This window comes from Blennius ocellaris (assembly GCF_963422515.1).
Source record: "Blennius ocellaris genome assembly, chromosome: 11".
Taxonomy (NCBI): domain Eukaryota; kingdom Metazoa; phylum Chordata; class Actinopteri; order Blenniiformes; family Blenniidae; genus Blennius; species Blennius ocellaris.
In genome coordinates, this window is record NC_137660.1 from 23970014 (window position 1) to 24091909 (window position 121896).

Here is a 121896-nt window from a genome sequence, read left to right on the forward strand (position 1 = left end):
CACGCATACGCGCACACACACGCACACGCACACGATTAGACTCCCAGGGACGTGTCATAATCCTACACCGGGATCTTAATTAAAACAGAAACAAGAACCGACAAGTCAAGTTGAAAGTCTGCGGGCATTTATGTATGTGTACATTCTTGTGTAGTGTCTGCCGAGACATGTTGTGTTGTTTGTTTACTCTGTATTCGGAAAGTACAGTGTGCGTGTAGAGAGAGGGAGATTAAAGAGATGCCTGTATGAATTAAAAATCCTCAGAGATTGAAGCAACGTCGAGAAAGGAAATTAGATGGCCAGTGCCGAGCTGAATGCATTCTGACTGAAGTTATTGTATGTGGCATTTCGATGAGGTTAATTTTACTTTAAAACTAAAAATATTGTGACCTAGTTGCAGTGCATCTGCACAGGATGTGAGGCTAAATGTTTTAATCATTACTTTTCACTCAAACAACAGTTGCAGGGTTGGAAACAAGGCCCCGGGCTACAGCATATGCTCTGAATCCTCTTTATGAGAAGAGACACTCCTTTTATGACACCCATGTCATTGATTTTCACCGAACCGTCTCCTATTCAGGCTCTAAGAACTACACACAGGGCTGACTGTGTTATTACCTCTTACTTCTCTATGTGTGAGTGTGTGTGTGTGTGTGTGCGTGTGTGTGTGTGTTAGCTGCAGGCCAAATAGTGCCTCAGTGATCACCAATGGTGGCTGGTGATGCAGTTAAAAGTTCATTAATTAATCAGAAAATCTGTGGTTTCCATGGCAAACTGTTCTGACATGCAGTCCAGTCGCATCGCCGCACAGCACACTGGACAAACCGCACTTCAGTTCAGGCCATTTGTCTTCAAACTTTCTTTCTCGATTTTCAATTTGGACTTGAGTTGAGATCTTAATGTACTTAATAAAACAGTGCAGCAGAAATAAAATGCATTCATTTACAAACACATTGGAAAAAAACTGTCCAAACAGGCATGTTTGAAGGAGCATGATGTCGAATGAAGCAGCAGCTCAGTCACCTTTTAGTTGTGAGACTCAGGAGTTCACATGAATAAAAATAGTTCATCTCGACACGTATGGTTTCTGCATTTTTTCTTTTTAGCAATGCTGTTCCTACTTTTTGGATTCACTCTGTGCAGCTCTGCAAATGAGAGCAAATAGGATTCTGTTCAAGTAGAGCTTTGTTGCAAAAGTGCAGACCACTTTCCTAAAAGCTGAGGTCAGAATAAAAGGCAAGGTTGTGGCAGTTTCAACCCACAAGTGTTGTTACCAACTGTGGCTGGAAGTAATTTGAGTGAATCATCGGGATCTGCAAAAACCTACACTGAAGCAATACCGGTTGAGATTTGTAGAATTTCACGTTTTCACTGCATCTTGAAGCAGTTTAACGCGTTTGTTTGATTTTGTGCGTGTTTACCCTTTTAAGCAATAATAAATCATCATTTTCTCCAAATTAACGAAGAAACTACATACCAGCTGATGTGTAATGTGATGGAATAGTTGTCTGGGGTGCTTTAACTTAGTTTTCACAGACTCACATCCTGAATTTGTGAACTTGATGACTTTGAAAGTCACACAGCAAGTCAAGCATAAGAGAGGAAAACCTCTTACATGGTGTAAAGAGCAAGGCAGTCCATGTCAGTGAAACGGCATTAATGATGAATTACAGCACAGAAAGGCTGTTAGATTTCCTCTGATGGCATTTCTCCAAGCTGAGGCGCTGCGGCCTTTTACTACATGTATTGAACATATTTCTTAAAATGAGACCACACAGACAATTATTACCATATTATATATATTTTTTTTTTGGCTGACAATAGGTTTTAAATGGGTAAACACAACAAGAGACATGTCAACTATTCACTTCCTTTAGTTTGTATGAGAGTCTCACTTTTTGCAAAATAAAAAAAGAGGAGAAAAGCTCCTCGATATCACTGAGATTTGTCCCTGTTGTTTCTCGTCATTGTTATTCAAGGACACAAGGTGCATAAATCTCTCAGCTTTGTTTGCTGGCTAAGAGAAAAAAAAATGCTGCTTTTTGCTACTGTGGAAGTGGCCTAATAAATATTTAAAATGCATCAATAACACAAGAACACAGGAAAGCTAATGATGCTTCAGTGACACACAGCTAACCTGTGTGTGTGTGTGTGTGTGTGTGTGTGTGTGTGTGTGCAGAAGCTGTTCTCTGCTCACCCCCTTGATGCATTTATGAAAAGGAGAGTGAGCAGGAACAAAGTGAGTCCTCATTTCGCTCTCTCTCTCTTGTTCTGTCTCTTTTTCTCTCTCTCAGTGTCTCTCCTTTCTGGGTGTCATCGCCTCCGATTTGACAATGTTCAAACACACTCTAACGCAGACACGAGCTGTTTGCAAGTTTCACATCGGTCGGCAACTTTGATCAAAGACACCAAGACTGTGAGTCGCTACCTGACTGTAAAACTGAAGCACCGGAGGAGCAAATACATCATGTATGAGGGGAGAGTATTTCAGGAAAACTCCCTCTAACTGTGTTGTTTTCTTTCCATCATCTTTTTTTTTTTTTGCACAATTTGAGAAGATATAACTTGTGCCCCTTCTGCTGTTGATGAACCAGCAAACAGGGCATTTAACGTTTTCTTTTGGTTTGTATTGACAGAGGTCAGCAATAGTTCGCCGTGGGGTCTGTGGTTATCGGTGAGCTCACAAGCAGCAGCTACAAAGTGTTATAAACTCTCCTTGGGATTAAATGACCATTAGCAACGGACGGATTACCACCGGCTCCATAAAGAGAGCTGCACGTGGGCTCATTGTGACCCAACTCTGCCAGTCTGGTTACATCAGCGACTGAGAATCAGCCCACCCCCCCCACCCCCCTCCTTCACACTCAGACGTCCCTGCAATGCTGACTGAGGGACCCAACACACACAGACGGCAGTACAGTATAGAGCACAGGAGACGCCTCGATGTGTGTGTGCGTGTGTTTATTCCTGGTCAGACGGTGGGATCCCATGGCTGAAAGACAAATTTGGATTGGCGCATGGTCCAGTATTTTAGTGCATCACTTACAATGTTACGGTCAGCCAGTCTGTCTGTCTGTTTGTCTGTCTGCGAACTGAAGACATGAAGGGGTGCTTAGGATGTGTGTGTGTGTGTGTGTGTGGGGGGGGGGGGGGGGTCTCCTGTTACTCACGAGTGCAAAAAATAAACTCACAGCACACAAATATGGTGCCACAAGTTGTTACATTGTCAAAAATACCAGTGAAAGTGTGTAACCCCCAACCGGCGCTGTGAAATTCTAATGTTTTTCGGGCTTTATATGCTGCATTTCTAATCATGTGTCAGGCCATGACAAGACACCATCACATGTGTATTATAACGTTCTTGTTAATGTAACAAAAGAAAACGTAAAACGTCATATAAAATGCAATTTTGAAGTATAATCATTTCTAGCAAAGGCAGAACTCGGCATATTAAGTGGACTATCTTCATGGAGCATGTCCTAATGCATCTCCATGTTTCTTTAGCGTGGCTAATAATCAACAGTTAAGATGTCATCTGAGCATGTTGCGTAGTGGTTTCACAACAAAAGTGGGAAAGTTTAAAAAAATTTAATTTTTTTAATTTGACTCAACTTACTGATGCATTTTAATAGTCTTTAGCAAAAAATAGAGTTGTAGGTCTCAAAGAGAGACACCATCTATATTTCGCTCTATTTCATAAACCGATCACAAAACATGGCTTTGTGAGGATCAGATTGTATTACAAGCTGATCACCTTGTTTCTCGTTGTGTTCGTCTTTGTATCGTATTCATAAATTTCTCAGACAAGTCACCAACTGGGTTATTCTTGAAAAATAACAACGGTTTGGTTTTTTCTGAGGGATTTAAGATGATGATTTTCTCACAATAATTCCTCTTGACCAGCCAGCTGCAGGGGCAGAAACAAACAGCTGTTTTCCTTGAGCAGATTAACAAGGATTTGGATTAAATTAAATTGGATTAAGTAAAAAAAAAAAAAAAAAAAAAAGATTATGTAGAGTTGTGATGATGAAAACACTTTAAGCTAATAAGCCTTTTTCATCCAAGAAAATCATTGGTTTTTAATGCAAAATATAGTCTTATTTTGTATTCTACACTACTACTCTCACATGATTTAAAACTATCGAATTGCCCCTGGTGATCCTCCAATCCACCACTAGATGGCAGCGTGAGCGGCTTTAATTCCCAAACCAGCTTTTACAAGTTTACCCACCGTCACTTCTATGGAGGAGTTTGTGACCGTCAGGCCAACTGCATATTCTATATTTTTTCTTAAATAAATAAAATTAATAAAAAATAAATAATCTTTCCATTTTTTCTGCATCTCTTCACGCTCTGGTCACAACAAGGTTATGCCAGACAAATACAAACAAAGGACATGGCAAAGGAAAGTGGGTCAACTCATTGTTAAAAGTGAAACACGATTCAAATAAAAGAACTTGAAAAGTCCCAGCCACAAATGTCCTTGCAAACCACTAGTGCACCTACATTTTGGTAAACAAATTTGAATGCATCATCTAAAGTAAAACACAACTTTAACCTAATCAAATTCAACAACAACAAAACCATTTAATAAATTGGATTAATCTTGAATTTCACTTAAAGTCAGTTGAATGTACAATGCAATTGGTTACAACAGTTGCCAGTAGCCACATATTCCGAATTTTACAGGAAATATATATATTTTTTAATTTATCCCTTCAAATACCTTTACATAATAGTCTATGGATCATAAAAACCCTTACTACAAGCATATTTCACTGCAACATGTTTCCGGATATACTGTGAGGTCAAACAAACTAATATTCACTTAGTGCACCAAAGCCCATCAATCACACTCACTGTCCCATTTGCTCATATCGGAGTACTAGAAGTTTCATTTTGTAAATCATAATGCAATAGTACAAATATGATGTTTTACGCACTAATTTACAGTTGAACTGGTGATACTCGGGTGTGGATTTGAGTGTGTGTAACTGTCTATGTGTTTGCCCAGTGACGGACAAGAAACCCAATTCTGGGGGTGTATCCTGCAGGGTTCGAGGCTGAAAACTATTCTCACATTAGTCCATCACTTGAAATACAAGAAGTGATACAACAGGGGATGTCATCTGTCAATTTCCACATGTTCTTTATAATGTTCTTATAAATATTCTTTAAAATTAGTCAGTTTCACTGCATCATGTCATGATCCATATCTGCTGTACTGCCACCGCCTGTCCTGGTGCATTCAGGAGCACGACTCTTGGGCGTGGTGGTGCAGTACCCTGCTCCCGCCACAAGGTGGGCCACCAGTTTCACGACAGAGAGAGAGAGAGAGAGAGAGAGAGAGAGAGAGCGAGAGAGCGAGAGAGCGAGAGCGAGAGCGAGAGCGAGAGAGAGAGAGAGAGAGAGGGAGGGAGGTTGGCTTGATGTGGTGCCAGGGGCAGTCCTTTTTATGCTATGGTCCTCAGGAGGGGGTTGCAGAAATGAGAAAGGGCAACAGGAAGTGAGGAGGATCTTTTATATTTTGCACCATCTGCATCACAATCTGATCAAATATTCTTCATTTACATCCGGAGTGTCAAACACATTTTTTTTATTTTTTTGGGCGGGGGGGCCAACCCAATCTGTCCTTGGTCTGGAAAAATAGTACCATAATAACCTCTCAATTTGAACTTTTCTTTGTAAGGGCACAGAGTCAATGTGATGAAAATGTTTATACATTTGCAAAAACCAAACTAATACATAAATTATGACAATATTGCCATACAGCCTCTTGCCGGCCGGTTTTGGCTCACAGGCTTTATGTTTGACACCCCTGATCTCCATGAAGGAGTGGAAGTTAGTAAGGGTAATACAAAACACAAACATCCTCATTACCATTCTGTTGTGTAAATGAATGACACTATAACTACATTTTGAACTTCCTCCTGTGATGTCTGGTCAGTTGTTAAAGGCGACTTATTGCTATTTAAGAAAGACCCTACTTTTCAACATTTATTGGTACTGGTTTCAAAACTATTGGCATGGATGCAAAACACACAGAATATTCTTCACAGAATTAGAGTTTCATCTTTGTTTTCTCAGCACACAAATAATTTAGGCAGTTAAGCTGAAATTTGGGTGTGTTATGTAAGCTGGATTGAGGCTGCATGTGTAGTAAAAAGTTAATTTACTCTGTGTTGCATAGACGCAATGGAGACGGGGGCGGGGGGGTGACTCGGGAGGCAAAGTGTGGCATTTTGAGAAATAGGCTCAACTACTTTCCTGCCACGTCTCAATAAAAGGGACATGTTAGCAGAACGGCGTTTGGCGTGTTAATTTGTAAGCCTTATTGTGTTGGATGATTTATTCATCAGCAGGTTAAGCAGGTTTGCAGAGAAAATGTAGTTCTTGAGTCAAAACAGACATGCTTCTTGTTGTTAGACTCCCCTCGTTACGCCTCATGCACAGTGGCTTCCATTATATTGTAATATTGAAATATTGCAGAATTGCTGGGTTTTGGATAAGCATCTGTTTGTGTGAAATTAAAATAGCAAGTGTTAGTTTGGTGGTTAAGGATATACACACACACACATACACACATATTTATATATAAACATGCAAAGGTTTTGCCATTAACTTTGTCCTACTCATTTATAGCAAAGCCAAAAAAGTTGAAATAAACATTTTTTAGCACGGCATCCCGTTTAATGGATCACCAATAATGCTCTTTTCTTTATTGTTTCAGTAGGAATTACAGTGCCCTTCTGCACAAAACACCAACAGTCATTTCCAAAAGGTTTGTAGAAAGTACACTATCTTTCTGAAGTCTGAGCGAGTTCCTCCATGGAGTCTGAAATAAGTCCCATTTCATTCATTGTCTCCTCTACATAATAGACTCTGAGCTGACTCAATAATGAGCAGTAAAATGAGATTTCAGACACTTAGCGGTATTTAGCGGCATCACTAAGAACTGCTGAGCTATGCTTTCTGAAATGCTGACCCTTTAAGAAGATCGTGGTCCATTTGGACTTTCAGGAAACACAATTGGCGGAACATGCTGTTCACAAAACAGTCAACAAAAAGATGTTTTGGACACAGTCTTGCTTGTGCATTGGAAGCTAAACTAACAATCCTGGCTGTTGTTTCAGATTCACCAGGCAAACAACAGAGGAGTGCATTATTGGTGGTAACAAGGGAAAAATGTAGCAATCACTAAGAAAGACCGGAAGCTGAATGCAGGGTTTCCGAAAGGGTCACTTTCTCCTCTGTATTGCTGTGTTTGAACAGAATTCTTGATTTTAACCAGCAAAGCTGGGTCTTACTTTGATTTAAATTGGGTTACAATGATGCAGCAAACTGATCTGATGTGAAACACAGAGATTAAACATAGAATAGTATAGAAATAGCTTGGAGTTTTTATTCCAGGGTGAAATTATTGTAACATACGTAGCTCCACACACAAAAGAACACAGAATAAACGACATAGAAGTTAAAACATCATCATTCCCAGAGCAAGGATTAAACAAGGATTTGTTAAAAATAAATACATAAAAAGCTGTTGAGTGTCAATCAATCAAGGGTCCTGATGAATCAGATAAGTCATCATAATCTGAGCTGCAAGTGGATCCATGGTGATCAAGAGACTCTCTTCAGCTCGTCTATCGTGGTATCACCATTGCTTTCATTCAGTTTTATGTAATTTTTCTTTTATTTACAAACCAGACTCATTTTCAAGATGACTTATCTCTTAACTTAAAGGGACGAGGAAAAACAAAGCAAAATTGGCTAAAATTGCTAAAAACAGCTTGACAAAAAGGCTAAAATGGCTAAAATGAGCAAAAATAGCTAAAATCCACAAGAAAGTGTGTCAAGGTGAAGGATGCAAATGATGCAGGAGGGGTCCCAGGATTAACCCCTGAGGTACCCCACAAGTCACGGTCATTCAGTCCAAGACACATTTTATCTGTGTTTTTATATTTTTTGTGTGGCTGTGAAGTTGTGCTATTAACTAACTTGTTTTGCCAATAATATAATAGTTTTTTGGCTGTTTTGAAATGAATGAAGCCAATAATGAAATAACTTGCCAATAATACAATACAACAGCAAAATTCAAACTGCACAGAATGATTAATAAAGCGCCCCCCCCCCCCATAAGCATACGTTTTTGTAGGTACGGTAAACATTTTACAATTCTATCAACTGTTACTTTAAAGGTTGTCTGAAAATAAATTTTAATTGGTGAAAAGACACAAAAACAGAGGGTTCGGTCATGATGGTTTCAGACCTCTGAGTTATGGGAATCATCCGTGTGGGCAGGTTGCATTGGTTGCCTGGTGATCTGCAGGCATTTGTAGCTTGCTTAGGAAACCTCAGGAAGATCGTGCAGGGGGGGGGGGGGGGGTGACCTGAAGGCTTCCAGATGGTGGATGATAGCTGATGACATCCAGGTACACAGATGGGTTGTGATAAATCAATTTCACTTTTAGATTTGATCAGCATGATGACAGGAGGACGATGTAAAGAACATTACAGCTCTCCTGTAAGGAGGCACATGACTGCTTCAATGGCTGTGAGATTTATTAGCCCTGCGTTCCTGTCGTTTTCAACAGGATCTTCTAAGTGTACATGTCATAACCATTCTGATAAAGAAAAAAAAAAAACCCCAACCAAAAGAAAGCAGAGAAATGGAGCGTCATACTCAAATTGATAGTATTACAGAGGCCCGAGTGTTTTCGAAAGCTTCTCATTATTGGGTTGGACAATCAAAGCATTCAAAACAATGCAAATGGTCTTGAAACACAATTGTGTTATGGTCTCCTTTAGATATTAGAGGAAATTGCAGGTGCTGAAGCTCTGGCAGTGATCCAGTTCCTGGCAGAACATCTCAAGGTGAATGATTGCTAATTCTGCTCGATCTCAGTGCTGACCTCTTAAAATTATAGCGGCGCTCTGACAGGCAATAAGCTTCACCTCCCCAAAACCTTCTTCGCTTGTCCTCAGCTCACTCTCTACGTTGTACCACACGTCTCTTCATCCTCGCAAACTTCCTTCAGACTCTTTATTTGCAAGTACAAATGAGCAAAGCAGGCAGACGGCCCGTCAGTTATGTTTGAATGAAAAGCAACAAAAGCACAGAACTGAACTAATTCAATAGGGTGATCGTTGTGTATTAGTGAATCCTTTTTCTGACACAGTTCACTCTAACACCTTCTTATTCATATTCATTAAAAAACAAAGTAATAAAATAATTTTCTTTTTGATATTGCCTGTTCTTGGGGAAGAGAAAAAGCTATTTTTTTGTGTATCAGTGGGATCTAATATCATGGAAAAATCCACTTAGAAATGATGCCAGTAAGAATGAGAGCGATTACAGAAGCAGTAAGGTCAATGAATGTCTAATAAAAAGAGAAACTGTCGTCTCACTCAGACGTTCTTATAAAAGGAGGGAGCAAAGCCGGTCAGTTAACAATAAAACACTCAACCACATAAGGGGAATTTCACAACACGAGGACAATTTTTGCTCCAAGTCCCTTAATTTCACACTGTTATTTGGATTTATGATTGTTCGTTATACATACAACACATACATTGAGTGTAGTTACAAAATAGGAGCACGGTGACGCATGTTTATTGTGTTGGATTTGAGCCGCAGCAAAGGCTGTCTGCTGCCCTCGAGCTTTTATTGCAGAACAAACCAAGAGTCACTTGAACACAGTGTGTGAGAAGCTCCCAGTGCAGACATACACATTTTCTAAACACAGAAAAGACTCAAGAGCTGAGGGGAATTGCAAAACCAGTGATCACTTGAAATTGTGCCAAATTCTTCCCATCAATATGAACATTGTGAGGTTTTTAAAGGTTTTAAAATGGTGGTTCCAAGCCTCGAGTCCGGGGATCCTTTGGTGCAGCAAAAAAATGAGTTCCAAGCTTTTTATTGCTCGAAGGTTGTTAAAATTAAACTGTTTTTAGAGGCAATCAGTTGGTTTGTGTTCAGAGGCCTGGTTGCTTGGGGCTGACACAAATATACAAACAACCACATACATCCTCACACCAAGAAATTCCGATTAACCAGTTTGTCAAACTAGCAAGTATTCAGATTGTGCGAAGAAGGCATAAAATACATGAGGAAACATGCAAGCTCCTCATTTGCCAATTGCCATCATATCTCAATTAATAATCTGGACACAGTTTTGCTAATTTCTAACTACGGACAAGAAATTATGTTTGTATGCTTTTTACCAGGTAGAAAGAGGTTAAGTTAGACGACTTTGTCAAGATTTCTAATCAGAATTAATGTTCTTTAAAGGGTGAATAAGGTGGGGGTTTTTTCCGTCCCAAGATAGAGAGTAAAAGGCATGTCTGGTTGAGTAACTAAGATACAATGAATCTCTAGATTTTGTTTCCCTTTAAATTAAAGAAAAGTGCTTCGATTCAGTGAGATTTGAACCCAGTTTCCCACAAGCCACATAAAGAATGAACCCAACGCTCCACCAGGCTATTTTATGTTCACACCATCCAGTGATGATGGTCGTCTTTTGGCCACAGTTGAGCCTGATCTGACTTGTTTTATGCTGGATGAGTCTGCTAGTACGTGACCTTCAGTGAGATTCAGGTTCAATCTTCATACGCAGGATCACCACTATCACCCCCGAGTACTTCTGTCATCATGACTGTCATCCCATAACTTAGTATAAAAAGTTAAAGAAAACATAAAAACCCTGGCTTCCTGTTGATTGACAAAGACCTTGCAGTACATCTCTGTGACCTCTAATCACAACTGAGATTGAGCCCTTTAACTTCATCACCCATCTTCAACTCTGCAGCAGTGAACTCCATCTGCCGTTAACAATCCCACGCCAGTGTCGCCTCTCATCGATGAGTTTGTCGTCAGCAGCACCCGATAGCCTCTCGAGTTGTGTGGGAAAGACTTGACGGCAGCGGACGAAATGGGACATTAAATCAACACAAATGGCACTAAATTAAATCTGACAGGGATTCATTTCCATGCAAAACCCATCTTCTTTTATTGATTATAATGACTTACGGGAAGGCTACAAGGATCATATTTCAGGTGTTATTTTGTAGCCTTTGCTATTAAAACGACTGCTCTCGTAAAGATCATACACTGAATATTGCACAACAAATTACTTCCTTGCCAGTGGCGATAGTTTTAGAAATTAACACAGTTAGGGTGTGGCATGAGAGGCTAATTTCATTCATTATGAATGCAATAGATATTTTGGATTGAAACAATACAGTCGCACAAACGATGACATTTTCACTTGAAATGTTGCCGATACTGACAGAAAAGCTCTGAACATTAACCTTTTATATGAAAAGCACTATATAAGTGAAGGCCATTTACCACAAGTTGAAAAAGATTGTGTTGATCTTTAATATTTATAAAACAATAATGCTGGTAAAATGAGTGACTGGTTCCAAATTTCAGTTATTTGAACTAAAACGTATATCAAACAGTGCATTTGTGCTGCCTCTCATGGATCTGGTGTTGCTCCAAAAAAAAAAAAGGTTTATGTCCCTCTGGTTCAGGTAACGATAAGTATCTAATCAAGATAACAAAATGATGTGTATACAAGTGTTTTGAAACTTATTCAATTTGAAAAAATCTCACAAAGCATAGAGTTAAAAAAAATCTCAATCTCTCAATGGGTTTTGTAAAATATTTCCTATTGAGCACCACTCTTGTAATGTATACTTTATTTTATGTCAGAAATGTGCCAGCATTGGGTCTAAACATTAAAGAGTTTTATGTGCACAGTTCATATTTTCAGTTCTCCCTCTTATCACCTACCATTTTACAAGTTTCCACCTCCCCTCTGTTGCCGAAGTAGCAGCTTTCATTTAGAAATGTGATACCAACCCGTTAAATCAAGCTTCTCCTTCCTCTCACCTCTGATAACCGTCATCATTCATTTCTCCCTCACCTCCGATCTCGTTCCGTCTCTCAAATCTGCTGCTGTCGTTCTTATGAAATCCGACTCTGACCTCAACAACTTCAATAACCTTCATCCTATTTCTGATCTGCTATTTCATTAAAAGCTCCTGGAAAAGAAACCCCCCCCCCCCAACCTTCTCAAATTCACTGCCAACTCTATAACAACAATCTCTACGAGCATCCATCTTCGTCGCAGCACAAGAAAACAACCCTCATCAAAATCACCACTGGCCTCCTGACTGCATCTGCCTCCAGACTTGTCGTCCTCCTCCTCCTCCTTGATCCGAGTGCCGCATTCGCCACCATCTCTGTCAATCTCTGGTCACAGGCAGTTAATTTGCAATTAAAAACTTTGATATCCCAGACATCTCAACTATCCTCTGGTGTCTCCCAGGGCTCTGTTCTAGGACCCCCATCCATCTCTACGGTTGCTACGAGCGTGACCCAGCTCCACCTTTCAACAATCCGCCATGTTGCCCTCAGTCCAAACACTGGAAGCTACTTTATAGCTCATGATCCCAACTCGAGGCAAAAAGTCAACCTTCTGTTGTAGAAAGCCTTTTTGAAGGTAATTTTCTCGAGCAGATAAAAACTAGCCAGGAAGAGCCTGTTCGGGAACACATCTCAACTTAATTACACAAAAGCACATAATCCCGGAGTTGCTTTTTATCCATCCAGAAATGATGAAAGCCTCTGGCTCTCGCGTCCCTGTTCAGTGTGACTTTCATGTGTGAAGACGGGGAGTGTCTGTTTCACTTAGGTGGCGGGCTGATGTGACTGCTGCAATCTTCCGTTTCGCATGACGATCTGTCACAGGGGTTTTTTTTTTCCCTTCTTCTTCTCGTTTACAGGATTTAAAAATACCTCACAGGCTGTGAGGGTGGGGAGCAAGGCCACCAGATGCTTCATACTCAATTGTCTAATAGAGCTGTCGGTCTAGTAATCCGTGAGCTTTCTCTGCTTCAAATCTTATCAAAAATCAATAGCTGGCCCCTTTTGTCGGTTGTGGCCTTGCTATAGATTTTGATTTGTTTGCTTGCTGTCAATTTTCTTCCTCATCTCCTTCAGGATTTGCCACCATTCAAGGAGGACACACAGAGGGAAGTGGGTCTCTTGACTTCCTCGGAAGTTCATAGAAATGCCCAGCAGCACTTCTGAAACTCACTAATTAATGATTTGCATATGATCCATTCAGTCAAAACAGAAATGGGAATGCAGAGGTTACAATATGGCACACACACACACAATCACAAATAATAAAATGTGGTCAACAGTGTAGTAATAATTTTAAGAATCTGTTGATATTGTTGATGTGAGGGTGATCATAACAGTAATAATCAGAAAGATAATAATTATAATCAGAAAAACTGCACCCAGAGAGTTTCTTATTGTACTACCAAAGAATTGTGAGTGAGTAATTTAGGAGTTTGGGCTTTGTACTGTGACAGTGTCTGCTTTTGTGGAGATCCCCACAGGGAGAACTGCTGCTCGAAAACAATTATTAATGAGGATGCAAGTTAACAAACGAGCAAAGCCGATAACAAGTAAATTATTACTCTAATTTGTAAAATATCTGAGTTGCCCTGAAGAAAAGAAATTAACATTTTTTTTTAAGCAATTAAAAAAGGGGGACGTGCAGATACTATTCACTCTCTGTGGCTGCGATGGTTCTCTCTCTCCCTGCTATATGAACCCTGTGAACCAGCAGCTACTGCCACAGAGGAGAGGATGAAACACTCCACTCTCCCTCCCGTCATGTGTGAATGAACTCACTCCCTGCCTCACATTTACTCGGCCATGACAGGCTTTTTCTTTTTTTTCTCCTCATGTGTGTTGTTTCACGTCAGTCGGCCCTGCAGTTGAAAACCACCCGTAAGGTAAATGATGGAAAATGTGTGCGGACAGCAAGCGTGATGTGACGTGAAAGGCACATGACTAATACCATTAGACCACCGGTAAGATAATCCAATATCCGGTTGACAGAAGGCCAGAGAGGAAGAGGTAAAAGTTAAAACGGATTTCTAATAAAGGAAGTATGTTTATCCTTCTGGGGGAAAAAAAAAAAAGTCAGCTCACTGACTTGACATCCTCCCCATGGGGGTTCACAGAGGGAGGACAGGAAGAAACATGTTTGTCTCACTCTTTCATCACAGGAGAAATGCGAGTATTTGAGCCCGAGGGCCGGATATTTCAACCTAAAAATCCCAATGCAAGATTTTCCATTTTCCATCCCTGGATGGACATTTCGTCCATATTTGAAAGTATATAGTAACAATTTAGTTAATAATGATAACATGGCAAAGAGTGGTGGGCTGGACAACGGTGCAGTGGTCAGCGCTCTTGTAAGAAGGAACCCGGGGTTGAAAGAAAGTTAAAAAAAATAAAATAAAAAAAAAAAGTTTCATGATTGAAGGTTAAACATTTTATTAGAGTTTCAACAGTTTCTGTAGTTTGGTTCAAGCAGTTCACTAACACTTTAATGGGTTTTAGCCATTTAACCATTATTTTCAGCATATTTTAGAGATTTTATTATTTATTATTATTGAATTTTTGTAAGCCATGTTTCCTCGCAAGCCCTTTCCAGCAATTTAAACTAATTTGGATGTTTTTCCTTTGCACATTTTCTTTAAAAATGCATTTTTAAAACATTTCTTTGCTCGAATACGACAGTCGTTTTGAAAATGAGTCTGGCGTGTTATTAAAGATGTTTATTGCAACCAAATTTTGCCAAACCTTCAGGTCGCCACTATAGTTGGGTGGTTCCAGAGCTGCAGTTTGCAGACATCTGGTTTAGGTTGATACAGATTGTGGTGTGAATAACAGGAACAATAAAAAAAAAAAATAAAAAAAAAGAGAGAACAAAGCACCAGGAAAAACTGCAATTGGAGTTCTTCAGGAATTTAACAAGAGGCTGACAGACAGAGGCTGAGATGCGAGATCACATATATAGAAGACAAAAGCAGTGATGATGATGACGATTGTGGCTGAAAGAGCAATGTGAATATCACACGTTCACCTGGTACAAAACAAGCAAGCATCCACAGCAGGAAACAAGGCACAAAGAAGGAAGAGGAGGGGGGCTAACAAAGAGCTGTAGGTGCATTTTATTACCTGGCCCTGATTGATAGTCTTGGCTTTACTCAGGAAGAAATCAATCGCAGTCTGCATTCACTACATCCGTGCATCACTGCTATATCCCCGCCACAATTATACGAGTCTCACACATCATTTTTTTTATTAACAGTGGTAGAATTAAAGTAAAAAAGATATGTCATTTAATTAAAAAAAAAAAAAAAAAAGTATTTACCAGTCTGGTGCCACCTGCTACAATTAAAGGTGCATTTCAATTCACGTTTAGAGGATATGAGCGTATTTGCACATGTTTGCTTCTTGTTGCTTTGTGCCGTTATGATGAAAAGGTTCAAACGTTTATCAAACTATTTCACTCACTCAGCCTTGCAGCAGCGTCTTTGTTTTGTATACAATACAGTCTCATTTCGTCTGACACCTACGCAAGAGGTCGTTTTGTTGGCCTTTCATCTTCCAGAGCACTCCCTCCATGAGATGCATGGCCTTTAATGTGACGTTTTTCTAATGAGAAACTCGACCCTGCAGCCGCTGAACCGCACGAAAACTTCAGGGAAAAACAAGTCATTTCTCAAATTATTAGTAGTGTCTCCTAAAATGGAACCGTCATAATAAAACTCCTGCTGCACGATACAGTGGTACATTAGAAAATGGTTTGCGATGAGCTTTATTTTCACAGATGACGATTTCCTTTCGACTGTGTTAATCCGTTTGAGGTACAAAAATTTCAACCTCCAATAAATATTGCAGAGTTTTGTGGAATTTCTGTTGCAACTTTTTCAATGTCATTCTTTCTTGTCTGCTTTATTTAATGACATGAACATGGACAAATACACTTTTTGCTTCCCATCATGATTTTTAATTGTTTTTAACCAACCTAAATTCATGAAAATGGCAAAAGTTTATTGTTTTTGTGCCTGAATACATTTTTCCACAATATACTACAGTGCTTTGTTGTGTGCTCTATTATGCTCACAGAGAGAACAAACACAAATCTGCAACTTGGTAAACTATCATATTTGTGAGGCCGTTTTATTATTTACATTTATAGATTAAAAAAAAATCCCATTTAACAGATTTAGCAAAAACTGGATGGTTATATTTTGATATTTAATAGAGAAGCGGTTGGTTGTTAAAAGAATATATAACTGAATATTGAATCCATACTTTGAATTTAATATATTTAACGCCATCAGTCAAGCTGACGTGGCATCTCAAAACTTTTCATGAGGCAGCTATTGAATGTATTGGACACCATTTAAAGGCCAATTTGAAATGCATCCAACTCTACATCACATTTATGAGCTGCCGTCTGAGCTGCTGTGTGCTTGTAAATAGTCGTTCAGCAGCAAATCCTCCTCGCAAGTGCAGAGTTTAACTCGACGAACCTTCCAGGTTCAGCGGAAAGTCAATCAGTAACTCACTCTGCACATTGGAATTCTAACAGCAAAGAACCAAAACACAAAACATCTTTGCATCCATCCTTCTCGTTGTGACATTCGCCTCCATCTATAGCTTTGCTGTAAGTGTAAAAATACAGACCTTAGAAAACCTTGGCAACTCAGTTTGTAGCTTGGCACATATTAATAATATGTTTTCTCAGCTTTTTTTTTTGCAAAGCTGCAAGAGTACAACAACAAGACAGAAATGAGATAATCAGTTGACAGAAGAATACATAAAATAAGAGATTTGTTGTGAAAACATCCCAGTATAACTTGTCTTTAATGTTCCAGCTGAGCTGAAGCAGTGTGGATGGTTTTTAATGTCCAAAAGCAAGACATTAAACTCACTAGATATGACCAAAAACAGTTTGATTGCCATTTACCTGCAGCATGACTGGAGGTGATGAACATAGCTCCATATTCTCTTCAAGGAGCCAAACGTCTTGCAGAGGAGCTGAGCTCAGTTTTCCTCCTTGGCTGTCCCACAGGTTTCCCCTCGTCCAGCTCACAGGTGTGTCTCGTCATCATCTGGCAGCTAAAAGACCACAATGGGTCCATCCTCAATGACCCAAATCAGTCCTTTTCTTTATTCAGGAAATCCCTGAAAGCATTTGGAAATAAAAAAAAAAAAAGAAGAAGAAAGAAGAACATATATTCCCAGTACAGGGGTTAAACTGGATGTTCCTTGTTTTGTTTCTACCTTTTCAATTTGAATCATTGGGTGTATCCGACTCATCCCTCCTATCTCCTTTCCTGTCTACTTTCCTTAACCCCAGGAAGTGTTTAAGTGGCAGCCATGATAAGAACCATTAAAATTTTCTATAAGCTTAAGAAAAGAGGTTCATGCTTCCTTCATAACCTCCTTCAGCAAAGGAGACGAGATCATGTTGCCCCACAATTCTTTGCAGCGACAACATTTAAAGGGTGTTTCCAAATAGTCCCCCCTATCTCCTTTCCTTAACCCCGTAGATGACATCATAGGGTTAAGGAAAGGTGTTAGGAGACTTCCTACAGGTGAAAGGCGATCACGTGGTTGTGACCATTGGACCACACCTCCACTAGGTGACATAATAATAATCCGACGGAGGTGCAGGTTTGTGACATCTGCCGTGGTGAATAAACTACATTTATATATAAATGTAGAATATGGACTTACAAAAAGTGCATTTCTAGGACTTTCCCCTGTGCCTTCAACTGTTGAAATAATCTCAGCTACCAGGCTTCGAGGAACTAAAGGAGGGACTATTTGGAAGCACCCCTGGTGTAAAACCTGGAATTTTGCTCCAATGACACGATCTTTCTGAGACAAGCTTTCTGGAGATTAAACTTCTCTTTAAAAACTCTTAATGATGCTGGTACCAAGACGCCCTGCTGTAAACCTCCAGAGATACAATTAATTAATTATTTCAAGCATTCATTAATGGAACGGAATTTAAAAAAAGAACATTATACAACAATCACATATTTCTATGTGTCCCACAATTACAGTTTGTTCCCATGTGTCGTGTGTTTTCTACACATAGACACACACCCTAGAAATATTTAAGTATGATGAAGGGAGATTTCTAGAGGGCAGATAGAGGGATAAAAATGAGAATTACAAGGCCTCCGGTCTACATATTCCGTTCTGCTTTTGAATGTTATTATTTTTTCTCACGTCAGGGAATTAATTTATTTCCTATTTACAGTGAGCTAAACTAGTCCATCAATTAAAAAAAAAAAGAAAAGCCCAATAAGTGTCCTTTAAAATCCAAGTGAACTTGAAAAGTCATTCATTGCGCGCTAAATATATGAAATATGTGTTTCAAACTTCACTTCATTCATTTTGATCACAAAAAAAACTTCAGGAATTCAGCATGATGCCTTCTCTTGATGTGGAATTGAAATGAGCTTTTTTTGGGGGGGGACCATTTCATAAATTAACATATTCACTGATCCAATCCTCATAAAATCAGACACCTCCTGCAATTTGCTCAATAAAATCACCTATTGCTCCTTGTTCTTTAAGGAGGGGAGAACCTGAACTGAACAGACAGATCAGTGATCGAGCAGTGAAAATAAAATAGAATTGGCATTGTCAGAGTTTATAAAACCACATTAAAGGCTGCAGAAGAAATCCTGCAATTTAAAAAGCCACTTTAAAGCCACTACAAACTGCGATTTTAAAATTTCTTTAAGTTTATTTCATGCTCCACTGCAATGTGGAGTTGGGGTATACAAAGTTTTGTTGCAAACTATTGCTAAAATATACCTAAATAAACGGAGTTGCATCCTCTATGTCACCGCCTGCGCCTTCAAAAATTAAATAAATGAAGCTGATGCAAATGAAAGCAAGAATCAACCTCTTGTTTTTGCACTGAAGCATTTGGAATCATCAGTATTTCTAAAAATAGGGTGTGGGGGAAAAAAAAAATCGAACAAGTAAATGTGTGTGTTTTCCTGAATCTGAATGTTGGAAACACGGATGTAGAAGTGCTGAATGACTCAGAGACAAAAACAGACCTGCGTCTTTTTTTTTTGAAGTCATGAAAACAGTGGCTTTTTAATGTAAACACTACATTCGATTGGTTTTTCCAGCACGGACATCCCACATGAAATAACAACCATTCACTAAAGAAGAGAAGAGGGAGAGAGAGTGAGAAACAGAGAGAGAGAGAGAGAGAGAGAGAGAGAAAGCTGCACAGAAAAAAAGCATTCACTGGGTAAATAACAGAACATAGAGGAGGTAAAAAAAATGAAGGTAACAGGAACAGAATGCCAAAATAAAATGAACAAAAACAGGTTTATCGTGTCAATATACACAGTTTTCTTTTTTAGAAACTAGAAATCAGGAAGGCGAGAAAGAGAGGTCTATATAGATAGATTGATGAAAGGGTAACATAGATTAGGTATGAAGAGAGATAACAAATTTCCAAAATCTACTTATTGTGTGTGTGTATGTGTGTGAGTGCCAGCAAGTGTGTATGTGTGAGGTGAGAACTGTGCTTTTCATCGTAGACCTGGAAGGTGTGTGTTCAACTGAAAAGAGACAGAAGAAGAGGAAGAAGAAAAGGAGCATGACTTTATACAGCGTCGATGTGTGAACATGCAGCGTCCCTAACTAGCGGACGCAGCGAGAAAAAAACGTGCTCTCCCCCCCAAAAAAAGTGGTTTGTATTGTTGTTGCTATTCTTTTTTTTTCCCTTCCTGAAATAATAAAAAATAGATATTGTTATAATATTATATTTAATCGTTCTGAGTCAGGCTAAAGTGAGGACACGTTCTGAATGCAGGGAAACAGGCAGAATGGTAAAAGGAGGAGGGGGTGGGGCACAGTTCAGAGCATTACAACAACACATGGTCGGTCTGAGATCTTCACGGTTCCACGTCGGCGAACCCTTTGCAAAACATCTTTTTTTAATTTTTATTTAAAAAAGGGAAAGATAGAGAAAGAAATGTTCTGTAGCTACAAAGCACAAGAAAGATTATCTAACAGGATCGTCATCAATAGCGCGTTAATACCGATATTCCTAGTTTTTTTTTAATCAATTACTGTATCAGGAGTAGTTTTTTTTTGTTGTTCTTTTATTTCAGATGAAACCGGTGTCTCACTGCGAGAAACTGAAAATCTACACGTCTCCTCTTCAAAGCTTTCCACTTGCATTTCTTTCAAATGTGAGCCCCTGCCCCATCCTACTCAGGAACCAATCATCTGTCTCCTTCAGCTTGTTTTTTTCTATTTCCCCCCCTTCCCCATTTTTTTCTTTTTTTTTTATGTCCGTTTTGCAGTTTTTATGAAAGTTTTTTTCTTAAAAAATGATCCGAACAGTTTTCATGTGTCGCTTTATTTCAGAAGTTTTTATGAATTAACTGGTCTCTTTATACAAAGGCTTGAGTTTCTCATGCTATCTGTGTTCAGGGGAGAACAGGAGGAGGAGGAGGAGGAGGAAGAGGGGGAGGAGGAGGAAGAGGAGGAGAAAGAAGGGAGGGGAAGGGGCCAGCAAAAAAGAAGAGGAAAAGTTGGGGTGGGTGGGGCCTTTTGACCCTGAAATCCAGATGCCGCGGCCCCATGCAAAAAAGAAACCCCCCCCCAAAAAAAGAAGAGATGGATGGAAAAGTGAAGAAAAGGCATGATGGTGGTGTGAATAAGAAGAGAGAGACAAATGTGTAGGACGGGAGATCAATCAATCAATCAATCAATAAATAAATTAAACAGCCATTATCAAACCAGGTGTGAGCTTCCCTACATGGAGGACGTTAGTAGGTATAAGAGTGAGGAAGGTAGAGATATAACGTTGTGTACTTGCGCTTCAAAGCGTAGCTATCTACAGTGCAGTACTTCAGTTACGTGGCACTGATGGGACATTGAGCACGTTTCCTGTTGGCCACGATCGGGAGGCAGGAAGCCTGACCCCCCCCCACCGATGAGAACCGAATGCAGGGAGTAAAACCGTACAAAGAAAATCGACAAACATCATAAAATCTCTTGGCTAATGTAAACAAAAGACTAATGTGTTAAAATCAGCGTTATCACTTTCAGCAGGTCTTAACAGTTGTTTTTTTTCCTCCTAGGTTTGGCTGACCTGTCTGGTGCTTATTTTGTTTTTAGTGCTATTGACATTTTCACAAATTTCAGCAAAAAAAAAGAAGTTATTACATAATTACTACTATAGCAAAAAAAAAAGTACACAAATACAGGTGTCAGGTGAGGCAAAATGTGAATAAAAATCAGTGTACAGACTGATACTCATGTAATAAATATAAACACGATCAACAGAAATAATACGGAAGGCAAAAAAAAAATCAAAGTACTGATAAAAAAAAAAGTACAGTTTTTGTGTTTGTGTTAACGAGAAAAGACACAAAAGTAAAAGAGAAGACGGGAGAACGGTGGCTTTCATCGACTTTGTTCAAGAAGTTTTCAAGGCTGCAGGGTTTCATGTTTTCTACTGAAACAAATTTGTTTACATGTTGGCAGACCAACGAACATCAGGAGGTGTCGGAGCGAGAAGAGAGGAGACAAAAACTAAAAACATTATATATATATATATATATATATTTATATATACGTTTGCCTTTTTTTTTTTTTATTATCCTCATTATTAATATGTACCTAGTTGCATTTTGCTTTCTTTTTCTTTAAATAATCAGCAGAATCGTCATCATCACCATCATTATTTCCACAGCAGTGTCAAAGGAACAGGAGCGAGGATGGAGGGGGAGGAGAGGAAGAAGAGGAGGAGGAGGAGGAGGAGGAGGGAGAACAGAGGGGAGGATATTTCAGTGGAGGGTTTGGGGGCGAGCTCAGTACAAGCCGCACCCTCGGAGGTTGGTGGCGATGATGATATCGGTCACGGCATCAAACACGACCTGGATGTTTCCTGTATCTGTGGCGCAGGTCAAGTGACAGTAGATTTCCTTATTTGGAGAGCGGTTCTTGCTCTCGAACTGTGCTTGGATGTAAGCTGCTGCGTCATCGTAGGTGTTGGGTCCTGGAGGCGGAGATAAGGGGGGGGGGGGGGGGGGGGGGACACAGATGCACATCTTACCAGATTGAAACACACTTATAAATGCAAACCATATCGCTTGGATTCAAATGTTTTTGCTCTGGTAGGAGCACCAGTTGGAACAAAAATATTGAAATGATTGCAAGGTAACCTTATAGGGGTTAGATTATGCAAAGTTCACTTTCTTACGGTTTTCCAATAGTAATAATCGTCCCCATTACCTGGAATGATTTTTTTGGTGGCTGATGACCAATATCATTGATCAATGACTCAAATATATTGAAACTACTTGAACATTTATCAACAAGTGAGAAATCTGTTATAAGTTTTTCAAATCTCTCGTTTTTTTTTTATAACAAAGGCAGGGAATTACCACATGGATGAGAATTGTACGTTATGCAATAAATTTCTTGGACCAGCCAGACCCTTTAAATCCCGATGAAGATATTTTTACCATACTCTGACAGTACAAACTATTGGCTTGCTGCTGCTGCGCGGATGCGAGAGTTTAAAAATGTTATTCTAGGAGACTTCCCATGGGAAGGTGAGGAAGGACGTCACACAGACATAGATGTCAGACAGACTTAGTGTGATTATCATGGCAGTTAACAGATTAAGAGTAAAGCATGAGAGACAGAAATGAATAGGATGGGATCAGAGAGCTGTGTGTGTGTGTGTGTGTGTGTGTGTGTGTGTGTGTGTGTGTGTGTGTGTGTGTGTGTGTGTGTGTGTGTGTGTGTGTGTGTGTGTGTGTGTGTGTGTGTGTGTGTGTGTGACAGGCCGGCGCATGAAGCAGCTCTCACTTGCCATCTCCTCTCGTTCCTTATCATGGCTGACCAAGCGTGACTGTCTCCTGCTCTTTTACCCGCAACTCCTTCCTTTTCTCTGTCACCGCTACATCCGACTCCCACCTCCACATGAGCATGTCTTTTATTTATTTATTTTTCTTGCGGCATCTGTTTTATCTGCCAACTCCCTTCCTCCACTTTCTTCCCCATCCTCCTCCTGTTTACCACCTCCTCGTCCGAAATAGTTAATCGTTTCCGTTGGCAGTGGCAGAATGACAGATGAGGTCGGACAGGACGCTCCATGGTTCGAGATGTTTGCACACGACATTGCAATCTGGAGCGAGAGCAGAGAGCGAGTGGAGTAGAGAGGAATGAAGAGATGAGGCAGAATATGTGTGCGTTTGTGTGTGTGAATGAGAGGAGGAGGATGCAAAGAGTGGAGGCAGCGATGCGTTCAAGTACCTGTGGTTAAAGGACAAAAGGTGAAGAAGCAGTGAAGGCAGGATGGAGATTAGAGTGTAGTAAGAGTGAAAGGGAAGGTTTATACGACAGTAGTGAGAACTGCTGGGATGCACGGTTTGGAGACGGTGTCGTGGTGTTAAATGCAGGAAGATGAACTGGAGGTGGCAGGGATGAAGATACAAAGGATGTTGGAGGAAGGACGAGCTCGGAGGAGATTAGTGGATATAGTGAAGAAGAAGATCTGAGCTCAGTGATGGTAAATATCAGGTCTGGTTCTTCTCCGCAGGTATAACTCAGGCCTAATGTACCAAATCAGGCAGCAGTTAATCAGCATGCAGAGGAAAAAAACAAGAGGAGCTGCAGGAACTCATTTAATCTCTGCGAGTCCCACTTAAACAAGACAGATGGTCCTCGATCATACTTTCATATCATCTCTTCACGCTGCATCCTATTGAATTGGCTTAGGCTTTATTGTCTTTATTTTGGCCCTTTGGTAGCTTTGAATCTCGTCTCAGATATCTTCAGTGAAACTGGTCAATTTGCAGGTCGAGTAGATTTGACGTCATGTCTCAATGGTAATTGTTAAGATGTTACTTGGGGTAAGTTAAGCATATGTAGATGTGTGAAAAAAACCAAAACAAAATAATTTAACATTATTTAGAGCTTAAAAAGTGCAGATTTTGAGGAAACAGGCTGATTCCTCACATTGTATATCTACTGTTACAATGCTTAAATTGCATCCATTTAGAGATTACTATCATTAGAAATACTAAAGAAAATGGTGATTTTATGCAAACTACTCATATATTATTAACCACATTTGATTTGCATCATCAATAGTGGTCATGTGATACCATTAACCTGAATACAATCATTTAAATTCATTTCTCAGAGAAAAAAAAATTATACGATCACACTATAGTAATTACTGTTGTGAAGTGAAGGCAGTATAATAGTGTGCACAGACAGATATTTTAGTAAAAAAGTCCTCCATCTTCAGTATCAGGACCCGACTTCACTTACTTATGCCAAAGGCAGTGACTAGATACAAAAAAAGTTAAGAAACAAATTGCTAAAAGTGTTAACCAGCTGTTAAAATCAAACAGTGTCAGCAATATTGACTTATTTAAGGTAATAATGGTTTAAATCATCTGTGAAAACATAGATATAATGATAGAGCTCCATACTCCTGCTCAATTCATGCTTTGGCAACAAAGGGAAAAAAACCATGAAAGAAAATGGTAATGGTACATTAAATATACAGAGAAAATTGCAATAAATATTCACACTAAAGACCAGCTCTTATATAATGACGGAGATGTTGTGCTGATAGTCCTGTAGATCTTTCTCAGTCATGTGACCAAAGCTAAAATTGGCACAGCTGTGATTTTCTCAAGTCTTTGTCAATTTGAATGGCGGCAAATGTCTCACTCACTCAACTCTGTCTTCTGCCTGCTGCCATTTTTTTTTTTTTTTTTTTTTTAAAGAGGAGCCATTTACCAACATAACACTGGAGTTAAAGTGTTTGATGTACCTGCGTATTCAGGAAAGCAGATGCTGAGTGCAGACTTCTTGATCTTCTCTGCAAACAGATCCTTCTTGTTGAGGAAGAGGATGATGGAGGTGTCGATGAAGAACTTGTTGTTGCAGATGGAGTCGAACAGCATCAACGACTCGTGCATGCGATTCTGCATCGAGAGAGAGAGAGAGAGAGAGAGAAAGAGAGAGGGGGGGGTAATGGGATTGGGTGAGATTGTATGAATAGAAATTGGAAATAAATTATACAACCAAGAGTGTGGAAAGAAATGTTAACCACCAATCAAACAATAATAATGTGACATTCTTTTCTTGCAAAATAATTGCTTGTGCAAAAACTTAGGGAAGCAGGAAAACTTTTCTTCATTAGAAATAAATACTTGAGAGTTAAACAAACAGGATGCAAAGAGGAAACGGAAGAAAAAACAAATGACTGGGAAACCAAATAATCAGTCGTGTCGAGTTACCCATGTGGTGCTTTATTTCCATCTTTTTACGTATAAATACAAATAAATTATCACAACAGTGACAGAGTTACAGCAGACACATTTCTATCTACAGTGCACAGTCAAATACAGCGATCGTTCATTCACACGCAGTTTCTGTGGATTACGCCGGAGGTGAACCCGGACAGTTCAGAGTGTGTCGGTTGGCATCGGCAGAGTAAACAACACTCAGAGGGGCCAAAGGAGGTTCAGGAGTGTGTTTCCAAACATTTATATGTATCAGCATCAACTCTGTCCGCTTAAGTCTACGTCTCCACCCCTGAGCCTTGCAGCAGCAGCAGGGATCTCCTCGGCTCTGCAGAGGCTTAAGTGCTCATTACACCGATTGGCCAGGCTGAGCGGGAACTGAATATCATGAGACGACTCAAAAGCATTGACAAGCAAAGCTCCATTTTCTGTCTCTGACGAAGAAATTACTCGTCTTTTTACCAACAAAAGGCGTTTATTTCCAACACGGGGACGATTGGGAGTGGTTCTTTGTTTCACTGTCACCTTTGTATTTGTTGTTGCTTTTAAAGGAAATAAAAAGGGACATTTGCCTCACAATGCTGCCTGCTGACAAAGTCAGCCACAAATCAGGAAGCGATCATTCACATGAACTCCCATCATCCATTTGGCCGACTGTGATGGTATAATCTTCCTGTGGTTGTTAGGGGTTTATTCATTATTTATCATGATTGGACGAAAAGCACAAACACACGCAGATAAACTGTACACACCCAGACACAGTGATCATCTCTGCCAGAACTTCTGCAGTATTGTTAATCAATCACAGACAGCTCCAGAGCTGCAGAGGAGAGTGAAGAAGGTGACAATCAAAGGAAATCTTTGTGCGCTTAAGACATCATTTTCCATCGTGAAGGATTTCTTATTCTCAGTCGCCGTCTTACTCATGAAAAGATAAACCTCTCGCAGTCAGTCCGAACCTTCAACTGTCACTCTGTTTTCTGGCATGAAAAAATTTTGTATTTCTTTGTTTAAAGTACATGTACTGGACTATCTGCCAATTATTCAGTTAAAACTGCAAAAGTGGACTGAGACACGTCTAAAAGATCATGCATGATAAACCTATTCCAGCATGTTGAACTCATTTAGTGCCAAAGAGTGAAAGTACATTTCACAAAATCTGTGAACAATTTCCATAGATATTCCATCGTCATTAAAACTTCTATTTCTTTCTGTTTATTTCATATCAATGCCTATATGTTACTGGCAATCATACACTACTTGATTTAATTGTTACATTTCCAGTCAGTTCAAGTGGTTCGGAAATTCATCTTGTAAATATGAGAAACGATGCCTGAATAAAGCACATGTGCAACATGCTATTAGTACAACTTTGTTTGGGGGTACATTATTGCAAAGGACTGATCAGTAATAAGTAACACGTAGCCAGTCTTTTGCAGAAATCTAGTAAGGAATTTATATATTTTTTTTAGGATAGAATTATGTTTATTTAGGTGTTTATTTATACAGATTATATCCTATGATGACATTCTTTGGTGCGTTTTTCATTAAATGCCCCATAAAGAAACACGAAAACATCAAAAATCTAACCTGGCTCAGTATTTCTCTTCAGACAAAAGTGGGAAATGTCGTTTTTTTTTTGGTCATTTCTACAGTTTTCAAGGTCAAAGTTTACAGGTCACAGGCTATATATTGGACAGCCATGCCTTAGAGTGTCTACCGCTGGTAGTCCATGTGGAAAAGCAGAATTTGTTCAAAATATGTTGAAAAACCTAAATAGGTCATTTCGATTCCACCCCAAATTAGAAAATTGTAAAAAAAACAAAAAACAAACATGGCTGTAACTTTCCATTTAGACGTTGCAAACTGTTGTATATAAAACAAAGGGTACGTTCTCGAATGCATGCATTTTCTATCACTCTGATTTAGTGTGCTGCTGAAGAAAGGCAGAGGCTTGAATACATTTTGTTCTGCGTGCACCCCGAGGTAAACTCAGACATGAAAGAAGTTGGAAGACAAAGCTCGGAGAGCATGCTGCCACTGCCACCCTGAGGGCAAACACAAATGCAAGCCTTTCATCTGAATGTGAACTGGAGCTTACTAACTAAATGTGGATGGAAATTCTCTCTCTCTCTCTTTTCTTCCACTCCACAAGTTACATGTAGTGCTAGCTGCTCTGTAGATTTCATCTACACAGGAGGTGAAGCATGCTCATACAGGCAGCTTTAAATCACACTGTTTTTGCTTTTATGACTCTATCAAAAATTATCCATACTATCCATTGCAGACTTGGAAAAACTCACAAAAGCTGAAGTTTTAAAGGTGCTTTGAGGAAGTCGTCTTACCTTCACTATTCAGTCATGGTCAAACTTGCACTTTGAACACAAAAATTTTATTACAAAATGTTCACCTGCTGTCTAATGTATCCCACAGTCTAAGCCTCACCACCGTCAATTGCATGTAGGAAGTATAGAAAACGAACGTGTCCAACAAATTTAAACCGAGACTGAAAAGTGGTAAACCAGAGACGTGGTTATAGATGCCTTGGGGTTCAATGATACAAGTGAACAAGACTGTTCGCTGCAACACAGTTTATCGTAAAACATCGTATTCGTAACAGCAGCTATACAACAAACGGGAAGGTGGTCATAATGTTATGGATCCGGATGACAGGTCTGTTTTTTGACAAACTCCGCCATGCAGGCAAGAGATGCTTTAATAAATCCAGAGGCTAATTCCAGTATTTACTGCAGCCGAAGACCTCCGATGCTTTACATTTGTGTTGAGTCACATCTCCCTGAATCAAACAGCCATCGCTTTAAGTCCACGACGCCTCACACATCGTGTTTAATGAATCAGCGGCCACGGTGGCTGAATTAACACCCTCAGCAGTTGCGGGAGTGGATTTTCTCGTTTGGGAAAAAGAGAGGAGCGGCAACATCCGAGGGATAGTGACGGTGGAATTATCTGGCGCTGGCAGGTAAGGTGCTGTGACATTTTCAAGTCCCACAGGAGTGTCTTTGGCACATGTGTATGTGTGTGGAAAGGGTAGACAGGTGCCCTCTGGGTAATTAATCCACAGATACCAACGACACCACGGCACCCATGGGCTGACGTTGCCTCTTCCACAACGTACACACACACACACACACACTGACCTTTCCTGTGTTTTTAACACACGCACATGTCGGTAACTCTACACAATCTGCAAACACATGCACACAAAACACACAAAGCTTGAGGCCGTTCTCTCTTTCTAATTAGGAAATTAGATGTGGAAGGACGAGATGGCGACGATGATGAGGCAGAAGACATCTACCTGCGGCTCTGAGTCGAGGGTGCAGAGACACGCCCTCGCTGTTAGAGCGTGGAGGGATAAGTGGAATAAAGCAAATGCCCCGGTCATAAATAAATGAAGAGGCTCTTTCTCTCCCTCTGTTTGCCAGGGAGCACTCGCACCAGAAAAGCTGTAAACACTCTCAGCCCGGTCAGTTCGAACATGCACATAAACAAATCTCACTTTGTAGGTGATGCTTTAAACTAAGAGCACAGAAAATGTTTTATTTTCTGGTGTTTGCATGCACAAGCTCAAGCTTGAAAGCCTCAGTTCTGAACTGTTGCCACCAATAGCACACCTCGCTTTTCGCTGAGACGTCTGCCAACTCACTCAACAGAAAGGAAAAAAAATAAATAAATAAAAACATCACTGCAAGAAGACCACAGGACTGTAATCTTTCAAAGCTCACTGGTTTAAATAAGGCAGAGTGGCGGACAACAGGGATAACACAGTGTGCAGCCCCACACAATGGGAGTAGCCCCGAGGCCCCATTAAAATCGACGCCTCCTTCAAAACATTATGTGGGAATTGTCTCGTCGAGTCAGCATGACTCGTGGTTGTTCTTTGTTTTAAGTGGGTTTTTTTTTTTTTAGTGGCCGCAAGCATGCTGCAACAACGGAACCAGAGAGGACTTCCTTCTGCAGGAATGAGATATGATGGCCACCTCTTCCTCACATAAAGCACAACTTTTGTCATTTTGACGCCGTACCCACTATAAACCCAGGGCAGCATGAGACTGAAAAGAAACAGTTAAAGGCACTGACTGACAAAAGCTGCTAATTTAAAGTAAAGACATTTTTCATTATGACAATCAACTTTGGCCTGATTGTGATTTTTTTTGTGTGTGCCAATTTCAAATGTTTATAAAAAGCCACTTGTTGGACAGAACATGATAAATTGTGCAAAGCTTAATCTAATATTCTGGATAAATAAATTGTTGTCAAACAAGGTGTTGCCCACTATCCACGTTGACAAAATATAAAATAAATGATGCCGTTAATAAGACATTTCAAAACATATAAAGAAATAATCATGTAACAGTCTGTACTTTTTATGAAGTGTTTACTAGCATTAGTGGAAGAGAGAAAAGCCAGTTAAGAGGCTCGGAAATATCTTTAATTCAGTTTAAAGCCCAATAAATCTCACCTTGTCTTTGAAAGATACTTATTTGATATTTGATAAAATCAGTTTTTTGTACTAATTATGGAAAATAATCATAAAAACAACTAAATTAAGCCGCAGCCACAAGTGAAAAGGGGGATTGAACCATCAACCTCTATGTGGGACGCCACCTAACAGAGTCACACAGCTGCCAGTCAGGAAATATGACATGCAGACTTTTTTCTGGTGTCTCAATCTGGTCTGTCCTTAATTTAAGATTTCACAATCTAAAAGGCACAACTAAGTCAGAAACTATGAAGCTGTCACTGGCTCACAAACAAAACATGAAAATGCGAGTTGCAGAGGAGCCACGGCGGAAATGAAAATAGGGATGTTGCAGTTATATAGCATGAATTTTAACCGCTGGACTGCCTGCCAGTTCCTTGAAATGCATTTTTTTTAATGCAGATGATTAAGCATTTTCTTTGATTTTCCTCTTGGATGGCTCGACACGACAAGTTCAAGGCTGATGCACATCATAAAGTCGGCTTCAGACTTTAACTGAGTGTGAACTGAACGTGACCCTGATTAAAAGTAACAACATATTTAAATGCGGTTTCCCATCAGCCCTGGGTGTAACTCAGGCACCCATCTGAAGTACCGAGGAGTGAAAGCTCAGATTTAACTGGAGACTGATTCTGGAAGAAGGACGCACCGAGTTTTAGCATCCTACTATATGTTTAAATGTGTATCGGGAATGTCTGTATCCCTCGGGAGTCACTGCTGCATATCGTGCAAAATGTCTGCAACAGATCTGGAATTTAGGTGCAATTCCCCAAAAAAACAAAAAGACTAAAAGAGCTGAAGAAGTCTGAACTGATCAATTAAAACTAATTAAAGCTGGAAACGTGTCCAAACTTGATGGTCTAACGATTGACTGTCACGTGGGAGAAGGTACCACACGCCTTATCGAGAAGAAACGAGAACATTGGCCAACAGCGTCATCAGTACAGGCCGCAAACCCTCAGGTTGTTTGCTATAATGACGTCAGTGACGGCATCAAACACGAACTGGATGTTGTTGGTGTCGGTGGCGCAGGTCACGTGGGAGTAGACCTCTTTGTTGGTTGACTTGTTCTTGCTCTCGTACTGAGATTTAATGTAGCCGATTCCCTCTAGATAGGTATCAGGACCTGAGGAGACAAACGAACACACACACAGAAAGAGAGAGAGAAAGAGAGAGAGAGAGAGAGAGAGAGAGTGGGAGTTAAGATGCAGGCTTAAAAGCAGCCGTCAAGCGAAACCTTTACATCTTGTGGGATGCCCTACATTTTCTGTATCAGTGCGATTTTCTGATATTTTTCTGAACCTTTGGCTTTCTGGCTCAGCACACATTCTGCCGAGGTGTGCCGAGAGCAGCGCTCACCGTGAGCCTGGATTTAATAAATATAGTATGTGGACAACATAGACGAAATGGAAAGGTGATTTTTTTTTTTTGGGACAGATAAATTAGATGTGATTATGAATAATACGTCTGAGTATTATCAATGTATTATCATCTTGGCTGGCAAAACAAGGGCTGACAGATTTGAGGTTCCTGATGCCAAAAAGGGTGGAAATTTATTTGTTCTGCGTATTGATCAATTTCACAGCGGTGCCAAGTCCAGTGCTTGGCCTTTTCAGTTGGAGTCCATCATTAACTGCTGGAGTTAGTTCTGCCTTGAGCGCAAGCTTACCGCAATTTAATGTGTCGTAATGCTTTTGGAATGAGTCATTTTGTCCCGAGTGTCACTAGCATCTCTCTGGCTCGCAGCCATTAGCAGCACGGTGGTTTGTCTGCCCGTGTTAACGGGATGGAGAGCGGAGGAAAAGAGGGGAGGGGAAAACGGGTCTGGAATCCTAATTCTCTCTTTCTCACAGTCTTGCTGTTTTGGTCATGTTCCATCTTGCTTTCCCACAGTCTTGCTCTGCCTATTTCTTTTTTTTTTTCCTCCTAATTTTCTCACACTCTTGCTCTCTTAGTGTCCGTGCTGTTCTCACTCCACTCTTGTTTTCCCCCTTGTGTTGTCGTGCTTCTAGTTTTTACTCTCTCACATTCAAGTTCTTTCCATTTGGACTGAGCAACACTCCTTTCCTTCACAGTTTTTTTTTTTTTTAATAACTTTGTTACACAGTCTGAGCTCGTTCGTTAAATGTTTTTGTTACGCTGTTTCAAATTATTTCTATTTGTTCTACAATCCACCAGTTATTCTCCTCCCAAATGTCTTCATAGAGTGCAATATTCACGTCAGGATTTGTACTTCTCATATGGATGTACACGTTTATTTGCACACCATTATCTTCTATTTTCCTTTCAACGGCACTTAAGTGTTTTTAGTGTTCACAGTTCACTGTTTATTCTGTTTTTATATGGGCTTTAGAGTCTGAAAGACTCATTGATTACTGATTGAAATCTAACTTAAGAAATACCTGGCTGCGCAAGAATGTGGTGAAAAAATAATGTCACTTTTTTAAAACTAGTCCCCTTCCTGCACTTTTTTTCTTTCTTCACCTATGTTCACACATATGACAGAAAATACAATCGACAAAGATGTTTTCTCTTTGTAATGTGGTTAAAGGCTGCAGCAGCTGTTAAATCAGTTGCTCACAGGAATGTGGAAGAGAAAGAACCCCATTTCTTTCTCTAAACTACATTCTGCAGGCTTATTTTTTCTTTTCTAAATCTACATTCACACATAAATTCATACAACCTGTGCAGCCTGTAACTTCAAAGCGTGCACCTGGAGGTTTCAGGACTGCAAACTTTAAGTGGAAAAGGACTGAATGAATCCCTCAGATGTGAAGTCACAGGTGTCAGCTAAACTGGTGTGCATATTCTACAATATTCAGAGCATCCCTCCCTGCCGCTGCGCTGACAATAGCGAGCAGCTGTCTGCAAACATCAGACTCATTTCAGGACGAGTAAACAGCTGGAGCAGATGAAGACGTTTGAAAACTTTTCTGCTGAAACTGGTTATTTATGTGGCTGCCTAAGCTCTATTTAATGATAACATCTGGTATCAACACACTAATATTGAAAAAAACCCAGAAACAAACCAGAGTGTACAATTCTGAAGAAATACTGCATTGTTTTTTTGTTTTCATTTGTGCTGTTTAGGTCAATTCTTTTAAATTAACGGCTTGAGCACCATTGGTTCAGGCATGGCAGGTATGGCATTGTATAGTATGGGAGGCAGAACACAAACTGATTCATAAAGCGGAGACCAGTTTATCCATTAGCATTGGATTAAACAAACAATACAAATTCAAGACTTCCGGACCTGATTTCTAAGATGAAATGCTGATGTCCACTGAACATCACAAACTACATGAAATTTGTTCCATGCAAGGTCACAAATGTGAATATGAAACTCCTCTGCCAATAAAAACTATCATATAGGCTTTTGGCATAGAAACCTGCAAGCCAATAACACTTGAACTTTTTATATGTCTTCTTCATTATGTTTATATTAGATTTAGATTGAAAAATGTCTGCTGAAGTAAAATATATATATATATATTATTATTTGTCATGAGTCTGGGAAAAATCAAGGAAAAAAGTTAAATTATGTGGTTTTGATTGTTATTACAACAATCATGGGGAATATCGCTTGCCTATTGATATAAATACACACACACCAACTCCTCACTGCTTTCTTGTGCTGCATGTGATGAACAGTGACCATGGAGTATATACCAGTGTATTCAGGGAAGCAGATGGACAGCGGAGACTTGATGATCTTGTTTTCGAATAGGTCCTTCTTGTTCAGAAAGAGGATGATGGAGGTGTCCTTAAACCACTTGTTGTTACAGATGGAGTCAAAGAGCTTCATAGACTCGTGCATGCGGTTCTGTAGGGGAGAGATTAGGCTGGTTGAATGGACCGTAAATCATACGCTCCAAGGCTCATTTACACACAGACGCACCCACAGTGGATTCATACACGCTCACACAAAGACACACGTTAAATTACACTCCCAAAAATTGATCTGGATGAGTTAACAGCACCGTGATCATGTACCCACAATGTGACGACAAAGAGGAACTGTGGTGGAAATATAGAAAAAATTTAAAAAGCAGAACAGAAGTACCGTGGAGTTCCTCTTATCTCCAAATGCAGCACATTGTTCTGCTCTGTGTGTGTGTGTGTGTGTGTGTGTGTGTGTGTGTGTGTGTGTGTGTGTGTGTGTGTGGGTGTGTAATGACATATCAGTAATGGAAATTATTAGTAAGCCATGCACTTTTAGCTTGTTAGCTGTGCACCGCTGTCTAATTTAATCACACTATGTTAAATAAATTCTTAAAGGAACCCTGCAGAGTTTGCCACCATGAGGGGGCAGTGTGGAGCGCTCATTTCTGACATGTTAACCTACTCCGGCATATAGGAGTTCTGATTCTAATGAAAGAGAATTTTCATCTTCTATGTTCCTCATGTGAGAATTTTCCATGTTTCATCTCATGTTGTATTTTTATTTATTTATTTTTTACATGTTAGGCAATCGGAAGTGACTGTTGTAATTACAATACAATGTCAATACGAACACACCTTGATCAGCCACTGTTTGACAGTGAAAGACAAAATCAAGGACACAATTCAAAGTTCAAAGCTTTTTCTCAAATGTGCCATTATTAAATGTCTGAGTCAAGTTCCCACTATGCATTTCTGGTAAGAGCTGGCTGGAGTGACACTATGAAAACACGAGTTGTAAAGAAAACTCCACAGGGTATGTTTAAGAATAAATACACAGTATAAAACATGTTATATATTATTTATATGTTGTATAAAACACTTATCAGAGAAACAATCCTAAAAACAGTTAGACCAATCAATAAAAATCAAGATTAAAAAAAGTATTTCACAATTTTAGATTTTTCAACATTAGGCACTTCACTTGTTGGAAAATCACATTTCCGCTATAACCCCCCCCCCCCCCCCCCCCCCCACCGTTTTTTGGTTTGCTAATAAAATCAATTAAAAAGAATAACCAAAGTTTGATTATTTTGATTGATCTCAACCTTGCTCCTATAAAAACCCAATCTATGCTGCTTTAGAAGTGCCTAATGAAGAAAATACAGTGAGATTGTGTTGAACACTGAGTTGAAAGCAGCTTCTCTCTTGTTTTGAACCAGTAGCGGTTCATTGTGGGAAAGGACAGAAAAGTTCACTAACTGAGAACTACGGAGAGTGAGATTAGTTAAGGATAGATAGATAGCTTGATAGATAGATAGATACTGGTGTGTTTTACAAACGTGGAAAGTTACTGCTTTCAACTCGTGGTGGGTGTGTCACCCTATTGGGAGGTTTCATACCTGTCTGTGGGTGGAGCATCTGCAGAAGATCTGACTGCTTGATTGGTTAGAGATGGCAGAGTGACAGGAGGAGTGGAAGGAGCCAGAGATGCTGCAGGGCAGAGCTTAGAGCAGGCACGGAAAAACGCGAGGGAGTCCTGGGACACGCCCACCCGCATCCCGCCATGAATGATACCCGTGACCCAACCCCCCCCCCACATGATCTACCCCCTACTACTGGGAAGAAGGTGTTGAGAGAGAAGAAGATTTGTTGTTTGTGTAAGAAATAAGATAAGGGAAAGCACACAGAAAAACACAATGCAGGCGGTTCCTGAATAAAAAGACAGGCTTGAGGTGGGATCTGTTGTCGTGGATGTGTTTGCGCTCACAGCAGTTTAAGAGAAAATTCACAAACATTTCAAACATGTGACAGAGAGCAAATTTCAACAATTAAAAAAAAAAGTAGTGACAATATCTCATCAATTTATTGTTTACAGACGATAGAAAGGAAAAATGATATGTAGTGTTTCAACCTAGAAATGTTATTAAATAATTTGTATGTAAAAAACATTTTTCACTTTTTAACATAAAATAACTATATTATTGTTCTTAGACTATGATGGGAATAAGATGATACATATAAAATAATAACTTAGTTTTTCCTATCGTCCCTCAATTGGCTGTTGTTTACATGTTTGCACATGTGCATGTGCACATTTGTTTATGTTTTCCCTAATTACATGCTTAGATTTTTGCACTCTGTTTACATTTGGTTTTCTTTTCTCACTGTATTTACATTTTCATACTTTACCCTTTGAAACACGAATGAAAAATTCTTTATGAATTAACATTCACATGAGTCATTTAAATCTAACTTTAGATTGTAAGTACCTCCCTCTTGTTTGGAACAAAATGAGTATTATGGGAAATGTTGCTGTTTTAATGAATTCATGCCATATCAGTGGCTTACAAGAACTCCCTAGAAGGGAAACCACCATGCATTACTTTATCACACCCATTACTGAGAGGGTGTTATCTCTTCTGTCTGACAGTGGAATATTTTCGCGGGGCAGAGGAGGCTCCATGGCGTCTGAATCAGCTGCCATGAATGTGCTTAATAGGGGAAAAAGAAATGTGACACTTCATGAGAAACAGCTGAAAAACACACTTGTGTTTGTGCTTCTAAACACGAATGACACGTTGTGTTAATGAGAGGAACAGCGACTCTCAGCTTGAAAAAAAACCCAAAAAAACAAATGCCATCACTGCTTAAAATCCTCCCCTTTGCTTCTGCTTGTGATCATGAAATTTTTTTATTTTTTTTTTGGTGCACCTTTTCAGGGTTTAAGTGAAGCGAGACCTCTTCCCGCCGTGTGCTTGTGTTGACGAGGAGGTTAAAGAGGTCACAGGATGGAGTAAAACAGCCCATTACTTAAAAAATGTCTCATCATTGCACTGCTGTGTTATCCACTGATGGAAAAACAAAAGGTCTCTTCATATCCTTTATGATGAATTTCTCTGTGTGTGATTGTTAAACATCAATGGAAAGGGTTGATGCAGAGAGGAGGAAATGATGCTTGGTATTACTGCTGCAGGTGGGAGATTTGGCCGCCTTCCTTTCTTTCTTTCTATTTTTTGCAATCAAGCACAAACGTAGCTGAGGTGACAATATGTCCGTGACCTCACGTTGCTGGGGTTTGGAAGGACATTTTTTTTTTTTTTTACCAGCAACACAGAAACACAACACAATGAACAGAAAGCCTCTTTTCATGATGGATGTTTCCTCTCCTCGTCTGACGCTCTTCTGGCGCTCCCAGCTCAGAGGGAGGCTTCATGACATCTGCATAAATAGAGCAGCTACTGAACACAATTTCCCAGCCCGGATTTCTCGGAGGACACACTTCGGGGCTTATAAATAGCAACGAGTGGCGTGCATTCAGATCAGCTTATTTGTTTTAGGTTACATGCCACCGTTTTTCCCCCATTTTTTTTACTGCCACGCAGCAGGTTGTGGCTTCATGTTGGGAAAACACAAAGCTACCTGATTGTAACAGTTTTATTACTCTGAGATCTACATCATAACCAGAAACATATACATTTTTGATCAGAGTTTCTTTAAAATGCTTGCATAATGTGCAAATAAATCGTTATTTCTGTGACTTGAAAAACGTAAATGTGACGGGACTTCATTGTGACTCAAAAACATAACTCCATGTACTTATTGAAAGATGGGCACCCATCAGCTGAAGACGCTGATAGAAAAAAAAATAGATTTTTCAACACCTTTTTCAAGAAAAAGAAGTGCAATTTTAACATTATGCAATTTTTACAATGTGTCCTTGTGCAAAACACTGAAACGTTATAAAGCCAAATCCTTCATGAGACGCTTGTGTTTTTCATTTGTATTTTGTCGCCACAGAAAATGAAACAAATGTGACTTTGTGCTTTAAATAGTGCGTTAAATCTGCTGAAAGATCTGAAGTCTTCTCAGCCAAAGGGTCATGAGTTCTAAAGCCTTGAGCATGCGTGCTGTTTTTGTTTTTTTTGTACCAATTGACGATCATCTGGAGCAGAAATTAGCGAAAACTACAGTGCAAATTAGAAAAACTTGCTTTGAAAAATTAGAAACACAAGACTTGGGACCTTTTGCGTGACACTCATTGCTACATGGCAGCTATAAATTGGTGCAGATAATTTGCTTCGAACAGGGACGTACTTGTTTAACAGCATCAAAGCAGGTGAAGATGATTTGAATTGAGAAAAATTATTCAAGCACACTTTGTGTTTTGTTTTTTGAATATAATCCAGATCTCTGTTTCCAGCACATGCTTTGTTTAGCAAATAGGGGCCACAAATAATTTGAATGTGGCCTTCGGTTACATGTTCCAGTGTGATATTATTCAGGACGGGAATAGGAGGACGACAAGGAAACAGTTTGATTTCACAGAACTGCAGTCAGGTGCAGCATCATTAGTGAACATCAGGTTGTGATAAGTTTAAAAAAACCCAGCAGAAAGCATCAAGTCTGTGTGTGCCATTCTGTACAGTGTTTTTTTTTTTTTTTAATACATATGAAATTTAAATATGAAGATTTTGAGATATTTCCCTCACACCTTGTGTTTAATGTCAGCTTACATGCTCTTGCACAGTCAATCTTTATACAGGCTGATGCTCCCAACTGACAAAGCGCATCAAAGGATTACTAGTCTGCTGTTGCAGTATATTACCTATATTCACAGAAGGTGTCGTCTATGGGCTCCGAGGAGACGGAGGGGGACGGATTTGAACACGAGTGCTTACCGTGGTCTCGTCCTCGTGCAGCACCTGGTCGTATCCGCTGAGAGCCACACAGAAAATAATGGCTGTGACGTCCTCGAAACAGTGGATCCACTTCTTCCTCTCCGACCTCTGACCTCCCACATCGAACAGCCTGGTGGATAAAAACAAGGGCAATGAATACAAGTGCAGCTCCCAAAGGGAAAGTGCAAAAACATGTCATTGGGGCAGAGTTTCTTCAGGATTACTGAGAAGCTCCTTCTAGGAAACAGAAGTTTGGTGAAATAGTAACAGAGTTATTGGTCATTGAAGACTTCTCGTGGCTTTAATGTTGGTGGGAAAGCTTAGTGAGCCACTCTGCAGCTTTACAACAAGCCCAGTGAAGGTAATTTGTAATTTTAACTATTACCACTTTTAATTGGATTTTAGTCAACAAAACGTGATTAGCCTTAGTTGAAATCAGTTCCTTGTGCTTCATTTTCTGCTTAAACAATTTTGTAACTCTTTCCAAGAAGCAACATAGACACCGAGCAGACAGAGAGAAGCCTGTGAGGGATTTTTGCACTGTCTCCGAAGCTCATTCGTTATCCAGCATTGACAGATCCACTTGTAAACCGAGCCCATTTCTGGATTATAAACAGTTCATTTACCCCAAAATGGCACATATTACTTCCATGTCTAACATCTCTCTGCTGGTCCATATGTTCTGTCTTGAAGTGATCCAATATTACCGACTCCAGCTTTCGATGTAGTTAGGCAGTGACAAGCCGCTTAACTTGTTCAGCAAAACACTATTACAGACGCTGTCATCCTGTCTTCTGTTCAGCACGAGTGTCTCATGTCTGCACCAATTACCTAGTGAAGTGCGTCCGCCCCGACGTTCAGGGTTTCAGCACGACACAAAGTCGGACTCGGCCTAAATCGACGTGTCTTTAAAAGACGTCCGGCTTTGATCTTGGATGAGAGACACTTGAGGTGACAAGTGTAAATGGGGCCTTGAAGGACTTCTGATGTGTTTCTGCCATCATGTCCTCCGCATTCATACTTTCACCTGGCTCAATTAAACAATGTGTGTCGGTGTGTTTTCTGATGGCTGGGCGAGGTTACTCATCTTTGAGAACAATTCAAATTGTCACAGCCATTACAATATCACAATTAGACTAGGTAAATGAAACGGTACCAAAAATAACAAAAACTCAATTGATCATCAGACACAAGAAATAAAAATGTACATTGGTGTTTCTAGTTTGTATCTTTGTAGATGGCTCCAGACAAGTATGTAATATCCCTTTCGTCGAAATCTGAGCAAAAAGATTTTCCTTTTTAATTAATCGTTTTATTTACCGGCGGTGAAGGGGTTAATTTGACCTGCCTAGACAGGCAGCCAATGTATCACAGAGTAAACACACACACCCACACATTTATTTTTACAAACACAGGTAGTTCAGAACTTTATACATAAAGGTTCTGAGCCCAAGAACAAATAGGCTAAAAATGCAACTCACCAGACATGTAGTGTCTAGCAAATAAAGCTCGAACTCATGTATGCGTGACTCATGGGCTGAGAATAACGACCGGGGATAAGTTGTATTCTTGTAAAAAGGATTGAAACAAAAAAAAACTAAACAAAAAAACTAATTTGAGTGGACGTAACTCAAAGTGAAATAAATCCAGTCGTGTATATGATGGGTATAATGGTAGGTAGGTCGATGGGTCAAACCCAAAACAGGAACACTGGAGCCTCCCACACAGCCCGGACTGCCAGTAATAGCAATTGAGTTGACGATGTTTAGGCTTCTCAGCACAACACACCCAGTGCAACTCCTACACAACCAAAAGAGTGGAAGTGGAACGCCTCTTTCAGAAGAACTGGTGCTTTTCTGCTCTTTCTTGTATCTAATATTCATGCATTGGATTTTTGATGGAGAAGGCTGAAAAATTCATGGGACTGGGGGAAGAAACAAGGAATGGCGCCCACAGTTGACTACATGCGTTGGCACACATACGAGCAAGGCAGAAATGTGATTAAATTAGAGGTCAGGAGACTCTTCCTCTCTTTTCTCTTTCGATTCCTCCTACCATCCTATAATGCCTCCCCTCAGTCATCGTTCCCACAGCTCCTTTCTTCTAATTGAATCAGACCTCATTAAAAAAGACGGGGAATCATAAAAATGGACACTTGTTTAAAACATGTCATCTCATTAATTACAGAGTGGAAGGAAAAGCAGCCCAGCTGACAGAGACAGGCGATCTGACGTTCTGGGCACTGACCTGAAGTGGAGGTTTTTGAAGGTAAAGTGTGTCTCGACGATGCCCGTGGTCTTCACTCGGGTCCTCAGGATGTCCTGCTCTGTCGGCTGGTAGTCTGCCGCACCGATTCGATCTAGGCTGTCTAGGTAGCTGCACAACGACACACAAAGAAAACATACCGGTTAATTAGCAGCAACAGATTCAATACTTAATGTGCTAATGGCCAGCAGGAACAACTTGTTGGTTACAACCTGGAGCCTCTCTGTTCTCCCAGAGCCTGTCTGTCTCTTTGTAGATGGGAAATGTTGTTCCATTGCTTTCCTGTTCCCTTCAAACTAATAACTTGACGACAATCATAATGCAACAAATCATTGAAAGATGTGCTGCTGTGCTGAATGCATGCCAAAGGACTGTTTCCTCCCAGTAATTTCACCTGTTTGATGCATATAAAACTGCTGCTTTTCCAACTCTGTACCCAATATCAATAGTGCAAATATTAATAATGCATATAACGCACTATAAAGTAGAATAATTGCACAAACACACATGCTTATAGAATCCCAGGTTAAATCTATTGAGTTTAAAGATTTTTAAGCTACAATCGATTAAGTACAATTGGCTCTGTTGGGTGCAATGCTTCTAATATCACTGACTTTGTACACTGACTTTAGATGTTTAAATTACTTTCTTGGGTGTACACTATTTCAACGTACACCCCATAAAACATCAGTTCTCAATTAGTCAGGCTTCAGGACAGATCATCAACCATCAATTAAATTATCATATTCCTTTAATTATAATAGGATGAGTTTGATAGTCTAACTAAATATTAAGTTATACCAACACACATTCACACAAAAATAAATTTTTTAAGATAAACTCCCAGATTTTGCTCAGTAAACTCCTGTACAAAACACATACTGATGTTTTTTATCCTCAGCATAATAAAATCAATATCTACTGTAATAGTGTCCTGCACTTGTTTTGCCGTTCTCAGTTACCGAAGATAAACTATATTTTCCTATATTGATGTTCATTGCATACAAACAGCAGATGTAAATAATGATATGAAGAAAGAGCAACATCTAATGATTCTTGGATCCCTCTGAAGTGTTGCTCAAACCCACCGAGAGCTGAAGCAGCTCAAGCCTTAATCTCATGTACACCTGAGGGGCTCAGAGGAGGAAGTGTGCTGATCACAACAACATCCTTACTCAAAAGAAAAAAAAAAGAAGCATGCCACTTTGCAACGCAGCATAATGATGTATATTATGGCTCAGGTGGGAAACACACAGGCAATGAACCAATGAAAAAAGAACAAGTATTGTAACTCGGTTGGTTGGAATAGGCTTAACTCGACTGGCCTGGAAGAATCAGGTATAGTAGATACATGAAAGTGTTCAGATATCCGCAGCACACAGAGAAGAACGCATCCATCACAGCGCAAATGATTTCATCCAGACCGGCAGAAAGCATGGAGTCGTTTCCTGAATTGGTCAATCAGCCAACAGCTTGCTTGGACAGATCTCACAGCCTGTTGCTACAGAATGATGAATGATCTTCATGGAAATATGAGCTACTTTTGTAGGTGTACGGAGATAAATGTTATTTTCAAAAGCGGTTTTGCTGCAGTGCCTGTTGATGCAATGTGAATGCTGCTTATCTGAACTCATCAACACTCTTATGATCTGATCAGATCTGTCTTCATTTTGTAGTGAAAAAATGGTGCAAAGCTCTATTTCTCTGCTTTAGGCAGTTTATATATGGTGGAAAGAGTCAATGAGTTATTAATGTGAAAAGCTTGCAAGCCAAACACTGAGGGAGCGGATAAGGATATAAGGGTTACACAAACTACTTTTAATCTGACGTTTGAATGCAGCATTAAAATTTCAAACATGTTTAAAAAGGAAACATGTCTCATTGGAGTGGATCTTTGTAAATATTTGCAAACAAAGGAGTCGTTTTGATTCCTTTTTCCTTTTTTATGTCCTGGTGCTGAATCCCACAAGTGCATTCAAATGCAACATGAATGTTTTTAACGTCCGTTTGCATAATGGAGATGGTAAAATACTTTGATGTACGCCGATATTTAAAAAGCCAGTGTGAACACAACTACACTACTGAGAGTCGGCCTTACAACTTTAAATAAATGTATATTAATTATGAATTTATATAGAGATAAAGCATTTATTTTGTAATCTCTACAAAACTGTTATACATTAACCCTTCACAGGACACTCACTAAACATGTTTAAATGTGTTGACGGTGAAGGATATTGGTGAAGATACAACACTACATGATGCAAAGCAGTGTGACACCAACCGATCATTCATATTTACCCCTCCTTCAAGATTTCCAATATACTACCCAGTGCTACTTTCCTCAGGTACAATCATGTGTTGCTTACTGAAAACATCACTAATTCTGACTTATTTAGTATATGATTAGAATCAATAGTGTCACTGGCAGTAGGTTTGTATGTATAGTGCTGATGTTCAAACTCAGACTCACATATTCTTAAGATGAATCAGTTCAGAAATACTTTATTAATCCTCTTGTGACGCAGCTACACACAGAATGGACAGGACAGAAGTTGAGGCAAGGTAATGGATATTGCAGAATAAATTTAAATAAGTAATAATTCAATCAAATGTTAATATATACAGACATTTATTAGCATCAATAACATGCATAAACCCGAAAAAACAAATGCTTTTTCAAACCCCAATGCGATCTAAACTAGTTCTATCTGAACACCGAACAGAATTGTCCCACATTTTTATTACTTAATTCGCTTTGCCGCTGTTAGACGGACTACAGACAGTGGTCTGAAATGCGGTGGAGTTACCAGAGCGAGTAGCCCCTTGGTAAAATGTGAGAATAAGAAGTGGGTAGGTGAGATGACTGTGCAGTTATATAATGGAATATCCCTGGAAGCGGATCTTTATTTTTTAATGTGTGAATATAAATCAGATAATCCCGAACAGCACAGTTCCCAGATTGAGTGGGAGCGCGGCCCCCTGGCAGCCCCCTGGCAGAGGGACCATCACTCCACCTCGTGTATTAACTCACTGCAAGATGAAGGAGACATGATGAAGCGCCAGATCTTTTGTGCTGACTTGGTAGTAGGTGTAACGTCTTGTAATACTCTGATTATGAGACTTTATAAACTTCTCCTTATGATCAACGAGCAAAACGCTGGCAGAGAAGGAAACGTGAGGTTCCACCGACTGAGATGGATGTAAGAGATCAGTCACTTAGAGCTTTTAAAGGGATGCTGGGTTATTTCTATGCGAGAATGAGATAAAGGTGGAGAGAGAGAGAGAGAGAGAGAGAGAGGAGATACTCGGCGATTGCAACAAGAAGTGAAACGGCGCTCAAGTATGAGTGCAGACACACAAAGCACGCTCCCGCAGCTTCAAGTGATAACTATTGATTACATGGAGAGGAATATGGGTTAAACCGTGGTGCGGAGAGGAAGCCGAAAGAGAGGAGACAAAGAACATGAGAGATAAAGAAAGATGTGTGTTTCTCTTTTACTCTGGAGTCGAGACTACATTAAAAACAGTGGCAGCTGGCCAATAGAGGGCGCGGCCCCCCCTGGTGGAAGCAAGGATTTGTATTTAAAAAAAAAAATTATATATATACATATATATATATAAAATATATTAATAAACTGTAATACTGCCGAAATCTGTTTATGACAACAAACTGAACCATATTCGCTTCATTTTCTATAGATAATATTCAATAAAAGAGGATTTTCTCTCTCTCTCTCTCTCTCTCTCTAATAGTCTGTGTGTGTGTGAGCAGCCCGGGGCGCTGCAGAAAGCCGCCCCGAGGAGGCGGGGCTTAGTAGCGATCTCACCAATGACTGATTAATACCAGAGTGACTGACATAAATTTAAACTAACCAGCGTTATTTGATGTCCAAAACTTGGAGCAACGTTTAACTCGCCCATCGCCAGACTTGCTCGGTGACTGAATTATAACAGTGCGAGAGTAAATATTAATATTGCTATCGATATAAGTCATAATTATATCTTTATCATGTAAACAATTGGAATTTTTCAGGTGGTATAAATGAAGAATACAAATGTTTGGGTCGCTTCTGGTAATTAATGATGAGTTATATAAATCATAGGGAGTCAGACCCTGAGAAATGACAGCAGACAAAAACAAACCCTGATTATAATTGCGAGTTGTAGCCTCACTCATCATTACAATGCTCTCCTGGAAAATCATGCAACAAAAACCGATTGCACTGATTGTCCTCATGTTTGACCATTCAAGTGTCGCCTCTTGCCGTCTCTTCCGATTCTCCACCAGCGTTCCAAAAAGTGACAGCGAGTTAGCTCCTTGTGGATATTTAACTATTCAGTAGGAAAGGTCAGCCACAATAGTCGGGGCTCATGGATTTGTCTTTCATGACCTTTCCCATCACAGGAGGTTGAATCATCTCTGTATAGAAACAGTCCCCTTCGCCCGCTCACCGCTTCCGCCCTGCAGTTTAGGATTTGAACACAAATGCCAACAACGCTGTTTTCCTATATATAACTGAATGTGTAACACACACATGCACACAATGTGTACTGTAGAAAACAATAATGATACCAAATGGGTTTTTTTCTTCACACATATAAAGCTTGTTTTGTTTTGTCTTTTCGGCGTGACATATAGTACACAGACCACTCCTGCATTTATCTTTCTCATTGTACCAATATAAATCTTCATTGAGCAGTAAGTCCATTAACAGCCGACTCCAGAGGACGCTTGTCTCATTTCCCTGGCGATGCTCGGTGTTACAGATTATCAATGGAAGAGGTGCAAAACTAGTCCCAACATGAAAAGAAAAGGTTTCTGATTTCTGCACCAAATCCAAGTTTTGAAAAAAGGCCCAAGATTGAATATTGTGTTTTCAAATTGTCTGTTTTTGGCAGCCCTCAGTGAAGTTTATTATCATTACATTACATACAAATACAAACAAAACCTGTGTGTTATGAACAAATGCATCTTTTGGCAAAGTTTAGATAATTAGTAAAAAATATTATTTATGTTATTTGTTTTATGATATTATAAAACTAAATCTGAATATTTCACCTTTATGGTTTTAACAGCTAAGAAATTTGAGTTCCAGGGATGTTTAAAAAAAAAATTTCTATATCCACAATTTTACTCCAAACACCAATATTCATACACAGCAAAAATCCCACAGCTGAATTAACTCCCACAGTGTTTGTATTTATAGATATATTAGACATAAACCAGAATAATTCAAGCCTATTATTGTTTTATTCTGAGCCTACCATAGATGGAACATTTTCAAAAAGTTCCACCTTAGGAGCTGTTCTAAAAAAAAATATGGCGTTTTCAGCGACTCCAAGCACCATGGTTATGTAAATGAAAACAAAAATGCAGCAAAAAATTTCCATATTAACTTGAAAGCAATGTCGTGCAAACAGACCGTAATCTATTATTACTTCTATTGTCAGACAGGATGATATTGGCAAAATATAAAGTCAAAAATCAACCATTTACACAATGATATAGTTTTAGAAAACACAAACAATTACTATATTTCAGCTTATAAAACTATGAAAAGGTTTGTTTTGCATACAATTTACATCATATTCACTCTTAATGCATTGCTTCAGAATGGTAACACAGAGTAAGGGAGAGGTCAGATAAGTGGGTAATTATGCAGGCGAGTGGATGCCAAGTTATAGCACACTACTATCGATCAGCTGCCGTATTAACTCAAATGCAATGACCCTACATTAGTCATTTACATTGACATATGGCTCCCTACAGAATGAGATCCCATCATTCCCAGGCTATAATCCTACATACATTGCCAAATAGACACTCACTGTATTGGAGAAAAACAAAAACAGTAGCGATGCACATCAACACTAAACATGATGATATGTAAAACACATCAATACACAGGATAACATATAATTCCCAGTACATTTCTGGTGTGGACTTACTTTGAAATACAGTATTTTGTATTCAAACCATGTTTATATTCATTTCTCTATTGTGAGCTGAAGGAAGGTGACCTTAGACGTCATTACTCATCGCTGTCACCAGCTTTTAGTTCAACATCTCTTCCTCCACGTTCACAACAACAACAAGCTTTTCGACAACGATGCAACACTATAAAGCCTACAACATTAAAAGAGCCTCGAACGGATAGGAGGGGTAAAAGATGCCCACACTACTAAATTAACAGGTCATTTCACACAGGAGGACTCAACTGATTGTTCCAGGACATCTCAATACTTTAAAGGCATGCTGACAGATAAATGATGACACATTTGTGTCGTATGACATCACCACTCCTCAACGTGCAGCATCGAACAAACTAGCTTTATATTATCACCACCGGAATGAAATCAGCGTTGCTCCACAAATTTAGCATGCTAATCAAGATGCACATTGAATATCTTGTAATTAACATAATAAGGTCATCCTGCCCCACACTCCATGTATTTACTTTTGCCCTTTATAATAATTGATTGGAGATACTTGGCATTTCTACCAGTTGCAGATGTGTGCCGTCATCCCAGTGTCTTTCAGGGTTTAAACAGAGTTCTAACGGGGGTCTTTCTTACTCATTTAATGTGTTTAAACTTAAAGGGTAATAACCTGGAGAATAAATACTAGTTTTTGCCCAGTGTCAATTAACAACCCCCATGTGGTATTGCTTTGTGTGTTTGTTTGTGTGTGTGTTCCAAAGGGATGGATGTAAATCATAGAGAGTGAATGTGTATTGTGGTAAATAGGTCAGCACATGCAGGGCATTTGTATCAAGACAGACAGAAATAGAGAGAGAGAGAGAGAGAGAGAGAGACAGAGAGAGAGAAAGAGAGAGAGAGAGAGAGATAGCGAGAGAAAGAGAGAGAGAGCTTTCTATGCAATAAGAAACCTTGTTAAACTGACTTTTATAAGAAGCTGTTGTAGTAAATAAAGAGACTTGAGCCTAACCTTTAACTCATTATAACCTTGAAAAAAAACCCTCTTCATATTGGCTTTTTGTTGGGTGGTTAGGTAGGTGGGTTTGACCTCACAAATGGACCATTTCTTTAAAGTCAGGGCCATGACAAAGACAAAAAATAAATAGCAAGCATGTATGGATGGTTTTTTTTTAATTTGTGGGGTAACACAGTGGAACAATATCGATTAATGTTTTTATTATTACTCCATTTCACAATTTATTTATGTTATCACAGTTTTAGCGTTTTTCTATATATTCCCTGCAAACCAGGATGCCATAAGTACTACTTGTAAATATTTACCAAAAACTTTAACTCATTTCAACATATTCAAAAACGACAACAAAAAATAGAGACGCATCCCACAGGATGACAGGTGGCTATATTATTTGTGTTTTAACAGATTTAGGTCCCCATAAGAGTTACAATACATTTTTGCGTGCACACATACATATGGGTACATATGCATGCACGCACGCCGAGTGTGGTCTGATCGTGTGATATCTGTCCTATCAGTTCATTGGCTGCTTGGTCTGTTCTGCTCCACAGGCCACAGCATAATAGGAAGTGTGCATCAATCTTTAATGTGACATTTAACACAGTCACACAAAGCTGCACACACACACACACAAAGCTGCACACACACACACACACACACACACACACACACACACACACACACACACACACACACACACACACACACACACACACACACACACACACACACACACACACACACACACACACACACACACACACACACACACACACACACACACACACACACACACACACACACACCAGATGCTGTTTTGAGTTAATTGACCACATGTAAATGTTGCCAGGATTAAATTTTCACTCCATCTCAGAGCCATGTACCCAGAAAATTAGAGAACCACTTCTCGTCTCCTTTTGTCCTCCCATTTTTAATTGGATAACTGCTTTTTTTTCTTTTTCTTTGAGTCTTTGCTTCCTACTGCCCTTATTTATTCCCAGACATTGCCGTTATTTATGAAAGAAGTAGATTTTTCCATGTAGAGGAAGCTTTTACATTTTCAATTTAATTGAGTTATTATTCAAGTGTTGGAGCAAATCTGAACGGAAATCAAGAGAAAGCATCAAGATGAATAATTTCAATATTATTTGTCAGACGGTCATATATAACAAAACAAAACTACCCTTCCTGATTGTGGAGGTTCAAGTCAGTTGTTGAGGCACTTGAATGCAACAGTTTGATGCATGTAAAGTCTAATACGAGTTTGTGTGATCACTACGATACATATACAGTATGCGAGGTATACTGCACTTTATCCTGCACACTGTAACATTGACCAATTTATCTCTCTGTCACACTACTTCACACACAATTTCTCTTTGTGTCATTTCGCTGGATGTACGGTGCACAGTTAAACACGAGCTACATGCACAAACATGGCACTTGAAGGAAATTACTCCTTCTCCTTTCTCTCTCTCTCTCTCTCTCTCCCCTCCACCCACATACAGGCACTCAGCATAAATTAGGTCCCCGCACTTGCAATGCTGATTGATTGTGTCTTGTAAAAGCATAAGCATGATTACGTTCAGAAGATAATAAATAAACAGTGTCGTGTGCATTTGGGTGTGTCTGGTTAAAAGGTGATAATGAGTCATGTATTGACCAGTACTGACAACAATTAGAACGAGTACATGGCGGATTTGGCTTTCGTGAAAAAAAAACAAAAAACAACCAAAAACCAAACTGTAAGGCCCTGTTTTCATCATTTCAAGTGCCAACACATTGCTTTTGCATGTTCGTTTCATTCGTTTTACGTTTACGCGGCAATGTTTTGAAAACAATGTCAGTTTATATGGAAACAGCAGAAACACTGAAAACAATGTAGTTTTCATGTCGGGCCTTTAGTGGGTGCTCCTGGTTGCTTCTGTAATGAGACTATACTTGCAAACAGAAAACAATACTATAAACCCACTCCTTTACCGGACACGCTATCTGATTTTATCGTCCTGCTGTAATTATTCCCTGTTTGTGTGGTGAACTATCTTTGGTTATCTGATGTGCAGTTGTGGACTGATAACTGATTTTTGAGCATGCCGGAATGAAATGAAAATTTTTAATAAAATGAACATTAATAATGATGAGTACATAAACATTCGTATGGACAGACAACCAAGTTGGATTGTTATTACAGGTGACTTTCAACAAGATATGGACCGGGAGTCATGACTCTCTGGAGGCAAACGTTGTTGTTATGGTGCATCTATTGGCGCACGTGCAGAAGAACTATTTATACGGCTGTGGTTTCGTTCCTGTTGTATATGGAGACAGAGTGTCTTCGATAAAGTTCCACCGTGGGAGCTTTTTTCAAAAAGTAGCTTTTCCTGTGACGGCTTGAAAATGTTATGTAAACATGGCCTTACAAGTCAAACTTTTGTTTAGAAGTTGTTGCTGGTAAACTTAAACTCAACAACATTGCCAGGTTGCTAAAGTAGCTGCTCCAACGTTGTTTGGAATAACAGTAATTACATTCAGCTTGGTTTTTCCTAATATTTATTTCAATCTAAACTTGAGTTTGTGGGAATAATTGTGTGAAAGTACAAGGCTAACAATGCTAAATCCCTTCACGAAATGATACGACCCGGCCAACTTGCTGTGGTCGGATTGAGGACCAGATGACATCGCAGAGCACTCAACATACACGACCAATGACCGCAGGAACTTACTACTGCGCTGAATCGTTGAGCTGGTACTCTCGGGCGCGGCTGAAGCACTCCTGGATGCCTGAGTCGGACCACAGGCGCATCATGGCGGAAAGCAGCTCGGCGGAGTAAGGCTCTGTGTCCTCCATGCGACTGACCACGTCGCACACCATCTTGGCGTCCGCCTGATAGAGGCACGAGATAGAGAGAGAGAGAGAGAGAGAGAGAGAGAGAGAGAGAGAGAGAGAGAGAGAGAGAGAGAGAGAGAGAGAGAGAGAGAGAGATGAGGAGTCATACTCAGGAAAAAAGACTCCACAAATTATCCAAACATCAGCACATTCATTAAGAAACATAAGCGCAACCATTGTAAATGAACATCAGAGAGAGCCACGGGATAAACAAAGATTATTTGTTCTGGACTCCTACTAATCACGGATGTAATTTGACAATGTAACATGGCAGCAAGCGGAACGCTGCAACCTTGGTGTGTGCTTCTGTCGTTTCCTGTAATCATCCTCACCAAGGCCGAGATTTTAGCACCTTTTGCTCCATTCGCTTCCGAAAGCGTTTCGATCCAGGAGTCATTAAAGAGTCTGAGACTAACCACAAAGTTGCGGCTGCAGCGTTTGTCCAGGCCTGAGTCTGAGGTCTGTTCCAGAGCTTCAAAAACATGCCCGGCAGTCAGAGTTAACCGGGTGATTAAAAGCTGCCAAAAGATGGCCAGAAATAGAAAAACTATTTCAAAGTTTCGTGGCAGCTTGGCTCGGACAAAAGGCGCGGCTTTGTCTGTTTTGTTTTTAGCTGCGGGGGATTGTTGTCATGCAGTCGGGGTCTGGCTGGAAAACCTGTGTAGTGTGAGGATCAATAACTGCTTCTGCTGCTCATTAAATTCTGCTGATGAAGAATCTGTGAATTAAAGAGTTATCATCAGATATCAAGAGATTTTTTTTCTTTATGTTTATAAGAAAGGAATCAGGCTGTGTGTTTCAGGTAATAAGACTACAAATATTTGGTTAACCCTTCATGGAGTTCTTTTCTTATTTTTCTGAAAATGATGAAAAAAGGCACAGCTTTTCTGATAAAAGATAAAAATAACCCACATCTTTCTAGCACCATGAGGTGCATAGACATAGACAACGGGATTGTGAAAGCAAATTTGAGCCTATTCAGAGATTTCTTTAAATTATAATCTCGTGAAATGTTATTACATTTAGCTGTGTTGTTTAAAAATTACTGATCATGTCACAAAAATTAAGTCATGAAATATATGAAAAGTCTCAATTTTTAAACATTTCAACAAATTTACTATAAAGTGTGAAACAGTTCATTTTGTTTTCATATCAGTAAAACATTAACTATTTGTTTTGCATAAACTGTCAGAAAGAAGGAAAAAAGTGATTTTTGCTGGATTCGATTTAATATAAATATTTTCCTTGAAGTGACTGAAGCCCTTTAAACTTACGCAACATCGTCTTACATCTGCATATGTGACCGGCTCGAGATGATTTCTGTATGACTGAACTTCTCTGCTGGATGTATATAAGATCCATCATCCTCTGTTTATGGAAAATCTCTGCTCACCACTTAGCTCTGGGTAAACCTGCAGCAGTGATCTTCAGCAGCTGATCCCTGCCCCCGCCATCCTCCTCCTCCTCCTCCCTTTGCTCTTTTCTATTATTGATTTCCTTTCCCAGAACTTATACCCTACATGATCATTCTAGCACACAGTGATGGTGGCGGGACACTGAGGCCCTGACCTTTGAACTCCTTTATCAGCACATGAAGCCACTGCTGACATGCAGCCCAGCACTGTACCACAGTGACCACCCAGAACTGAAATAAGCACTTTTTCAAGGGAAGATTGCCAAAAATGTATGATCCCTGTAACAAATTCGATAAGTTAAAATACTAAAAAACAAATTAAAATGCTCTGAGTCCAAATTTTCAAGTCCTAATGTGGATTTAGCCACAAGCTAATGTCTCTCTGCAGTCCCCAGGACATACTTTGATAGACCACAATGCTATTATGCGAAGGATCAAATATTTCCTCCAGACATGCAGTCTGCTTTATAACTCTCGCTGGAAACAAGATTACACTGATGGAATACAGCTTAGTAACTCACTACTACAATGAAATCTTTAGCACAATCATAACTACTGAGGTGTCAGTGAGCTTGTTGAAAACAAGGCCAGTGTTTCTCAGAAGTCATAATATGTTTTTGTGCACAATATATTACATATGAAAACAATTATAATCTGTCTGTAAGAAATGGTGCATTATGTGATCTTGGTCAGTTTCTGGTCTCCTTTTAAATGCAGAAGATGTTAAAATATGTAAATGGGACATATTGATGTTGATTGACACTGCATTTCAAGTCTTCAAATGTGCTTTAATCACACAGAGAATTTGAATGTTCTATGCATTTCTATGATATGTGTTGAATGCGCATGTGGAGCATTTGCATAAATGTTTGCTGGACAGCATATTAGTCACTCATCTCCGCTGCTTCGTTGCTACTACTTGTCACTATTAGTATATAAATCAAGTTCTCAAGTCATGCTAATAAGAGATTATTGACTCAAGCCGAACATATTGAATGATCCAATCTCACCACACCGATATATGCTCCTTATTAACACTGGCCTGAAAGAGAGAGAGACTAAAACTAACAGGGATTTCTGGACATTTATTTTCAGTGACAAGTGAAGTAAGTTCTCTACTTTTCATAGAAGAAACTTAACTGCCTATAAATAAAATCTAAGTGTTTTAATGATCTGAGCCAGAAAGCTTTCGAGTCAGCAAACATACGAATAATGTAACAAAGTAGCCTTCACCAGAACATGTAGCTTTAACCTCCTTCCACAAATGTGATAAATGAATCACCCAGGCCGTACAAACCGCTGAGTGTGCAAAATGCATAATACGGGAGTCCACAGTGAAATATTCATGCAGGGGCTCCGCTCGCAAATCAAATCATCCATGCACACATTATACGGGGCCAAATCTATCGCCCCCGATAATACATCACCTCGATTTATGTCATGAAGGATTGAGTCTTTTTTTCTTTTTTCGTAAGAAGTAGAATGGTGTCAGGATGAGCGTTCACTGTAATTTTAGCCAGACATGATAATTAGACTGTACAGCACTCGGGCGTACATTACAACGACAGGAGGCACAATCTCGGAGTTACCACATTCCCCTGAAATTAACAGCATGCAAAGCAATCAGGGAGACATGATAACCTGACTTAAAAGATTGCATATGCTCTTTGGGCATCTGCCTAATGAATGCTCACTCAGTCTGACACACACACACACAAAATCACACACACCTGGGAGTAACCACTGCTGCATCAAGACAATCCCTGTTCAATCACTGGAAGAAATTAAAAAAGGTTTCTAATCAAGTTTAGATGCTTTGATATGTTTCTACTGCTATTCTCAGTCTTGATCCGGGCACCTCACTATCTATCACATTTCTCCAAAAAAGGCTTGTTAGCATGCAAGTTGTGAAAACACAATGCCATGCAAGCAAAATTAAGATAGCAGAGCGCCAAGGTTTCAAGTTCTGGTGTCCATCTTTGTATCCGGATTACACAGAAATATCTCACATCATGCTAAAATGTACCCTTGTTTGCTTCAGATTGAATTAAGGCTGCTTTAGTGGGGACTTCCACTTCAGGTCGGGACCAATCAATGAGTCTTGCTTCTTCTTTTCTCCCTCTTTGGTCAGTGTTTGTTTCGGGCGATAGCGCCGCCAAACGAGAAGCAGTTGTAATCGCTTGGCATTGGTCAGATCTACTCTCAAAATGCAGTGTGAATGCAAACCCCACCAAATGAAGGCATGAAAATTCTCTTCTCCCCCTCGACTATCTTGGTGTGAAAGCGCTCGAATACCATTTGTATTTATCTGAGGGTCAGGGGGAGAATTTTCTCCAAAACATAATATTTACAATGTCTTACATATTTTTAAACCATTGTTGAACATTGAAGTTTAATGTACTGGTGGGCTTCGGTGTGGTTTAAACTCTCCGAAAGGGAGCTGAAAGCTTGCCCCTTCTTGTGTCCCCACATGTCAACCCTCCATCTCTCTGCCGTCGTGCAGTCACCAGGCTTTTCTTTCAGCCGTTAGCAATCGCTCCATCATCAGCTTTCCGTCACAGTTCCACGCCAAACAACCCTCGTCTCTGCTCATCTCTGTCATGTAAGGCTGCTTATTCCCTCACAAGAGATCACACTATTACCACATTCCTTCCATTCACCAGTGTTTTTTATTCCCCACGCCATCCTTCCATTTAGGTCTGCCTTTGATCGGTTCACCCATATGATCTCCACCATTGCCATCACTCTATCAATCAACAGTCCTCTGCCTTCCCCACTATTTTTATCTTTCCGGCTCTTCTTCATTTCACCTTTACAACAGAACGGGAGCTACACTGTCCTCGGTCAGCAGAGTGTGTCCAGTGTGACATTTGTCCTGTAGATTTATATTTGTGTACGACTTTATCAGCATGTATCGAGTTTCTTTCAGGACTGAAGGTCTCCGGCCATGTGACACAACATTGGCGCCAACATTTCTCTCTCACACTCACACACACACACACACACACACACACACACACACACACACACACACACACACACACACACACACACACACACACACACACACACACACACACACACACACACACACACACACACACACACACACACACACACACACACGGTCATCCACCTCACCAACTTGTTCGCACTGTAAAGGTATATTAATGTTTCCATGAATGGAAAAAAAAACCCTGAAATAAAGCACCATTACAACATACATTTACATAACAGGGTTACAAGAAAGTTACATGAATGTGACCCTTTGAACAGAAAAACAAAACAAAACAGAGAAGCTTAAAGTCTGGGCTAACCAATTTGTTGACGTGGTTTTTAACCCCATAACGCAGAAGTCTTCAAACTGTGTCAGGCTGTGACGGTGACCTTTAATTTCTGTCAACTGTGCTGGAAACAGAAAAATATACACAGTCTGTCTGGACGTGTGAGTTTAATAAGTCTGCTTGTGAACCAATGGAATACACAATCAGCACAAGCAGTATTCATAGCAAGCCAAACTCAATCCTGCTCAAAATGAACTAAAATGATCATAAATAAGCAGTAAATTGCAATCCTCTGTTCCTTCTCTGCATTGCTGCGGGTTATCAAGAAAGTGAATTTCATTTGCCTGTGGTTGCATTCCTCCAGTCATTTTGAATAGCAACGATTTCTCTGCCGTTGCTCTCGGGGTAAATATGTGGATGTGTTTGTGGCCTGATAACAGGTGCTCTTTCCCTGTTTACCTGCACTAATGCCACGCTTGGGCACTGAATAGGCAATCACTGCTGCCATCATCAACACCATCATTATCCCTCCAACCATCCTTCCTTTGCATCTGCGCCTTTTTTTTTTTCTTCCTTCCTATCTCCTGTACCAGCATTCAATAGCTAATCAGAGTATTTCAGCCTTTCCTGCAGGATCTTTCACTTTCCCCTTATTGTTCACGATCCATAGCCAATAATCACTCTACGCCCACCAACTATTTATCTAATTGAAGCCAACCTTACCCCACAAACACAATATGCACTAAACACACATCTGTGCCTCTGCCCAGTGTGCATGTTTGTGGTGAAATGTAGAGGCTGAAGAGAGCAATAACATGCCTGTAATTAGAGTACATCAATGCATTTCATTTTACACACATACATGACAAACATCCAATTATTGTGGCCTTTACCATTTACTGAGAACAGTCTACCTCAGGGAAGAGTCCACCACAAACCTCATCTCTCCCTCCATCCACGGACCACTCTGGCGTCCTGGTTAATAAACTGCACTGGGCTGTACACGCTCAATACGAGATGAGATGAAACCCCAGCAGGTGATTTCTCATAAGGTTGAACCCATTTGTGATGCGTACAGGAAGAGGCACATTAACCCTTTATAGGCACCTTGTGATTGGAAGGAAGATATAATAATATGGGAGAAATAATCAAATATAGTGATTTTCTCCCATGAAGGATTAAGAGATTGTTTCTACAATGAATTCTTGATGAAGCACAAGGGTCTCCGTTTATTTTGGGAAACAACCATCACGACGATGGCTTCTAAAATCAAGATGAAACTGACTAAAAACCATCAAATTGATTTTGTATTTGGAGAAAAATCAAGACATTCAAACTGCTGATGGGAATGTCAGTAGATTTGGCAGATGCCCTTGCAGAGAAATTCAAATTCTGCTCCAGCAGCACAGCATGAGAAGTCAGAATGATTATACTTCATCCTTTCAGGGTGTGGAAGTACTTCTGCTTTGACATAAATCTTATTTGCACCGTGCAACGTTTGTTTTGTGTAACTTCAGCTCATACCATGGCGATGGCACTTCTTGATGAGGCAACGAGAACAAACAAGGTCATTCATTTCCAAAACAGCCAGAAAAGAGGTACACAAAAAAAGGGAATGCAGACAGTGACGTAATGTGCAGGAAACACAACAGGAAGGAGTGGAGTTCTGATCTTCAATGCAGATGATGGTTCGCTGTGGTGACCCCAGAAAGGAGCAAGCTAAAAGGCGACCATCATCAGAAAGTCGACAGGTTTTTAATGGAAACACTATCTGACAATATCTGCCTCACGAGATAAACAGAACGGGAGCCGCTACATGTGACTCAGTCACATCAGGGCCGTCTTTGAAGGGCTGCCGCATCAAGAACGACCGGCAGCAAAGGTTTGAACTCGTGTCTGCGGTCGGCCGTGTGGAAAGCAGAGACGCCGTCAAACCTCAAACACGCCCGACTCTCAAAGATTAACCTGAAGCCCTCTGCCATGTCGTCCTCTGCCACGCAGCAGCCACACTCCAAAGGATTTGATCTCAGCGAGGAGCAGTGCTCGGTACCTTGCTGATGCTCTGTCCTCTTTTGTCAGCAGCCACGTACTTCCTGATAGGGAACGGCAGAGCCGGCGTGAGTGTGTGAGCATGTGGGCATGAGTGCATGAATGAAGGACAGCGCATGAAGAAAAGTGAGCCTGTTTGTGTGCCCAGAGAGAGTGTGTTCCAGTTTAAAGAGCTGGGCAGTGGGCCACAGACACACTTAAAACCCACAACCGAAGCCAATGATGCTGTCTAAATAGACATATTGGTGTGTGTGTGTGTGTGTGTGTGTGTGTGTGTGTGTGTGTGTGTGTGTGTGTGTGTGTGTGTGTGTGTGTGAGGTACTCAAGGAAAGCCCATTGGGAATACCGCTTACTCTCTCATAAAGTTGTCCTCTATTCAAGTTTCATTGCATTCGCCCATTCCCACAAACACAGCTGAGCTGTAGTTACAGCAGCCAATCAGATTATGAAGTTCCAGAGACACAATCAGATCCGTTTTATCTTTTACTCCACTACTAAAACATACAAACAAGTATACAAGCAATAACAGGGGAGAAGTAAATGTTGGAATGTTATGTATTTTCTTCAACCAATAAGAACGCATGACATACTTTTGTATTTATTTGCAGAGACCTGAAAAACAAAGTCCTGTATTAAGCCATATGAAATCATGTCTTGGTTCATATTACAGAAGTGTGAAGAAAATATTGTCAATGATCTTTGTTCAGATTGTTCTGCTAACCAGTGTTAATTCTGATTTAGCACAGAGTATATTAGCGGTTCTTCACCTGCTTCGACACAAATCAAATCAACGGACACGATCTTGTCGCCAGCTGGAAAGTCGGGAGTCGATGCTGGTCGTCTCGGGGGATTTCATGTGGCATCGTGTGGCGAGAAACTGTTAGAAACCTGACTGAAGTATCGACGTGGCCAGGAAAATTACATTTTCCTCGCAGACACAGCCGGACTAAATGGTTTCTTCTAACCCACTGACCCAATAAAGTAATAAAGTTGCAGAAAGCTCACAATCACCAGCTTTTTAAAAAAAAATTCAATTCAGTGAAGCAGCTATGAAATGGATACATCTCAACGTATATTTTCCCCATCAAGGAGTTGATGTTGTGGTGCAGTCATCAATCAACAGCAATTACCACTTGACACTGAATCCTAGCATTTAATTTTTTGGATCGCAAGCCTCAGTAATTTAAGCAGAATATGCACAAACACATTTTAACGGCAAATCTACTTTGAAGTATAAATCAACATAATAAATGCCGAGTGGTCTAATTACACATGAAGTGATGAGTTAGCACGAGTTGAGACGCAGTGTCATCAAACATATCTCAACTCAAAAACATTTGATTCCCCTCAGTTATGTTCTGATTGTGTTCAGTACATACTGCAGCACTGCGATGAGTGCTCAGTGCTTTTGATTATGATGACACATTGACGCAATGTTAAGAAACAAACAATACTTGTTGACATAAAGAAGCCCTGCTATCAGGGCTAATATAATAATATTTGATTGATAAATGACAGAATGGGGTCATATATTTACATACGACAATACATATTTAAGTGCATATTTTAAGTGTAGGTGTAGACTAGAAAATTATAAAAAAATTGTGTAAAATGTGAAAACATTTAAATGTAAATGTGCCATTAATTAATTACAATCGGAATTAAATATATAAATGTGTCATTAAATGTGTCATTAATTAATTAAAATACATAGAATTATTTCACTATTGAATTAAATATTTCATGACCTAAAAGTGCCAAAATTAAATAAATAAAAACACCAGTAATTAAATGTGTCATTAATTAATTAAAATTGGTATCAAATATATAAATGTATCATTAATTGATTACAACATGAATTCATTTTATGTAAAAGAAAATGTAAATATTTTATAATATTATTCTACTACCACAGTCTATAATGACTGCAAAAGATTTATACAAACCTGAACCTCCAAGCCTGAAACAATGGATGGATGTGGTTAAAGGACTATACACAATGGAAAAAAAATACTTTCTCAATCAGAAATAGAACTGACTTTTTCAAAAAATTGGGAAAAATGGTAGTTTTCTTCAAAAAAAATATGATACTGCATAATTATTGGCTCCCTACTTACAATATGAATACACTTTTATCTCTACTATCACATGTTTTTTTTTTATTTCAGTTTTGTTTGCTCTATGTTTTGTTTTTGTTGTATATCATGTAAAAATGCGCAACATTAAAGAAAGAGTTATAAAAACAAAACAAAACAGGAGTTCAGTCATAAATAACAGAAAAATGCTTTTAACCCATCTAGGGATGAGAAGAAAAACAAATAACATGACTGAGCGCCACAATCATCAGTTAAAAACAGACGGGTGTTTGTGTGTTTGTGTTGTCGTCACAGGCCAGTTGACAATCTGGGGGAATAAAAATAAAAGATTGGCATCGCCATGATTGGCATCCTCCAACAACTTTCATTTCTCTTTCCTTTGCCTCCAGCTCCTCCCCTTCTTTTCTATTTTTGGCTCTCGGTTCTCTTCTCAACGTCTCCATCCGGTCTGTCAATCACCTCTTCCTCTCACTCTCAGTCTAACCTTTATCATCCCTCCGTCATTCAGGCCTCCACATGACGTCACTTTGATCCTGCCGCCCTCCCGATCGTCTCACACATGCTTGTGACTTCTCTCCCGTCGCTCGGCTCTTTCGACTCCCTGCTTTCATTCCCTCACTAGACTTTATTATTTCATCTCATTACCGTCTCCTTTTCTCTCCCTTTGCCTGCGTCGTCTGCTGGCGGAGCAAGGCACCCCACCCTCTCACTCGGTTTCTCTTTTCTCTCTCACTCCTCCGCATCATGTGACTATCAGCTGCTGTTGCCATGGAGACCATCCTCATTTCCCGGGAATGCAATCTTGTCTCTGATTTTTTCTCTCTCTCTCTCTCTCTCTCTCTCTCTTGTCCTTCCCGTCTCTTTCTGCCGCACCCTCCTCTTCCTCCACTGCTGTCAGCATCATCCCTCCATCTCGTCTCCACCTCGTTTATTATGTTTTCTTCTCGATGTACACACACGTTTGAAGGCATTTTCTGGAACATCTCCCCATTTGAATTCAGCACGTGTTACTGATAAAGATGTCACAGGAACAGACAAACCACCGCCTTCCACATCTCCATCTTGGCCTCTCGCCCGCTGCATCCCTCGCTCTCTGTAGCAGTTGCTGAATAATGTAAGTGATGAAATATTTAATTGTTGTTCAGCCCTCCTGTAGACAGCCCCAATGGAGCCCTAACACACACACACACACACACACACACACACACACACACACACACACACACACACACACACACACACACACACACACACACACACACACACACACACACGTGTGTGAGTGTACACTTCAGGTCCATGCTTTTCTCTAGTGGAGCTTCCGTTGCCACTCTCACGGGACTTCCTGTAACCACACCCAACACACACACGCACGCACGCACGCACACGCGCGCTCAGGGCAGAGGCGGGGCATGTACAGTGTGCGTTGGTATATGAGTGGATCATTAAAATACACTTAAGTCAATAGAAGCGACAGAGAGTGCAGGGAAAAGAAAGACGAAAAATCAATCGCAGTGTCCCTACCTCAACCCCTGGAGACACGGAGGAGGAGAAGTAGAGGGAGGTGGAGGCGGCACATGCAGTCAGAAGCATGCGTTATAAAACACTGTGTGTGACAGAAATGATGCCAGATCCGCAAGAAAAATGTCTCCACCTCTTGTTAAACGCAATGATGTGGAGCGAGATCTGCAAACAGAAACTAATCGTAGCAGTGAGTCACAAAGAGACATGTGGGTTTAAATGTATCCTGATAAAGTCTTCAATTTCACCAATACTCATTTCATCTCCTTTGTATCAGAGTTCATTGTCCTAATGCACTTTAGTCTTGTCAACGGACTACACGGTCTTACATAACAATAATAATAATAATAATAATTATTATTATTATTATAACGACCTCCTGTGAGCGCTCATTCTCGTTGTCTTTAGGTGGTTGATACAATGAGGCTGGTGTCAAATCACAAGCACTCAGTGCTGAAATCACAAATCTTCTGAATCTCTCTGAATGGCAGCAGAACAAAGAAGGCTTTTGAGATGGGCTTAAATAACACTTTTCCTTAGAGGATGAAAAGAGAGGCATTAATGAACCTGTGTAACATAATCAAGCACTTTTGAACTGTGACTTAGAAGAGAAACCTCTTGGATTCTCATAAGAGGTTACCATTTTACTCACGTACTACTAATTCAAAAGCATGACTGTAAACTTTAAAGACCATGTTGTTTCTTTATTATCACATACAATGTAACATGACTTTTTTGTAATATTTCAACTCAAAATCATCAACATTCGCTGCACTACAAAGACTCCTTTTATAACACGGCTCACAGAAAACATTTGATTTACTATACTTTCTGACTAACCACTTGTTTTTCTCCCTATGTAGCAATTTCTTAAAATTTTCATTGTATTTGTTGATGTATAGTCATGTTTTTTCTCAAGCCTTTGTGTCTTTTGGTCCTCATTTGTTCTTAAGCACTTATCGGTGTATTTTATGATCGAATATAATATAAATATGTGTATTGGAAGAAGTGTCTCAAACAGAAGTGCCATGCCTTGACATAATATTACACAATCAAGAAACACATCCAATTATGTTATATCTGAGGATACTGGATGAACAATTCACCTGCTATCGTCTTGACACAAACAATCCTGCCACGCCCGATGAGATTACTGGTTGACAGTGAAAAATGAGTCACTGCTGGAAAATGAAAAGGTGTGTGCTTTAAGTGTGTTACTACAGGACCGCTGGACAGAATAAATTCACCTGCTCCACCTACACACACACCCACACACACACTCACAGACACACTGGGACACCCATCTGTCTTAGTCGGTAGCCACATAACAGCCGTTGTTAAAAGAAAAGCACTACAATAGCCATTTTTCTCTTTGTCTCCCAACTGTCTATTCCCAGTTTAACTGGCCATAATAACATAGCTCCTACTTTTCATTTTGTTTCATTTAGGAACTTCTGCTATGTTGCATTTTCTCATTTCTGTGGTCAGATCTTCAATCGCAGTCTTTTCTTAATTCATGTCATCTGTAAGAAAAAAACTTCGATCTTTTCCTTTAAGTGTCACCTTTTTGTGTACTCTCAGCGTCCCCGCTCTTGTTGTGTTTCCGGAGTTTCAGTCCCTCATCCAATCGGCCTCTCTGTCACTCACCGTCTCTTTCTTCACACCTCATCTATACTTAGATCAAGCAGAGAGCCGTCACTGCTCTTCGTTTCTCGACATGAGACAGAGTCACTGCTGTTTTGTTAAATGCACAAATTAAATAATGGATTAGAAATTAGTGCGTTGTAGTTTTATTTTAAAGGTACTACAAAATGAATCACAGTGCAACTTGTTATTTAGCCAACAAAATTGAAACAAACAGTGCCACCTGTCCAGTAGCAAATACTGCCACTTCTGGGGAGTTAATGTTTTATCTTGTTTGTTATATGAGCTGAGATGAAGCACAGCACAGCTATACATATATACAAAGTACATAATATTGTGGGGAAAATCCAGGGCGACTGCAGCAGAGAGCAGCTTTACAGTTGTACTGTGGGTAAATTGACTTCAATAATATAGCACATTATACAGCGGTCTCAGAGTCCTTGAAGTATACGCATTCCCACACAAACAGCTAAGTAGATTTCTTGCTCAAAGATACTTGGGACAAGATGGGGATAGATCCACCAACCTTGTATATTACTGTTAAAGAAATATGACGGGTGCTGAAGGCGGAAAGTCGCTCTCTTGTAAAATCAGTGTATGTGTACCAATTGTAAGTTGATTTTTTTTTTCTTCATATTTTGGAATGTTGGGTTGAAGAAGGCACAACTTTCCTGGCATGCCCAGAAAGTTAAAGCTCATGTAAAGACATTTCCTGGTTTCATGTTCAATATGTCTGCTTGTCAGTCAGTGCTATTGGTCTAACCTTAAGGCATTTTACAACAAAGTCTCTGCAGTGAATAAGATTTTAAATACATTTGAGAGCTTTTTTTGGGGGGGGGGGCTATGTTCAATCAGCTTGCCTCACAGAAGTACTTACTAGTAGTCCAAATAATACAATATCCCCATAACATCTCTCAAGGGAAACCAAAATATGGCCAAAGAGAACCCTGGAAAAAAATATGGGTTGTATACTGTGAGGCGATCAGTAATAATACTGTAAAGAAAATTACAGTGGTTACCGTAAACAATATCACTGGAGCATACTGGGATGGAGCTGCCAGCAAGTCAGTGTAAAGTTCACGGCAACATTTTTACAGTGTGTTATATAAAGGACAGATAAACAAGCGGAGAAGGGCTGCAATAGCTTGAGGATAACAAGCAGTTCCGACTACAAGTTTGGGTGTTGGCTCTCTGGCAGTTTAGCAGGCTAATTATACACATTCTCGACATGTGCATTGCTGCCTTTCACTATATATTTATACCCTGCTGTCATCCACGCCTGGACTTTTAAATTATACTCTTCATCATGTGTGTTCAGCACTTGCAACGTATCCAGCGTTTCAGCTTTTAAAACGAGGGCAAAGTTTGGACTGGACGGGAATGAAATTCCACCAGGGACACGCCTGTTCTTAATATTTATTGACAAGCTATAAAATAAATCAATAAATCAATACATTTAAAAAGCTAAGCTTTCTTAAGGGTGCTGTTTGGAGATAACTGAGTGTAATTAAGATGGAATAAGGATCAGAAACAAAGTACATGGTGATGGAAAGCCATAATTGTTTCCCTGTGGAGGATAACCTGCATCATATGAAGAGCAGCAGAAGCCAGCAGCTGAAGTTATAAAGATTTTCTTTTTCCCTGACGAGACATGGGACATAATAAAACTCGATTGCATGTTGTTTTGTTTTTTTTAAAGACTGCTCATATCGACATCTGTGTTGTTTCTCTTTTTGGAATTGAAGGAATAAAAAAAAAAAAGGTGTGTGAATGGGTGAATCTGACTAACAGTGTTAAGCAGTGTTAACTGTCTATTTAGCATTTAAATAAACATATAGAAATAACATTAACACTTGCTTGGACGTCATGCTGTCCGACTTTGACTACCTTGAAGACATTGTTAATTTTTATATTTTCACACACATCTGTGCTATAACTCAAGCTTGCATAGCAGCTTTTTTTTTGTTTCTTTCACTGAAACATCCAACAGGCCGATTCTCTGTTTCATGCAGTATAATCATTAATGCTCCAGCACTGTTTTATGATCTGATGCATCTGTATAATCAGTATTTACCAGGGACTGAAAGAAACATTGTCAAGCCCACTGAGAAATGCTCAACGTTGAGGTGTAAAAATAAAGCTTTTTTAAATGCGTTACATTTTCAATATGTTATTTTTACTGTAATTATTCCACTGAAATGAACATGTCAAAGTTCCTGTGCTATAGTTTTTGCGAGGCACCTGGTGCAAAGAAGAGCATCGGGGACTGGCTCGGGGGGGAAAGTGAGGATTGCCCTCCAGGCACTCCGCCTTTATTCTTACTATGATCAACTTGGGAGAACACTTAAGGAAAAATCCATGACACCACTGGAAAAAGGCGACGTCTCTCAGCTAGGCCTTGGAGAGTTTGGAGATCGTGTTGTTGAGATGGAGCACCGCTTTTTCTCTGCCGCTACTATAAGATGAATCCCTTTTATTCCACAGGAATACAGTAATGACCCAAATGATTTGGTTTTATTAGTAGATTTAAAATTTTACAAACTACAGTAAGCATCTAAGAATTACATTGGCAGAGATTCCACATAAAATCAAGCAAAAACAACTGAAAATGTGGCTGCAAATCTTTTGCATGGCAAGTGAAATGACCGTATATGATCATTCCAGCAGTTTCTTTGTTTTTTGAACTAGTAAAGGTTAATGACAATTGCATGGGGAATGTTTTTTTGAACAACATCCAGTGAGAATTTCATATAATTTACAGATTATTTAAACATGGTGATATGATTTTACTCGCAGGCAAGATGCAGTCAGATCAAAAACGATTCACCACAATTATTCAAGCAAAGATGTTCAGAGAGTGCTTTCATAAACAACGACGACCATTTAACTGCATCATGCAAGGTGCAATGAAAAGCAAGATAAGAGCCATTCTGGACAAGTTGTAGAGCATCACAGTGAAGCTATGTTTGATGTTGGTGCAGTATTACAACCTACATCTGGATGGTGCATCAGGTTAAATCCTGTGTGGCAAATAAACAATACGAGTTTTTCTCCTTTCCCTCCCTCTATTATTTTTCATTTTGGTGTAGATACAGCCTTTTCCTCTTTAGGTAAATACACTTTAAAAAAAATTTTTGTGTCCATGTGTGTGTTTTCCATTTAAGAAAGCAATAATACTCTCAACCTCCCCTCACATTCGATCTTGTGACTCTCTGCTGTTTATGACCTGATGCAGATCAACTCAGATACTGCATGGAAAGATGTTGAGCGTCGCTGCTCTGGCTTGTACACAGACGTGTTGTTTTTAACCCTTTATGAAGCTGCTCCTTGAAATACCTTCAAATTGAGTGTTTTTACCCCTGAGGCACTTTCAAGACTCACATTATTTTTGTTTTGTAACATCTAAGTCAATACAACTCAATACACATAGCAGAACTGTTTTGAAAAGTATGAAACTGAGCAAAATGACAAAGTATATCACAATCTATAGTTAAGAAAGCTTAGTCCTCTCACTCTTAGAGGGACCTCTGTTCCTGAATCTCTGTTCGTAGGTAATGGTGACTGTAGTTGATTATCCCATCCCAAGGGGTTTGTGAATAAACTTCCAAATACTACAACATGCTGAAAATACCTTGACTTCATGCCCTTTATTTGAATCTGCCAGCAGTAATATATTTGATCCTTAAATAATACAGTCTGTCAAAACAGAAATATCAATTGTGAATGCATGCAGCAACTGTAGCGGTGTACTGATGTAACACAAGCCCGGTTTTCTGAGAGACAGCGAGGCAGCAGGAGAGGGGGCAGGGATGGAGAGATACCGAGCAGCAGAGAGGAGGGATTGAGAAAAATGGAGGAGAGAGGAAAAATAGAGGAATGGCATGAAAATGAGGTAAGAGAGAGAGAGAGAGATTGTTGGGGCCCCTGTTCCAACCAATAGCATGTGAAGAGATGAGGCCAAAACACGGCGGCCAATCGTGTGCGAGACAGCTGGTCAGGTGACCACACGGCTGCGCGTTTTCAATAGAGGTGGCCGGCTAGCCTGGTTGCTACGGTAACCGGTTGGTATCCTAGAGACTGGCAAAAGGGGGCTTATAGAAAAGTGAATGGTAAGACACCCGGAGAAAAGAAAGAGATGGAGCATGAGAACAAGCCTCATGCCATATCTCACAGGAATTCAAACACACCGAGGGACAAAAAAAACAAAACATACTGTATGTGAGTGTGGGTGTGAGGGGGTGATGTGGCCATTAGAGATAAGAGCTGTTGAATTAGATTATCTTATTTTCACAGCCATATGCACAGAGTGGAGAAAGCACAGACAGTACTTAGAGGAGTCAGGGCTGATGCTTCATTGAGCTATAAATAATTGAAATTCACACATGCACACACACACATAAATGCTCTAATACAGGGATGCTCGATAAGAGTGTGTGTTTCGCTTCAATACTAGTCCCAAAACTCAAAGGTTGTTAGTTGTGGACAAGGCCCTCTGTGAAGCTTCCAGGTGCTCGTATCGCTTCATTTTAACACCGGGCTGGTTCGTATCGCTTCAAAAATCACTCCCATTAAATGTTTGGCAGATACGAAGTGATGGAAAAATGGATTCCTCTGTGTATTGACTAAAATAAATAAATTTGGAATTTTATAAAAATGGCGGTCATGCAGTGGTTAACACAAAGTATTCCAGGTTTGAGTCTGGCTTCGGGGTGTGGTCTGCATGTTCTCTCTGTGCATGGTTTGGCTTTATCCAAGCACTCCGTAAATTAGTGTGTGTGTGTGTGGTTTTTTTACCCAGTGAATATTTGAAAACAGGCTGAAAAATGATACATTATCAATTTACATTACAGTGCACTGGCATCGGAAATCCGTCAAAAACCTGCAAAACTGGCAATGCTCTGCAACTTTAAACTGTATATTTAATGAAAAGTAGGATTAACTGCTTCTGTACAATTAGCATTGCTGCCACTGCAATGTCACTAACAGAAACCCAGAGTCAGCATGTTTCTTGTTTAAATTAAGTCCACCTCATTCTGCAGAAAGCCTTCCAGGATTTCTTTTTTTCAAATTTTGCACCGAAGGCTACAAAATCTACTCTGCTAACACAAATTGTTTTCACCATTAAGCTCGAGGAGACGTATGCTGAAGGTTTGGTGACACCACAAACATGTAAATATGTGCTTCAGATTTTCAAAAATTACTTTTATGAGAAGGTCATTGAAAGTGTGTGTGCGTGTGTGTGTGTGTGTGTATGTGTGCGTGTGCGTGTGCGTGTCCGTCTTTGTGGTTAGGGGGAAGTGTGTGACGTCCTACGTGGGTGTACAAGTCAAAAAAATGCCCGCTGTCGTCTGGCTCTGACAGTCATCCTTCCGTGGTAAAACTGTACACTGCTCGTGTGTGTGTGTGTGTGTGTGTGTGTGTGTGTGTGTGTGGGGATGTGTGTGTGTGTACCCCGTGGGCAGAACTTTCTGCAGTACAAGACTAGAAAGCAGCAGCACTGATGCACGAGCTGCTTGGCTGACTGGACGCTTTAACAACACACACACACACACACACACACACACACACACACACACACACACACACACACACACACACACACACACACACACACACACACACACACACACACACACACACACACACACACACACACACACACACACACACACACACACACACACACATTCCCTCCCATCCTTTCTTTTTCCTCACTCTCTTTCTCACCACTCAGCCCATTACTGCACTCTATTCAAGTTGCAGCCCCTTCCCTCCCTCCGTTAGAGAGCTGAAGAATAGTTGAGAGAAGAAGCCATGGACAGAGAACAGCAAGCAAACACACACACACACACACACACACACACACACACACACACACACACACACACACACACACACACACACACACACACACACACACACACACACACACACACACACACACACACACACACACACACACACACACACACACACACACACACACACACGGGGGGGGGGGGGGGCATATTACAACATGCATGACAGCACTCATACAGAACTGACTATGGCAGTAAACTCACAAAGAACACATCAAACCGTACAGACATTGAGTCCTGCTCTCTCTCCTCTCCTCCATCCTGCAGCACTTCCTCTGTTTGTCACCCTCTTCATCACAAAAGCCTCCAGTTAAGTCTTTATCTCCCACACCAAGGCCATCAGCCACACTGTGACTGTCACAAGCCCAGTAACTGTGTGATAATACACATGTGCTACGAGAAGGCTTAAAACCAAAGCAGAGAAAAAGATATGAATTATTTACCTGTGATTTGATATAAAATTCTGACTTGGAGGGTGCCAGCTTGAGCTACAAAAAAAAAATAAATAAATAAATCAGCTGACAAAAATAGAGTTATTCTCACTTAAACATTAAAAAATAAAAAAAATAAAAAAATTGAAATAACCAGCATGATTCTGCTCCATTTTGAATATAAAAAAGTTACGACATCCAACAGCCAGGCTACAGAAGGTTAAACTTGTTTCTTTAAAATCATCATCTGCCATAACAAACACTGTTTAAAATGCCACAGGAGATTGAGAATATTGATGCTTGGTATTTTTTATGCAGTATTCGACAATGTTAAAGGTGAACTACTTATTATGACTCGGACTGCTTCATATTAGGTCGACACACGATGCATGATTATGTTCGATAATGACACGATGTGAATGTAAACATTGAATATTATATACTCTGTAGCATCATAATGAATTGAGATTATTTGATTTTTACATTTAAAGTATGTCCTACTCCACTGAGGATGACATGTGTGTCTGAAATGGCGATACTAAAGCCAATATACAGCCAAAATAACAATTATGACTTCATTAAGTCTTTTTGCCCATATGTGACATGGTTTTGTATAAGATTAATGGGATCAATGGAAAGAGTTAGTGTATGAGCTTATTTGTCAAGTAAAGAAAAGACTGGAAAAAAATCTGGTGAAAAATTAAACTGCCTGCAAGTTTTTGTCAGTTGGGTGCAAAAGAGGAAACCATATGTCTAGCGAGTTCCTTGATGATGGAGAAATAACCGTGTACCTGTTATTTACTTCCTTTTCCTGGACTGTTGGTGACTGGGCTTCAGTTCGTTGATAACGTATCAGCCTTATAAACTCTACTTCTGTGTGAAAACTGTTAACGGCGCTGATTCTTTTGAGTTAATTAACATGTTTGCAGTACTGGTAGGTGAATGGTATCTTTAAATAAGTTACGCAAATTCACAGAAACCGTATATGCTATCGCGCTACCTCTCGCGATGTGTTTGGGCAGTCATGATCTTAAAACCCACTGAAATAAATGACACAGAAGTACATCTTAACTGCTTCTTTTGAAACTGATTGATTGAAGGAACGAACAGCAAACGTATGTCGTTGTAAACAGAAATCCCCCGAGCAACCATAAGCTTGACACTGGACAAAACGCCTTCAATGCCTCTATTTGGTCAAGTTGAATATTTATATCTGCTGGCACAATGGAGAAAGACAGGTCAAATGAGCTCAGGAAGTTACAACACTTCATTATTATGTGACCTTTAAAAACAGATTAAAAACAACTAATTCTCTTGTCTTAAGATGATCCTAGGATATACTATAATATTGACATCATGTCCAGCCACAAGGTCTGCTGGTAAACTAGGGAATAAAAACCCTTCATAAGAGAGATTCAATTCCATTGACAAAAAAAAAAAAAAAAAAAGAAGCTTGTTGAAATGTTAAATTAAGAGTGAGGCGTGCCGGAGGGATGAAGGCAGGTAAGAAGAGAAGGCGGGATAAAGGAGATAAAAGAGAGGGAGGAAGATGTAAAGCTACAGCGAGATAGAGGAGAAAAGCAAGGATTCTTCAGAGGGGCGGGAGGGGAGGGAGGAAAAAAAAAAAGAGACTCCAACCAGCTTTTCATTAATAGTCCACTCACGGTGGGGGCCCACGTTGTGTCATTGCGCAATGCACATACTCACACACAACAACCCCTTGAGCCATTTTCTTCCCTGAGATCATCAACAGAAGCACCACTTAAGGCTTCAACATAAAAGGAGCCAGAGGCAGAGCGAGGAGGTTTATTCCAGGAAGAATTAGGGCGAATCAAACCGTCTCACAGTCGGAGTTGGATAGGTATCTTCAAGTCACACCCGAGAGACTGTTGAGAATAAAACACTGTTGTTGTGCCGCAATGCTTTTCGTACGCTGGCTGAACACCTCTGCATTGGTGGTAAGAATCCCACATGGAAGGGATTAAAGAATTTAACTATTGTCCCACACTGTGACTCTCAAGATTTAAGTAAGTCAAGCTTAAGTGCTCCTTTATATTTCACAGTAGAGAGCCACTTTAAGTAAGCAGCGATACCTTCCAATGTCCACTCAAGCTAAATACTGAATAATAATGATTCTGCGCAACAAATTCATCCGAGATTATGTTCTTAAAGTTAGAATATGAGTCTATGAGGCATTGATGCACGTGTCCACAGTGTTCACCCATCGTCCTCTGGAGCAATCTGCTGCCCCTCGAAACCCAAGAGACTCCTCCAGATTGTGCTTTTCCAGCACTGTTATTACCCGCTACACTTGAATCTATTCACCAATCAATTTGTCACCCTTCACTTCTACAATTTTCCGATTTGATGGCAGAAAGTTGCTCCCCCACTGTTCTGCCGTCGATATGAATAATAACATTACGCTTTACATTAGTGTTTCTCAACTTGTGGGTCGTGGACCAAGATGGAAAGAAAATAAAAAAATCAATGTACCATCTTCAATTGAAACTCTTCAACAGTAGGTGGACAGTAGGTTTAGAAATTAGGTTTGTGTACGAGTGATGAATAGAGATTGAGATATCAATTTAATTACATTTAGTGTGTGTTGTGCAGCTGACAGGCGAAAGTATAGATGTATCCATATGCACATACTAATAAAGATAATACATAATATATATAGAATTACTGTCTGCATGTTGAGCTGCAGAGCCGATGAACTAATTCCCACTGGTTGCAAACGCCTGACCACGTCTGATCAGTGTTTTGATCGGAGAACGACGGGCCTTAATGAGCGGGGCCGAAATGGACGGAAGGCTCGACAGCCCTGAATCCGTGAGGTCTGAATTCAAAATGAGAACCTGATGTGCAGAAACATCAAGTCATTACAGCAGCTGCCGTGGTGGAAATGACATGAGCTGATCAATAATTTAGCCCCCCAAAAAAGGCTCACCCCGCTAATGTGTTGTCAGTGGAAATAATATACTGACCTCTCCTCAAATGAAAGTGATGCTTCTTTTTTATTTAGTTTTTTAACCCTGATGAACTTGATGAAAGAAGCGTGCAACAAGATGCGGAAACGCATCAAATATTGTTTGTACACAGCACCTACAAAGAATCACAATCAGCTGGAAAAGTTTGTAAACAGCTCCTGTATGAATGCCACAGTTGAAATGTGTGCTAATGTGCAAAATGCACAAATTGCACATCTTTTTATCATAAGGCAGGAATAAAAGTTTGATGAAGAATTGGTTGGAAGGCAGCATAAAATATGCGCAGGTGATTGGACAATTAGACTGAAGCAAGAAGAGAACGGAGGAGATCCGAAGATGTTCATACAATCAATCAAAGTGGACAATTAAGATGTTATTTCTCTTTTTTTTAATCCATTTCATATGTGAAGTTGGGAAAGAATATTGTGCCTCCACTTCCTTTCCACACACAGGGGACACCCCATTTAAGGCTAAATTATTGATGAACGGACAGATGCAGCTTTTTATGGAGTTAATAATTGAAGGTGAGATGAAGAGGGAAGGCAAGAGTGGGAGATAAAGACATGACGGAAGTGGAGATTTTCTTCTTTTTTTTTCAACCTCATTTACAGTAAACCAACTCAAAATGGAGGACTTCCCTCTTCACGCTGCTCTGTCTGTACATCAACTTCTCTTCCATCTGTTCCTCCCTTCACCTTCCTCTCTGTTTCTTTGTATATTTCCAGATCTGCACTGGTCATCCTCACAACACCCCCCCCCACTTCCTCAGGTGTACCTGTTACCATGGCAACAGCAGCCATCAGAATTAATCACCCCCTCACCTTGAGAGCTCAGCTCTGTTGCAGCTACACTGAAGACACACAATGCATGCAGACACGACGCCGTCCACAACTCCCCATGAATCCACGTTGTGCAGACGTTTGTTCGGCTCACTGTCCGACCCGCATGCACGCCACGTACGTAGATGCATGCACACAATGAATATGCAGTGCCGCTATTGATTCTGTGAATGCATGCACAAAAGCTGACTTCCGATTCTGTGCAGCTGAACACTGCTGCGTAATGAAAGCGTGCAGAGATTATTATTATACGAATCACCTTGGAAGTGGAATACTTTTGTTTCGTTCTCTGAATGTGACAAAGAAAGCAAATTGTTAACTGAGGTGAGCGCCAATCTCCAAGCATTTGTACATCTCAAAGAAAAGAGCCTTGGTTATTCTGGAGCTCACATTCATTCAACCAAACACTGACTTAAAATGTAATTCTGATGAGTCTGATAGGTAAAATTTTAGACTTGACATGTTTTATTTTAAAGTTTAAAATCATTATATTTGTTAATATATTCAAGTTGTGAAACCTTTCCCAAACGAACATCCAAAAATGTGCCGTTATCGCTTGAAACGTCGTCGTGCAAACGAGATCTCAGGCCGATGCTAATGATATACAAGACCGCAGTAACCAGTGACGATCGGGAGGCGGAATTTCTCGCATCACTCTCTTGCTCTCCGGCTGTATAAAATGTATAAAATTCATCATGGTGACAGGAACATTGCATCCGAGGGTTTAATGTCACCAACCCCAGAGTGTGCAGATGTGTGACATGTTCTCTCAGCAAAATAAGAAGGGATCCATGGTAAGTCTGTGATCCAGATGTCGTTGCGTTTCAGCGTGTTCCTGTAATCTCCTGTGATATGAGTTGGGCAATGCAGCCCTCAAAAGGTGGACAGAAATACAGATGTATTGACAGGGACAGGAAGAAAGAAGGGCAGGGAGGGAGGGGAGGAAACAAAAGAGAGAAAGGGGAGAAAGCGAGAGAGAGGGACTCATGCTGATGGTATCTGCTAACCTTCAATTAGCAGCGGTAGTCAGCAGGGCATTGATTTGCCTCCAAATGCCAGAGTGGTGTGCAACACACACACACACACACACACACACACACACACACACACACACACACACACACACACACACACACACACACACACACACACACACACACACACACACACACACACACACACACACACACACACACACACACACACACACACACACACACACACACACACACACACACACACACATTAATGCCACAAACCAAACGATCAAATGTTCATAGAGACAATGAGTGAAATAAGAATCAAAAGCAATACTAGTCTGCATCGCACTATTGGGATTGCATTTTCTTGTCAAACTGCATCCGGTCAATGTTGCAAAAGTTATAAAAACTCCTATAAAGAAAATTTGAAAAGGGGCTTTGCAGAAAACAAGGAAAAACACACGTGATCTAACTGAAAATACCCATTTGAATAGATTTTACTTGACACTAACGAAAGATGATCACATTTCTAGTTTTAGATCTTTCGCATTACATTCCAGCTCAGCTTTGATCAAGATGATGGAGACGTCATTTTAATTTGTAAAGACGGGTAATACACAAATCTGAACAGATCTGTTTGACATGGGCAAATCAAACCAAATCAAACAAGAGAGGCAATCGTCTGTGTTTACCCCCCCCCCCCCCCCCCCCCAAGAAAAAAAGAAAAAAAAGAAAACGTAATTAACCCCTGATTGCACAAAAACACTCTTCCTTTTACTTCCTGTGACATCAGAACGCAATTGGACAGAGGGATAGATTTTGCAAGGTTTCTCGAGAAATGGATGACTAATTTCACATTTCTTTTACAGGAATATCAGGCTGTCTTTCTGTTGACATTGCATTTGATGATATGCACTGTGCATTTGCAAACAAATGGTCAAATGCATTCAAAAAAATCATAATGAGACAACATTTTGCAAATGATATATTGTTGGCATTTTTACAGAATTTGGGGATTTTATTCCTGTTTTAAGGACATTTTAAATCTAAAAGACAAATCATTAAAATCAACAACATTTTTAATATCCCACCAAAGGTGTGTCAACTCCTTTTAGTTTAAGGTCTACAAACTTGCTTTAAGGTGTAAAATGTAATGACATTGTGTCACTTATTTGTGAGGATTTGTCACAACTAAAAATAGTACAAAGGACTTGTCATTCTTTTGGGATTTTAAGATTTGCATAAAAAGTTGAATGTTTCTGTTCAGACTTCTCAAAACAGATCATTTCTGCAACCTTCAGCATTCATGTTTTTTTCACAGTGTACCTCCAGGCCTCATGTTCTGAAAATGACATTTTACTGGTTTCGCAGATTATGACACAAATAGTTATTTTAAACAACTTTTGAATTCATTCATTTTTATTTTATTTCCAAGTATTTAAATCATGGTCACCTTTACCACTGATCTGGCCTTTCTTTTTTTTTTTGCAAACCACTTCTTGAATCAGCAAAAGCTGAAGTTTATTTTCACTGAATTTGTGAAAGTGCCACATGCTGTGTGCACTAGTACTGTTTGTTCTCGGTCATCTTCGCTCCCTTTTTTCTGTGTCTTCATATCATTGTTTATTTCAGCCGTCCTCCGTCTTTTGCTCCACTTTCCTGACTGCTATTCTTTGTAGCTGTTCCATCTGTCCGGCTTTCACAATGCGTCCTTTGACAAACAGAATTAACAGCACGTCGACTCCGGGTGTGTGTGTGTGTGTGTGTGTGTGTGTGTGTGTGTGTGTGTGTGTGTGTGTGTGTGTGTGTGTGTGTGTGTGTGTGTGTGTGTGTGTGTGTGTGTGTGTGTGTGTGTGTGTGTGTGTGTGTGTGTGTGTGTGTGTGTGTGTGTGTGTGTGTGTGTGTGTGTGTGTGTGTGTGTGTGTGTGTGTGTGTGTGTGTGTGTGTGAGTGAGAGGTAAACTGTGTGTGCATGTGAGCCTGTAGCAGTACATCAACATTGCATGTCAGATATGTTCCTGTCCTCGAGTGTGTGGACTGTGTCATCTGTGTGTGTGTGTGGGTGTGCGTGCATGCGTGCATGCGTGCGTGCGTGTGTGTGTGTGTGTGTGGCCATAGATCAGTGTAGACAGTACATAGCTGCAAAACAACTGAGTCAGATTTTTTATTACCTGGTAGGAGAAACAGCAGCAAGGTCAAGCATTCATACATTGTGCTGGCTCACAAACACACACGCACGCACGCACAGGTTAGAGACACTTAAAGGTACATATTTGTGTGCACGCACTGATAGCTCTCGTACATGCACAGCCGATTATTGTGGCAATGTAATCATTACTCGTACCTGACAATGATTTACTGGAGCACAATGCTGATTTTAAAGCAGCCTTCAAAAAGCTACTGACAAGACAGGCTGAATCATCCAATCGGCGCAGATTCAGAGCGGTTATGCACGTCACGCAGCAGTACAGAGATATAGCTGATAAGCTAAGAAATAATATGGAAAGATGAGGGAGGATTTCATCCACAGGTGCTGCTTTTGCACCGTTGAGTCAGTTTCATTCATATCAAGAAGAGCTGCAGCTCTGGATATTTACTTTTGATATCAGCTCTTTGAATCACCAGCATTACGCAGCAGATGGCCGATGTGTGTGTGTGTGTGTGTGTGTGTGTGTGTGTGTGTGTGTGTGTGTGTGTGTGTGTGTGTGTGTGTGTGTGTGTGTGTGTGTGTGTGTGTGTGTGTGTGTGTGTGTGTGTGTGTGTGTGTGTGTGTGTGTGTGTGTTTGCGTGCTTTCAATTTTTGTTGTAAATAGGCTTTAATCTAGAAAACAAAGTATGAGTCCTGCCAAAACATTAGAAGGTGTTTGAATTGTAAAGCGTCCTGCTGCTTTCACTCTCTGCATTACTTTCGTTTGTAATTTTTATTGTTTTGTTTTTTTTGTTCTGTTTTTATAATGTCATGTGATGTGATGTGATGTGATGTGATGTGATGTGATGCAGTGATGACATTTATAATGTCATCACTGCAGTTTGCAAATTTTCCACCAAAACCTGAGAAGCAGGAGGGAGGATACCGGAGGAAGAATATTCAAATTTCACATGGATAGACACGAACGACATATTTAACAAAGAATTGGTTTCTGATACAAGTTTCCTGAAATATCGCCTGTGGGTTCATAGATTATTAAGTTTTATACTTATAAACAATCAAAATAAACACTCTACTCCAGTCTTCTGTAGCTTTATCACATCTTAATAAGAAGTATATGTACCTATTGGCCTTAATAAGCCATAATTATCCCCTCATAATGAAATAGACTTCAATAAATATGTTAAATTATGTACTGCTCTGAATAGAAGAGAACCTAGATTATTTAACAAGTTTTCATCAACCTGATCAACATTGAATGTTCCTCTTGTTTCTGAGGCCCCTCATGCAGAGGAGAATATCTATTACTAAATCCTGTATGTTTCAAATCAGGTACATTCAGAGTAGTCTCCAACATGAATCTGCAATATTTTAAAACGTATAAACAGCAAAACCTTTGTAACGCTTCCATGTCTTTATTCTGTTGCGAAAACATGTCTGCGTGGGCTCTTCAAACTAGTATATCAATTAGCTTTTTGACTGAAATTCCATTTCTTTGCTGCATAGGAAGACTACGATACTCATAAACTCTTCTGTGAGGCGGTGAAATAAAATAATTCTTCCCCTCATAGTAATTGAAGCTATTTCACCAGACAATCAAATAAATGTCTGAAAGTCAAAGCTTCCCATGCAAACTGTTCAAATATGCACTTGACTGTGGTTTTTGCACAGTAACTTGTTTAGATTACGTTGCCACGTGAATCACGCCTCTTATCACTCCCCCCATAAAGAAAACATGCCTTCTCCGGCTGTCATCACAAATGATACCCTTTATATCTTCCATTTTCATTTGAACACCACAACACAACAAGATGTCATCAAACAACTGTAAGAAATGTAAATATTACAACACATTTATCAGATATCAACGGCCAAAGAAAATAAAGTGCTGATTAACTGATAACTACTGGTTTAGTCAGTAAATGGACATTTTTTACATCATGAATAATAGTCAACCACAAAACAACAACAATGGGTGAGAAATCGAATCGCTGCAACCTTTTCAGACCTCCACGTCCTATAAAGAGACACATAAGCACTCACATATGCATAAAATGCCACAGAGGAACGCACAACCGCTGCAGAGGCCGTCATCAAATATGGATTCAAATGTCCTTTATAATTTACATCTACAAGGCAAAGTAGGCACACACACACACACACACACACACACACACACACACACACACACACACACACACACACACACACACACACACACACACACACACACACACACACACACACACACACACACACACACACACACACACACACACACACACACACACACACACACACAGACAGACTAATGCTGCCCTCGCTCCCTATACTGTACGTGTGCATGTATGAATTGTATGTGCGAAGCCAAACTATGAAACTAGGACACATCATGTTGCAAGCGAAAGAAAAGTGAAAATTCTTTAAATTTAGTGCAGCTGCTTCTTTGTTTGTGATCACAGGCGTGCTTTGTCAGCGAGGGGGGGTTTAAAGATTTAGCATTAGCAAAGGGTGACGGTTGCTTAACTCGCCTAATGCTGAGAGTTGAGCAATAACTGCAATCCGTCTTAATGTTTGCAGCATATTCACTGGCGCGTAACCATGATGGATAGTTTGATATGTGGAGCAGCAGTACAGGCTAAAGATAAATGGGAGGAAAAGCAAGGCAGCGAAAACTAAAGAGACACTCAGGACTGAAAAGAACAACAGCCATTTTGTTTATCAGTGACTCCTCCACCAAAACTGTTATTTTCATTGGGTGTCAGTTTACGCAACAACGGTGCGTGGAGCCACTGAAAACGCAGCTTTTTGAAAATGGCTCGCAAGGGGGAACTTTTTGAAAATGCACCAACTTGTGGCCTGGAATGCTCACGGTATCTTTTTTAGCCTTTCAGCCATTTCTGTTTGAACTTACATCGTTTTCAAAACGTCGTCGTTGAGAAAACAAAACTTTCTGAAACAAAAACACAAAACAATGCGTTGTCCATTGAAACGTTGAGCAAAAAAGGCCTAAAACTCTAAATTTACATAATATGTTGTTTTTTCTAACAAGTCAATGATGCAACAGTTATTTTTTAATTAGTACGTTATGAAATGTATATTGCAAGAGTAAACATTTACAGGAAGCCATATATGTCGCGTAGTTGTAAGTGATTAAAGATAAATGGATCACATTTGTTCGAGCCTTTTATATGGGATTTTTACCAAACCTTGCTCTGCTTGTTTGTTATAAAAAGAGGCAGAGAAATGCAACTGTGAGGGCCACATAGACATAATTCTCTATGCAGGAAATGTATTGAGACGATTCCTCAATAAATGTGAATTACAGCCACTAATTTAACATGAAAAAGACAACTGACTTCAATCAAAATGCACGTATTGGATGATTTATCCCTAAAGAAATAATGTAGTTCATTATTTTTTTGTTCCTTGCATTGATATTACCAAAGCAGCTGGAAGTCGCACGTGACCCATGGACCCTCAGTTGATCATGTCTAATGTTTAGTGTTCCAACACCTTTTTTTAAATGTAAAAAGAAAAAAAGAATATGCGCAATGCAATGTATGAACCCTGTGATGACCCCTTTTTTTCCCACAATGGATGATGTCAAAATCAGATTGTATCTCCTTAATTGTTTCACCAATAATGGACAGAAAATTAACATCAGATCGGCTCGTCACATTCACTATATTAATCACATTTATTAATCATATCGTTAATTACTACACTGACCCTTCCTGAAGCCCATATCCTGGGGCTGTGATAGTGTAGTCATCCTTTACCATGTGCTGCCACATAACTTTATCACATTGGTGCCTATTACAGTAGAATGTCCAATTTATGGATGAGCTCACTCGTCATATGTATATCAATGTGGCAATAATGGTAACGCTGCACTTGTAGGATAAATCAACGTGAACAATGTTGAAACCATTAAAATGAAACGGCCAGCTCACATGTAGACGCAGGAGATTCACACACGAGAGATTGCACATGACAGAGATGATGCATTCATCTTATAGGCAGGTGTGTATTTTTAGCGTGGCCTAATTAGCTGCACCAGCAGCTGGTTGACAGATTGAAAGAGCCACAACAGAACGCCAGGACACAAAAGTCTAAAGTGGAAGAGGCACAAGCAACGTGCTGCATTGGGATGGCGGATCTTTAGTCGTAGCTGTGGAGGAGATACATTCAATAAACACCCAGCTCATATACAAACCAATGACGGGAAAAGGATCTGCAAATGATGTACCAAAAAGCATTATCATGGCCCTACATTTTATTTTATCTGCGTGATATATTTAACCTGAATTGTATGCATCCAAATGCAATTTATAATTTTTCGTCTCCATTCATACTGGAAAAAAGTGTTTATGGGAAAATATCCATCCCCTCTGATGAATGTCAAAAGAACAAATATTAACTGCAGTTTTTTGGATTCATTTCTCCGCCTTCCATTGTAAGATCTTATGGTATTACCACAAACATTGAGTTATATTCAATTGTATATTGTCCCAGCAATAACAATGAAGGGTAAAAAAGGAAATATAAAACTCTTTCACAGGAGATACAATCATCTCACCAGATTGTAATGTGTAATCGTATCCAATAATTTAAAGACCTCAAAATAATAAAAACAAGTAAGAAAGTAATAAAACACTTGTTTATTACTGTAAAACATATTTCTGCTCAACATGACCTGAAACAACTCGAGTTATTACAAGAAGACTACCTTGATATTAACTGTGAAACTGAATTGCCGTCAGTTTACAAATTTGTTTCCCTCTGGGTCTCTCTGCAACCATCCCACTGTTGCACACGTGTGTGAGTGTGTGTGTGTGTGTGTGTGTGTGTGTGTGTGTGTGTGTGTGCGTGCGTGCGTGCGTGCGTGTTTGCAAACAATATTTCCTGTATACTGGGTAGCAGCACAGCGGTACACTGGATCTGTGGTCTGAACTGACACAGCAATTGATGACATTTGGCTGTTTTGCAGAGGAAGGGGAATGTGATAACACACACACACACACACACACACACACACACACACACACACACACACACACACACACACACACACACACACACACACACACACACACACACACACACACACACACACACACACACACACACACACACACACACACACAAAGGTGAAATGGCATAGTGGTGTGTCAACGTGCTCACCCCCCCCAGGACCATCTCCCATACTCGCTCTCTCCTCTCTCTCCATGCCCTTTTTCTCTCCTCCATCTCTCTATTCATCATGCGTTACACCTCAGGGAGAATTATTCATGTTTATTTCTCCCTTGTTCCTCCTCTCCCTCGCTCCCTCTCTCTGTCTCTCTCTTTCGCAGGGGAAAAGTGGTCCATGTTCCCTCTCCCAGCACCTGAGAACCTAATCCCTACAGTCATTTGCGCACGTATCCCTTGAGAAAACTTCACTACTGGACACACGCACACGCACACACACACACACACACACACACACACACACACACACACACACACACACACACACACACACACACACACACACACACACACACACACGTCTTTATAAGTGAATGCACACAAGCAGAGCAGCTCAGTGATATTAAACCATCTTTTTTTTTCTTAACATTAAAAAACCCCGATGAAATCTTTCGTTGAATCCTGTTACAACTGGGATCTGGAGAGCAGGAGAGTGAAATCTTGACCTTGATCTCTTCCTTCAGAGCTTAATGAGGCCACATCGGTTGGATTTGGGTGTGGTAGGGCAAGGACTCACCTTGAAGTCCACCTCGCACCGGCACTCAACACCACACATTTGGAAACAAAAAAATAATTCAACTTTAAAGAGATAAAAGATTTAAGTTTGTGTTGCCATGAAATGGCTACACAAATGGAAATAGTTAACTGCCAACCTCCATTCTTGGGCTTGAGGTAGAGGTAGAAATGTCCTACTGAAGGTCAGTAAACTCTGTCAACCTTCAATCGATTCATTCACAAAATCTTTCGCTCTATAAGCTCATATCTCATTTTTTTCTTGGTTAATGTTACAGCAGGATGGAGTCTATCCTGGCCAAACAAATGGCATCTTTTACCCGGGGCAGATTGTCAATCCATCACAGGATTACACTTGTTGGGTTCTCCTTTCATATGAGCCGTGACAAATTTCACAAGTGTGTGCAGTAACCTGAAGACCAACGCACGTCACCCAGAACTGTTTGTACTTAACACAAATCAATGTATAGAAAGAATCTGAAAGAGCTTTGCCCACTTACAACCAGGATGCCTGATTTAATTATGCATTTATGGTCGTAGAATTGAAAGGAAAAAAAAAACGTGCAATGAATGATGTGCCCTTTCCTTCATTTTTCGTGGGTAACTTCAACTTGTCATATTTGTCAGTTCTTGACACTGCTAAAATAACCATAATGCCAAGTATACGAGTCCAAGGCTTAATTTCTCTCATTCTTGGCAGTTCAAGTACGTAGATGTAAATTATCTTTGAGGTTTTGTTTGGAGAGGCCTGTGTGCCAAATCCTAGCAGCAGCAAATAATTGCTCATGCAGTTCTTAAAAGTTATTATCTGACAGATTTTAGGGGTTGTGATATTGATTCCTGCTCCACCAATGATTTTTGAGTCTCAGGAACTCAGGATCTTGTGCGGAGGCCATACAGGTTGAAGCACTGCTTCTTGATCACTTTGTGAAACAAAAGATTGAGAATGACACTTTGATGTTTTTTTTTTTTTCATTCCCAGCCAGATATTTCTGTGATGTTACTTCATGATAGATAATAATCCAGTCATGTGGAATGCTAAACTGTAGCTCCATTTACAGGGTCACTTTGTCAGCAGTCTGATGGAATTCTTTCTAATAGGGAGATCAGATGGATGTGCTGGGTTTTATGTGGTAAAAATATAATCCGATTCAATCAGCGGTTCAGTCCCATGATGCTTTTGCACTGTGACATTAGTTGGAAAGCACACCAGTGTTGTGTTTCACTTGAAACTGTAACCCCAAAGAAAGATTCCCCTTGTTCAGAGATCATGAATCACTGCTTTTGCATTAGTCTGCACAACATAAACGAACTGTCACATGGTGAAGTTTGGTCTCAGACATGTGCGCAAAACTCTGAAACAATCTGATATTCCTTATACACTATATGAACTCTGACTGGACGGTCTACAGCGCCACATCTGATCCTACTATCACTCCAGCTTGTTTGGGTTCATCTAAACAGAATCATTACCATGGCACAATTTCATTCTGTTGTAGCAACAACTTGCTGTTTAAACTTGGCACGACGTTTTCAAGACATGTTATCTATGCCAAATGTTTTGTTTTTCAAAGAAAATGGAAACTAAAATCCTGATTTACTCAAGATCAACACAGGGATCCCAAAGCATTAGACCTAATCAGTTAGATGAACCAAACTGGCATCGAAAAGATTAAAGATCACGAGTCATACTTTTAATCTTGGCTCTTGTGGCGAAAAAACTTCAGATTTCCCTTCAGTCACTAAGACGTCCACTAACAGTGCGATTAGACCATGAAGTCTATGTGTGCTAGATTTTCTGATGTGAGCTTTTTTCTTTTTTTTTTTCTTCCTCTAAAGCCTCTGCTTAGTGAACCAGTCCGGGTAATCGGTGGACTGAGTAACTGGGGCCGACAGGAGCAAGGCATCATGGTCTTGTTTTTTAGTGGCACAGTGTTGTGGCTTGGCAGGGCGAGACAGGTCCATGTGCCTGTCATATGACGCTGGCAGCAACAAGTCTGGAAATATGGGGGGCTATGAGGTTAGTGAAAGAGAAGTTGTGTGTACGTGTGGGCGGGTGATTTGAGTGCCGGCGATTTCGGGAAGCTATGGGCGATTCATAGAACTCCCCATTCGAGCCGAGCCTGGTTGTGCGTATGTGTGCCGACCCTCCTCGAGGCCCAACGGCCGAGCCTCACTGACGTTATACACTTTGACGTGCCGCGCGGGCTTTTACGATCTAGAAGGCACTTTCTAGTTCACAGTCACACAAATACACAGGCGGGGTAGGCGAGAGGGCAACGAGATGAGTCGCTGTGGCTAAGTGAAGGCATAAACACTTCGTGGGATGAAATCACATGGAGATTCAGATGCACACCCACTCGCAACCTTGTGCCGTTTCACAGAACTAATTCTGCCCTTTGCGGCTGATAATTACAAAAAATAACAAGCATCATTCGGCATGAATCTTCTTGTTATCGCTGTGTGTGACACTGTCTCGTATATAATGAATGTTCTGTGACAGATTCAATGATACCGTTTTTTCTTTAATCTATACGATCAGTATAGATTGTAAAGCTGATTAGTTGACTTTGCAAAAATATCCAATTTTACTCTACATTTGATTCCATTTTATGCTTTTGGTGTCATTTCTGACTTATTTTAGATTTGAACTGCTGATTTGAACGAGTTTAACCAGCCTACATAGCGCCATTTGTTAGTTTTGGTTTTTCTGCAGAAAGCGAAGCAGATTTATCTCCCATCAAGTCTTTTCTTTCTTTAGTTTTTCCATGCTTATCAAGATACTTGGCACAACGTACTTTCCAAGTGCAGCTGACGTGTGCTCATTCGGTCCCTGATTGCATCCTGCAGACACATCACAGAGCCCTCACCACAAAATGACCCCATACTTTTCAGCAAGAAGTCTGTGTTTATTTGGCCAATGAAGACTACAGTTCAACTCTGTGCAGGATGGTCACTTTTATTTATTCCTTTTGGTATGGGGGGAGGGGGCGTGGTTGCTGGTGTTTTACAGGAGAAACACACAAGCAGTGGGCTCTAGAAATGGGAGAATAGTGATTAAATCCAAAATGGCTTGCTGGTTTCAGAAATCCCAAGCCCAAGGTCAAAATAGAGTCTTTGTATTATTGCATTAGAAAGCAGGCTATTTCTGCTGCAAAGGTTAGTTAAACTTTCAGCATAGAAATCTGTTTTAGTGCTCATTTCATGGGGAATCTTCCAGGTGAAGAACAGTCAAATTTTGACATTTGCTGCAGATTGTGGGAAATCAAAATCATCCTGGGACATGGAACACATGTTGATAGGACTTTTGGCCTACCGTGATACATTTCTGAACTGCTCTCCACTCAAGGCAGTTATCTTTTACCAAAGAACCTGTTGTTGTGCTCTTTTGGTTTATGCTAGGACCCTCACTTAGGAAGATTAGCAATAGTGGAAATGGGCGACCGGTGTTAAAAAAAAAGTATTTAAAATCATTTCTCAATGTATCTTTGGTATATTTATCAGTCTATTTCTAACTAGTGGAGCTCAAATTTGCTGTAACTAAACAGAACACTGAAATGAAAAGAATGACATGTATTTTTGTTTAATTATTATGATATAAATGATAATCATCAAAAGATAGGACGTCATAAGACACAATACTAGTCTTGTTGAATTGACACAAAAAAAATGCCATTCCATTCCCAACTGTTGAGACAAATGACTCAAATTACGGTTTGAAAAAAAGGAGTAATTGCGATTTCCCATGAGTAAACTATAAATGACTCATAAAAAAAAAAAAAATCTATCCAATAAGTGCGGATATATTTCAGTCTGGATAAAAGTGATATCCACAGTCATGAAGCTCAAACTGCTGGAAAAAAAAAACAAAAACAGCCATTTGAAACAATTTTTCTAAAATGACAGAAATATTCTACTGAGGGGAAAATCAGCAGATTAACTGGGGAAACAAAATGTGAGTCCCAAATGAAGAAATCAATCAAATGCTCCTCGGGTGACACGGTGACAATCACACTCTTGAGAAAACACACCCTGCTGGTTTCCTCCTCCAGTAAGTATCACCGAGATGTTACAGAGTCAGCCGTCCATCCATTTTCTAAAGCGCTTAGCCTGTTCAAGGTCGCGGGATGCTGGATCCCATCCCAGCATGTACTGGCTGGCTCTCGATCACAGGGGCTGGCACCAGCAGAGACACAGATTCATACGCACATTCACAACGACTGACAGACAGACAACTAGACCTACATGTCTTTGGACTGTGGGGAAGCAGGGAGAACATGCCAGCCTGTACCCAGGGAAGGTTCCAGTCGGTCCTGGGACTCAAACCAAAGGGTGAAGTGAGCTGCTTGGAAGCAGCGTGTAGGGAAGCCTCCAGTCTCTTCAGCTGACTCCTCATAAACAATCAAAGAAGATCTCTTATTCCAAAACCTGAAAAAGTGTTTACACATGTCCTGCACAGCTATATAGACATCATGCAACAACATATTCAGATTTCAACCCGGACCACTCATAGAAATGAAGAAGCTGATAAAAAAAAAAACCAAATAAATAAACGCACTCCAAAATCTCAGGTATGGGATCAAAATTATTTCTGTTGCTAGGAAACGGTTCATTTCTTCGCACTGACAATCTCACTTTAACAATGCACAAGCTCTGGTTTACTATATTTATCTCTCTGTCTTTCACTCGACACACACACACACACACACTTCCAGCATGCATGTATCCACACCCACACAGTCACACACAGTCGTCCTAAAAATCCAGTGTGTGTTTGTGTTAATTAGCCAGCTGCAGTAACCAGAGACCTCATCACCGGGGGCGGGATTAAAGATCGAGCGTCTACTCTGACCAAACCAGCCAATCAGATGTCCATTTGGGATCTAAGCTTATTGATGAATTAGATTTAAGGTTGGCTCAATGAATGTAATAAAACACAGGGATGCGGAGAGGAAACCCCACCAGTAAAAAGACTTAATGAGAAAAAGCAAGGAGAGGGAATTTAAAAATAAAAAAAGATGACAAGAGATTAAAAAAAAAAGGCAGTGGAAAATGAAAAGTGGCCTGTGTGATTGTGGGGAAGAGAGGACAGAAGGCAGAATGAAGGTATTGTGAGTGGAGTGAGGAAGAGCGAGGATGGCAAAATGAGAAAGAGTGAAGGGGAGGAATGAAAAGAGGATGTGAAGAGGGGTGAGACAAAGGGATGAGGCTGAAAATAACAAGGGGAGGAGGAGGTGAGGGAGGGAAGGAGAGAGGGAGGGAGGGAGAGGAAGAAAAAATATCAAAGGGAGCTCAGCACTGCAGGAAGGTGGCAGACTGACACACACTTCAAACACACACACCGAAAAAGCTTCAAACATCTGAACGGCAGTGTGTGTGAGCACGAGTGTGTCGTGGAGCTCTTGTCCATGATATGACCTTCTTAACTTGGGTGGGAGGGGATCTATCAAAGTAGACTGATCTTTAACCTCCTCTGCGTGCGTGCGTGCGTGCGTGTGTGTGTGTGTTTTTCCCCCCTTTTAAAGGTTTAAGGGTGTAAACGAGGAGTCCTTTGCAGTGTTATTAAGTGCTTCTCAAACCGTGTATCAATTAAGAAAAAAAAAGAGTCAGACACAATTTTAGGGTCGGTCAGTAGAAAACAGAGCAGAAAAATCAGGAGACGTGACTGGTAATGGAGCTATTTTTAGAACTGCGAAGCTCCATTTGAATTATTTGACTGTTTCTGTAAACAGCCTCAGCTTCATTGAGCTGCTCATAGGCAGAAAAATACATTACATAAATACCAACAACATCTGTATTTTAAAAAGCATGAAACACAAGAACAGGTATACAGCTTTATAACAATGACTATTATGAGGTAACATCAAATTAATCAATTTTGTGGTATTGTTTGTGTATTTCAAGCCTTTAAAAGAAGGTGTGCATCCTGTAGATCCTGATCTTCTCCATCAAACTGACTCTACATTCAATAAGGCATTTTGGGGTTTTTTCCTGATGAATACACACTTTGCTGGGATCTGGAGACTGTCAACAGGAGCACTTCAATATAAATCGGCTTTACAAACCTCCTTGAAATAACCAGATGAGGTTTTGTCTAAATAGACAAAATTAACACATTTAGCACAATACATTTGCAATTTCATACTCTTGTTCTGTAAACTTAGTTTTGGTCACTTTTACATTATTAGTGCTCAAAAGCAGCTAAAACAGTGCAAATACACAAAAATTCTCCATATGTTGCTTTTGTAGAGTAAAGTATTGTTTGTGTACAGGATGTACAATTTGGGTAGATGTTTGGAAAAAACAAAAACGGAAAGTCAAGTCTGCTGCAGAGCTGCCGTACTTTCCCCCACAATAAGGTACACTTGAATGCACTCACTTGTGCAGGTTTTTATTCTTTAACGAGCAGTGGGAACATTATCATCAGAGGGGCGTTGCTCATAAACCCACATCATCTGCGCACACGCACACACACACACGCACACGCACACGCACGCAGACTAACCCATGAGACTAACTAGCTGGTTTCCACAACAACAAGCAGCAATCTGTCTGCAACCTTCTATTCTTACATCTCTTCATCTCTTTCCTTTATTCATTCCTGCAAAAATCCATCAAGTCCTTGAGTGTTTGTCTGACAGCGTGTGGACGCCCATGCATACATGCAAGTACTGCAGCTGAAGAACAGCTGAGTCGTTAATATCATTTTTGTCCTCCTACTCGTTTTTAATATGGCCGTTTTGCAAAGAAAGATCATCCCAGAGACGACGCTGCTTAGAGTACAGATGCTTCGTCTTCTGTTGCAGGGAATGACAACATGAAATTTGCAAACAAAACAAAGAAAATTACAATTTGGTCCTGTAACGAAACATAAACGAGCATTTTGAACTGGAGCTGAGCCACATCTTAAGCTTGTGCTGTTTGTACTGTGTGTGTGTGTGTGTGTGTGTGTGTGTGTGTGTGTGTGTGTGTGTGTGTGTGTGTGTGTGTGTACCACTGGCACTATTCTGCCTCTAACTTCATTTATTTGCACAAGCAGGTCTCCTCACATTGTAAAAATAAGCTTGAGCATGCATGCGTGTACATAATGTAATGTCACCAGCCTTGTGTGGATGCATTGAAGCAATTAGTGTATAGAAAAAGGAGCCTCGGGCCAATACATCCGTATGGTACACACAATGACACACGCACACACACACAAACACACACACACACACAGGCCTTTGCTTTAGGCTAACCGTTAGCTTCCACTGATGCTTTTCAAAGGAGTCGGTTCAAAAGAGTCACATGGCGGTCTGCAGGAGCAGCACAGAGGAGAGATGGAGGAAAAAGAAAGACAAGTGCTGCCTTAATGAATAACCTGAGTATACAGTAATGAATTGTGTACAGCACATATTGACACAGGGCCGCATGTAAAGAGTCCGGGATAAATCCTGCAGTGTGACAAATGCATTCGCACAGCGGGATCTAACATTCATGTTGGCAGGTCACTATGATTAACCTATATTTCATGTGAACAGTGTGGGACAGATAAAGGAAACGTTTTATCTCAGAATAAAACAGATTTGCTGTTGTACTGCTTGATTTGAGTTTTTAATGCCTCATTTGAAAATAAAGGAAGACTGAAGCATGTCCTTATTTCAAGTGGATTTTTTTCCATATACAGTATGACATGCCTCTGGTTCACTACTATCGATGTAGCACATCGATCCAAAACAAAAATGTTAGAGTGAAAAAATACGGTTTCACCTTGAGAAATTGTGCAAAATAATATTGGACACATTAAGTGATATATCAGGTGGGAACACACAGTCTCTGGGTGAATGTATGATATTTGCCGTTCACTTTAGTTATTAAATGGTAAATGATTTTTAGAGATAATGGGGCAGAGTATACAAGTTAATCATCTTTCTGCGCCCTTTCATTCAAGAATTTGAAGACCTTTGTTTTGTTATGTATTGTAAACTTTGGTTCTGTAAGATATTGTATTGTATTGTATTGAATTGTTTATTTATAGTGTATTTTTATGATTAATAAAATAAAATAAAATAAAATAAAATAAAATAAAATAAAACAATATTTCTAGTTTGGCTTAATAGTTCTGCTACCAACTTGTTTGACATTACTGGTTTAAGAGGAAAAACGATAAGGAAAGGAAATATTAAAAGAAAATATACACACACGAATCTTGCTGATAATTAAAATGTAGACATCCTGCTCTGCACGAGCTAAAACCGCTGAGTTCCTGTGCTTTTAAAATTGCCGTTTGGGGTGAGCTTTAGTTGATGGTCAATTAGTAGTAATGAAAATAACTGGTTAATAAAAGCCCACACTGTGGACTTTGTGTGGACGTGAGGGAAAAGTGCTTAAAGAGTCGTACATCGGTGACAACTCGTGGTCTATTTCAAGCCGGCTATCGCCGTGTGTGTGTGTGTGTGTGTGTGTGTGTGTGTGTGTGTGTGTGTGTGTGTGTGTGTGTGTGTGTGTGTGTGTGTGTGTGTGTGTGTGTGTGTGTGTGTGCGTGCGTATGTGTGTGTGTGTCACACTGCCCTTGGACACAGGCCTGCGGAATGTGTTGAGAGCAAGGCAAAACACTGGGTTGCCACAGCAACTCGCGAAGGCCAGGGAAACAGACGGGTGGGTGGGTTATCAGAAGATGAGGTGAGAGCAGGCACACAAGAAAAGAAAAAAAAAAAAGGTCGGATGATACCAGTTTCTCGTGTTGGCTTCATTATGTTTTCACATCAACAGCAAAGGAAATAAAGGCGGGAACCTCCGAAACCTTTTATTTTGAGACGTCTTACCCGCTGCTGGATATTTGGTATACTCTGAGGGGAAGTCAGATGTCTAGAACAGTGTAAACACCGCTCTGTCTGTCTGGACACTCCTTCTGGTTCTTGTCCGGTGTCACAATCTCTTCATTTTCTGTCGAATAATCATGTTTCCTTCCTCTTTAATCCCTTATCTTGTTGGCCCTTTTTATAAAATAGTGTCTTTAAAGCAAAACGCTTGCACCTTGTCTTCAAATGAGCCAATGATGCTGATTTCAGTACCTATGTCAAATATTACCAAGGCTATGGATGAATCCACCTCTATATGTTCTATAGGACCTTATTGGCAGATCACCAGTGTATGATACAGGCATACAAGCAATTTGGACAATAAATTCAACAACCAGTGATGTAGCAAGAGAAAACCCATGCACACAAAGATGCAAACTCCACAGAGAAAGAGTCTGGCCGAGAAGTAAACACAGGCTTTCTTGCTGTGAGGAGATATTTGTTATGATTGCTGCTCCAAAAGGTCGAAAACAAAGTTGTAGATTGATAACCAGGTTAAGTAAAATAAGACCAGTGTGTTGTTTAAAACTTAAAACCATAGGGAAAAATAAATGTCTTGCAAAACAAGACAAGTTAAAATATTATTGTTAGAATTGAAATGTTTCACTCATAATAAGTAAAGTTTATAGTTTTTTAAGTGGTTCAGGACTGGAAAGTCAGTTGGCGAGTAGGTAAAACAGTATAATCAAAAGAACCTGCAAACTGCACACACACCACACACACACACGCAGATGTTTTTCCTAAGTGACCCCAGGACGACAATAATCCATCAAGCCTCTGGCCGTTCCCCTTCAATTCTCACCAGAAATGCAATACCAAGACATATTAAAATTTCACCGGACACACACACACACACACACACACACACACACACACACACACACACACACACACACACACACACACACACACACACACACACACACACACACACACACACACACACACACACACACACACACACACACACACACACGGATATCCTTTCCTAATCAATAGATGTATTGTTATTTCAGACCTCTACATCAAGCATCAATAGCCCTGTTGTGATTAAAAATATTCTGCGTCTTTGGATAAGGTTGAATCCAATGACATGTGGCCTTTAATGAAGTTGTTTGTGTGTCTGAAGTGGAGCGAAAAGAGACAAAATTTTGATATTTCATCAGCAAATATTCAAGCAAAGTTCCACCCAAGACAACCCCATGACTGCTCGAAGGTACAGACGTCGCCCAAAAGTGTTATTCCAGAGCAATCTTCATCGCAACGACCAAACACAATCAAGAAGCGGAAAATTAGAAATAAGGGTATCATTGGAATTAACCTCAAGAAAAAATACTTTAAAATAGTTCTGTTCTAGCTTCTTGGCTTCAAAATCACATGGTCCTCATGAGAATGATTACTATACACATTGAGTCAAAGGATAATGCAGCTGATGGTATGACATTACATTTAACACGTAGCTAACTTATACATATATTTGAGATGAACACCAACTATATCTGTGATTGCATGGAGAATTTGCGCGTGATTTCCACAAGTCTTCAAGTTTCCGTCCACAATCCCAATATGTGGTTAATTGTGGCTTGATTCTCTAGCTGTTCTGCAACTGGACTGATTTATGTAAATCTGGAACCTGAAAGAAAGAAACCAGCCAGGAGACAATGGTATAATGAAACCTTGTCTCGTTACAGGCCTCACATCTCTAATTAACCTTGTCCCATTGCGTTATATCCAGATAGAACCAATGCTCGTCTGTGGATTAGAGTCATAATCCTCAATTAGCGCATCATATATTGAACTTGTATGCTTTAGGATTTAGAGGATTTAGAGGCAGGACTAACTTAGATTGGCATGAAGGAATTTTGGCACAAGCATGGGAGGATGAGTTGACATTTCCAATTGCTCTGGAAGGAGTGCTGGTGTAGACACATTTGTGAAATAAAAGATCGATAGTGCTTAAGAGCCAATATTCCAAGAATTCTGTACATGTGCTCATCTGCCCAGGTAAGAAACAATTTAAAGCAATTCTTTCAACTGGACAAAACATGTAACTAAGTCTAGTTGATCTGATCAAGTTGCTTTAAAATTAATCAGAAAGTCAACGTCAGATCTGCCGAATATCTTCATGAAAGTGGTTGTATACATCACAACAACCCTGATCATATCACCATAATACGTTCGGCTCCAACAAAAGGCCTCTGGAGTTCATCAATATGCTGCTTGTTCTGCAGTAAATTGTAGTAAACAAGTAAACAATCACACACAGCTCCAGCCAGAACAAACCTGCAGAAGACTTGAAATGCTGTGCTTTCTCTGACCCTTTGGAGTAAAATCTTGAGTTACCATTTCCCAGTTTTCCACAACACAGTCGTATAAAAAAAAAAAAAAAAAAAAAAAAACCCCACTTTGGAACTTCTGTACATTGCATAATTATCACAGAATCCACCACAAGCAGGAACATGTCAACGTGGATGTTAATTACAGTCATCTCCTGCATCGACCCCGACAGATTCAACACAATTAGAGCGTGGCGATCAAAATATTATGATGTTCTTCTCAGCTCCATGGAGGGAGGGATTGTTTCAAAGAGGTCAGAGCTCGGATATCAACTGGAGCTGGCAGAGATCAATGTCATGCCCAGGGATACCTAGTCACGACGGGTACAGGATCTGCTCCCTTCAAGCTTCCGTTGAAAGACAGTCCTTCCATGCAAGGCACTCAGAGGCCTCTCACCAAGCCACACATTAATTTTTATGCTGCATTCAGGGCCGGAGGCTAAACACAATTCCTACTGATGGGCATTTTCAAGTGAAACCAAAACACTTTTCCATCCATTCTTTTTTTTTCTCGACTGCATTTCACCACAGCCATAAAAAACACAGGTTGAAAATTATCTCACATTATTTGGAAAATATCGTGTTTATATGTGCGTGTATGGGAGGCAAGTGTATTCTGTCTTTGCCGTTTGGAAAGTTCGCAAGAGCACGAGGACGACTGCTGACCTTGCGTTCTTTGTCGCCGTACTCCAGGCCCAGAGTGTCCATGGCGCGGACGATGGCAGCCAGAGATTGGATGGTGTTGCTGTAAACCACAGGCTTGTACTGCTTTACATCATCGCCTGAGAACCCGTCCTCGTGGATGATCCTGGACACACACAAATTAAAGAAAAACAAAACATCAGTGGATGGGTCGGCTATTTCGGGTCTTGTGTTAGAGCACAGGCACAGAAACAAGAACATTTGAACACATCTTGTTTACAGAATCACATATACTGAGAAGACTTTGCATGAATGGAAATGTTTACTGCTGTGATAAATTCCCTGAGTGACTTATAGGATTGTTGAACATAAACCTTTATACAACTTTATGATATTTATGTACACCTCCATCAATTTTTCAAGCGTAAAAGTCACACCTATTTCACAATTCGGTGCTTGAAACATGCACATTAAAAACAACAGTTCAACTCTACTGGATTATATGCAATAAACTATGAACTATACAGCTGACATAGAGATGGGATGATGTATGTAACTAAGTAAGAAATGCTTGATTAAAGAAAAGCAACCGCTGCTGGACAGTGAGCAATGCTATGAAACACTTAAAAATGTGTCATGTACACACTCCTATCTGATTAGATTGGACCTTCCCATTTATATTGTGATCGAAGGAGGTGGTGTAACCCCGTTTACAACCTGATTGAAAAAGTAGGTAGTGGCAAAGTACGACTGGTCAATGCAGAAGACAATGCTGCTTTTAAACATATTACTCCCTGACTGCTTTGGTGCACCGTTTTCACAAGAAACACGCTCAGTTAGTCGAGAACTAACAAATCAAGTCTTCAGGGTTGCCATGAAAAGCTGGAAGCCATAAACATCGACTGTCACAGTGCAAGGTATTATGGGATTGATCCACTCATTCAAGCAGGTGATCACTCGCTCTGATCACTCGGAGGGTACATGTAAACAGTATCGTCTGAAAAAGTTTAGTGTTTGAGTGGTGTGTTAAATATTAAATATTGTCATCATTTTCAGAAATTCCACAACCTGGTATCCTTTTTTTTCCCCCTAAAAGCCCAACCACTCAATCATGTAATCTGTGACTGCCATTAAACTATATATAGCCTGCCCTCTATGGGTGCCACATGCAGCAGAGCTAGTCCACAAGCCAGAGGTACGTGAGGGATAACAACAAGGGAAGCCTGAGAGAAGCAAGAGTGTTTAAGGTGAGTTTCAAATTGAAAAGAGAAACAAGAAAAGAGAGATTGTTACAGAGGGAGTGAGGACAGAGATAGGAGGGAACATCACCAGTAGGCTAAGCTGACATTTAGGGACCCAGAGCTTGCAGAGGCCTATCCTGCTGTTCTAAATGCCACCATGTCTTTCACCGCAGCCAACACAAGGACACGGAGACAGACTCAGGCTGCTCGACAGTTCGCCAGGCCGACAGGCTGCACATGTGACCGATGACAACGAGATGGGCAGCTCGGAACAATAGACGGGACTCCAGGAAACAGCCGTCTGATACCAGCAGACAGATACAGGTTGGGGCAACATTGTGAGGCAATCCACTTGACAAGATGCCCACATGGAAATTAATCAAGGTGAATAAGCAAGCAGTGAAACCAGCTTCTTCCTCCTACTCATCTCTGCCACATTAAACATGACGTGCTTGTGTCTCTCTTTATATGTCCTCGCTTAAATGCCTTTTTGTTGTGTGTAAGGAGGTCGAAAATACTGCTTTACATGCTGCTTACCTATTACCTAACAGTATAGCAGTAGTAGGATAAATTGAATTAAAATTTGACTTTCATATATGAGACTATTTCTCAAATCTGATGATGCCTGATGATGACCGCACAACCCTAAGCTACAATTACTCCCATGATGCAGTGGAGCAGGAAAGTGACAAACTGTAGAAGATGTCGATTAAAAGGATAAGAAAGCAAGCTTCGTCAGGCATTGTTTTGGGGCTGGATCCTCCATGTCTGTATCTTTATCTTTATAATAGCTTTGTGTAGTTCTGACAGAAAGGATTAGTGACACACAGCAGCCTTCAGAATGGTGTTGCTGTGTGAAATCGACCTTTCTAGTCTGTCTTCGTCCTCATGCAACATGTCATCACTTACGATGGCTGTTTCTTTCTGAGAATGGAGCAGTGTGAATAAGTATATAATGCTCCAAGTTGTTCACTCATTTTTACAAGAAGACCTTAAAACACTGGAACTGCAAACAATTTGTTGTCATTACAAACATCATTATAAACATAAGATACGCCAGGTAAATGCCATGATTTGTCATCACACAAAGGGAAACTATCGCTGCTACGACAACATAGTGTAAACATGCATTTCCAGAAAATGTCAAAACTGTGACACAGATTTACTTGGGTGGATACAGAAGTACCACGTTATGTTACAAGCTTCTTGTTTACTGGAGGAAACTTTGATATGAACAACAGATAACATAAAAAAATAAATAGATAAAAAAAAATTAAACTCATCAAGCATACATTGTAGGCTTCTTTAAAAAGTCTTATTTGTCTTATTTTGGCAGCAAGTACAAACATAACATTATTCAATTATTTAATAGAACTTGATTTTGACAATTTATGAGGTTTATCTTCTTCTCACATACAAAAGGAAACACACAGTCACACAATGGGCTTCCATTGACTTCCTAACTCTAAACTCAGTTTGAACTGCTTCTCGTGTAACACTCACCCCACTCTGACCACAAAATCTGTGCTTTATCTAATGTTTGTCTCCAAAAAGACAACAAAAATCTCTTTTCAGGTCCCAACAGCAGTAATAAAAAAAAACCACCACAGTCATGCACACAGTAGTTAGGCAAGCTTTGAGCTGCTTTTTCTCTGACATATGGCAGACATGTGCTACTGTACATCTATATGTAAGTGTGTGTGTGTGTGTGTGTGTGTGTGTGTGTGTGTGTGTGTGTGTGTGTGTGTGTGTGTGTGTGTGTGTGTGTGTGTGTGTGTGTGTGGTGGAGGACAGTAGTATGAGGTTTCAGATCAATCAAGCAGCCCACCAGTTCTATATAAATACACAGCGCCACTATTTACGTCAATGACTTTCAAACGCCGGGCCTCCACACTGCATGAAGAACACAGAAATTTAATTAGTATGAATATAATAGTATGTCTATGATATATATAACCTGAATCTACATATTGTGTATACAAACACTGCAGTTCTTCTTGCTCTCCAGCTTTGTTTTGCCTGCTGAGTGGATTTTTGGGCTGCACTCTCCTCTCTTACTGCCTCATAATGACGTGCCAACCGCACACTTTTTTTTTACTGAAATTCTGCCTTCCATCTTTGCTTGCAGCAGAGAGGTGAAGCAAGGACAAACTCTTAATTGGATGCTGCAGTCTCTGCGGAAACTCTGTGTTGAGCCGAAGATGCCAGGAGAGAGGGTGATGTGTGCTGCAGAGTAACATGAAACACCAATCACCAAGGATGGGCTGCCGAGACTAAGAATGGCTCAAAATCAATATTGATAATCACAGAGTCACATGTCAAGTGGTTGTTTTTTTTCACAAGGGTTATTAACCAAGTATTCGATAAACTAAATTTCAAAACTTTTATGGTTACATTGTGTTGGATCAAACTGAAATATTTAGCAAGCAAAGTGTTTTCACCAGTATTCTCAGCTTATATGCCAAAAATATGTAGTTTCTACTCCCTACATTCTTCAAACTGGCTTGTGGCCACATTGAACCAATATGAATATTTACAATGAAAGCATGAAGACTGGAGAAGTTATAGCAACGATGGTTAAATGTCAGGACCTTCTGTTTCTATTTTTAAATTAGAATACTTGAATTATCAAGGTTTAAAAAGGAATTGAGAGTTTCATTCAAAAACAACTTCAAAGCTCAAAAAGATTTCTATGTTAAAGATCCTTCCACCCACCCAATGTTCAAGATGCCTTAAAAGAGGACGTTGTGTATCAATGAAGTTAAATATCTTAAGTTTTCTTCACATATATTTGCATTTGTACTTAAGTAAAGTACTGAGTACTTTTTCCACCTCTGCTTCTGTTACATAAACAGAGGTAAACCTGTTGATTTTTTGTGTTTCCAAGTCTCTGGATGTGGTATTCAGTGTGTCAGGAGGGCTCAAACGTCCTTGCAATTCCTAGAAAAGAAGCGACTGTGGTGCAGCACCAGCTCCTGAGCCTTTTTTTTTTTTTTTAAACCTTTTTAAGTTAATGGGACACAGACAGGAAATCCAAAATCTCAAGACTTTCTTTTAAAAGGAGAAAGACAAGATCATCATCACTTGATGCTGGAATATCCATCATGGTGTAACACTGAGTGTTGAATTATGATCAGAAAGGATAGTTACACTTCAATAAATAAATAAATAAATAAATTGAATGGAGAGTACATCACATATACATTAAAACCTGAACTAAAAACCTCCATACAAGAAAAGTCTCAAAGGTACACATTTTACTGTCAAATTTAAAAAGTCGGATTAGTTTTTGAAATGCATTCATGCTCTTCCTTCAGGTCTCAATCCACCTCATCCACTGACTAAGTTTTGTTTCACTTGTTGGTTAAAGGTTTTGATGCGTTACAAGAGTCAATCAATGCTGAGAAACCATTTTCACCCGTCTACTTTGAGGCAACAGTTTGTAAAAGTTACTATAGAAATGTAGGATTGAGTTTTTTTTCCTGAATAATCATGAGACTGTGATAACAAATGCTCAGGAAATGCTAGTAAGTTGAGAAATTTGGGGTCTATACAATAATGCAACCTTTAAAGCCAAAATAAAAGAGCATTTGAAAACAGTGTATTTAATATATCATTAAATAATTTGAGACAATAACAAATATATCAATAACAATGGATTTAAATCTTGCCACATTAGTTCTCCACATTTATTACGCAAAAATGTTGACCTGTTGAGTACAAGTACGACAGGGTTTTTCCACAATTTTAAAGTAAAGCTGTAAAAGTTAAAATTATGCACCGAGGTGGGGAAATCTCTCCACAGCTGCAGAGTTGTTGTTTTTTTTTAATTTTCCATGTGATCTGCAATCAGCACAAGCAGAAATTAGTGTGGGTGGAAGGGCTGATGGGAGACTACAGCAGAGTCATTAAACTGTAAGCTCCTGAAAGTTGATTCTATTATCTTCATTAAGAGAGAGAGAGAGAGAGAGAGAGAGAGAGAGGTCAAAAAGAAGACTGTTGCAACAAGAAAAAGATGTAAAATCAGTATAGTGAGTGTTACTGGAGGTCTCGCCGACTTGTTTTCGTGTGTGTGAAGCTGGCCTGCTGACGTGAGCTTTCATGCATGAGGACGTTTTCTCATTAGCCACTCTCCGAGCCCTTCTGTCAGCGCAGAGAGACGCCCGCTCTGTGTGTGTCTGCGCACGTGACGCCGGTGTGTATGTGTGCAATTTCACGTAGCTTTGGCACAATCTGCACACTGACCTGAAACGTAGTTTAGTATCACACCGAGTCAGACAGATGGACAGAGTGACAGACATATGGGCAATTTAACCACGACGCCATCGCATGATATCATTACGCGGCTGCCATTTTCAAAAGCCAAGTTTGCAGGTGGTCAGCGTCATGACGTCTGCCAGTAAGCAATCAATTATCAATTTAAAGAGGCGTTTCAGTTGTTTAACTCTGATGCCATTTGAAATTTCTATTTTTTTGTATTGAACTGATTCTCAGTCTATTTTGATACATCTATCTTGATGTAAAGCCCTTCCACTTGAAAACAAGTGGAAGGGCTTTAGGATTGACACCGGTGGATTTTACTTACATTTTCCTTATGTGGTGCATACTACTTCTGTGGTCTCGATGTGTTGTACACACAGCAATCATGGTGGCTACCACACAATGGATTTACATTGTCACTCCACAGCCAAACTTCACCCACACCGACATCATGTCTTCATTAAATGTACATACCAGAGTTACTATTCGTTTTTTGGGATTTGATACCAAGTGAAACCAAATAACAAATCTACATTTACCACAAGTAACAATGTTTTCAGAGCTGAATAAGCTCCATATATGTCCTTTTTCTGGGAGCTGCCATTCTCAACATGCAGCATAATGTTTAGTTTTCTCTAGAGCAATCAGGAAGAGAACATAAATGGCGATTCCCTTTGAGGAAATGACTGTGGGAATGTCTGCGAGGACACAAATCTATAACATTACCCAGTCTGGACATCAAGACAAAGACGCTTCAGATGACTTATAGCAACAGTTTATAAGCAAATGATTTCCCCCCAGACTAAGTTTAAATATTACAAGTGAGACGTCCTTATTTTTTAATCAGTTTGGATTGGAAACGTCTCACATGAAACTAACAACATGGCCTGAATGAAATCATGAACAACCATGCCGACGTAAAGGACACATGACAATTTTTACATTGACATACATAAAGGAGCCACATTTTGGTATTTATTGCACCTGGATGAGGACATTCAAACAGCCGTAGTTCCTATTAAAAGTGGAAGAACAGGTAGTTCCTGCAAACTAATGAGGAAGAATATATCTCGGAAATTTGTGGTCACTCACTGTGATGAAAACCAATCTTGAACAAGAAAATTGCCCCTAAAACAGACGGAAGAATTGTTATTTCTGTTTTAATTGACAAATCACTACTTCATAGTATCACTGAGTAAGACCGTGGCCATTGGGGGTGATAATATTATTCCATCTCTGTGGGGGGGATCTCTGGACTTTGTTTACAGAATTACAGACACAGTAAAGTAGTGTGACATGTGATGAATAATTTTCCTTTTATCCTGCTTTCAGGTCTATAATAACAGATATGATCCTTCTCCTGCCCTCGGGATCCTCCCACAGGGATTAATTAGACTTTATCTAATCAAACCTCCCAGATAACCCATAAATTGGCTGTTTTAAGCTTGAACGAGAAAACTTTACATTTTATATATGGTGGAAAACTTTACATTATCACGGGATCCCAATTACGTGGTTCTTTTCATGCCTTGTGTGGCTCAATGTTTGGAAATATAATGACCTGTGTTGATTACATGATGCAGATATTCTCAGATTTTATTGCTGTGACTTTGAAAAGTACTCTTTCAATGTGGTGGCAAACAGAACCAAATAAAAAAACAAAACACTTTAAATAAGAGCAAATGAACACCTAAACACCTTCAGCTTTCATCACTTCTCAGCGTCTCCACCAGTATCCGGACACGTCGTCCTCGCCTGTTTTCTTGCTGGTTGGAGCTTTATCAAACCAAGATTCTGTATTAATGGCATCTTTTTAATTAAATCTTAATACAAGTTTTTTTTTTGTGGCTTAGCCATTGAGGAACACCAGTCGCAATGTTTTTTATTTAATAAACCTTGTTTTATTGGCTCCCCTATAAATAAAAAAAAACCAAACAAACAAACAAAACGCTGTTACCACTTAGAAATACAAGTCGTCTATTGTAACATTAGAATTTGCTTAAAGATAGAGAAGTTGGTTTGACACCTGTTATACAACTTATACTTCCCCCAAAATGTGGAAGTGGAAGACGAACCTATGAAGTCATTATGTAACATTAAGTTGTTCACATTGTAAACTGTATCAGCAAGGCAATAAACACAAATAATGACAAGATAACAAATAAGGGCCACATGGGGTTGGTCCTTACTGTTAGATGGCACTTCATTTTAAGCAAATTAGTTAGTTTATTTTCCTTCTAAATCCATCCATCCAGCCATTGACCAGCCATTGATACAGCTGTATCCAAGGTAAGGTTGCAATATGCCAAAGTATTGCAAATTATTGTCCAGAGTAAAATCTGTGATATTCCCGAGTGGAGATTTAATTTATTTAGGACAAACAAAAACCAAAAACAAAGACTTCTGTACATGGTTAGGGTTAGGTACATGTAAATCTATATACTATAAGAGGAAGAGCAATGGAAAAGATCATGTTGCGGGAACTTCAAGTCATTACAGAGATACTGAAGAAAATGCAAACACATTCACTGTAAATACAAAATTAATGAAGAGTTACAAAAAGCTCCTGCTTAAAGCTACTAACAAAAATTGAAAAGGCGCACGCACGCACGCACACACGCACACACGCACACACACACAATGTATCAAATACAATATGACTGGCTTCTCCCTGTCTGTCTCTCATTATCCTCCACACTCATACTTTTATCTTCACACCTACTCATGTGAACACGCAAACACAAAAATGACACACAGCACCGTGCAATTAGCTCTTTATCTCAGCTCTGCATTGTTGCGAGCTACCACTGCTTTCTGTGACGCATACATGCACACACACACACACACACACACACACACACACACACACACACACACACACACACACACACACACACACACACACACACACACACACACACACACACACACACACACACGCACACGCACACACATGCGCACACATACGGACACACACATTTTATCAGTATGATGTGCATCCACTTTGTGGTCTTTGGCGACAGACCTCTTGATTGTGACAAAGTGCACACTGACCAACTCCTGTCAACACCAGACAGATAGAGTTACTCACATAACCAATGACGTGTGCGTGTGTGAGTGTGAGTGTGAGTGTGAGTGTGCGTGTGCGTGTGCGTGTGCCTGCATGTGTGCATTCATGCTTGTGTGCATGCGTGCATGTTGGGCAAGGGGATAAAAATGTGAAGTGTGATAATGGGCATGAGAACACGCATGAAATAAGAGGAGATAATCAGAACAAAAAAAGCTATAAATAGCGTGTTAGTGATACGGCCCCCATTTTGACTGACACACACACACACACACAGACACACACACACACACACACAGAGAGAGAGGCATCAGCTGCTCTGTCATTTGGCTCCATTCTCTTGCAGTCACACCTTGAGGTCAAGCAGCAGAATCGTACACACACATAGTCTCACTCATGGACACACGCGCACATGCACACACACACGCCTCCATGCCCTGGGCTCACTCACTTTCTATGAAACTAACATAACCTAGTTTTTAAAACCAAGCTGGCAGCAACGCTCCGGGCCGGTCAGTCGCTCAGCTGGTGCTCTGATTGGGTCCAAACTCAAATAGAAGTATTTGGAAGGACAATTCACTTCTAATATATATTACTCTATGCTTTATTTATTCTTATGTATAATGAAAAATGTATCACGTAAAAATAGAGCTTGTTAAGGTTACTGGGGATGGTGCAGGTGACTTAAGTTTCCTTCCACTAATTTTAAACCAAGACCAGTCAACAAAAAAAGAAAGAAAATGAAAACATGCATAAAACTGTGAGAATGATTCACAACTTATAATAAATAAGTGCTATAAAAACTACCCTTAAATATATCGTCTATCATGGGCTTTTTGAACCACTCTTCACCAACCGTATGGGATTTTAAACGCTGCTGAAGTATGAGGCGCTTTGCCCTGTGTGGTGCTCTGTAGGTCAGCATATTACATCGTCACATGGTGTGACTTCCTGAAACCTTGAAACACGTGATTTGGATAGCATATGTAACCATATCATTTTCGTGATAGACTGCGTCATCCATCAGACCAGGCAGCACGACACCTAAAACGATCCCATACTGGCCTGAACGTGGCTACTTAGCACCCCTGTCTTCCCATAGCGCTGTTTTAATACTCAATACTCATGACTGAGCCATGCAACATTAATATCTTCTCAGATCACAGAGAGGCAAATTTCAGAGGCAAATACTTCAGAGTAGTTATATTTTAACCTTTGACACATCACGCAGTAGTCGCGACACTCACCGCAGGCTCAGACGGAACGTATTCAGGCTTTGAAGAAAGTGCTGACCACCACACCCATGTGTGGTAGCATCAAAGCCATTTTCCTGTTAATTCAATGTTTTTTTTATGAGAGCATAATTCACATCTTCAAGACTCATGGGACAATTGCCACTACTGCAGGCTTCTGTCAATACCATTCATCCAATACTGTAATTGAAGAATATTTACCATAATTAGCAGATTGAAGACATACTCAGAATATGATGCACTACAGCTCAAGTACGGGCTTAAAAAAACCTCTTATGTTTTTCTTTATCTTTTTTTTTTAACATGACATCAAATCAATAAACACTTAAAGCTTTATTCAACATCATAAGACAATCTCATTAAATTACCCCCACATTTTAACTATTTACATATTCAGTTACTAGTGAAAAACACAAAATCCATATCAGCGTCTCCTGCGCACTCTCTTGTTCCTCTTTTATTAAATGCCAAAAGAACACGGAAAGCCACAACACTCCCCACATGACATGCCGACGATGAGCACCCCGACTGGTTCAGTGTTGGGTTTGAACGGTATTTGGGCGAAGCGCCGGGGAAGAGTCGTCCTGGCTCGAGCTGGGCTCAGTGCAGATGGAGAGCACCAAGGCCAAGGGACGCTTCACACTCGTTCAGCAGGGATGTTACGAGCTGCACACACATGCACGCAAACTCAGGCAGACAGGAGAGCAGAATAATTACAGTTCAGTATTATACCTAGGGAGACCTCATTAAATCTGTCTGCCATTATCTCTCTGTTTCACTGTCACCTGTTATCCCTATCTGCCTCTGTCCTCTTTCATCCCTCACTCCTCGCTGCGTGTGTGTGTGTGTGTGTGTTAGTATATTTTTACCCATCATACTTGCTCCGACTCAGACTCTCCCACTCACTGTCATGTTCTCTTTCAACTCTCATTCCTAATTATTTCTTCTTTTTTTTAACTCTTCTCCTCCTGCTCACTTTTATTTTTTGAACTTATAATTAACTATTAATTTGAAAAAGCGTTCATGCACAATACACCCTCTCTCACTCCCTGCCCCCCCCACACACACACACATGAGTGTGTGTGTGTAACTATTGCCACATTAACAGATTTGACACTTTCATGAAGTTTCACACCCAAAATGTTCAACTGCAGTTTTGTAATTCAGATTTTAGTTTGTGTGACTTTGTTGCTGTTGTTGACGACAACTACAGTAAATTGTTCTCTTTGGCAAACCGGTTAACTGCGTGTGCAGAAGAAGATGTGACGTTACACACAGGATGATTAAAACGAGTCATGTTGTGATCCGACTTGTATTTAGCATTTCCGATCTTGAAATGTGATAATGCTGCCGAATATTTTGTGATGAGTGACGCTACTAAAATCTTAAAAGATTTCAGAGCTCCTTACTTTTTACTATTATTGTCCATGATAATGGTTGCAGAGCTGCTGTCTCGGCTAGTGGGCAACACGCACTTCCTAAAAGAAATGGATTTATGAACATCCCGATTTTCAGGAGCATTTTCCTACTGCCAACTGCTTAACTTAAAACTCAATGAGTGAATCAGTCATCAGACACAGTCATAACGTGTTTACGAGTCATAACGTGTTCACAGCTCTGCTGATGTATCACAGCAACAATACAACAATACAACTCTGTTGGAAAGGTTACTCTTCTGTCTTAGCACAAACTAGGTAATGGGTATTTATGTCTATTCAGACGAAACTGCTGGTAATTTTATTGAAGGCTTATTTCTTTTCTTTTTTAACTGTAACATGGGCTCAAAGGTTAGGTTAGATCTTTACTTTCTTAATTGCAATTATGTGAGCTGCAGTGGGTCAAAGAGGTATGATTAAGCTTTATTTTAAGGGGCACATATCACATTCAACCACAGAATTCTCAATCTTGTTTGCAAAGATGAAAATAACTGAATTTACGCCACGAAACTCCTAATTTAGAGGTCTACTGTTAATTTAATAGAGAATACAAACTATATCTCATTGCCTCATGTTAACACATCATAGAGGATGACAAGGATATGGGCTGTCCAAACTAAACATCACATAAGAACAGTTCTGGACAGATACAGGCCTTTACTTGGCAACAACAGTGAAGCAAACCAGGAGGGTTTCATTCATCTGTTCGCTGGGGTTCCTGCCAGAACATCAGTGACTGTACAGAGGACTGTTATATGGAAACTTTAATTTAGATCTAGGTCATTTCTTGTTTCAATAACAGCTTTATATCAGCTGCTACTCACAAGTCTTGATAAGGTCTTGCAGTCCCGGGTGGCAAAAGACTTCAAAAGAAAATTCTCAGCAAATATGTCACTCATGACAGGACGTGAAATCAAAAGCTATCATTCAAAACATTTTTTTTTAACAACCAAAAATTAAGCACGAGTAAGAGAATCAGTATTCATTTCCAGGTACAATAGATTGATAACATCAGGCTTATAGAGAGGCTCAGGCTAAATGTGCTGTTAGGTGGCTGTTTAAATAATTGAAAGACTAATGGGAATTGTAGACACTGGTTGCACGAAATAATGAGACGGCGAGAGACCGAGGGAATGAGGGACACAAGTTTAATCAGGTCATCTCAGATTTAAGGTCGAAATGTAATTTTTCAGATTTCCCTCTCGTCTCTCTTGGGTCAATATTAATTACCTATTTTAAGCAAACCAAGAAAACCTGAGACATTGAGTGGAGAAAAAAAAAGTCCTCAGTTTTGATTGGAACAACTGAATATAAGTCTAATTTTGAGTCTTTTGATCACTTCCATCTGTAGGTATCTGAGATTATTATTCCATCCTACGCTACCATGGATTATTTGTTATGCATTGACTGTTGTACCCAGATCATACCATTTTTGTTTTGCACGGAATAAATTAAAAGATAAAAAATGCTGAAAATTGCACTTGCGAATCCTCAAAATGTTAATGTGTCAATAAGGCTGTGCCTGGAGATCTACGTCGCTGCGGGGGTGTAGTTCTGTGTCAGAACTTGTCAGTCCTATCAATGTTTCTATAAATGCAATGCAGAAATGTGGCCTGCTCAGCTTAAATTGATCCCTTACAAGGCTGTAGCACTGTGGGCTTCTATTTAATTTTTAAATGCATTTAAATCACTGCAACTTTGTCTGAAACACAAGCTTTTTCTATGACTAATTACAGAATTACCAGGATTACACAATCCACATGTTAGTAAAATAAAGAGAGGCAGCATTACATATTTTGTAATGAAATCAGACAAATGGCATTAGAAAACTACACTGACAAGACCAAAACAGTCATTTTGAATTCAGAACCAAAAATACTGGCTGAGAAAAACAAATTAAATATAGGAGCATCCCAAATGAACTAAAACTTGAAGGTAGCTTCCTGTAAACCATCAAAAATAGAAAAGGTCTCTGCAGTCTTGTGCAGCAGCCACTTTAATCCATCACAAAAACAACACAGACACAAATCCAATCATTATTCTTATCTCGATTTTTGTACACAGTATGAAAACAAAGCACTGCTACAGATCTTACACAAGTTACTCATTAACTCTTATTTAAGCCGTCTATGCACCAGTCAACCTTGACACTGTACTTTGTGACTGTTGTATTTTGTCAGACATTATTCTAAAACAACAACATATGGGACGAACAGAACAGATTACATATGAAGTGAAAGCAATCAAACTGTACAAATACTGTCGTTGACAACAGAGCAACAGATCTGTATGAATTGTTGATGTTGGATCTAATTTCCACATAAACGCTCCTTGGAGTTGGAAAGTGCAATTCTGACAGAGGTGTGACACGGATCCCGAAATACAGACATGCATTCAAACGTACACTCTTCCAGCCACAAGCAGTCACAGTCACATCAGCTGACTTTATATCAGCTGAGTGTGGCCACGGTAACAAGACTCCATTGTCTCGCAGTGAGCTGACATGAAACCTGCCAAATAGGTCCAACACGCACGCGCGCACACACACACACACACACACACACACACACAAATCAACATGTGCAGACAAACAAGAACAGAGGGCTTAAAAAAAACAACACACTCAAGTATGTAGATGTGCACACAAATACACACACGCAATTTTGTACCACAAAAGACCTTTGTTTTTTTTAGTAAGAAGCCCTGATTAGCACGAACACACACACACACACACACACACACACACACACACACACACACACACACACACACACACACACACACACACACACACGGCTGAGAGCAAAGCAGCCTTTGATATGATAAAAATGCAACCAATTCAGCGAGAGGAGGAAAAACACGCAGTACATTCAAAGTCAAAAAACAAATCTGCCGAAAGATTCCAATCAGGTAAGAAAATGACCCGAGACCTGCAGGAAACTGTAACTGGCAGAGAGTCAATGGGGAGCACTAACTTAAATTCCACAAGCCGATTTCATACTGGGCATCTATAGTCACAGGATCACGTGTAAGGCGGAAATATTGGATTTTACGTAGCACATAGCCATGACTGTGCAGAAGAAGATGAACGAGGCTAATAGAAAGAATAGTGTGCATAGCAGTGCATGAATGTCAGTAAAATTATCTCTGCTGTAGCCAGCTACACGATTCATACACTTGTTCTCTGTACGCGTCTGTGTGGTTTCATTACTAAAACAAGTAACAGCGCCCTCCCGTGGCCCGGCATACTAACTCTATCGTTGTCGAGTGTGTCTGCTGCTGCAGTGTAAACACACTCCTTTTTTTAACGGATTAGGTGTTGCTTCGTGAAACGTTGTTGTGTAAACGGGGCCTGAATCGCCCCCGTATCATGGTTTAATGGTCACAGCTCAAAAGGGCTGTCTGCAATCACATGGTCAAAAGGACAGACTGAGAGGAGTCTGTAGTAGTGCAATCTGGAGAAGATATCTACGACTGACGAAAATGTGGGACTAAACAGTGTGCAGATTCTTCTGTTTGGTCTACAGGTCACCACTTTGCAAACTTATTTCTTCTTGGCCTGGTTGATGTCTTACTCACGGACAAAAACACAAGAAGTGGAAGGTTTTGATGTGTTGCATCTAAGCTAAAGCTGAAACGTTTGAGTTCTCTGGTGGATGCGGTTCACATGTGAAGACATTATGTGGAAAATGACAGCTTTGATTGTTGAATTATGATGACTCACTGAAAGAGCTTTCATCATTCCTCAGCGGAAAGAATTATGATGAGATAAACATCTTATGCATGAAAACACATGATTTAAACATCTATTCATTACTGATCTAAGAAATGTGTAACTGTGTTTTTTAACGGACACTTGAATCCCAGAAAAATCTTATTTTCACATATTTCTGAAAACTTTAAATGGTACTGTGTTTTTTTTCACCGACTGGCTGCCTCATGCTCGCTGCATTTGTTTGCCATGGTACTCACTACCATGTGCCACGCAAATATTTAGACACAAGCAAGGTTTGTGCACGTCATGTATGTGATCTTGAGAAGAACGAAGTAAATACAGTGACATCTGTAACAAAATAAGAGAATTAAAAGCATGAAAGTGACATTATTCGAGCCTGTGCGTGTGTGTGTGTGTTTTACATTATATTTGCCTGTTTAACATATGTAAATGAGATTCAAAACATACCATACAAACACATGGGTATCAAGCCTATGCGAGCACATGCACACACGCCAACAGTTATTTCACTGCTCGCTGAGGCAGCCAATCAAATCAATTCCAGTGATGAACACGCCCCCGGCTATATTTAACCAATGAAGGGTGACGATCTGGCTGACGGACTGCTTCACATGACCAGTTGCAGACTCTCCTCATGCGAGACTTGAGTCGGTGCCAGCACGAGTTACCCAGTCTCTTACCACCCAGCCCCCCACCCCCCACCACCACCCATCCCGGCTCCTCCTGCACCCGAGCCATCTTGAGGAAAAGGAAGGCTAATAATTATCGAGGAGATCAGAGTCCGGGAGTGGAGCGCACTTTGCTCCCCCGTCCTCGTCTCTCTGTCACTTCCTTCCACTTGCTTAATAAGAGCGAGCGGGCGCTTTCACTTGTCAGTCTCTCGCTCAAGATGTCTTCGCCTCCCCCTTGTATCGCCCCCCCCCCCGCCCAGACTTATTCTCACTTGTCCTCCCCTCCTCATTTCTTGTTTCACCCTCCTCTCTCTCTCCCCCCTCCTGCTTCTTTTCACACTTACACATCACGTTACCCTCTGAAAGAATACAAGAAAAAGTGAATTCTTCTGTCGAGTTCCTTGAGATGGGTCTTCCTGCATCTTTAACACCCCCCCCCCCCTCCACCACTTTGTCAAACTTTCTAGTTTCTCTGTTAAGTTCTATTCATTCCCCCACTTGCTCCATTCTCTGTTTCCCTCACTTCTATGAACCGGGCAATTATTTCCCTTCATTAAATTGTCTCTTTCTGTCTCTCTCTCTCTCTCCCCAACTATGACATTCTCCCTTCTGCCTCTCAGCAGAAAACATATCCCACCATTTTTCCTTCAGTTTCCTCTCCTTCTCCCTTTTATTTTCCTCTTCTGAGGCTTAAACCTAATTATCTCCTGCTCTGGTGAGAGAAAACACACACACACACACACACACACACACACACACACACACACACACACACACACACACACACACACACACACACACACACACACACACACACACACACACACACACACACACACACACACACACACACACACACACACACACACACACACACACACACACACACACACACACACACACACACACACAGGGTGGGAACAGCCTGTGGGAAGCAGTGCAGCCGTGGGGGACGGACAGCGTTTGTTCTCCCTCCGGCCGGTCACCTCCGATCATGTCAGCGCGGCACAAACATGCACATATACGCTGTACGAGAGCCAGAGACGAAGAGAATAAGAAACCACAATGGTGCAAGTTATTACACATCACACATACGAGCTGTGCCAAGGTTTGTGTTCATTTGCTGATATCACAAGAGGGCCACGTTTCTACTACTGCATTGTAATCTAAAAAAAAAACACACACAAAAAACAACATATACCAGTATATATATATATATATATATATATATATATATATATATATATAATTAATATGAAGCATTTATTCAGCGAACTGGACCTGCTTTTGCTGAAGTGTCAGACCTCTTGTGCTAATTAAATGCTTTTGAAACCCTGTGAACAATGTGGGGCTGAACAGGCGAAGGGGTTTTACATGAAAGAACTGCTAGGTGTTATTATCGCCAACTGTGAAGAAATAGTTTCAAGTAAATTCAATCAACCAGCCGTTAGTTATACCCACTTATCCTCGAGGGTAGCAGGGGGCCGGAAGTGAATCCAGTTGGGAGAGAAGTGCAAGTAGGCCTCTCATATAGAAACCCAAATCCACACTTACCTTTACAAGATGGATTAAACAAAATGACCTTGTTGGAACATAAATTCATTATTATTGCCAAATATGGCATATACAAAACAACTTTATGTGCATCCTTTGGGATTTTTGGGTGTACACAATAAAAGCATTTAAGGCTTCCTGGTGTTTCCTGACCAGTAACGGCACTTTTTTAATATGCCATTTTATGTCCACAGGATTTTTTTTATTTGTTTTTTTCAAATAGGTCATGGGCTGTTAATCATTGAAAAATAAATTACCCAGAGACTTATTATAGTATGAAAAGATGCCATAAACAGCTCCTGCGATAACCAGGTGGCTGCAGAATAACAATCATATTCTCACTTTTACAGGTGTTAGCTTGTGGTCCTGACTTCCTTATTCTGAGTTTCACAATCCTGATGATGTCAATTAGCTTATTTTTAAGCCTTTGTGGTCTCCCATAAAAACAATTACACGCCATGTGGTAAACATGACGAGAAAGTTAACCTTAGTTAAAATAGTGATATACTTTGATCTCTTTAGTCTGCTAGAACTGTTTTTCCCAACAAGCTTCTGTATCAGCAATAACTATGTTTACATTGAGTTACAATACTTAATTAACGAGTCAAAGCTCATAAACACACGTAAAGTGTCTCTGCTAAAGTCATTTTATCTTCATAACAACATTTTAGGACTCATCAGAAGATTTTACAGACACAAAAAAAAAAAATCGCAATTAATTGATTAAATGTGATGGCAGCCCTTTCACTGTTCACAATTCATAATGTATAATTTTGGTTCTTACATTGCTCTATAAAGTTTAAGAAATGTGAAAGTATTTCCATTTCTTGTACTCAGTGAGCATATAAATTAATGAGTGTTATCCCTCCTAACACCACCAAACTCAAATTATCTGAGAGAAGAACCATTTTCTGCAGATGAAACAACTATTCCTGCTATTTTTAGTTTGTCCATAAAGTATCTGAGAAAATAATGAAAGCTGTGCTGCTAAATCATGTCAGCTCTCATTTCAGTTCTGAACTGGATTGTGACTTTTCTCCAAGCCCAATTCCATGTCTAAAGCAGCACAACTCATAGTTGTGTTGGTTTAAAGTTATAGAAAGTCAAAAACATTACAGGCAGCTCATATCATCTGCTCATATTAGTCTGAAAATGAAACCCAACCATGGATCACTGTGAACATTTCTACCAGTGAAACAGGCTGATAGGATGCTTTCACACTAGTATTTTCAGATCCTTCAGTATGCACTACATTGAGCTATAAAGACTCTCGGTTGATAAACAATACAAAAAAGGTCTTTGAGCATGGTTCTGAACCTTCAAATTGTTCCCAATAAAGGCCGAGCAGCCTGCATGCACTTACATTCACCCATTTACTTACACTCCAGCAGTATGGACAACTTTCAGACTAGTAGAACAGTAAAAACACTGTTACATTTACCAGTGCAAAGCTATAAAGGCATTCAGTGTAGTTTCTGTTTTTAATGCAATAGGCCAAAAAGGCAAGCGACATGTAGAAAGGACAAAATCATAAACAAGCGTCTAAAGCAGCAGTGTCAAACACATTTTATTTCAAGGGCAAGACGCACACCCCGATTTCTTCTTGAGTAAAATAACCTCAAGACCCTTGATCTACACTGTGTAAGAAAAAATACAATCAATACCAAGGCGATCAAACCAGAACAAAGCAAATGAACCTCTTAACAGAATTCATTGGAAAGAGCAAAACAACAGACTGTTCTTTGAAGCAAATAATCCTCATATTAACATATTTAACCCCTTGGTGGACATTCTCACTCGTGTTGCAACGCACCAAGCCAACCAACAACAGTTAACAAGGCAAACTTCTAAGAAAGGGGAAAAAAAAGGAAGAAAATCCTGCATCTTCTGTGCATGTTAACCAGAAATAATTAATTACACATGTCTCTGGAGCTCTCCCTCACAGATCCAGCCTCAGAAGCAGAGCCTTTCAGGGTGAAACACGAACAACTCTCATAATGTTAAAGCAAAAGGGAGGGGGGGGGGGGGGGGGGGGGCTTCACCTCCACCCACCAGGGAGAAGGACATCGAATGTTTCCCTCCTTTTTTCTCTTGGTGGAGGGTTAGTTTCCTCAGCCCAGCACAATCATATGTAAATATTCTTACAATGAAATAGTTTTCTCTGTGTGACACACACACACACACACACACACACACACACACACACACACACACACACACACACACACACACACACACACACACACACACACACACACACACACACACACACACAGAGAGCAGTGCACGAGAGGTCAGTTTGCCAGCTGGGCAGCAAGAGAACCTTTGCACACGTCTAAACACACACAGGCTCCATAAACAGATGGTGTCTCCTGCACACAACACACATACTATGCATGAGATAGAGATATGTTTTTCACACATGACCACGTCCCTTCAGTTGCTGGGCCAAATATATACTAACTAATGGATCATGCATATATGTGCACGTGCTCAGCCCAGCAGTCATATGTTTCTCAAATTAATCCCATCTTCTCTCAGATTTCCTTTCCGTGTCCCGACACACCTTTCTTTTCCCCCTTCAGTTTGTCAAGACTTACAAATGTATTCCAACTCAATTAGATCATCCACTTTGGGTTTAGTTTTTTCTAGATAGACGCATCCTCATAATCTGAATGTGTAAACAGATTCAGGTGCTCACAACACGAGTTATACCTGAAACACACACACACACACACTCACACTCACACTCACACTCACACACACACACACACACACACACACACACACACACACACACACACACACACACACACACACACACACACACACACACACACACACACACACAGTGAAAGGCACCTGTAGTCCCACAGAGATGTTATCAAGGCTTTCTTATGAGGTATTGTCACTTACAGTGATTGCATCATCTCAGAAAGCAATAATCTGTGTTTCAAAGGAGAGCAGGACAGGATTTGTGCAGTCACTATCGGGCAAATGATTTCAGCAACAGCCCACTTTCAACAGGGATTTCTTTGAAAGTTCCAAAAAAAAAAGATCATAATAAACTCAACACCAAGAATCTGAACAAAATGAGCACACAACCATACCCACCATGTAGTTTATTCAGCAAAAGGGTAATGGACTCCTTGCTTCTACCCACTAAGACTACATACACAGCTGTGACATACACCACAGCTCAATATAAACACCATCAAATCTAAATCTAATCCACTCATCTCTGTCCCTCTTTTTCCCTGCAGAAACAGCACACACATACACACACACACTGGTCACTCGGGCACGCCCCAGATGTTCAAAGGACTGTGGAAGAAAACGCAGCAAAGGGCTTCCCAGTCCTCTGATGAGGTTCCGGAAATAGCAGAACGTCTCTGAACAGGAACGTATGGGCTTCCCTGACAGGGCACCGTCCGCCACTTCATGAGCGCAACCTCTCTTTATGTAATGTTAGACGTGAACAGTCTTGCAGTCTTCCAAAGAACCAGCATGGTGGTTTTAATACATCCACACATCCGGTGTTAGACCAACCTGCACCCAACTGGACCCAAAAGTAACAACTCCAGATACCTCAAAAACCACTCTGGCGGCGGATCGGGTTCAGTCTAGTCCTTGAATGTGATTGTTTGAATACATTTTGTGGCATGAAGGGCTTCGAAACAAGCCAAGTATATGGTGCAAAGATGCAATGAATTTCTGTGGTGACGCTCTACAATGCATTTATTCAAAATGACTGGTGTTGATTTGTAGATCTGAAACTAAGTAAAGAGCACATATGTCGCACACTACAGGGGTGTGTCGCTGCTCGCACTCACCTGCAGTCTCTCTGGATTGCACAATGTAAGTGAACATGCGATGTGTTCTTGGGTATTGTGATAGCGACATGATTTGTGATATTCACAAACACTTAAGTCTTTGTGCATCAGGACCTGTTCGTCAAAATGACAGTGTTCTTTCACTTGCCCCAAATATACATTCTCTGTGATTGGATTTTGTTTTGTTGCGGCATTTTAGTTTTTTGTCCAGCAGATGAGCATCTGCAGTTCCCACCAGCCGTTTTACAGAAGAGCCTATGACATTTATTTTGCAATATGCACATCACATGTCCTGATGTTGCAATAAGAAAGAAAGGGAAATGTTGTGTGATTTATTGCACAGCCTGAGTTTGAACCTGCATAATGTACAGCCACAGACCAGAAAACTGCAAGCACTGCAATGTGCATGGGCAGCAATGTCCTTCCTAAATCTGTAGCTGGTACTCAATGGCAGCTGAGTGGGCCAGGTGGCATTCAGCATATCATCATCTCCCCCAGGTACTTACAGGAGTGACGCCACTTTCTTTCTTGAACATTATGTACAGTGAAATGTCTTGCTCAAGGACATAGAAAGCGGAAGCCCACTGACGCCACAGTCAAACATCAGGCCTGTGTGATACGAAAAACTGCTAATACAATGAAATATCTCTAACAAGATAACAAAAACAGCAAGGTACAGTACTCTGAATCCTTTTGAGAGAGTGGCATAAAATTGAGTCTAAGCCACAAGCTTTGCCTAGAGGATCCAGCCTAATAATAATAAATTTTGTTGGTGTGCCACCCCCAGAAGGATGTGGAGTGAATGAGTGTATGACATGAAGCTGACTGCCAAATCCAGTTTTCACAACCTATCTATAAGCAACACTGTGTTGTAGGCTGCTATCAGACACATGGAGGTGGCACAGCCTGAGTGGTTGGAAAAAGAGAGTGTGGCGTAAATCAGATTAAATGAAAGACACTCGCCTTCTGTCCTATAAATGCATCAAACAACAGTAATACCACACGGCCTTATTATGTATCTTGCATTTCAACAAAGTGTATAAAATGAAAGTCTTGTCGTCTTTACTTTGCATAACTAGGCTCTCAGAAATAGCACAGACACCTTTACTGTATCACCACTGTAAATAAATACGTGATTTACTACAATCCGGCAAAATCAATGCATTCCGCTCCTCCAAATGTTACTATATATCATATAATCAATGAACCCAAAAGAGAGCATTGGTCGGTCAGTGTACAGAACGTGATGAGCAGCTGAAATGACCACTAACAGCTGAGAAACAGGCTCATCTGGATTCACTGAATCATGTACTCATGTGATATGTCACCATACGACCACTACCAAAGCCTATTATCGGCTAAAACGCACTCAGCTGTCTGTAAAAGTGACGCAAAGGAGGAGACTGAAGTTTAAAAAATAACTACAAAAAAACCCAACATATGTCACGAGTCAATTACTGAGAACATGAGGGAGAAGGAGGAGGAGGGGTCGAGCATCCCATTGATATAGCAGGACCTCAAGGAATAGACACAGTACCGTAAATCCCGTATGTATATATTCGAGGATTAATGCAGTAACACGGTAAACACAGAAATACTACTAAAGTGTGATAAGGTTTCTACAAGGTCTGCACAGGCTGCCATGGATAAGTCCCGACAGAAGTATCATTAAATGCATTACAATTATATCATAAGAGGCAAAAACACATCGGGCGGCATTAATTAGGTCACTAAACTCTTTGCTAAATACCAGAGGTACATATTCAATCTCGAAAGGAGTGCTGTGGTGGATTTTGAATCAGAGCTATGTTGGATTGTAAGTAAGCCTTCACAGACACTTGCACTGGGGTGACACTCCTTAAATTAAATACATCACTCTGCCAATGGATGCTGTTATAAGGAAATAGCTCAGAACATTTGTTTTGTCTTATGCACACTAGTTTTACTGGGCAGAATAAACTATAGAGAGGTCACTAGTCTATTCGAGTCCAACACAGAGATACCAACAAATCAAACACAACTATTAGAATCACCAAATTTAGGTGGCTATGATGTTGGCTGTCTCAGTTAAAATATGGGGAAGTGGGATAACAGCTTCGCTTGAAATCTGTGGTTTTGGGTCAGCTGACACAGTGGGCCTCATCTGTTGAAGGCTTTGCGTGTATAAAAATGGAAGCAAACGCGATATTACACATGCACTTGTGCAAGAGACATGAAACTAACACATATTATAGATCAAGTCTGTTCGCCCTTCACGGATATGGAATATTGGGTGTGTTACTGATATTCCATAATATCTCGGTTCTTTGTTGGCTTTGGTCATTTATGTCCTGAAGGTAATGTCATTCCTCTTGTGTACTGGGGTATTTCGCAGCAGCTTTCATCTCTGATTCAGTGGAGAGTGAAATAGTTTATTTAATTTACATTGCAAAGTGTTGCAAACAGAAAGAAAAGAAAATGTAAGAGTCTGCAAAAAGTCAACATGCGTGTCTTTGGACCGTTTGAGAACTGCCCACAGAAAATCCATGCACACACAGGAAGAACATGCTACCTCCACAACTGAGGTCTCCAAACACAAAATCAACCTGGGGGTATTCTTAGAGGCAGCCACAGACAAGAAGAGGTTAACTTTCCAAAGATACACAACTCAAGAAGGAAGAGGATACTCTGAGAAGTTACTATAGAAAATATTGGTACCTATCTCGCTCATAAACCAATTGCTTGAATTGGTAGTTGGTCGAATGAGACCTCATCATTTTTAACCAGCTAATCAGACATACAACCTAGAAGAGGCTTGCTTGATGACATCATGACAACTATTAGTAATTTTTGTGGGAATGTATCAGGAAAGCACTTGCCAGTTATCATCACACACTCACCACAATGCAGTTCTATTGCTTTTGATTGAGAGATTAAACTTAAGCTGCAGTGCTATTGAAGTTGACAGTGAACGCATTAGTATGACTCTGTCCAGGAGCTCACAAAAACACAGAGGAGGATCAGGAAATCAAAGCAGATCTGGCACGACATTATCCCTCGTCTTAAGACTTCACACATCCTACAACTAACTGCCTGTTAACAGTTACAGATTCTAGTTATCCACGCACCGCATCTTATCTCACGCCAGTTTGTAGGATTTGAATCAACGCTGCACCTGTATCACTTCTTTTCCCACACCCTTTTCATCCCACACACATACAAGCGTCATCCTGTTTGACAGGGCCTGGACGAGCGGTGCTCTGCCAATCACATATTTGACAAATCTTGAAGTGTTGGATTGGTTTTTCTCAAGCAGAAGAAATATATGAAATAGCCAGGATGCATGTACGAGAACAGGCCACATAGACACAGTGTACATGTATGTGTGTATGTGCGTGTGTGATAAGAGTGTTGGCATAAGAGGGACACACATGTACACTATAGGGTTATTAGACCGTGCTTATTAAAGACTTACTTCATCTGTTTGACGATGGTGCTTTTCCCTGACTCTCCAGCCCCTGAGGGATAAGAGACAAGAAGACAATGTAAACAGGGTGTGTGTGTGTGGGGGGGGGGGGATGCAAAAGATGAAGGGGTGGGAGGGAGGATTGGAAAAGAAAGAGAGAGAATCCGCCTCTTATAAACCTACATGTATGAGCGCAGCAGCAGGAGGGTGGAGATGAAGAAAAAAAATGGAGAAAAGTATGGCTGCATATTTTCTTTCCCATCCTCTTTCTCAGAAAAACACCTCCTCTACCTTCCATCTTGTAACTTAGCCAAACAGATTAAGGTTCATTTCCTGCAAAGAATCAATGAATCAATCTCCTATCCAAAAACCAATGATCCTGTTCTGGGCCGTCCATTGCTGAATGCTGCCATTTTTCTCCCCCTGGCATTCATCTGCAGTTAGAACACTTCGGATGAACAGAACTGCTTCCCCTGGATTATTATGCTTAAGAACATTTTTACGCACCTGCCTTATCTTCAGTGGCTCTTTTTAGAGCAGCTGACTTTAATGCGATGTAACTGGAATCAGTGAAAATGGGTTATTTTGGCCAAAATGTGAGTGTTTGTAAACCATACATGTCGTGTTTAGTTAATTTGATCTCCAGCGCAGCCCTTGAATTGGATCATTTCTTCTCACCACCACCACCACCACCGCCCCCATACACCACACCTTTCAGCCGCCCTGTGCGTCTCTCTCTCTCTTTCTCTTTCTCTCTCTCGCTCTCGCTCTCTCTTACCAAGCAGCAGCAGTTTAACATCTTTGGCCGCGGTCAGACCGTCCTCCTTCAGGTTTTTCTCGATGGCTTTGCTCCGGTCCAGAGCCGCCCTCTCCTCTGCGCTCAGAGTACATCCCATGGTTAGAGAACACAGCTTGAACGCGTTACCGGTACTGGAATCCACGGCAAAAAAATGAAAGAACACACACACACAAAAAAAAAAGGAAAATTCAAAGAAGACGCAATAAATAGGCGGATGGATGGAACTTGGAAGAAAGCCGCTTGTAAAGATCCTTTTTGATTATTTTTCCTCAGCTTTTTTTTTTTTTTTGCTTTCCCCTTCGATCCCTCTCTGGGCAGCTCCCTCTCTCTCTCTCTCTCTCTCTCTCTCTCGCTCTCTTCTCTCTCTCAAACCGGGGATACAGGCAGCGTTAAAGCATTTAAATCACGGATCAGCTCGGTTTGAGCCACAGCGCATTGAAAAACGACGGTAGTCTCCGCAGCTGGCTGCTTATCAAAAAGGTAGTCTCGGTCGTGTCCGTATCTCTTGATTGCTTTATTCTTATTCTTGTTTATTTTTCCTTCCCTCGGTAAATCACGATAACGGTTCCCGTCTTCTTCACTCGTCTTTTTCTCTCGTGCGTTACTGGGCGGCGGTGCGCTGCGCTCGCATCGCTCGGTTCTCACGGCTTCTGCCTGGTCTTCGGCTCCTCCGGGGCTGGGCGGGCGGGCGGGCGGGCGGCGGGGACACGCTGTGTAACGACGATTGCCTCCCGGTTAGCTCCGGTGCGGGCTCGGTCCTCCCGTTAGTTCATGCGCTCGATTGCAGGTTGCTGACGTCAGAGAGGCGAGAACAAATGTGGGGAGGGAGCGCGCGGACTCCCAGTGGCGCAGCCTGGTGGCGCACGGTTAAATAGCCTGGTACCTTTACTCAAGCGGCCCCTTAGAAAAAAAGAAGTTCCCAAGCACATCAAACCCATCCAGAAAAAGAGATCACAGCCTTGCACACAGTCTGAAAGTGATCTAAATGTCTAAATTACTAAATTACGCACAATGCAGGTGCGTAATTCTAAATCATTAACCCTTTTGGTCAGGAGCATCAACACAGTGGTTTATTTTTTCCACACACATTTCTGACGAGACACGTTGCATTTAGTTGCATTAGAAGGTTTCATTAAAAGTGTCTTTATGTTGAAATTGTGGTAACTGTCAGTAGTAATTGTTTGGTTTCACAGGAATATAGACATTTTTATCATGTATCGTCTGCGTCACAACAAAGAAGAACTTTAACGTTATTATGGCATTAATTTATCAGTCTGGCACCCACTCATGATGAAATTGTTGCGCACGTGGCCCCTGAACTCAAATGTGTTTGACACCCCTACTTTAAGTGCCAACAGGGTTGCCAGATCCAACTGGACGTTTTCAGCTTAAAATCATTGATAAAACCTGCCCAAAAATCTGAAGAAAAAAGAGAAACAGCTATTTTTGGAAACTACAATCATCAAAAAGGGCATGTCAATGCTTCACAGCTGCACTAAATAACAAAGAAAAAAAGAGGGAGCCACAGCTTCTATATTAAGAGTGCAATCATCCAACCAAATAGCCAAAATAGATTGTTCCAACAATTGAGGAGTGAAAATAAAAAATAAATGTCATAATACTACCAATTGTTCAAAATCAATGTTTACATTGAGGCTTTGTCTCCTGGAATTTGCAAGTCTTCTGTAATCTGCAAAACCAATGAACAACCAATAAAACAAAGAAATTGCCATAGCAATCTCTTTATCCGTCCATCCATCTTCTACTGCTTAATCCTGTACAAGCAGGACCGTAAACATGACAGACGAGATGCATTGAACATAATAACAACCAGCATCATTTTACATGCACTGGGTTCATGGTTACATGCTGTTGTGAATTATAATCAATGCATCAGTCAGGTGCATTGACCGGGAATAATTCAACTTAACTGCCAAAACAACAGCATTGATTGTATTTTGAGAAGTGTAAACGATATAGTGATTTCTAGAAAGAAGCACCGATCTCAAGGTTCAGCACAATTTTTTAATCATGTAATCAGTCGCTGCCATAAATAAAACCTTAAAAAAAGGGGGAGGGGGTTGATCAGAGGATGCAGGAATGTCCATCAGGAGGGATGATGCAGTGGACCATATGATGTTTATTCACACTGACTATAAAGTCATGAATACTTCATCCTTTAATCACTAGATCTGGGCTTGATGGCTTTTCTATATGCAGTTTGCATGTTCTCCTTTTGCACAACCTCATTTTTTTTTCTCCAGGTCCTGCGCTTCAGATCATTTGGTGACTCTAAATTACCAATAAGAGTAAATGTGAGTGTGTGTAATTATTGTTGTACCCTACCTCTGCCTATACTCCACTGGGATTGGCTGCAGACACTCACAAAGCTAAATTAGATTTAAAAAATAAAGGTACTATAAGCATATTGAAGGTGCAAACAATACATACACAAAAAATACACAACATTTTTCATTTAGACACACAGTGAAGGAAGCAGCTGTTCCACCATCTCTTGTGATTGAGCTGCGATCTCTCTCATTCATTTCACTCATCAGATGTGCAAATGGAGATTCTTTTCCCAAATGACAGAGTGGTTGGAAGCTGTCCTTCATCATCGTCATCATCAAGACAATCAACAAACTCCCAGAAAATATTCACTATATTCACATTGATTTGAGTTTGTTAAAGAGAAAATATGAAGCTCTTTGGGATTTTATATTAGTAAGATTGTCCAGGATGTATCCTGCTATCACCCATAGTTAGCTGGGCTGAGCTTCATGATTTCCTGTATTTCACTGGGAATTTGTTAGGCTATATGAAAAATTTGAGATAAATTAATTAATTCAAGTAATGGTAGGAAAAAAGTAAGAAAAAAAGATTACATTTTTGTAGCTCAGCATTGAGCTCCATTGGACTGTACAGTGTGTAGAAGATAGCTTAGGCTTTCTGACCTTCTCATAAACCGCCGGGTTCAGAGCCTCGGCTCATAAAATGCTCAGCAGCTGTCTCATGCAAACACAAACATGCTGAGTGTACATGGGCCGGCCCAGCATGAAACAAGCAACCGGTGCAGGGAATCAAGCACTGAGCCAACTGGTAAAACAGCCTTTCCACAGCATCAGGGTTTCAAGGAAAAGGCTCATTTCTCCACAGTTTCAATAACAAGCAATGTTCGAATTGATCAAAATTAACCCAAAATAACCCGAAATAAGTTTGATCTTCTGCATATAGACATGCATGAGAGACTGCCTCCAAGATCCCTTTAAAAATAACATTTTTTTTTTTTTAACTTCTCCAATAGCTGCTGCATTAAACGTGTTTTGACAAACTCACCTTTACAGCACGACTTTGACGCTAACTGGGAATCGTC

General features: G+C 40.2%; 1 protein-coding gene across 3 annotated transcripts; it reads right to left on the reverse strand.

Moving 5' to 3' along the window:
* Positions 1 to 19011: 19011 nt before the first annotated feature.
* Positions 19012 to 119274, reverse strand: LOC308136632 (guanine nucleotide-binding protein G(o) subunit alpha; the record flags this gene model as incomplete). Of its 3 annotated transcripts, none has more annotated exons than XM_080505062.1 (8): positions 118503 to 119274; positions 117734 to 117776; positions 93253 to 93394; positions 50227 to 50387; positions 40528 to 40656; positions 38281 to 38410; positions 24741 to 24894; positions 19012 to 21941 (listed from the first exon to the last, which is right to left on the reverse strand). In XM_080505062.1, the coding sequence occupies exons 1-8, from the start codon at positions 118618 to 118620 to the stop codon at positions 21754 to 21756; spliced, it is 1065 nt and encodes a 354-aa protein (XP_080361188.1). In that variant the 5' UTR covers positions 118621 to 119274. The 3 variants fall into 3 exon arrangements, with proteins under 3 accessions (XP_080361188.1, XP_080361190.1, XP_080361189.1); XM_080505063.1 differs by lacking the exons at positions 19012 to 21941; positions 24741 to 24894 and adding exons at positions 30658 to 30845; positions 33389 to 33542; XM_080505064.1 differs by lacking the exon at positions 19012 to 21941 and having other exon boundaries at positions 24497 to 24894.
* Between the last annotated feature and the right edge of the window lie 2622 nt (positions 119275 to 121896).